The 108,529-nt window shown below is 57.5% G+C and overlaps 2 protein-coding genes and 2 long non-coding RNA genes across 9 annotated transcripts in view; 2 read left to right on the top strand and 2 right to left on the bottom strand.

The window, feature by feature from the left end:
* Nucleotides 1-3,793, top strand: part of GPR20 (G protein-coupled receptor 20) — a 13,022-nt gene extending 9,229 nt beyond the window's left edge. Inside the window, exon 2 of the mRNA XM_070802359.1 lies at nucleotides 1-3,793. This exon is cut by the window's left edge and continues 615 nt beyond it. Within this exon, the coding sequence (XP_070658460.1) occupies nucleotides 1-495 (495 nt within the window). The 3' untranslated portion in view covers nucleotides 496-3,793.
* Nucleotides 3,794-32,446: 28,653 nt separating this feature from the next.
* LOC139186858 (uncharacterized) lies at nucleotides 32,447-36,981 on the bottom strand. Its single transcript, XR_011570464.1, has 3 exons — nucleotides 36,832-36,981; nucleotides 33,874-34,005; nucleotides 32,447-33,372 (listed from the first exon to the last, which is right to left on the bottom strand). It is a non-coding gene; the product is annotated as an uncharacterized lncRNA (long non-coding RNA).
* SLC45A4 (solute carrier family 45 member 4) lies at nucleotides 36,045-103,363 on the top strand. 6 transcript variants are annotated; one of them, XM_070802365.1, is made up of 10 exons: nucleotides 36,046-36,286; nucleotides 37,045-37,107; nucleotides 71,236-71,875; nucleotides 92,478-92,666; nucleotides 93,918-94,097; nucleotides 94,595-95,628; nucleotides 96,355-96,454; nucleotides 97,788-97,999; nucleotides 98,883-99,239; nucleotides 99,714-103,363. In XM_070802365.1, exons 3-10 carry the CDS (start codon nucleotides 71,632-71,634, stop codon nucleotides 99,840-99,842), a joined length of 2,445 nt encoding a protein of 814 aa, XP_070658466.1. In that variant the 5' UTR covers nucleotides 36,046-36,286; nucleotides 37,045-37,107; nucleotides 71,236-71,631; the 3' UTR covers nucleotides 99,843-103,363. The 6 variants fall into 6 exon arrangements, 5 of the variants coding, with proteins under 5 accessions (XP_070658471.1, XP_070658466.1, XP_070658468.1 ...); XR_011570462.1 differs by lacking the exon at nucleotides 97,788-97,999 and having other exon boundaries at nucleotides 36,045-36,286; nucleotides 99,714-99,849; XM_070802367.1 differs by lacking the exon at nucleotides 37,045-37,107.
* LOC139186857 (uncharacterized) lies at nucleotides 37,699-42,106 on the bottom strand. The gene is made up of 3 exons (XR_011570463.1): nucleotides 41,913-42,106; nucleotides 40,017-40,140; nucleotides 37,699-37,904 (listed from the first exon to the last, which is right to left on the bottom strand). It is a non-coding gene; the product is annotated as an uncharacterized lncRNA (long non-coding RNA).
* Nucleotides 103,364-108,529: the final 5,166 nt, after the last annotated feature.

Here is a 108,529-nt window from a genome sequence, read left to right on the forward strand (position 1 = left end):
CGCATCTTCGCGCTGACCGTCCTGGAGTTCCTGCTGCCGCTGCTAGTCATCAGCGTGTTCACCGGGCGCATCGTGTGCGCGCTGTCGCGGCCCGGCCTGCTGCACCAGGGCCGCCAGCGCCGCGTGCGGGCCATGCAGCTGCTGCTCACCGTGCTGGTCATCTTCCTCGTGTGCTTCACACCCTTCCACGCTCGCCAGGTGGCCGTGGCTCTGTGGCCCGGCATGCCGCACCACGCCAGCCTCGTGGCCTACCATGTGGCTGTGACCCTCAGCAGCCTCAACAGCTGCATGGACCCCATCGTCTACTGCTTCGTCACCAGCAGCTTCCAGGCCACTGTCCGCGGCCTCTGTGGCCGGCGTGGAGCAGAGTGCGAGCCCAACAGCTGCGACGTGGTCAGCGTCCAGAAGAGCTCCAAGGGCTCAGCCCACCATCACATCCTCGGGGCCAGAGCTCAGGCCGTCACACAGGCCCTGCCCAACGGGCCCGACGCGTAGTCAGCAGGACACTGCACGGGGGCCAAAGGTCTGGACTGAGCTGGGCAGGCCAGGTCGGGGACAGCACAGACACCTGCTCTACTAGAGTGGCAGATTGGGTTCATCTTGATCGATTGATGATGGCTGCCCAGTGCTCTGACTGGACACAGGGTCAAAGGCCACTATGCTGTGATTGACTGGCAATGTCTGCCACGGGCTCTAGAGAGGACATGGCGGACTGAATGCTGGTTATTTGCCATCCCTAGGGTATATGTCGGAGAAGGCAATGGCACCCCACTCCAGTACTCTTGCCTGGAAAATCCCATGGATGGAGGAGCCTGGTAGGCTGCAGTCCATGTGGTCACTGAGGGTCGGACATGACTGAGGGACTTCACTTTCACTTTTCACTTTCATGCATTGGAGAAGAAAATGGCAACGCACTCCAGTGTTCTTGCCTGGAGAATCCCAGGGACGGGGGAGCCTGGTGGGCTGCCATCTATGGGGTCGCACAGAGTCAGACACGACTGAAGTGACTTAGCAGCAGCAGCAGCAGGGTATATGTTCTGTCCACTGAAGACCCACAGGGGGAGCCAGAAGCTGGCTTCCTACTTGGATCATTCTACCCCCAGAAAGGGTTCCTGCAAAACAGGGACAGAGACTTTTAAGGTACTAGGAATTTCAAAGCAGGTTTAAAAGGTGACCTGAAGAGGTCCCCTCCCCACCTGTCCCCCGTCATCTCCCTGCCCCACAGAGACAGAACAGCTAAAACAGAAAGGAAAAGGGACACAAGTGTTACGTGAGCAGACGAGAGGGGTTCACATCTGCAGGGCCCACACTTGAGGTGCCCGTGAATCACTCAGGAAGACGGGCTGGCCCCGCGGGGCGCGCCGCTGTGAGTCCCCTGCTATCTGGGCTGACACTTGCGTTCTACAAAGGAGACGCTATTTTCTACCCCACTCCGGGGGAGGCGCTGAGTGGCACACGCAGGTGCCCTGGCTGGGCGATAGGCAAGTCAGAATCAAAAGCCAGCCCCACCTCTTCCAGCGCCCCCGTGCCTGCCCCATGGACACAGCTCACATCTTCCCAAAGCCCCCCCGCTCCAGGGACTGTCTCGGAAGACCCTGCCTGCTGGCCCAGGAGGGCAGTAGACTCCCAGCCCCATCCTGTGGACGCGAAACCAAGGACAAAGACAGAGTTAAACGCGGGCCTGCTGGCCTAAGGCCACGTCTGGCCACGCACAGAGCCCTTGTTCTCCCTCTTGTCTGGCTCATCATGCCTCCCTGCCTTTCCTGCATGCATGCATACTAAGTCGCCTCAGTCATCTCCGACTGTTTGCAACTCCATGGACTGTAGCCCGCCAGGCTCTTCTGTCCAAGGGATTCTCCAGGCAAGAATACTGGCGTGGCCATGCCCTCCTCCAGGGGATCTTCCTGGCCCAGGGATCGAACCAGCGTCTCTTAAGTCTCCTGCATTGCCAGGAGGGTTCTTTGCCACTAATGCCACCTGGGAAGCCCCTCCCTTTCCTGAGAAGGGAGTATTTCTCTGACTTGGTCCACTGGTCGCCTCCTCTGAGCTGGACTCCAGGATCGCTTCCATGTGCCTTCTGTTGAATGTTCAAGCTCCCATGAGCCCTCTCTAGACTGCTGTTTCAGGGGAGGATGGCTATTTTGAGAGAGGAGCTCTGAGTTTCCCAGGCACCTCTAGCCACCAGGCTTTACCCTCACACACGGCCACCAGTGAAACAGGTGAGACAGAATTTGGCCCCAGATTTGCCCCTTGTCTGCAAAGTCCTACGGGATCAGTGGCTCCAGGCAGAGTCCCCTGTCCCCCAAGATCAGGGCCCTGGTGCGAGGCCTGGATGGGAAGCAAGAGGACCATTTATATCCCCAAATATCAGATGGGAAAACTGAGGCTTAGGGAGGGAAAGGACCTTTCCAGAGTTATAGAGTGAGTACTCAGGCCAGACTGCGCGGCCAGCACGATCAGCTGGAGCCCCGCGGGGCCAGGGCCTGTGACCCCAGGACCTTGTGGGAGGGCTAGGGTGGGGGTGCTGGAGCCTGGGGGGATCCAGGGCCTGCTCAGTGGGGTGGTAGGGGTGCTGGGCACAGATGCTCAAGAAGCAAAGGGGTATGGTTGTTAGCATTAGCACCAACATCCTTGGCCCTTCCTGTGTGCTGGAACAGTGTGGAGCCTCCCCCCACCTCCCAGCTCAGAGCAGGCCCGTGACTCCCCAGGGACCCAGGGCTGCACGGGGCACGGGAGGGGCCTGGGTCTCGGAAAAGGAGGACACGGGAGTGGGCTGTCTGTTCCGCAAAGCCTGTGGTGACAGCGATGCTGGCCCCAGGGAGGGGCACTAATGGTGGGTCCAGGCAGGGAGGCTCCGACAGCTCTGTCTCTGCCAGGCCTGCGAGCTGGCATCTGGGCAGTCACACGGCAGAGGAGGGAAGGTCCGTGCCCAGTGCTTGCCCCAGCCCAGCACCACCTGTGGCCCTTCCTCCAGGGTCAGAGTCCTGATCGATGTCAGGTTGTCACTTTAATTCATACTAGAGAGTAAATGGCTGAAACTAGGTGACTTTTGCGCTTGGGGGTGGAGGGGTTGCAATTCTTCTGGGACAATCCCTGCCTCTAGGAGGAGGGGGCTCTCGGCAGACACTGATTGGGCACCTACTGGGTCCCGGGTCTGTCCCACCCCGCTTGACACGCATTGTCTCGCTAGTCCCCACCACGTGTGGAGGTAAGAGCCCAGGGCAGAACTGGGATCCAGATTAGGGGTGGCCAAGCCCCCTCCCCTTGTCCCACATGTGAAATCCCACCGTCCGGCCTGGGCTCCTCGGGGACTGGAAGACCGTGGGGACGCAGGAGGCCAGGGCCCCAGGCGAGCCTTCCACCGCCCTAAGAGTAGTCTGATGGCCTTGTGCAGAACCCTCGCTCACTGGCCTCAGTTTCCCCTACTCTCCACTTCTCCCCCTCCCCTCCTTGGGCTTTCAGCTGGTGGGCAGGGGGCTGGGGGCGAGAGGTTCACCGCATACGACTTTGTCTGAGCCCCCCCCACTTCCTCAGACACTTGCTCCCTCCTCCTGACGGCTGGCTCCCTCCCACTACAGTGTCCTCCACGAGACACAGGCTCCGGCCGCCGCCAGAGGCCAGACTTGTTCCCACGAGGGCTGGGTGTGAAGCCTCCGCACCGTCCTCTACACGGCCTCCCTTCCCAGATTTCTGAGAAGCCCAAGTGACGTGAGGTGGCCTGTGTATTTATATCTGATGTAAACAGTCTCCTCAACGAGGCTTCCTCATCCTGAATTAAAACTGTTTATTCAAATCCGTGCCCTTGACTCAGCGCCCTGGCTGGCAGGCAGGGGTCGCCAAGAGGCACTGAGCCAGGTGGGGGCCCCCGCGTGCCCCCAGTATTGTCACTCTCCTGTGGCTGGGTGGTGGTGGTGATGGGGTCGTGGCTTTGCCATCGCTGCTGGGGGCAGATGCCAGGGCCTCACTAAAGGGTGAGGTCGGAGGGGACACAGGTGGTACGGTGTGGGCAGCGTGTGGCGCCGTAGCTGTGTGCCACCCTGGCACACACAGACCAGCCGGGTGAACGTCCTCACTCCACCTTTGCCCACGCTCTGCCTGCCCAGGGACAGAACTCGGACCTGGGCAGGTTAGCCAGACTGTCCACAGCATCCGACCAGATCCCTGAAGGCACGAGGGTGCGGGAGGGCGGGGGTCGGTGGGTCAACAACGAGGGAGGGGCTGTGTTGCTGCTCCCAGAGCGAATTTACAAAGCAAGCGCCTCTGAACCTCCCCCAAAGCCTGGGTGTTCACCCCCATCTCCCAGAGAGGGAAACTGAGGCTCCGGGCGTCCAGGAGGGGGCTCGAACGTGAGCTCCAGGCTCACATGCAGCCCAGGAAGCAAGGGTGAGGAGGGCACTGCCTGGGTGGGGTCGTCACTCTCGCTGTCTGGCACCCTTGGAGGCCGGAGGCGTCTAGAGGTAAATATTAGGGTCTGTTTAGATTAAGCTCCATTAATAGCAGGAAATGTCCCTGGGCGCCCGCCCCAGCTTCCTGGAGGCCTCTGGTGCTTGAGCAGAGGCGGGGGCCTGCAGAAATGGGTGTCCCACCGATGTCCTGGCTTACACCCTGTCCTCTCCGAGTCCCTCCAGAGGCTCAGTGTCCACCTGCCCCCGCTGCCCTCCCCTCCTCAAGCCCCGGGTAGGGGAGCTCAGGCAGCCGTGGGTGTGAGGGGGATCCCTGAATGAGCTGAAGACACCCATGGGCTGGTCATCCCCCAACATCCTCCCACCCGTGGGGCAGGCCTCATGCCCCAAGGATCTGTGTTCCCAGTTCACGAGAAAACTGAGGCTGGGTGATGGAGTGGGGGCAGTCCAAGGCTATCCAATGCCACCTTAAAAACGGAGCTAGAACTCCCCACCCGGATCTGCGTGACCCCGGGCCTGGGGCCCCCCACCACCTCCTGAACCCCTGAGAGGAGCCAGGAAAGCTGTGGGCCAGGGAGGCGGACCCAGTCAGCAGAGTGCCAGCAAACAGGAGGGCGCCCCGATGCTGGGGGAGGGGCTCCCTGTGCTCAGGGGCTGCGCAGGCCTGAGGAAATGTCCCTGCCTCCCTGCCACCAGCCTCGGGCCCTGCTGTCTCCCTGGCTTGCCCATCACCCCTGCCCCCGCCGGCTGCACTCGCAGGAGGAGGGCACAGGGCTTGCCCACGGCCTCCTTGGGGCACCTGTTCTCTTCCTGGTCTCAGTCTCTGCAGGCCATTGCCCTGCCAGTCTGCCTAGGACCAACCCCGACTGTCCTCCTTGTGGGTCCCTCCCCCAGGCCCCCAGGGCCAGCACCCACCCCGCTGCAGGACAGACCACAGGGCCCAGCTGTGCCCTCCAGAGTGGCTGGCTGCCCACCAGCACCCTTAGTCCCTTGCTGAGCCCTCGGGAACTGAACTCCCCCACCCCCATTTCATCCTGGTTCCCCAGATAAGGCCAATGCTCTGCACTTCACAGGGCCCAAGGGAGCCTGCAGCCTAGGGGAAGAGCTGGGTGGTGGGAGCTCAGAGCCCCCTACCACACCACATGGGTACCAGCCAAGTAGATGCAGCCTGGAGGGCTTCTTGGAGGAGGAGATGCTCAAGGTTCTTCCCTCCTGGTCCTCACCTGGCCGGCCTGGCTTCCAGCTCTCCAAGGTGGGCCTCTGTTGAGGTTGGGGTTTTGGGGAAGTTTTCAAGTATCAAGTGCCCGACAGGTTGGCAGGGCCAGGGCCTTTCAGCCCCATGTCACAGAAGAAGAAACTGAGGTCCAGCGGGTGTGTGGACAGAAGCCCATGCACTGGAACCACACACACTCATCCCAGCCCAGCTCACCCGTGAGTCTGCTGACTCTGGGACTCCTCCAAGCCCCAGCTCTGCCCCCTATAGCAGGAACCTACTCCCCAGACCACAGGTGCCCCAGAACTGAGACCGGAGACAGCTCTCACCGGGCTTGAGACAAGGCCTAGGAGTCCCTCCAGGTCCCCTTGCCCACTCCAGGCCCCAGTTTCCTTGTTTGTCATCCGGAGCTCAGAACAAATGGCGCCCGGGGTGTTAGACCCTCAGCTCCCAGGTCAGAGAGGACTGAAGTGGGAGATGCTCCGTGTCTCTGAACTAGCCTGAGGCTCTGCTCGCCCTGCCCTGCAGCTCCTCATCTTCTCGGGCCCAGTCTTGGGCAGAGAGGTGACCTCATGAGGCCTGGGATCCCCAGTCACCCACCAGGGGCACCCCATGGCAGAGTGGGGGCTCCTGATGGGGTCCAGATGGAAGTAGGGATGAAGGCGTGACCTCAGTGTGCTGAACCTTCACATCCAGAGGCCATGGGGGTGAAATGCACCTGTGTACCCCAGGGCCTGGCCACCAGTGGCCTGGGGACCCGCTCCGTGGAGGAGTTCCGGGGCCTGCGAGGGTCTGCCCGGCCCACCCACCCCCATGGGCTCCACTCCCAGTGGCCTGCTGGGGACTGAGGGTCAGGTTCTAGGGCCCGGGGTGCGGTCCAGGGTTCTGAACCCTGCTCCACCATTTCTCCAGAGCAAAGCTGTGGGGTGCAGCTTCTGGGACCTTGATGCCCGAGGCTGACGGGGTGGGTGCCACAGCCCAACCCCAGGGCAGGGGTAACATGGTGTCCCACCTGCATCAGGCTGCTCGGCCACACCTGCTTCTCCAGCCACGGGCAAGACACAATGTCCATGAGCCTCAGTTTCCTTCCCTTCTACCAAAGGGGGTGTGTGTGTGTGTGTAATATGTGTGTGTGCATTAGTGTGTGTCTGTGTGCGTCTGGATGTGTGTGTCTGTGAATGCATGTTGTGCCCATCTGTTTTGTCTATGTGTATGTGTGTGTGTGTGTACTCTGTGTGTGTTTTGGGTGTCTGTGTACCTGTGTAAATGTACACGTGTGTTATGTCCATGTGTTTTGTCCATGTATACATATGTACTTGTGTATGTGTGTCCATTGTGCGTCTGTGTGTATATGTACATGTGTGTGCATTGTTGTGTTGTGTCTGTATGCACGTATGTGTGTATCTGTGTGAATGTAGACGTGTGTTGTGTCCATATTTTTGTCTATATATACATATGTAAGTGTGAATGTGCATTGTGTGTGTGTAATATGTATGTATCTCTTCCCACAGTACTCAGCAGTCAATAATTAGTGATTAAACTGAGCCAAGGGCTTCCTTTCTGGCTCAGCTGGTAAAGAATCCACCTGCAATGCAGGAGTCTTGGGTTTGATCCCCGGGTTGGGAAGATCCCCTGGAGAAGGGAAAGGCTACCCACTCCAGTATTCTGGCCTCAAGAATTCCATGGACAGTATTATCCATGGGGTCCCAAAGAGTCAGACATGACTGAGTGACTTTCACTTTCACAGGCAAAGAAATAATGAAGACCTTTTTGGGCTTCCCTGGTGACTCAGTAAAGAATCTGCCTGCAATGCGGAAGACCTGGCTTCCATCCCTGGGTTGGGAAGGTCCCCTGGAGGAGGGCATGGCAACCCACTCCGGTTTTCTTGCCTGGAGAATCCCCATGGACAGAGGAGGCTGGTGGGCTACAGTCCATGGGGGTGCAAAGAGTCGGACACAACTGAGCGACTAAGGACAACACAAGCCAAGCTAATGCAGGAAATGGGGCTTCCCTGAGGAAGACCCCAGCACATCCACTCATTTCCCTCCATTCCTTCACAGCGTCCCCTACCTTCCTGTGCCAGCTGTGACCTGAGGGCCTCCCTCCCAACAGGACCCCTGCCTTCCCCTTCCACACGCATGTGTGCATGTGCACACACACGCGTGCACACACTGGTCACAGGGACTGAGACTCCTCCATCCTCTCATCCCTCTGGGTTAAGCCCTGTCTTTGACATTCTGGCCTCAGGCAGGCAGGACCCCTGGGTTCTCGGAGCTGCCAATGATCTCAGCCGACTGCCTCCCAGGCTGGCCCCAGCCCCTCGGGCCGATTCCCTGGGAAGGCCGGTTGGATGGAGGCGTCTGGAGGCTGCAACCACCAGGTGGCACTGCTGGCCCGGGAGAGGCACCCGAGGTGTCTGCCCTCTGCCGGGACCCTGGCCGGCTGGGACCTCCTGATCGTCTCTACCATCTGATCCTTGAAGGGCAACCCTGGAAGGCTGCCTGGAGGAGCTGCAGCTCCCTTATCCTCCGGGGAGAAGACTGACACTGCCCCAGGAAGCCCCTGACCCCTTCAACTATTCAAGGCAGCCCCTCATTCCAGCCAGGAGGGAGGCTGGGCGGGGCGGTCATGGACGGGGAGGAGCGGAAGTGAGCCAGACCCTCTTGGTGGGCTTGGAACAAGGTCGACGACTCCATGACACATGGGGATGCTGGCATCTATGGGCAGCTAGGGCTCCCCTGAGACCCTGCCTCCTCCTCCAGCGTGCGATCCAGGGAAGCTGAGAGCTCCTCAAGGCCATATGCGGTTCCCCAGGTCAAGAACCTCATTCACTGTCTCATGAGCCCAGAGAGGGTCAGACAGCTGCTCTGAGTCACACAGCCTGGCAGTTGAGCAGGAGAAGAGAATCGTAACCAAGGGCTGGGCTGTCCAGACAAGCAGCACTGGGCATGTCTAAGCATAGTGCTGCCACCAGCCCCAAAGCCAGGCAGGGAGGAAGCAGGATGGACACACAGGTGGATGCTAGGGAGCGTGCCCTGGGTCTGAGTCTCTGCCTGGTCAGGCAGAGGGGACAGGCCTTGTACTGGACACAGAGCGCAGTGACCCTAGGCCCTGGCCTGACAGCCGGGTTGTGCCACTGCCCGTGCCCCCACCTGCCCGCGGCCCCTCGGGGCAGGCAGCCGCCCCCTCCCAAGCTCAGAGGAGGGCAGCCCGACCCCCAGGGGTGGCTCAGGGTCTGGGTTCCTGGAGACAAGATGTCAGGTGGACTAGCCTCTCCCGACATGCCTCATCGCGCTCTGGAGGAAGCTACAGTCAGGGTTCCCGGGGCCGAGACCCTTGGCAAGCCTCACGGAACAAGGGCCGGCCTGTCCCTCCCTCGGACATACGTCCGTGTATTCCCTTTTATTCTCCTGCCTCCAGGACCGTCACCCATTTCCAGAGCCCCTCGGGTTTCCCCGAATACCAGGTCTTTGCTGGACCAGGGAGATGGAAACAACCCTGGAACCCTGAATCCTAACTCTTTATCCCAGAACCCCCACATCTTCCCTGCACCCCTTCTCCTTCACTGCCATGGCTCCAGAACCTTTGTCCGCTCCCTCCTCCCTGCCTGTGGCCTCTGCCCACTCCAGCCTTTCACGGGAGTAGCCTCAGGCCTCAGTGCCTGCCAAGGACTCAAAGGGAATGAGAAGTGAGGGGCCAGGTGAGGGAGGCGAGAGAGGGAAGTCTGTGGGCCTGAAAAGCCGGCTTCTGGCTAGAGCACCAAGCCCTGGGCCTCCTGAGAAAATCCACCTTGCCTGGTGCCCCTGGTGGCTGCAGGAGACACACACAGGATCCCTGCACTGCTCTTAGGATGGGAGGGGCCCTCCGGAGACAAGCTAGACCCCACAGAGGGGATGCTGGAAGCGAGGAAGGGTGTTCAGAGGCCACGAGTGAGAGCCAGCCCACAAGATGCAAGGAGAGAAGGGAATGGACAGTGGGGAGGTCAGGGGTCCACCCAGCCCTGAGCCAGACACACAGTGAACTCTCCAGAAAGATCCGTGCTTGGAGGGGTCAGGATCAAATCCCAGATCCAGCCCTTGGTTGCTGTGTGACCTTTGCGCAGGCGAGTTGGTCTCTCTGAGCCTCATCGGTAAAGTGGTCATACTCACTTGAACTTCTCAGGTTGTTGGGATGAAAATGCAGGGAAGGGGATGAGAGGTTCAACCGACCTCCACTCTCAGGTTGATGGGAACAGTCCGTCAATGAGTCACTCCACGGGCACTTAGTGAGCACGTACTGTGCTGCCTGGCGTGGGGTGGACGAAGCCACGGTCCAAGGAGCCCACCGCCTGCTCCAGGTGGCGAGGTCCTGGCAGAGACCACAGCTGCCCTCCAGGGAGCTGGGGAGGCTCACCAGAGAAAAGGAGGCTTCTCTGGGTTTTGAGGGATGCATAGGCATTTGACCCTCAGAGAAGCAGCTGAGGGCAGCAGAGCCTCAGAGGGGTCGGGCAGACACACCATCGTGGGAAACACGGGGTCAGAGGCCAGCGGCCTGGCGGGAGGCCCTCAGGCAGGTCACCCTCCTCCCCGGCCTCAATTCCCTCGTCTGTAAAATGAGGGGAGGAGCGCCGTCTTGAGATACGGCTGTGGAAAGGGACAGGCGAACGCTGCTGTTCCCTGTTTAATTTTCCATGTTCTTTTTTGAGGCCAGGGTTATTTCTGTGCACACTTGGCTATTTCCAGGCCAGAGCTCGCCCTTTCCCACAAATGATCCCCGCTTCCCAGGCTGCGGTAGGAGGGCTTCCGGGCAGGAGGACAACGAGGGAGCCGCAAGGGGCAGAAACGGAATCCCCCTGCCAACAGACCCCCGCCCCCCTGCGATGGGCAGGAGCCCAGGGTGCCCGGAACCCAGTCTGAGAGCCCTGGGCACTCAGTTCCAGATCCAAGCCCATGCTTTCCAGCTGCAGGGGGTCCGAGGCCCACAGGATGTCAGGGGGGGACGAGAGGAGTGACCAGCACCACGTGCGGCATCACCACCACCCCCACCCTCCCAGAAACTAGCCCACCGTTGGCCGTCCCCAACCCAGAGGACAGGCCCCGGGCGTCGACAGCTGGAGGGCAGGTGGGCAAGGAGGGAGTGTGGGGGCCCTCCCTGCCCTCCAGCCAGGCTCTGTGCCTGTGACCAAGGCGCCTGGGCACCCTGGGCAGCCGCCCCCAGCCTCTGCAAAGCCCCCATCCTCACCGCCTCTCCCCACCTCAGGAGCCTGCAGGACGGGGCATCCACCCCAGTGGTCCACAGGCCCTGCCTCCACGTGGTGCGGCATAGGATGGGGGGCAGGAAAGACCAGGGCCCCAAGGGAAGGAGGAGGCCAGGAAAGGCCTGTGGGCATGAGAAGAGGGTGGGAGGCCAGGGAGGAGGCAAAGGTCAGCTACTGGAAGCGGGGACCAAGAGCCCTCATACCAACTGGGGGGGTGGTCACCGCCCCAGGCTCTTGCAGGGACCCCAAGGCCCAGCCGGCTCGACTAGTGATGTCTGCCATGGAGCTGGGGCTGGGGACAGGTGTCTGCTCAGAACACTCTGGCCCCTGGACCCTCAGAAGCTTAGTGTTTGAGAGTCTTCAGGTCCAAGAGCTCTGAGTCTGTGGAACTGTGAAGTGAAGTGAAGTCGTTCAGTCACGTCCAACTCTTTGCAACCCCGTGGACTGTAGCCTACTATGCTCCTCCATGGGATTTTCCAGGCAAGAGTACTGGAGTGGGGTGCCATTTCCTTCTCCAGAGGATTGAACCCAGGCCTCCCACACTGTAGGCAGACGCTTTACCGAGTCACCAGGGAAGCCGCTGTGGAACTGTAAGATTTGCCAATTCTGGAACCTCAGGCAGGAAGGTTATCTGCAGGCCTCTCCTGTGCTCAAAAAGCCTGGAGAGATCTCCTGCTTCCTGCCAACCCCACCCTGGCCCAGCCTGGCCCCGCCCTGGGAATTGGGCAGGCCAGGGGCCGTGGGCAATGGGGGACAGAGCACGGCCAGGACCCTGCAAAGAGGAGCTCAGACCCCAGCTTCAGCCCGAATGTCCGTCAACAGGGGAGCAGTTAAACAGCCACTTGGTGGAATATTATTCAACCGTGAAAAGGAACGAGGCTCTGACACACACCACTGCTTGGATGGACCTGGGAAACACGCTGCCTGCAAGCGGCCAGACGCACACAGCAATCATCCTGTGTGACGCCGTTTATAGGAAATGTCCAGAACAGGCAGACCCACAGAGACAAACAGGAGATTAGTGACTGCCAGGACCTAAGGGCTGGGAATGGGGAGGGACTGCTGAATGGATCCAGGGCTTCCCTGTGGGGTGATGGGGCACTCTGGACCCAGAGGGAAGGGGTGGTTGCCCAACATTGTGAATGTGCCAGACACCACTGAATTGTACACTTTAACATGGTGATTTTATGTTGTGTGAATTTCGCTTCAATTTAAAAAAAAACACTATTAAAAACTCCTTATCTGAGAAGCAGGGAGAGCAACACCCTACAAGACCGTTGACAGGATTAACCAAAAGTACCATCTGTACCTTGTGTGACCCGCCCAGCACTGCCTGAAGGCAAGCCCAGCGCTCAGCCAGGAGGGCTGGGGTGAGTCAGCATAGGGAAGTGTAACCTCCCTGCTGGCCCCAGAGTCTCCAGGGAGACTCCAAAGGACCCCAGACAGTGGTTGGGGGACCTCACCTACTTGTGCATCTCCCACCATCCCTGCCATTCCCGTTGGGACCCCAGCAGCACACGGGAAGGGGGCTGGGTACCCCCAGAAGAGTCTGCATGTGACCTGGGGGCCACCCAGGCCCACCTGTCTCCATGGGCCTGCAGGCAAGGGCCAGCTAAGTGCTCCCCGTGCAGGTCCCAGGACTGGCCAACCACCCTGGCCCCACGAAAGCAGCTGGGCAGGCCCGGGGCCTCGGCTGGCCTCTGGCCCTAGAAAAGTCAGTCTGTCTCCTAGAGCTGCTGCACCAAATGATGACACAATCGGCGGCTTAAAACAACTCCGTCTATTCTCTCCGGCTTCTGGAGGCCAGGAGTCCCGAGATCAGCGGGCTGGTTGCCTCCAGAGGCTTCAGGGGGCAATCCCTTGGCCTTCCAGCCCCTCCTGTCCCTTCCAGCCAGCAGAGCTCCCAGGCCCATGCTGTCTCTCCCCCAACCCCGTCCTTGCCCCCCGGCCCTGGGGTCCATTGCTTCCAGGCACACGTCTCCTGTTGCTCCCCCAGCAGACTGGTGCTCCCTGAGGGCAGGTCTACAGGGAAGTGCTCCATCATCCCAGTGCTGGCTTAGGGTGCTCCCACCCCGGTGCCTTCGGCCCAGCCTTGGCAAAGCCTTCCTGTCTTCCCAGGCCTTGGCCGTGCCAGCCACTCAAATAAATTAATGTTCCCATCACCGCTGACTCACAGATAAGAACACAGAAGACCCTGCCAATGGCTGCCCACCCCTGGCCCTTCCTCTGCTGGGGACAGTGCCATGAGCCCGAGGAGCCGCCAGCCGCCCACATTGAGGCCACCTTGGTGTCCTTCCTAATAGAGTTTGGGGGCTTGGTGATCTTGCTCCAGCTCTTCGAGGAGGGCGGGACCCCCCACCTCATCTCACAAAAGAGGAAACCCAGGCTGGCACCCACCCTAGGGAGGGAAGCTTCAGCTCAGACTCCAGGCCTGGTAGGACCTGGAGGACTTGCCATGGCTCCCCATATTAGAACACCCCAGCGGGATGTTGGGAACTCAGGGACCCTATGTTCCAGAAGTCTGTCCCCCGAGCCAAGGGGACCTCAGAAACTCTGTGGTCCAGGAGCCAGACCACACAGAGAACTCAAGAGAGCAGCAGACGGAGAGTCCTCAGCCCTGCACAGCCCCTGGGCGGGCCTGGGTCAGCAGCCCTTCTTGAGCTAGGCGGGTTCGTGAGCCAGTCAAGACAAGCTGCTGAGCTTTTACCAGCAGGGAAGGCGAGACAGGGAAAGCAGAGGGCAGGGAGGGGTGTCTGAAGTCAGACATCACTGACAGACAGAGCAGTGGATGAACAGGGAGAGGGAGCGGCTGGAAGACAGGAGCGATGCTATCAGGGCTGCTGAAATGTTAATTACAGACCTCTCCACCTCTCCCAGATCCGAGGGTGCCCTTTATCTGCCAGTCGTCTCACCTCTGCTCTTCCCAGGAAAGCCTTGCCAGGAGAGGACACAGGGTGGGGACCGCCTCCTAGTTCACAGAGAGCAAACAGGCACGGTACCCATGTAGGCTTTCCTTGTAGCTTAGAGTCCGCCTGCAGTGCAAGAGACCTGGGTTCCATCCCTGGGTTGGGAAGATCAGGGATGGCATTCTTGCCTGGAGAGTACTCTGGACAGAGGAGCCTGGCGGGCCACAGTCCAGGGGGTCACAGAGTCAGACGTGACTAAGCTACTAACACTTTCGCTGTTCCTCCTGTTTGACAGAGGAAGACATCGAGGCTTTGGCAGGTGGAGTCACTGTCCGGGGCTCTTTCGTTGCAGAGTCTGAATCCAGGACTGTGGGACCCCACCTCCGCCCTGCCTCCAAGAGCAGACTCCCATCCCCTGCATCTCTGCTGCCTGGTTAATCAGCTCCGTCAGGGGCCTGCTACTCCCACCAGGGTTAGGGCAGAGCTTCTAAAGAGGATCAGGGTGCTCCCTGCTCCATCAGCAGAGGCAGGGTCCCATCCTGCATCTGCCTCCCCTGCAGGATGACCTTGGGCATGCTGCCTAACCTCTCTGAGCTGTTTCCTAGTCTGTAAATGGGCTGTTAAGAGGATTTATTTCCTGAATAAATAAGAGATAATACAAAAAAAGGAACAAAGCCTGCTACACAGGACACCCTTAATAAGTGTCAGCTGCTGGCAGTGTCTCATGAGTGTTTGTTTAAGGCTGGAAAATCCAGGAACGTCACAGGATCAGATGTGACCCCAATGGGGGGGTGTTTCAGGGCTGTGACAGCAGTCAAGGGAAGGGAAAGCTTGCAAAGGCCTGAAGCCCATGTCAAGGCCCCTCACCGGCTGCTCTGTCACTGCTGGCTAAGGGGATTATGGGGCCCTCGGGATGGATCTTATCGGATCAAGTGCTGCCCTCCACTCAGGGGAATTTAGAATGAGTTCTCATTTTTGCTTGGCACAGCCTGTCTCCCAGCACGGCGTGACACCCTGCCATTCCCCCAGAACCTTGGCTCTGAGCACCACCACAGCCCAACGGCCCCCTCTTCCATCAAGCCCTGATGCTGTGAACAGAAATACAGGCTAACTCATAGCCTCCACTTGCCGCTCATCCTGAACCAGTCCCCTGGCTTCACCCTTCAGACCATCATGCCTACCCAGGTCCTGGGCCACAGGGACCCAGTGAGGCTTAGCAGGACCCTATGGGGCCCTGCATGGGCTTCCCTGGTGGCTCAGACAGTAAAGAATCTGCCTGCATTGTAGGAGACCTGGGTTCCATTCCTGGGTCGGGAAGATCCCTTGGAGGAGGGTATGACAGCCCACTTCAGTATCCTTGCCTGAAGAATTCTACGGACAGAGGAGCCTGGCGGGCTACAGTCCATGGGGTCGCAAAGAGTCAGACATGACTGAGTGACTCACACACACACACAGGGCCCTGCAGGACCCAAAAGCCTTTCTGTGTCCCTTAGGCTTCATTCAGCCCCCTAGGAACCTTCCCTGCATTCCAAGGAACTGATTCAAAGTTGTCAATCAGGAAAGGGACAGAGTCCTTTGGACTGCAAGATCAAACCAGTCAATCCTGAAGGAGATCAGTCCTGGATATTCACTGGAAGGACTGATGCTGAAGCTGAAACTCCAATACTTTGGCCACCTGATACGAAGAACTGACTCATTGGAAAAGACCCTGATGCTGGGAAAGATTGAAGGCAGGAGGAAAAGGGGACGACAGAGGATGAGATGGCATCACCGGCTCAATGGACATGAGTTTGAGCAAGCTCTGGGAGTTGGTGATGGACAGGGAAGCCTGGCCCAACTCTCACATCTGTACATGACTACTAGAAAAAGCATAGCTTTGACTGTACGGACCTTGTTGGCAAATTGAGGTCTCTGCTTTTTACTGTGCTGTCTAGGTTTATCATAACTTCTCTTCCAAGGAGCAAGTGTCTTTTAATTTCATGGCTACCATTCACAGTGATTTTGTAGTCCAACAAAATAAAGTCTATCATTGCTTCCACTTTTTCTCCTTCTATTTGCCATGAACTGATGTCCATCCTAAAGGAAATCAGTCCTGAATATTCATTGGAAGGACTATGCTAAAGCTGAAACTCCAATACTTTGGCCACCGATTCGAAAAACTGACTTATTTGAAAAGACCCTGATGCTGGGAAAGATTGAAGGTGGGAGGAGAAGGGGACAACAGAGGATGAGGTGGTTGGATGACATCACCGACTCAAGGGACACGGAGTTTGAGTAAGCTCTGGGAGTTGGTGATGGACAGGGCAGCCTGGTGTGCTGCAGTCCATGGAGTTGCAAAGAGTCGGACACGACTGAGTGACTGAACTGAACTGAACTGAACTGATGGGACTGGATGCCATGATCTGCTTTTTCACTCTCATCTTTCACCCTCCATGAAGAGGCTACGGAGTTCCTCTTCACTTTCTGCCATGAGAGGGCTTGCATATCTGAGGTTGTTGATATTTCTCCCAGCAAACTTGATCTCCTTGCTTAGCCCTGCAATAAACCTTTCTCTGCTGTAAACTCCAGTGTCTGGGTCTGTTAATGAAGCTAAATCCGGTGCCCAGCTTCACAGGCACAGGAGGACAAGCCTGTGGGGCCCTCTCCCCTCCCCTAAACTTCTAGCTCTCCTACCCACACCCACACCCCAGCTGCAGCGAAGCCCCATCCCAGGTCAAACGTTGTTCTCCACTGAATGGTGAATCCATTCTCCTCCACTATTTTTTCCCAAAGGATCAGCCTGGCAAGACATCTCAGGATAGGGGAATGGAAATGGAAGAGCCTGAGATACTTGAAACTGGAAGCAAAAATCCCAGGGGGAGGGCGGGGTGGGCGGAGGGTAAGCAGGCAGGGCCTGGACCCACCAGGATGCAGCTTCGAGTCCCCGACGTGAAACATCAACTCTAGAACTTTAGGGGGAGACGAAGTCCTGGAGAGTAACCCCACCTCCTCGTCCAGCTCACCCGCCGCCCAGGTCCGGACTTAGATTTCGGCTCCTCCCCACCACCCCCCACCGACGCGCCCCAACTAATTCTCAGTGAGCCGATAAAAGAGGAAGGCATTAGGAAAAGCCAACGCCACCTTTATTTCTGAGTCCGCGCATACTGGAGAGGGTCCTCGGGCGTACGGCCACAGTAGGCTCCCTCTCGATCCTCCCCAGGACGCGGCAAAAAAGCCTAACCCCCGAGGGTCCACTGACCTCGGCGGCCTTAAAGAACAGTTCAGAAACCCCGCCGCCCGCGGGCAAGGGTCCCTTGGCTGAGCATGCGCAGAGGGCGCGCCGCCCGTAGAAGGGGGTCCTGGGCTGGGCATGCGCAGAGGGTGCGCCGCCCGTAGTTAGTGGGGCGGGGTTGGGGCGGGGGTCCCGGGCTGGGCATGCGCAGAGGGCGCGCCACCTGCGGTCCCGGCTCCGAGGCTGGGCATGCGCAGAGGGCGCACCGCCTGCGGGAGGGAGCTTGCGCACAGGAATCAGTCTGGGGGCGGCAAAGAGAGGCGGGAGGTGCTGGCAACCAGGAGCAGCACCCGGGAGAGCGCCCTCTACGTGCAAGAACTTCCCGAGTGGAGGGGACGGTCCCTTGGCCCCCCAACACCAGCCTCCTGGCCATCCTGGCAGAGGGTCTTGCCTCCTGCGGGCCACAGCTACCCACGTCTCCCCCTTTCTGCTCCTGCCTTCCTGTCCAATCTCTGCCCCACACTTGCCCCTTCCGAGGACTCTCCCAGGAGCCAAGCCGATGTTTTCGATCAGAGCACACCAACCCGGCTCAGTCCTTCCAAGACCGACATCCCCAGTCCGCTCCAGGGGGCTTGCCTGCTCGACCCTGCCCTAGCCTCCAGCTCCTCTCCATGCCCAGTAGTGGAGCTTTGGCCACAGGACCTTTGCACTGGTTGCTCTGCCCCACCACTCCCCTTCCTGATCCCACCCACTTCTCCATGCTTCTTTCAGTTATCAATGATCCATCCCTCTGCTGTTTCCTTCCTACTGCCAGCCAAGTATCTCCCCAAAGGACTGAGTTACTGGCTCGGTCATGTCTGACTCTTTGTGACCCCATGCACTGTAGCCTGGCAGGCTCCTCTGTCCATGGGATTTCCCAGGCAAAAATACTGGAGTGGGTTGCCATTTCTTTCTCCAGGGGATCTTCCTGACCCAGGGATCAAACCCAGGTCTCCCACATTGCAGGCAGGTTCTTTACCTCCTGAGCCACAAGAGAAGCCCAAAGGGCTGAAGACAGTCACAATTTTGCATTTATTCTCTGTGCAAGTCACTAGTGTCTGCCCCCAAACTGTCACCTTCAGGATTGCAGGGCTTTCTCTCCTTCCCAGGTCAGTACCCAGTGCCCATCATAGCACCTGGCACCTAGTAGGTGCTCAATAAATATTTGGGGGTGAGGAGGGAAGGGAAAGGAAGGAGGGGGAACCCCAAGGGTGGGCATTGTGGGGTCCTTGGAGGACCCTGAGTGCTTATTCTGAAGGAGGATGAACAAGAAAGCGTGAGGGAGTGAACTGGGGAAGCAGGGTGGGGCTTACACGCTGGGAGCAGAGTTCAGCTCAGGTGAGAGGAGGACTCACAGCAGAAATGAGGAGCGGCCCGAAACTTCCATCATGTGGTCACAGGTAGCTCTCACACGTGAGCTCGCTGAATTCTCACCCTGGCCCACAAGAGAGGTGTCCCCATGCCCCCAATTCACAGAGGAACAAGCGGAGGCCAGGGAGGGGAAGTGCCTCATTCGGGCCCCACGTGATGAGGTGCTGCTGACCCCACCTCTGCTGCCGCACTTCCTGGGGCAGGGGCCTGGGCTGACAGGCAGCTGGCCTCCTGGACTGCTTGCGTGTTCCCTGAGAGCCCCAGCCGTCTTGTGGGGGTTAACCCTGACGCACCCCCAGACCCGGGTGCCGTGGACACTCCTCAGGAGCTCCAGGAGGGAGCTGGTGCTAGCCCTCCCCGCCCCAGAGGCCCTCGCCTCTTCACAGCTGCTGGGGGCCGCCCTGGCCCAGCGCCCACCAGCGTGTGAAGTGCTTCCCGAGGGAGTCCTTAGGGAAGCCCCCGCCCACCGCCTGCCTCGGAGTGCATCAAGAAAGAGGCCTTCCTTCCGGGCTCATCCGCCAGGGCCACCAGGGTCAGGCCTCGGGTCACCCTCCAGCCACGACAGGAAGCCTCCCATTAATCTGGAGTCGGGATAGACGGGGCCAGCAGACTGACCCAGCCAGCTGGGGACACCAGCTGTCTGGACTGAAACCAGCTTGTGCTGCTCTGTGACCTGCCTGCTGGACACGCGACAGGGCCCAGACCTGGTGCCATCTGGGACTCGTCGTTACAAGTCCGTCCTTGCATGCACCACCTGGGCTGCCATGGAGGCGGCAGAGCCAGCCACGACCCTCCACACAGTGGTCTCCATTGGCCTCCCTGCCTCCGCTCCAGCCCCTGCAGCCCCTCCTCCACACCTGTGCTGTCCAGGACTGTGGCCACCAGCCTCAGGTGGCTACTGAGTTTTTGTGGTTCAGATGGTAAAGAATCTGCCTGCAAAGAATCTGCCTGCAATGCAGGAGACCCAGGTTCAATCCCTGGATCAGGAAGATCCCCTAGAGAAGGAAATGGTTACCCACTCCAATATTCTTGCCTGGAGAATCCCATGGACAGAGGTGCCTGGTAGGCTACAGTCCATGGGGTCACAAAGAGTCAGACATGACTGAGCAACTAACACTTCAGTCTGACATGAGATGTGCTATAAGTGTGAGAAAAATAATGTAAAATATCTCAATGATTTTTATTTATATTAAGTTAACTAAAATATATTACTTAAATAAATTGCATAATTACCTTTTTATAGCATGACTATTAGAAAATTTAAAGTTGCTTATGTGTCTGGCATGCAATTCCTATTGGAGACCATTGTCCACACCACCAACAGAGGGAACTTTCCAAATCTAAATCAATCTCTGACTGAAAAGGACTCAGAGAAAGTCCTTCACACTCAGTGTGGACTTTTCCTGTGACTCAGTGTTGTTCTAACTGCTAACCCCACCTTCCATCTGCCCCAGCTGTGCCACAGCCGCACCCACCTACGGGCCCAGCATGAGCCGTTCCTTCCTGGGTAATGCCCTTCTTGGATCTCTGCTCCCCTTTGTATGAGTGTCGCCCCTTCCTTGACACTTCCCTGGCAAGCTCTCTTGTCCAGTCCACTCCAGCAGCCCCTGCCACACCCCCTGGACTGGGCTCAAAGAGGTGGGAACCCAGTGCCAAGGTCAGGCTGAAGAACTCACCTCTGAGTCTCGGTTTGCTCATCTGTAAAATGGGAGCAAAGGAATGTGTCCCCCACGCCCCTTCACAAGCCAAGGCACAGCTTAGAGAGAGTGTGCTCGGATACTTGATTGGGGCCCAAGCACATAATAGGTGCTTGGGAACCTTTGGTCGGAGGTGTTAAAGTCGGGAAACCAGTGAGGCAGTGGGTAAGTAACATGAGCTCAGTCGCGTCTGACTCTTTGCGACTCCACGGATTGTAGCCCACCAGCCTCCTCTGTCCATGGGATTCTCCAGGCACAAATACTGGAGTGGGTTGCCATTTCCTCCTCCAGGGGATCTTCCTGACCCAGGGATCGAACCTCAGTCTCTGGCACTGGCAGGTGGGTTCTTTACAATGGAGCCACCTGGGAAGCCCACAATGAGCCAGCCACCCTCCCAAATGGAGCCAGGTATTTTCTCAAACTTCCCAAGTCCTGCACTGGGCTCCCTGGGTGGCGGGGGGGTGGGGGGGGTGGGGGTGGGTGGAGCAGATCCCAGGGTGCCTCCCAGCTGCCCTTCCAGCCAGGATCTCAGAGGTAAGCCCGGAACCGGCTTTCCTCCAGTGGCTGAGTACGGATCTTAAGTTGTTTTTTGTTTTGTCGAGTGATGGGCTTTTTAATGTTAATGCAGTCGCCCACACTTATCGGAGGCGCGCTTCTGCCAGATGTTAACCTAGACAATCATAACTACCTCCCTGGGTTGGTTTGCTGGGCTGCCTAACCCAAGCCGCAGGGCCCCAGGAGGGGCGGCTGAAAAGGCAACTTTTATTGTCTCAGGGCTCTGAAGGCGGAAGTCTGAGATCAAGGCAGGCTCCTCCTGTTGCCTGAGGGAGGTTCGGTTCCAGGTCCCCCTCCTCGGCTTGTAGACGGTGCATAAAGAAAAGTTGCTCAGTCCTGTCCGACTCTGCGACCCCATGGACTGTAGCCTGCCAGGCTCCTCTGTCCATGGGGTTTTCCAGGCAAGAATACTGGAGTGGGTTGCCATTTCCTTCTCCAGAGACGGTGCATAGCTGTGGGCGAATTTCCCCTGCTTAGAGGGATGCTGGTCAGATTGGATTAGGGTTGCCCTACCTGACTTTAACGTGACAGCTTCTGTGAAGGCCCCATCCCCAAACTAGGTCCCACTCTGAGGTCCTAGGGGTTAGGATTTGGACATATGAATTTGGGGGCACAATTCAACCCATAACACCCCCAAAAGGGAAGACCCATACCCCACAATCCAGAGGAGGTGGTTAGGAAGGGGGCCGGGACCCCTCGCGGTGGGCAGTGGTGTCACTTGCAGGAAGGGAGGCCCGGGTGAAGGTGGCTCCCAGCCTGTGGGCGAATCAAGTTCACCAGGGCAGTTGTCACAGTCAAATTTCAAAATCTGGGCCCTTGCAACAACCTCCTCCTCCTCGACTAATTGGCCATGGGCCCCCCGGGCGGGTATCGATGTCTCTCCTCCAGGTCCAGGGCAGTCGTTCCCACAGACCGCCAGGGTCCCGCCCTGCCCAGGGAGCAGCCTGGGCCGCCCAACCTCGGGGCTGGGGTGCTGCTCTCCTCCCTTCGGTGTGCCTGTCTGTAGAATGGGCTGTGATGAGGATTGAGGACCAGGAAAGGCTGCAGTGAGGGTCCTGAGGAGCTTTGGGGAAGCAGGCAGCTGGAAACCCCACTGTGGACTGTGGTCTCAACTCTACTGAGCTCAGGCGGTCTCCCTAATACTCAGAAAAACTCTGCAGACTGCCAGACCAGCAGTGGTTGTTAGCGGTGACCAGGCTCAGAGAGGAGGCCTGGACCCCGGGCCTGGACTTTGGAGTCACACCCCCAGGAAAGCCTCTCCAGGAGGCCCCTCACTGTGTGTCCTGAGCTGGCCCAAGCCTGGCATTGCTCCTGCTCGTGCGTGCGCTCTGGTGGTGGAGAGGAAAGCCTTGGTGAGCCAGGTGGACGGAGGGGAGAGTGTGGGCAGGGCCGGGTGGCATCGCAGCAGAAGAAACAGCATGTGTGATTGGGAGTGTGGCTGACCACTGACCACCGTTCAGGGCAGCTTCCTGGTGCAGAGCAGCCCCGCACCCCATCCCACCCCTGGCTCCAGGCTTCCCAGGGGCCTGTTCAGTCTTGAGCAGGCCTGTTCCCTCTGTTGGAATGCTTTTCCCTGTCTTGTCTGTTAATGGAGACCACCTCACCACCTGGCTCAGCAGCACTCACACGGGGCGGCCTCCCTGAGCCCTGGTCATAGTTTCACGAGCAGCAGCAAGCTCTGGCCCTGCCCTTGCCCCACCCTACAACCCTGCCCCATTGCACAGGTGAGGAAACCGAGGCACAGAGAGCCCAGTCAGGCACAGGCGGTAGCCAAGAGCCCCCATCAACTCAGCCAGGGGCCCATGACCTTCCTCTGTGAGTCTCACCCCCCCTACTGGTTCTTCATTCACAGATGAGTTAATCCTGCCTGGCTACCCACCCCCCACCCCCGGGAGGGTTGTCGGGCCAGGGGGCCTTGTGGGGGTGGGATCAGGCAGCAGAAGAGGGGAGACAGAGAGAGGGCGAGGGCGAGCAGGGAGAGGACGGGCGTGTGAGCCGGTGTGCAGAGGGAGGGGGCAGGCACTCCCCGTGGGTGCGGCCTCCAGGCGGGCTCTGTGCATGCGGACGCACATGTGCCCACGTCAGGAGTGTGCACGTGTGTGTGAGCATGTTCACTGTGGGGTCTGAGGCTAGAGTGTGTTTCATGTGGCGTGGATCCCCGTCAGGTGCCGGGGTCCCCCCACCCCCGGGAGGCGTCAGAGAATCGAAGGCCCCCGAATACCTGCGCTAGTGCCCTGTGCCACCACCCACGGGCACCCCGAGGCACAGGGCGGGACGCCCGCTGTCTGGCTTCAGGCGGGTGGAGGCGGCTGGGGCGCAGGGACATCTGCATCTGAGAGCAGCCTGCGCCCTTTGGCTCCAACCCCAGAACTGGGGTGCCGAGCCTCTCGGGGGCCGGGCCCTGGGCCTGCGCTCAGAGCCGCCAAACCAAGGCCCTCTCCCCGGGCTTCTGTGAGGGGGTTCACGGCCTCAAGTGGCAGATACGGAAATCGAGGCCCCGGGCAACAAGGTGACCTGTCTGGGTCCAGATGGGGCTGTCCACGTCCCGGGCAGGGCTCCGACGACACGGCCGCCTCCAGGTCTGTGTGGGCCCTGGGCCGCCCCCAGGCTCACCTGGACTCACCCACCAGGCTGGCGGACTTGAGGCTTTACCTGGCTCCTCAAACCTCACTCGTCCCCTCTGGAGGCTAAGGAGGGCATCCCAAGGACCCGCACCCCTCGTGGGCACAGCTGGCTGTAAAAGTCCCCGCTCCTAGAGGCAGCCAGTGGGGAGGGTGGCCCTGGAGGGCTCCCCAGGCGTGGGGCTCTGGCAGGGCCAAACCAACCCAGCAGGTTGGGCAGGAACTGGGTGGGCCTGGTCCTGTCCCTGTACCCAACCCATGCAGGATGAGCGTGACCTTATTCCTGGCCTGGAGGATAGGCCTGGGGCCGTGGACAGACGTCAGTGCTCTGCCATCACCTGCGTGGGGCCGAGCCACCGTGCTGCTCGCAAACTCTCTTCCACGTCCTTTGGTGGCACTCAGGACGTGGCCCCAGGTTGTGGGGTGGCGCTCACCCCAGCAGGCGACGAATGGGCTTAGCACGGAGTAAACGGTCAGCAAAGGCTGGCTGTGGTTACTTCAGGCTCAGTGATGCTACGTCCTTGAGAGCGACGAGCCCACCAGCATGAGGTGCCTGGTGGGTGCTGGGCAGGACCCGTCAGCCCCCCTTGCCCAGTCACCTCTGAATTCAGACCTGCCCCTGGCCCCCCTGACAGCCCGGCTGCCACCCCAGAGCCCCGCTCACACCAGCGGCCCTCGGGTAGCGTGGGGATGCACAAGCCAGGCTGTGGGAAGGGGCCCGAGAAGCTGGTGGCCTAGAATAGGGGTGGGGGCAGGCCGACTGGGAGGGGGCGCACAGGACAGGACCTGGTCCTGCTGTGCTCGGGAAAGCTCTGTGGCGGTGGGGATGAAGCGGGCCAGAGTAGGGGTCAGAGCCACGGTCTGGGCAGGCTGCAGCCTGGGCCAGCGTGCCAGGGTCCCCCTCCCAGTCCTGCACACCCCTGCACAGATGACACAAGCGAAGGGGGAGGTCCCCAGGCCTGGGTCTGCACACTCGGGGCGGGTGTGAGGGAGGCCTCGAGGCTGCAAGGACCCGGCCAGTGGACCGAGCACCCAGAGACGATGCCCAGGCCCAACAGGCGTCCCAGGCCCCCGCTACATGTCCCTTGCTGACGGTGGCCCTCCCAAGGTTGTGTGTGGCCTTGGCCACTCTGCCGCCCTGGGCCTCCACCCACCCTCCCTCCCTCGGCCTTCCGCCCCTTCCCACCCCTTCCCAGCAGCCTTCCAGGTCAGCCTCACACACCTTCATTCCTTCCCATTGTCTGCTGCCTCAGGCCCACCCACTGTGTGCAAACTTCAGGGCGGGGAGCACCCAACAGAGCTACCACTCTCTCACTTGGCGACCCGGCTGGGGCCACCTCTGAGCCAGCGAGGCTGCCTGTCCCAACAGGGCTACTCTGAACCTCGCCCTCTGAGCCCCCGGCCCTCTCCGTCCACAGCCGAGGCCCCGGCTCTGACACTGGCCAAGCACTCTCCTCAGCAGCCAGATTCCTTTGCTCTGAGCCGAGCAGCCCCCAAGCCTTTGCTCAAGCAGTGGCCTCTGCCTGGAATGCCCTCCTGCCCACACCCTTGAAAGAACCAGCAGTCAGAGTTTCTCCAGGAAGCCCGGAGTCCCAAGAGAAACACGTCACTGGTCCTCTCTGGGCCCCAGAGTACCTGGTTCGATGGAGAGCTGGCTAAGCCACTGGGGCATGGACCGGGGCAGGGACTACAGCTAAGCGACAGTGGAGCCGGAAGCAGTAGAGCCATGCCGGGCACAGAGCAGAGGAGTCTTCCTCTTTTTTATAATGGTCAGGTCTTTTTTTTGATTGAGTATGGTTGGTTTACTATGAATGCTGTGTTAGTTTCGGGTATTCAGTGAACCAGTTTTACATATACAGATATCCACTCTTTTAGATTCGAGTGGAGGCCTCTCAGGCTTCCCTCATAGCTCAGTTGGTAAAGAATCCACCTGCAATGCAGGAGACCTGGGTTCGATTCCTGGGTCAGGAAGATCCCCTGGAGAAGGAAATGGCAACCCACTCCAGTATTCTTGCCTGGAGAATCTCATGGACAGAGGAACCTGGTGGGCTACAGTCCATGGGGTCGCAAGAGTCGGACACAATAAATGAAAGAGAGAAGAAGCTGAATGGAGCTGAACTGTGCAGAGAAGACCCGGCAACCCTGAGTCCACCCCAGAGTTGCAGCAGCCGCGTCAGCCTCAAGGCACCAGCCCCACGCTGAGTCCCACAGTGGTCACTGATCCCGCCTGGAGACTCGTCCTAAAGCTAGTACCTGACTGAGCCCTGATCCATGCTGAACTCTGATCCTCATCACACGCGAAGCTTTGATCCCACTTACAGGCTGAATGCTGGCCTTGCCCGTGGACTGAATCCTGACCCTGCTCACTCACTGAGCCGTAATCCTTGTTCACACTCTGAGAACCTTGGTCAGACATCAAATCCTAACCCTGCTTATACATTCAGTCCTGATCTCTTACCCTGGCTCTAGTTTTACCCACTGAACCCTGCCGTCTTTGCCCCTGACCACTCCTGTCCCTGTTTCCTGAGTCAGATCCCCTTTGCCTCCGGTCTGCTCCCTCCTTTCCGGGCAGCCTGGAGAAAAGGGTCTCCGCTCGGTTCCACCCCAGCCCCCATTTCTGAGCTCAGATCAGAGGGTGGTCTCCAGACCTGCAGATTCAGGAAGGGCCAAAGAGCCCCCGACCCCGACCCCACCGGCCCAGGTGGCATGACTCAGCCACCCCCTCTGCTCCCTGCCCCCAAGAAGGCTGCCAGAGGGGTGACCCCAGAACCTTGGCCCCAACACTCAGAGCTCCTCGGAGATGGGGGAGCTCAGGAGACGCCATGGAGAACAGGCGCCTGGCACAGACACCTGGGCAAGTGGGCTCACCACTCTTGGCAGCCCGTGAGCTTGGGTCTGGACCCCAAAATTCCCCGGCAACTTCTCTCAGGCCCTCTGACCACATGGTCAGACAGCACCTGCCCTGCGGGGGGTAGCCACCAAACAGGGCTACCGCCCTGTCCCCCACATTCCTGCCTCCACGCCACGCATGGCGACCCAGTCCCGTTTCCAGCCCCTCGTCGCCTTTGCCCTCTATCATCCTTTAAAGAAGTGAGAAGACCGGGAGTTCCCTGGTGGCCTGGGGGTTAGCATTCTGGGCCAGGGGCCCGGGTTCAATCAGGGAACTGGGGCCCTGCACACGCACAGCACAGTCAAAAATGAATAAAGGAACCACCATTTGCAAAGCACCTACCGTGGCAGGCTACAATCCATGGGGTCGCAAGAGTCAGGTACAACTCAGCCACTAAACCACCAGCACCGGCACCACCACCGCCACCCCTGCTGTACGCTTGGGTGAGAGCAGGGCTCAGCACTGACCAGGCCTCAGCAAGGCTCCCTGGCTGCTCCGCACCAGAGCCTGGGCAGGGAGTGAGGTCCTAGCGCCCCACTGACCAGGAGAGAAAACTGGGGCTCGAGGAGGCTTATTGACAGACTCACTGCGGGTGGCGACTTCACTCTGCATCTCCTGGCCGGGCCACCTGTCAATCCTGTGGCTCTGAGGTATGTCCAGCCACTGCTCCCCTCATTGCCACGGGCAGCTCTCCCCTGCACTCACTCAGGAGCCCCCTTTAGTCCCCTTGCCCTGCCTCTGCCCTAAGGACCTTTTAAAATGTTAAGTTTGTGTGCCCCCCTCTGCCCAGACCCTCCTGACTCCCACACCCACTCAGGGGGCCTCTGTGATCACCCAGACAGCGGCACCCCCTCCCTGGCCGCCTTCCTCAGCTTTCTTGTCCTCTATAGAATTTACAACCATGGGCTGTCTCCCCACCAGAATATAAGTCCCCTGAGACTGAGGACTTAGTCTGTTTGCATCACACAGGCTCAGTGAGACCCTGGCATTGTGTGGACAATCTGTTCTGTTTGCTGAATGAGTGGCCGTGTGAACTGGTGGACGTGAGGATGTGTGAATGGACTCGGGAGCTTTAGAACTGGGAGGGGGCCCCACTTAGCTAGCTTCTAGAGGGTGTGCTGGCTTCCACCTGGCCTGGGAGGGGATGAGCACCTCTGTGGCCCCGGCCTGCACTCCCCCGACGGCGGGCCCCTGTGAGCAGGGCCAGGACCTGCCCGGTGCCCACACGTTCTCTTGTCGGCCGTGCTGTGGTGCAGTGGCCACGTGTGCGTTCGTGCCAGACCGAGGCAGGGACTAAACCCGGGCCTTCAGCAGTGAAAGTACCAGATCCTAACCACTGGACCACCAAGAATTTCCCAGCCCAGCTTTATTTTTGCTGCCTGCTGAGAAAGGTAAGGATGACTCTGCACTGGGGTGGTCTTAGAGGGCTTCCTGGAGGAGGCAAGCATGGAAAGGCAGACCCAAGGAGGAAGGAGGGCACTGCTGATAGAAGGAACAGAGGCAGGAGGAGCGAGTAGACCCAGAGGACTGAGGGGGCTGCTGACCATGCGGGGGTGAGGGTGGGAGTTCCACCTGAGGACCGTGGCCTGGCTGAAGCACCTCAGAGATCCGCCCTGCCCTTGTTGACATCAGCAGGCGCAGCCCACGCCAGAGGCCCTAGGTCGGGGCGGTCCCACGCATCACCTGCTTTTCACCCTTCACTCCGACAAGTCCTGCCAGACACCCCACCCTCCACCCGCCGTGGGCGGCCGGTTCCTACTTCCTCTTCAGGTGACCTGGTCATCTGGTTCACAGCTGAGCTGAAGGGACGCTGACTGTCCCTCACCATCCTGACAAGTGGACTCGAGATGCTGAGCAAGGCTGCGGCCCCTCCCTACCCTGGCAGCCTGGGGGCTCTCTGCTCCATGACCTTGAGGAAAGGACACCAGGACTCAGAGTTCAAATCCCAGCCCGCTTGCCCCTGCCACCTTAACTCTCTGTGCCTCTGCCCCCTCTTCTTTCAGACGGAGACACTAACGTCGAGCACGGGGCTGCTGTGGGCATGAGGTGACCCCGACCTGGCTGAGCCCCAGCTCGTGTCCAGTCCAGCATGGTTACCGCCGTTCATCACCTCTGGGCTCCAGGTATTAGCACTGAACCCGTGCACTCAGTTTACAGATGGAGAAGCAGAGACTGGTTCATACCTGACACTGACTGACTACACAATTTGGGGGCCCCTGGGTACCATGAAAAATAAAATCCCTTTGTTCACAAGTGGCGGCAGAGTGTTAAACCAAGTGCGGGGCCCTTCTGAGCATAGGGCTCAGGTGAAGCTGGCAAGGAAGGGGTAAAGTTGGGACTGGAACCCAGACGGGCTGGCGCCCACCTGTCCCACATGAGGGCTCCTGGGTTCCTGTCCGCCAGGCTGTCTTTTACCTGGGGCTCCGGCAGGGACTACAGGCCCCCCAGGGGATCTGACAGGAGGGATCCCTTAATAAGGGCACGGGTCATTCCCTAGGCCCCAATGGGGAAGGGAATTGAGAGGCTGGTGTTCCAGCCATGGTGTCTATGTGTCTGTGTGTGCTCACCCAGGACACAGAGGCAAGAGGGTGGCCTGGAAAGTGCCTAAACTTCCAATAAGATGCGTCTTGGACCCTGGGTGTCCATATGACCTGTGTATAGCTCTGTGACTTTGAGTGGACACATGGCCACGGGTCACCCACTGACCAGACAGCATATGACTCCTGGCAATTGTCTGACCAGGTGATTGTATGACTCCAGGTAGCCCTGTGACCCCAAGAAGCTACATGATCCCAGATGGCCATAAGAACCCCACGCAGCCTTATGGCCATGGGAGACTCGATGATGCTGGGCAGCCTTTGGGTCCATGTAGCTGTATGATTTCAGGCAGTCACATGACCCTGAGAAACCCTGTGACCTCAAGAAGCTATATGACCTTGGAGAGCTATATGACCCACTTGGCAGTACAGTCCTGGGAAGCTGGATGACTTCGAGAGGCTGTGTGACCCTGGGTGTCTGTAGGATCTCAGTGGCTGTATGACCCTGGCCAGCCATACGGCCCTCAGTGGCCATGTGACCCTAGGAAGCCTGTGACTATGGGCAGCCTTGTGATCCCACGCACCTCTATGACCTCAGGGAGCCTGCTGCTCTCTAGCCAACTCCAGCACCTGGAGGTCCCGCATGGATTCGTCCCCCTTGGGGCTGGGCTAGGCACTGTCTTCTCAGGTCCTGGGATCCGTCGTGGGTGTTTGGGGGGCTCTGCCCCTCTGAAGATCTGGAACCTGTAGGGCATGGGCCCACCGACTTGCATCCCTATAAGTCTGCACCCCACGCCCTGGGGCGCCCAGCCTCTGCATTTCACCTCTGGGCTCACAGAGATGAGGTTTCTCCCAGGGTCACGCAGGGAAGTGGCAGAGGGGGGAATGCCTGCCCCTGTGTGCCCTGCTCTGGAGGGAGGGCGGCTGTCAGGTGGACAGCTGCCAGCCACCACCCCAAGAACCCAGCCTGGCTCAGAGCAGGTGCTCAGAAATACGTGGTGATAAATGAGCACACTAATTGAGATCCTGGGACTCTGTAAACGAGTTTGTTTTTAAAACTGTTTGTTGCTTAAAAAAACAAAGACGAGAGGAGGCATCCAGTAAGTACGTTCAGCTGGCACTCGTTTGTCTCAGGAGAGAGCTCCTTGCCTCCTTCCCTAAAGAGAGCTGGCGAGGCAGGCAAGGGGCTGGGCGCACAGTAGGACCTCAATTAATGAGCAGCCTCATTGTCTCAATCACAGTGAAATGTGAGCCATGCTAGGCCATGCAGTTCCGGGCACACCAGCTCCCTTCCCGGTCCAACCCCTGGAAAGTGCTCCTCAGGCACGGAGATGCTGCTCACTCGCACTAATGGACACTGGCTCATTCATTTCTCATAACAGCCCCGGGAGGCAGGAACTGCCACTCTTACCTCCTGGAAGCTAAGAATACCCAGGTCCAGGGGACTGAGGGGACCTGCCTGAGGTCAGACAGCTGGTCAGCAGCACGGCCAGGGTTCAGCTCAGGCTGACTGGCTGACTCCTAGGTGTGGTCTTGACTGTCACCCTCTCCAGGTAAGGTATGAAAGTGTTTGTGTTCATTTGGTTAGGACTCTTTGCGACCCCATGGACTGTAGCCCGCCAGGCTCCTCTGTCCATGGGATTTCCCAGGCAAGAATACTGTAGTGGGTTGCCATTTCCTTCTTCAGGGGATCTTCCTGACCCAAGGATTGAACTCTTGTCTCTTCTGCATTGGCAGATGGATTCTTTACCATTAACGCCACCTGGGGAGTTCCTCTCCAGGTAAGGTCCCCTCCATTTCACACACTCAGGCTCATTTATAATGAGGTCAAAATTCAACCCCAGGTCCTGCGACCCTCTGAGCCTGTCTGCCCATCACCCCTCCACTTCTCAAACCCTGACCTGCCCCCAAACCTTGCCCTTCCTTCTACCTCTCCCAGGCCTGCGCTCCCCTCCTAGCACCAGGATCAGGGATGCTGAACATCACAGAGGGGAGTTCCCTGGCTGTCCAATGGTTGGAACTCCACGCTGCCGCTGCCAACAGTGCACGTTCAATCCCTGGTTGGGAAACAAAGATCTTGCAAGTTTCATGGCATGGCCAAAGAAAAGGGGTCACATGGGCCCCATACCCTCTGCTGCAGGTGCCCTGAACCAAGTGGGTCCCAAGATCAAGATGAACACTCCTACCCCGTATAGGCCTGTGACCGTGGGAAACACAGAGTGGTGGGTCATAACAAGTACCCTGTCAAGTACCTCAGCAAGTACCCTGTCAAGGTTGGCTCATGTTGTTTCAGGGGTCTGTGGACACCCCCTCCCCAGAGTCTCTGCATGGGCCCTAATTAAAAAATTCCTTTTCTCTGTCTTCTCTGTCACTCTCTCCATCCAAATATGTCTGCAGCCCTACTGTGTGCAGGCTCTGGGATGTATCCGTGAACCTTGCCCGGTACCCATCCCTTGGCCAGGGCTCACAGACCACTAGAGAGGCAGACAATGCCAGTTACAGCTGCGAATGATTGGTGAAGGGGCAGAGTGCCTCAGAGCTCATGGGAAGGAGGCACTCATTCCTCAAAGGCAGGGCATCTAGGAAGGCTTCCCAGAGGAGGTGGTTCCAGGCAAACCTCCAGAAACGGTCATGGTTAAAGTTTTCTGTTCTTAGGCCCCGGGGGTTCCACGGATGAGAGGGGCATAGCCCTGCTCCAGCGGCCACCGGGTGAGCGGGGGAGAGGGCAGGGTTCCACAGGCAGTACTGAGGACACTGTCAGGCCCTGGGCTCCCCGCAGGTGTCCTTGCAGGTCAGCGTGCTCCCAAATGAGGACACAGGGCTGGCTCCGCCACTTGTGTAAGCACATACAGAGTGGCGGCCGAGCGGGGAGGCAGGCGTGGGGCCCTTCTGAGCACGGGGCGGGCCCCTGCAACCTCCCGGGTGCATACCTGTGACGGGTAGGTGCCCACGCACATCCTTATCTAGAGCCAGGCCAGCTGAGCCCAGGCCAAGAGGGCTGGTGCCCGCTCTGTCCTCACAGGACTGTGGTCCACTCATTCAAGAGGGGGAAGGAGAGTCCGGGTGGGTGGGATCCCTGTCGGCCCCGTTCCCAGGTCACCCTGGGGAGCTGGATGCTGTGGCCATGGGCTGTAGACACACCACCCAGCCCGTCTTGGGCAGCTTGGGCTGCTACTGCGAGGCCACACACTGGCTGGCTTCCGCAGCAGACACCTGTCTCCCCCAGTTCTGGATGCTGTGGTCTGAGATGAGGGTCCTGGGGGCCCTCCCCCTGGCTGTGCCCTCACACTGCCTTCCTTGTTGCACGCATGCGGCGAGGGCAGGAGCCGGCTCTCCCGTGTCTTCTCACAAGGGCACTAGTCCCACGAGGAGGGCTCTACCCCGTGACCTGACGAGTTCTTTTCAATATTTATTTATCTGGGGGCTTCCCTGGTGGCTCTGTAGTAAAGAATCCACCTGCCAATGCAGGAGACACAGGTCCAATCCCCAATCTGGGAAGATTCCACGTGGCACAGAACAACTAAGCCCGTGCGCCACAACTACTGAACCTGCCATCGAGAGCCCAGGAGCCACAATTCCTGAGTCCACACGCTGCAACCACTGAAGCTCGTGTGTCCTAGAGCCAGTGGTCTGCAACAAGAGAAGCCCGAGAACTGCAACTACAGAGTAGCCCCGCTCGCCACAACTGGAGGAAAGCACTCACAGCAACAAAGACCCAACACAGCCACAGATAAAATACTTATTTCTAAAAAAATTTATTTGGCTGCACTGGGGCGTCATTGCAGAGTACAGGATCTTCAGCTGCAGCATGCGGGATCTAGTTCTCTGCCCAGGGAAGGAATCCCCTCCACTGGGAGTGGGGAGTCCTAACCACTGGACCACTAAGGAAGTCCCACTCCCCGTGACCCATCTTCAAATATCATCCCGCTGAGGCTAGGGCTTCACGATGAATTTTGAAGGGACACAAACACACAGTCCACAACACCTTACTTGGTGGTGGCTCCTGGATGAGGACCCGGCTGGTTAGGCTAGATCGGAGTGCTGGCAGAGTGGCTCTGCCCGTGGCCCTCATGCACATGTGTGCCCAGGTACACATGTACACAGGCATACTCGCACACGTAGAGCGTTGGGCCCGTGCACACTGGGGGCCATGCTTTTCCTTAACTTTGTTCTCCGTCTAATCTCTCTGTGGAGCTCCGGATTACAGAGGCGATTGCGTTTATTTACTTTTGCAGAAACAGACATGGAGAGCCTGCTCTAGGTCAGATCCCGTGCTGGGCTCCGTGGCCACAGCACTAGTAAGGTGCTATCAGTCCGTCGTGCGCCGTGCTTTGTGGCTCAGTCGCGTCTGGCTCTGTGCGGCCCTAAGGGCCATAGCCATCAGGCTCCTCTGTCCATGGGATTTTCCAGGCAAGAATACTGGAGTGGGTTGCCACGCCCTCCTCCAGGGGATCTTCCTGGTCCAGGGTTCGAACCTGCGTCTGTTATGTCTCCTGCATTGGCAGGTGGGTTCTTTACCACTAGCGCCACCTGGGACTGTCTCACAATTTTTGCATCCATCCTGTGGTGGATGGCCATCTGTTTCCCATCCCACCATGGGATCCTTAAGGATAGAGAGTACATCTTGCTGCCAGCTCTGGTCCTAGCACCTGGCATGGTACACGGCACATGGCGGGCACTCAGTAATTACCTGCTGAATGAATGAAAAAATAAAGAAGATTCAGTAAACACCAGCATTTAGGGAATAATTAAACAAAGTTATTAAGTCCTTAGGCTGTTCTTACTGTATCGAGTTTCTGCTTTTTAAATTTTTTGGCCATGGCACACGGCATGTGGGATCTTAGTTCCCTGACTGGGAACTATGTCCCTTGCGGTGGAATTGCGGATTCTTAACCACAGGATCTCCAGGGAAGTTCAAGTCTTTTTAAAGAAGCATTATTTGGAATTCCCTGGTGGTCCAGTGGTTAAGAATTCTTTTGTCAGTGCAGGAGACAGGGGTTTGATCGCTGGTCTGGAAAGATCCCACATACCGCAAGGCAACTAAGCTATGCTCCACGACTACTGGGCCTGAGCTCTGGAGCCCATGTTCCGCAGCAAGAGAAACCATCACAATGAGAAGCCCTCAAAAAGCAACTGGAAAGCAGCCCCTACTCGTCACAGCTTGAGAAAAGCCTGCACAGTGATGAAGACCTACCCTGTGTTAGTCACTCAGTCGTGTCCGACTCGTCGTGACCCCATGGACTGTAGCCCACCAGGCTCCTTGGTCCATAGAATTCTCCAGGCAAGAATACTGCAATGGGTTGCCATTTCCTTCTCCAAAGACCTACTGTAGCCAAAATTAAATAAATAGCATTTTTGAATCCTCAAGATGACTTGTGAGTTGGGTATTGTCAGAAGTCTCATTTGCAGATGACTCTGACGTGAAATAAGGTGCCCGTGCAGCTGGAGGACATGCAGGACATGCAGCTGGAGTTGCTTCCACCTCCGTCTTCTGACCATAGGAGCCAAAACCCGGCAGGGAAGGATAGATAGACAGTGGTGAGCACCCTCAATGTGTCAGGGGCAACTTTGGGTTCTTACTACATACACGCCAGATATTCTTATTAACTCTTCATTGAAGCATCACATGCACCCTGAAGAGTTCACACATGATGAATGCACAGCTGGAGAAAATTCCATAAACTGAATACATCCATGTAACCAGCACCCAGATCAGGAAACAGAACCTCATCAGCTCCCCAGATATTCCCTCCATGTCCCGGCTCTGGCACTCTCCCCTCCAAGATTAACCACTATCCTGACTTCTACCACCATTTGTACCATTTGTACACTTCTACTGATTTATCCACATAGAATTCTGTAAGCTTTAGGGTCTGTTTTTTTTTTTTCTTCTTCTTAAAGTCGTGTGTAAGGGTGGCTCAGTGGTAAAGAATCTGCATGCCAATACAGGAGATGCAGGTTTGATCCCTGGATTGGGAAGATTCCCTGGAGTAGGAAATGGCAACACACTCCCTTAAAATTTAAAAAAAAAAAAAGAAAAAATATTGCGTGTGAGAGTCACCCATATTGTCTATTGTTACAGATTATTCATTGTCATTGCATTGTATGAATATGTTGCAATTCATACATCCATTCTATGATTGATAAGCATTTGGGTAATTTTCACTTTCTGTTTATTACAAACAGTGCTGCTATGCACAAAAACAGGATCACAGAAAGTACGCATCAAGGAGGTCACAGGTTTGACATAGAATCCAGTACTTCTAAGCAGATTCCCAAGGTGGCTGCACCAATTTGCATCCCCACCAAGTAGGGTTATGAGAGTTCCAGTTGCTCCACTTCCCTGCCAACACTTAATATTGTCAGATTTCTCCATTTTTCCTGCTCTGTAGGCTGTGCTGTACACTTTATTTCTCAATCCTTTCAGCAACTCCATGAGAAGGATTTTGTGATCTCTACGTTACAGATGAGGACACCCAGGTTCTGAGAGGTGAAGTAATTTCTCCAGCACCACTTAAACCCTGGCACCGGCACAGGGCTGTCTGACCTCAGCCCAATTTACCATCCATTTCTCAAGCTGCCTCCTCCGACCTTGTCCCCAGGGGTTCCCAGAAGTCCCATCCTAGGGACTATAGCCACTCTGCTTCTTGGGTGATACCGGACTGGTGCCCCTGGCGTGGGTCGGTCTGCGAGTAGGAGGCCCCCTGGTCCAGGTCCTCTCTAGCCCTCTTTCCAGGCCTGGAAAGGCTGGAAAGGGCAGGGGGTGGGCAGCGGGGGGGCACACTTAGCGTGGGGGTTGGGGGTGGTATGGGGCTGGGAAGAAGGCCCAGGGCAGGTAGGGGAAACCGAGGGGAGGGTTTTGCTGTCGCACCTGGTGGCGGAACCCATCTCACCCGTCAGGCCGGGGGATGGAGGGAGAGTGGGATGGGAGGAGGCTGTCTGCAGAGGGACCAGGCTGGTGGCGGGCCGCGAGGCTCTTAGGACCCTCTTCCAGGAGGCGTTAGCGGAGAGGCAGGACCGGGGTGAACCGGGGAGGGGCGAGGGTGGCAGGTTCTCCCTCCCGCGGCTACCGAGGGGCACCTGCGCGGCCAGAGTCTGGGGTCACGGCTCCCGGTTAGGGTCTGCACTAAAGTCTGGAGAAGCTGGGCTGGGGGCGAACGGCAGACCCTCGCCAGAGGCCGGAGGCGGGATGCGGCCGGGGCGGGGCCGGTCCGGGGCGGGGCCGGTCCGGGGCGGGGCGTGACGGTGGGTGGGGCCCGGGGAGACCAATAGGCGTGCGCGGCTCGGGCCCCGCCCCGCCCCCCACGGCGGCTGCTGCATAGTCATGAGCTCGGGCGGCGCTGCGTCAGCGGAAGCGGCGCGCGGCGGCTGTTTCCGACCTGATAAAGCGGCGTTGTCCCCGCGCGCTGGCCGCATCCTCGCAAGCGCTCCGTTCGCGCCCGCGTCTCTCGCTGACTGACCGCCAGGCCGGCCAGCTGAGGAGCAGCCGCCGCCGGGCCCTGCCGCCGCCGCCGCCCCCGGAGCGCCGCGCCCCCCGCCGCCCCCTCCCGGCCCGGCCCGGCCGCCCCGCCGCGCCGCCGCCCCGCGGCCCCGGCCGGAGGAGACAGGTGAGCGGCCGGCCCGCTGCCCCGACCCCGCCGCACCTGGGTTCCCGGCACCTGCCGCTGCCGGCCCCCGCGTGGCCCCGGCCTCGAGCTCCGGGGCCGGCTCCCGGCCCGCTCCGGCATCCCTTCCCCGGGGAGGAGGCCCCCCACGCCACGGCCGAGAGCCTGCTCCCGCCCGCACAGCCCCGGGCTTCGGCCCCTTCCCTTCTCTGCCCGGGGTGCACCTGCCCGTCCTCGTCTCCGTCCCCTCCCACCCCCGCCCCAGCCTCCTGGAGCATCTCGGGCCCCTCCCCGCGGGGTGCGCCTTCCCCTGGACCCTGCCCCGGCCGCAGTCCTCGGCATCCCCCACCCCAGTCTTCTCGGGTTACTCTACCCGCAGGAAGCCTGGCGCCTCGGCCACCTCGGTCCCGACCCTGCCCCGCGCCCTCGGCCTGACGTCGCCAACTTCTGAGTTCAGCCACTGTTCCCTCTGCTTGAAACCCTCCTGTCCCCTGTGGCCTCGCAGGGCGGCCACACTCGGGGCTGCCCCTGTGTTTTGTTTGTTTTACCTGCACCGTCCTCTGGTCTGCTCCTTTGAAGACACCTCCGTTCCCGCAGCCAAGCTGTGCCTGGGGAAGAGGGGCCAATGCCTCGGTACACCCAGGTCCCCAGCCCCTGCCCTGCAGAAGTCCCCGCACGTTTGTCTGCATCTCTGCACCGCTCTCCCTTTCCCGAGCCGGCTCGCCTCCCAGAGCTCTTGAACTTAACCCGTTCCTCCCCAGGGTGTGTTGCTCTTGACTGGGCTGCGGGGGAACACCTTCCAGCAAAGGGCTTTTTCAGAGGAGGTATGTCAAAATGGGAGGGGTGGTGGTTTGAAAAAAAGCACAGCCTCCCAGTTAATCATTCCTAGTGATGGGGGCGGGGGTACACACTTGATCTCCTAGGGAGTGTGAGTTTTTTTTTTTCCTTTCCGAATGGGGGCACTGAGCGATCCAACCCCATCGGTTTCCTCATCTGACTCCAGCCAAAAGGGGCCTGGTCGCTCCTGGTTTTGGGGGCATCTCCTAGCCTGAGGCCTGGGAAGGGATGAGGGTTTAGAAAATGAGTGATCGAAGCCATAGTTGTGGGGTCAAATGATTGTCAGAATCGAAGCCTGCTCCTGGGAAAAGCCAGGTCGATCTTCCGGCGTTCTGTGAGTGTGCTCTGCACTTCAGTGGTAGGGTAAGGGGGAATCTTTCAGCTCTTATATTTTGCGCCTGTAGTAGGAGAAAAAGGAAGACGATAAAAAGCTGGAGGATTGGTGTATTACCCTGATGCGGTGTATTAAATGGCAGGGCATCCAAAAGAGTGACCCTAGCCGCCTTTAAAAATGAATACTTTTCCTCAGTTTTCTAGTGGATCTGAATTATGTATTCAAAGAAACAGTAAGAGTTTATTGAATGCTCAAGAGGTTTTGCAGAATCCACTTAAAGGTGGGGAGAGGCAGCGGCTGTGGCCTGGAGCTCTGTAGGTCCCAGGTGGGAATATCCTTGCGGCTGCAGAATGCTGGGGCTTCTGGAGTGGCGGGGAGGGAGGAGTCGGTTGTCTTAAAAATCTGGAATTTCAGTCCCGTTCGCGCTAATTGATAAATCATGGGCAGCAGCTGTAAAGGAAAGTAGGGGCTAGTTTGAGACGCATTTGAAATGCATATTAGGCCCTGAGTGGAGGATATGTGTGGCCTGGATGTCCCCCCGGGGAGGCTGCCCAGGGGCTCCGGGCCTGTGAGAGTGGGCCTGCTTCCCTGGCTGAGATGCGTGCTGCAGCCTCGGCCCGTGCCGCATCGGAAAAGCAGAGCAGAGATTGGACTGGGCGATCTCCAAGGTGCCTGGCAGTTTTTTTTTTTTTTTTAACATCCTGGGGCTCTTCCCTGCCCTCAGCACTGCTTGCTGGAGGTCGGGCAGGGGCGGGAGGAGCCTGGCAACAGGACCCTGGCCTCTCGGAGCTGGGAGAGCCCGCCCTGCAGGTCTGCGGGGGAGGAGGGGCTGCGGCAACGGCCGCTTGCTCCCCCATCCCCAGTGGAGAGAGCACACACGGGCATTTTCGCCTGCGTTCAGGCTGCTCGGTGTTGGGTTGGTTTTATCCGTGTTGTCAGAGGGACGGTGGGGAGGAGAGTGGACGGACTCGCTGGGGTCTGGGCTTTGCTGGCGTGTCCTGACGGCGGTGCCCGTTGGTCCCCGTCCCTCGTCTGCACCCTCTTGGCCTCCCCTGCTCGTCCTGTGGGGCCCAGCAGCCCAGCCCTGTGTAGCCGGCAGGGGTGGTTCGTGACTTAACAGCCTGTGGGCCTGGCACGGAGTAAGGGTGACTGGTGAGCGCAGTAGGTGGCAGACAACCCCAAATTGCAGTGCCCTCCCCGGGAACACCCCTGGCAGAGCCGTGTCTGTAATTTGTGGAGCCAGAACGCGCTGGAAGCCGAGTTCCCGCTGAGGACGGGCCAGGGTGCTGCTCCACGCTTGCTTCCTCTGGTTTCCCAGATTTTCTTTTTTTTTAATCACAACATAATTCCGCTGATGAAGAGACACTCAGCGAAACCCCATTAGAAGGGTTGCCTTCATCTCCAAGCCAGGAAACCTGAGAGCATTTTAGCGCTGCAGAGTGAGAATCTGACCAGAGGGGAAAAGCCTCCCAGAGGAAGAGCGGCCATAGAGAAAGGAGGTGGGAGAGGACCCCCCGGCAGGGGCTCCCAGGCCAGGCCCACCGCCCCTCCCCCACCCCTGCCCGCACAAGGTCCCCTTGTTTAGATTAGCTTAGTTATCCCACCAAAATCAATGAACAAGGATCTTTTTAATGTGGAAGTTTCAAAATGTGCTTCGAGTGGCTTTTTTTTTTTTTTAAGAGTATTAAATGCTAACCCTTGTGAAGTAAGGCACTTCCAGCTAACTCTGAGATTGTGGACATTTGAACGTGTGCGCAAAGGAAGCTTCCCTGCCTGCATTCAGACCAGACCACACGGCCATCATTTTCAACCCCCTGCCACTTAGGTAGTGGTGACCCTGGAAACGTTCCCTGGGGGCCTCATAGTATTTGTGAAGCTGCTGCTTGGCAAGTGACTTTCAGAGGAAGCATTTTAAGAAGATTAAGAGCCGCAGGCTTGCAGGGCAGCAGTGTGATTCCTGCTATTTTCAGGGCACCGACAGTGTTCCCCTCACACCCGGGTCGGCAGTAGCGCCGAGACACAGCCCGGACACTCGACACGGATGTGACGCCCAGAAGTGCGGACGGTGGTCTGTCTGGGTCCTCTGTTGAGCTTGCTCATCTTGGGGTAAGCACGCTGCTGCTGCTAGAGATGGTGGGAAAGGAAACAGGTCCTCAGGGTTGGAGAGAAGGGCTCTGAGTTCTCTTCTGCTAGTTTGGAACCTCAAGCAAAGACAGGTTGCCAGAGTCCATAGCTGGACCTGCAGGGAGCCCCCAAATGAGGGTGTGCACTGTGCCAGGCATTTGCCCCCAAGTGCAGGGTGGGGTGCTGGCTGTCCCAAAGTGGGACCCCCCCACAGCTGGAGGGTTTGCAGAGCCTTTTCGAGTCCCTGTGCAAGGCTGCCCTGGCCTCACTTCCCCACTCTGCTGGCCCTGCGCCCAGGTGAGGGAGGCTTTGTTCCACCTGGGCCGATGTTGTTTGCCTCCTCCCAAACCTGTTGCAGGATTTCACTGGCAGTGAGGGAAGCCACATTCCTGAACCAGTGCCCGAGAGGCTCTTTATTGTGCTGCCTTCAAGAAGTACCTTCCAGCCTGGGATTCTCTGTCAGCTGGTTTGCAGTTTTTGGAGTTTGCTGAAGGGTCTCTCCTGGGGCTTCACCCTTGAATCCTGGAGTCCGTTGAATTAGTTGGTGACCAAATTCTTCCCACTGGAAAGAAAGGAAGGTCTTGAGCGCAAAATCCATAACAGACCCTTAGATAAAGAGGGATTGGAAGAGAGTGGATTCGGGTCCAGATGTCATGGTTGATGAGATTTTACATACAGATTTTCCTGTACAGTTTTAGACAAACAACATTTTACTCACCATTTTAGGAAAACACATTTATCCAAAAGAGGAGGTGATTTTTGGTTTGGAAAGAGGAGTGTTTTTCCATCAGTTATTTTGAGGGGAGGGGTTTGGGGATGAACTTGGGATGTGGACGCTGGGGGGATGGTGAGGGGGGAACCAGCTGAGGGGCTGGAAGGCAGCCCTCTCATCATTGCGATCACCTGTTAAGTTAGGAGTGCTTCAGAGCGACATTCCCTTAAAGCAGAGATCTTCAGACTTTCTTGCCCCTGTTCTGTGAAATAACAAAAACTGTGGACACATTTTTAAGTTGCCATCTAGACTTTTTCACTTAAAATAACTAAACACTCTAATGATCTGATAGCCCACCCTCACCCTTTGCAAAAAGGAGCAGACTGTTTTTAACAGTTTTAACACACGTGTCTTTTCTTCCTCATCTTGTGTGCTTGCTTCATGTTTCCTTGTGGAATTTTAATATCATGCACTTTTATACTTGAAAGCCTTTTATTGATCGTTCTTCACACTTCTCTGTCACCAGAGTATACCTAAACTGCAGTTTAAAACATTTCTGTGATTGTGAAGCTGTGTTAATCCAGAAGAAATTTTTTAAAAGTATTTATTTATTTATGACTGCCTCTGTACACAGGCTCGGTGCTGTTTCTTTATGGCTGTGGTGAACATGCCCAGTAGTTGGGGCACATGGGCCCAGTTGCCTCACGGCATGTGGGATCTTAGTTCCCTGACTAGGGATTGAACTCACACCCCCTACACCAGGAGGCGGATTCCCGATCACCAGGCAGGTCCCCCAGGAGAGATTTTCATCACTGTAAATATCAGTACAGAATTGATCACAGAAGCAGAAATGTATTGCTGGTCTTGATAATTACTTGATAACTACACATAGGCAGAATGTGTCTTAAAGAGCTGGCTGGGTCCCTTTAAAGTGCCTCCATTAAAATAATTATCCCCCTGTCCTTGATGCCGGTACCCCCCCCACTCACAACAGGGACTGAGGAAGGCAGAGTATGAAGGTGACCTTGGTAGCGAGGGGTTGGGTAGGGGGGTGGGGGCCAGTAGACTTGACCACCGGCCGTGTCACAGACAGGATAACCCCGAGGATCTGTGAACTCAGAGTCTCCCATACCCGAGAACCCCGAGGGTGCTTGGCGTTTGCACACGGGCTGTAGAGTGCTGCTCTGTCACGGGGCCGGGCTTGGTGGATGGAGCAGCAGGCTGTTGTTAGATGGTGGCTTCTGTGCTCCTCTGCGTGTGCTGGGGTGTTTGGGGTTTCCTAGATGGACTGTGTTAAAGGGCACAGGACGGTGCATCTCGTACACGAGTGTGTTTTGGTTAGCGGCAATGCATTTTTATTCGGTTGGGTTAAAATGCAAGCCTGTGAACCAGTGCTGTGAGTTAAAGAGGTTTTTGTTCCCCCTGGGGGAATCCATCAGCCTACTCTGCCCAGCTTCGTTCTCGGGCCCAGGAAGAGTGTCAGCAGGGAGGAGAGTGTGCCCGCTGCTGGTCTCCAGGGCGAGGGCCCCTGGGCTGGGGGTGCAGAGGAGCCTGGCAGGTCGGGGTTTGGGAAGCAGGGCCTAACCCTAAGAAGTGGGTGGCACTGGCGTCAGTTTCCATACCTTCCTCAGAGCCGCTTGAAGTCCGGGCTGGCCTTCTCCTAGGTGAGCCAGAGATGCCCTCGAAACGTGAACATGTACTGTGTTTAGCCTAAAAGCCGGTTGACGTTAGATATGACAGCGAGTTTAGAAATTCGGCAGACTGCTCTGCCTTCCCGCCCTGGCCTGGAACAGGCTTTGGCTGGAGGCTGTAGAACGTCGTGTTGTGGGGCAGTCTGTGACATAGGGGAGGTTCCAAGTGACAGGGGGCTCCGCTGCTGGTGCTCGTGCTGGGCAGGAGGGCTGGCTGCTCTCCCAGCTCTGCGGACCCCGGTCATGTGGGTCAGCCTGCCGTCGTCCCGTCGCGCCGTTAGCAATCTGCTTAGGAACGCTTCGCCTTGGACTTGGGCAACATGTGTCCTCAGAGCGTGAGGCCGAGCCTTGGTTTCTCGAGATAAGGGAAGGTAGGAGCGAGGCATGGCCCCATCCGAGGGTCCCGGGGTGCATCCCAGGGGTGAGGCGGTGGGCCAGGCTGTGCCGCCTCCCCCGCCCTGTGGAGACCCCTGTGCCCAGATCCACGTTCACATCTTCTTGGCCGTTCGGGCCTCAGTATTAAAGGATTAGGGCCCCTGCCGTAGGGGCTTAGAGAGAGGCCTGGGCTGCTCGCGGGAAACCAGGATGTCCAGGTGACCCCACACCGAGGGGTTCGGCATGCCTGTCCTGCTCGGGGAGGTGGGGTGCTGGCGTCACCGGCGGGCTTCCTCGCATCACTTACAGTAAAAGCCGGCAGCTGGAAGCCTGGCCTTCACACCCTGGACACCACCACCCTCTGCCGGAGGGAGCCGGGCCTTCCAGGGCTGCCCCCCACCCCCGAGTGTCCATTGCAGGCAGCCGTGACTCAGTCGGGGGTGGGGGGGTTGTGGGGTTGAGGCCAGCATGTCCTTGGATTTGCCAGCATGGGGCTCAGCAAACCTCGTGGGACAGGGCAGCTGAGAGAGGGCTCAGTGCTGTTTAAAACACGTCGAGCTGGCTCATCCTCGAATTATTCAGATGTTGAAAGTGTTCTCAATTCTTAAGAGGATCGGGAGGGGCCCTGTACTGCCGTCTGCAGCAGAGACACGGTAGCGCCTGGTGCTGGTGCCGGCCCCGGCCGGGTGACCTTGGCCCAGAAGCCGCCCACAGTTCGGAGCTCCAGCCCCTGTGTTAGTGCCTGGGGAGCATAATGTGGGTTTGTTCCTGGCACTTAGCAGGCCCTGAGGGCTGGGTCTCCTGGGCAGAGCACTCGGCTCCTCCTCTAACCATGCGGCCAGGGCTGTGTTATGTGTAACAGAAAGGAGAAGGGGGCACACACAGAGAGGTCAAGCAACTTACCCCGAGCCACACAGTAAGTGGCCAAGCCCGCAAGGTCACCTTGGACCTCACCGATGAGGGTGCTGGGCCCAAGGTCTTGGGTCTCCCGCATGGCATTATGAGCCCTGGGATGCAGGAAGCCTCCACCCATATGAATATACGTGTTTCTGGAAGTCTGGGGAACGTGACTTTCTCTCTCGTGCTGTGACAGCGTTTGGAAAACATCAGTACATTTTCACAGGGCGAAATGCTTGTCGTTCACCAAATGCAGGTGAGGGTGGGGACCGCTTTCCCAGTGGGTGAACAGCAGTGGTGACTCCGATGCTGTGAACAGGAGAGGAGGCGGGAGCAGCGTGGGGGCAGGTGGGCTGGCCGCTGCCGGCCAGGTCTCAGAGACGGGCTGACTCTCAGTCCTCGGTTAGTCCCTGGCCATAGGAACCGCCTGTGCGGAGAGGCTGTGCGCGGATAAGAGCCAGTGGAAGGTGGTGGTTTGTGGTTGTGAAGGTCAGATAGGCCTTTGGTTCTGCCTCGAGCGGCAGGGAGCACCCGGAGCACCGGCTGGTTTCCACACCACTTGGGGAAAGTTTACCAGTTTTAATGTGGATTTCCTCGTGGCCCCTTAGAACCTGTCCATTTGGGGATTATTACTGTCCACCCAGCTCAGCCAGGGCTTGGAGCCCTTTAGCAGAGGTGGCCTGGGGTCTCAGGCCTGCTCCGTGGCAGGCCGGCTCCATGAGAGGGCTGGAGGACTGCTCCTGCCGCTCTGCCAACCCTGTTGGCTTTTGGCAGGAGTCCTCTATGCTCTTGACTTAAGTGACCTGGGCAGGGGCAGCTGTAAGGCCACCACGTGGATTGTCCGGGGAGGAACCCGGACCCTCAGCGAGGCCATCCGTGCTGAGCCTGGGGGGCTCTCCTTGGTAGTCCTGATGAACAGGGGTCACCGGGTGGCAGCGATGTGCCCAGGCGCCGCCCATCCTCTGAGTATTTGTGGGTGCTCACAGCCCCTGGAAGGGCCCCGGGCGTCTTTATCAGGCGCCTGTATGTGGGGACCGTGGGCAGGTTCTGTGCGAGGTGCCACCTAAGATTCGGACGTAACTTCCGAATTTGCCAAGCACTCTTGCATGGGAGGGTGCTGTCCCCACTTTATGGATGAGGAAACAGGCCCAGAGAGCTTAAGGAGTCCACGTGGAGTTCTGTCTTCTGAGTGCCTCTGCTGGAAAGTGTACTAGGGACAGCGGGAAATGCAAAAGCAGCTCTCATCTGAGCCGAGAGGCGAGAGCTGAAGGGGAGCACACAGACGAGGGGACGCAGTGCTGGCCGAGCGCTCCAGGGAGCCGTCATCACCTTCACCTGAGCCCGTTCAGGAGGGCTTCTCGGAAGCGGAGGCTCTTACGGCTGGCTCAGGAAGAGAAAGAGCCCGACTGTCCGGGCATGAGAACGCTGCTGTGGCCTTGCGTGGTGGAGGTGGAGTGGGCCTCCAGCTTCACTTTAATTAGTGACGACCTGCCCGGGTTGCCACAGAGACATGCTGGGGGAGGAGGCCCCGCCAAGCCTTCATGGCTCTGTGCCGTGCCCACCGCAGCGTGGCCTGTGGAGAGGAGCTGCCTTCAGCACGTGCACAGCGAGGCGCGTGGACTGGCCATGGACTGCCCGAGCCCCCTGCCCTGGTCAGTGTACCCCTCCCGCTCACCCAGCCGCTCTCCTGGCCTGGTTTCCCAGCTGCCCTTCTCAGGGTCTCCACGTGCTCGCACTGTGGTGGGCCTCCCCCCAGCCCCACCCAGGCAGTTCAGGAGACGGGCTCAAGTTGAGGCTGCTCGGTGAGTTCCTGCCCTGTCCCCGCGTCCCCAAGGGAAGGTGTCTGCTCTGTCTCTCTGCCCTGGATCCCCTCTTGCAGCCACAGGTCGGGGACTGGGCGGGGCTCCATCAGGCCCAGCCCTGGCTCAGGGCCCGGCCGCTAATACTCACAGCTCCTGATAACATTTCAACTTAAAACAGCCTTTCAGTGGCTAGCCTCATTTTTCACATGAGAAGTCCGTCTATTTAGGGACTGGCCATGGCTCCCCTAACTGAGAACCCCAAGCTCCCAGTTCAGCACAGCCCTTCTGAAAGCCCGGTGAGGGATGGTCACAGGAGTGAGTGGCTCGTTCCCCAACTGGCTGACATGAGGGAGCAGGATGATGTCTCGGGTTACCCTTATCATCTGAGGCTCGGGAGGGCTGGGGCTGTGTGCTCATGGGCTTAGGGAGTTAACGTCTTCCGTTTGGCGGGTAGGGGGGTGCGGTTCACATCTGAGAACAGCTCAACTACTCAGGAGATGTAGTTAGATACTGTTCCCCGGGCCCTTCAGCGAGGGGCTGGAGCAGAGGCTGCAGTAGGGGGTGGCGTCCAGGGAGGCCCCTGGGTCCAGCTGGCTCATCACCGACCACACACCACGCTGTCCCCACGACAGGCGTTCTGGAATGGTGGCTGGTCACTGGGGGCACTAGTGCTGACGTGTGCCTTCACTGGAGAAGCTCCCCCGGGGCTCCATGGGTCCTGACCGGGACCGGCAGGGACCCTGTGTCCTGCCCGCCTGGCAGGCCGAGCCTGCCCCCCATCCCCCTGCTGCTCCCGGAGACGGGCCCTTCACGACCGGCTCCCAAGGGAGCTGCCCTCACGCTGGGCACAGGCCGACAAAGGGCGGTGACAGTAGGCAAAGGCAAATAGGTAGTGGTAGCTTTGTAGTGGGCGTTTGGGACCTGTGTCCGGTGACCCCGACCTGACCGTTCACCCGTGTTTTCAAGGGCGGAGGCAGGCCTGTGCCTGTTGGCCTGGTGGAATGCCTCGCCGCGGCAGGGTGCAGGGGAGACCCAAAGGTGCTGGCCCATGGGCCCAGGGCCCTGGTCAGAGTTTGGCCTGGCTGAGTCTTATTTTTACCACAATCTGGTCTTAAGCCCCAAACCAGGATTTTTCAACCTTTTTTTCAAACCATTCTTTTTTTTTTTTTTGCACATTTCCACCCCAGGAAGATCTTGTCTGGATTCACACTTTTTTTTTTAATTGCAAGACTTTTATGCATGCAGTATTCCTTTCCCAGCATAACTGCCTTCTCCTGACACCCCTGAAAGTTAAGCCCCAAGGGATCCCACGAGGCCCACTGCCGGGCACCTTTGCGGTTCCATCTCATACTCTGGAGCAAGCACTGTGTGTTTCTTCTATGTTGTAGATGTGACACTGGTAGGTGAGTCGCTCTTTTACATTAAACAGGGCCTGCATGTTCGGTTTACATGGAGTTGCCGTTAGGTTCCGTTTTCTTTTTTTTTTTTTTTTAGGCTCCGTTTTCCTAACGCTGACCACAGTGGCCACACGCCTGGGAGCCCAGTGCCGGGTTCTGATGTCTCAGGTGGACTCCGGGTCCTGAGGGCACCCGGACGACCCAGATTTGCCTACACTTCCTGCTTACTGTCTTGCTTCCGAGGGTCAGTTTGAAGGCTGAAGCGTTTTGTCTTGATGTGATGATCAGTTGACCAAGCATTTCAGAGTCCCTCTTTCGTACTTGTGTGGAGGTCGCAGGGGTTGCCAGCTCCGATGCCCTGGGGTGATGGCAGGTGGGTGGTCTGGCTGCATCTGTCTCATCCTGCTGGTGGTGGGGAGCAGGTGGCATGCACAGGCAGAGCCAGGGAGTTAGGTCCCTATGGGGGGGCAGGCGGGGCTCAGGGACACAGCAGTGGGGGGTGACATCCCACCTCGGGCCTGGCCACCGCTGGGAGCCTTCCACTCATGGGCCCAGGGGCACCGGGAGAAGCGAGCAGGCCACGTGAGGGGAAGAGTCTGTTGGAGATAGGGTGGCCTTCCACGGAGGGGCCTGGTCAAGCTGCAGTGACGGGTCAGCGTGGGCGCCTGCCTGTGGGACCAGCTTCCTGCCGCCTGCTGTCCTAGTGGGAGCTGACAGCTGTGGGTTTATTGTGGCTTGGGTTCTGGACAGCGTCCTGAGGAGCCCAAGTCTAGTGGGTTTGGGGTTTAGGCCCCTTATGCACAGGTCCCATCCCCCTTCCCCAGCGCTGCAGGCGGGCTCCGTCCCTCATATGCAGGGCAGCCTTGGAACAACTTGAGGGCAGCTTGAGCCCCGTGATGCGTATGCGCCAGGCTAATGTGTGTGCGCCAGGCTGATGCATGTGCGCCAGGGTGATGCTTGTGCGCCGGGCTGATGCGTGTGCGCCGGGCTGATGCGTGTACGCTGGGGCTGATGTATGCACGGGGCTGATGCGTGTGTGCCGGGCTGATGCGTGTGCTCTGGGCTGATGCATGTGCGCCGGGGTGATGCGTGTGTACCAGGGTGATGCTTGTGCCCCGGGCTGATGCGTGTGTGCCAGGGCTGATGCGTGTGCGCCGGGGTGATGCGTGTGCGCTGGGCTGATGCGTGTGTGCCAGGGTGATGCGTGTGCTCTGGGCTGATGCGTGTGCGCCGGGGTGATGTGTGTGCTCTGGGCTGATGCGTGTGCGCTGGGCTGATGCGTGTGCGCCAGGGTGATGCGTGTGTGCTCTGGGCTGATGCGTGTGTGCCGGGCTGATGCGTGTGCGCTGGCGGCACGGTGAGAGGCCGGATGAGGGAAGAAAGCCTGGCCTGGGTTAGCTCTGAACTGGGGGTGCAGCGCCTGGCAGACGGCCTGGAGCCGGGCGCGGAAGGAAGAGCCAGACTGTGTCTGAGGGAGACAGTGATGCCCAGGCTCCTCGTTTGAAGTCGGCGTACAGATCAGATTATAGTGTTATCTGGAGTACGGCTTGTGTTTGGTTATGAAACATGAGACCTGTGTTTTGCTGACCTGTTTTTTTCCTCACTCATCCCTCCCCAGCTCTGTCCTGGGTTACTTTTCCAAATGAATGAGCTAATACAACATACGGAAGGTTCAAAACAAGCTCATTATCACCCTAGCAAGCCAACTATATAACATTTACTCAGGACTCCTCTACAGACATCAAGGCTTGCTGGGCTGACTTTATTTCATTTGATAGGATGACAGTCGTTTTACTTACAGTGGTTTGTACTTTTGTCTGTTCCTTTAGGATCGACTCTAGTAATGGTGGTTTGATCTTTCTGCTGTCAGCAGGTCTATGTGTCTCATAAATGCCCAGCTCCGTAACAATCAGGGCTGGCCCCTGTTGGTTTCTGTTTCATCTGCCTTTTGTTTGTTTCTGCCTAAATTGCTCAACTACATTCTAAAGGAAATTACAAAAGGAAGGACTGACCTTAAAAAGTTATGAGAAGATGATGTAACAGCCATATCCCAGCAACAATGCCCCTGACCGGTTGAGTAACTGCATGTATGCCCTGCTCCCTGTTCCCCAGCCAGGGTGGTTCTCTGTCCAGTTGGGTCATGGATCCTCTGAGACTGCTGAACGCTATGGACCTCCTTCTCACAAAAATGTGGAAACACCATCTTACTTGTGCGTTAGGGGGTATCACAGCTCTCCTGGCACCCCTAGGATGTGGGCCAACAGGCCCTGTCTGGAGCCAGGTTAAGGACCCGCCAGGTGGGCTGGCTGCTCTGTCTCCTGGAGTGGCTAGCTCTGGCCTTGGGCTGGAGATGAGCCCCCAGGTGATGGCTGGTGGTGTTTCCCAGCTGCTGTGACGAGTCGAGCAGTGACCGCCCGTTGGACTCAGGCATCCATCCTGGGCCCTGGAGAGCCTGGAAGCTGTGGGCAGAGCGCCTGCCGGGGATGCTGTCGTGCCTGTGACGTTAGGATGCTCCAGTTCACTTTGTGGGGAATGTAGGGTAGTTAAAATTAGCAGCGAGAGCCTCCGAGAGTCAAGGTTGTCCAAGAGCGTTGAGCAGTGTCACATTGAGATCAGGCTCGGGGTGGCGGGTGGAATTCCCAGCCAAGCCGCAGTGGAAGGGTCAGGCCTGCAGCTGCAGCTCTCACGGGCCCTGACGTCGGCCCCGAGAGGGTCTCGAGAGGGGCATGGGGTTAGATCTCTGCCTGTGCTGCCCCTGATGTGGTTACCCTAGAGCCAGATGTGTGCATGGCTTGGGGAGTGGGCCCCCTGCACCTGCAGGTTCCCTGTGCATGGAGCCCAGGGCGGCCGCACTGCAGTTCCGTGGTGTAAGGCCTTGAGGGCCTGTGGGCGGTCCTGGGTAGAGCAGTGCGCCCTGCCTTTCGTGTGCGTATTAAGCAATGTGTATAGCATTGTTTATCTAAGTGCATAGTGTGACATGCCATAGCACACGTAATTACACATAAGTAACGTGTATGACCGGAGAAGGCAATGGCACCCCACTCCAGTACTCTTGCCTGGAGAATCCCATGGACGGAGGAGCCTGGTGGGCTGCAGTCCATGGGGCCGCTAAGAATCAGACATGACTGAGGGACTTCACTTTCACTTTTCACTTTCATGCATTGGAGAAGGCAATGGCACCCCACTCCAGTGTTCTTGCCTGGAGAATCCCAGGGACGGGGAAGCCTGGTGGGCTGCCTCCATGGGGTCACACAGAGTCAGACACGACTGAAGTGACTTAGCAGCAGTAGCAGCAGCAATGTGTATGACAGTCTACTATCGTAATGTGTATTTTATTTCAAGTTCCTTGGAGGATGTCTAGGGTTCTAGTTGCCCCACCAGCTCCTTTTCATTGATGACATGAGGGACAGGGTGTTTCTTAGGACCGTGATGGAGGGTCTGAAGCTACAGTGCCAGGCGTCCGCTGGGCCTGCTTGGCGGGCTCCCGATTCAGAGGAGTGAGGGGCGGCCTCCTCTGCTCTGACAGAACAGGAGGGCCTGGGGTGTTCTCCAGCCTTCCCCATGGGCCTTCTCCAGGCCCCCTCTGCAGAGGGACCCCTCTGGTCTCTGGCACGCAGCCACTTATTTCCTCTGGAGACAGGCCATGTGATCCTTTCCAGCCCAGCTTCTCTCAGCTGGGCAAACCCGGAGTCCCTCCCGCCGCTTACAGCGCCGCCTCTTCATACTCTTCAGATGAAGAGCGCACAGCCGTCCCTGATCATTCTCAGCAATCTGCTACCCCGTCTGCAGCCCTGAAGATTAGAATCCCGTCCTCACGGAAAGCCATGAGGCACATCACGTCTCTGTGACTTTATGCTCCACTCTGATGCTTGTCTGTCCTGTGTGAAAGGTGAAGTAGAGGTCGTTTTGAACTAAAGACTTTTGATCGGGCCAGGTTGCAATTTCCGCCTGGAAAGGAACCAGCCCGCCCCGTGCCTGGCCCTCACCTCCCGCCCGGCCTACCCTGTGAGCTGCCAGTCTCCGACCGCCTGACCCCTGCTTTTGGCGGAGGGTTCCCACGAAAAACCAAGACCAGGATGGGGCTCTGGCCTCTCCCCGCCAGTGTCCGTTGGTTTCCCAGCCCAGCAGTGACACTGTTGACAGGCTCACAACAGCGCTGGGACGCAGTATCGCCGGCTGGGCTGCTGTTTGTCCCCCTGAGAGCCCAGCAGTCACCATCCTGCAGCTTCTGGGCAAGCGACCTAGTGCGTCAGTTTTCACATCTGCAAACTGGGGCTAAGAACGTTTACTGCATGGGACTGTTGCAAGGACGGAGCGAGCTCGCACACACAAAGCGCCATGAACAGTAGTTGGCACCCAGGAGGTCCGCTCAGAGTTTCAGCTGCCGTTATGCACCCACACGAAGCATGAGAATGCAGCACTAGGGAGGGGCTTGGCGGCTCCCGGGAGGGAGGGATGCGCTCCGGCAGGAGAGGACCTCCCGGGCCCGTGCACACCCGGGTCGGGGCAGGAGTGTGTGTCGTCATGCAGGGCAGAGCCAGCACCGCCAAGCGTGGGGCCGTGTGGCTGGGCAGGAGTCTGGCGGGGGCCGGCAGCTGGGCTGGCCCGCCGCGTTTGGCTGCGTGTCCTGGCTGGGGCTGTGGACTCAGGCGGTGTGTGAACAGAAGCGTGCGCAGGTGGCCGAGCCGCTGTCTGCTGTGTCCCCCGTGCTGGGCCACGAGCATGGGGTCAGGTCTGTGAGCGCGGTAGGGAGTGGGGCAGTGTGCGGACCGAGGGGCTCATCCCGCCTGGGATCCTGCGGGCAGCAGCCAGCTGGTGCCCAGAGGCGCCCAGGCTGCTGCCAGCCTGACTCCCTGGCCCAGCGTGAGTCCGCTGCAGCCCTCGGGGAGGGTGGTGCGGTGAGTCGCACAGTGAGCCTTTTATGGTCTGAAGTTTTTTCTCTCTTTTTTTTTTGGTGGGGGTGCCCACAAGCGCCTGGCATGTGGGATCCCTGACCAGGCATTGAACCCACAGCCCCCGCAGTGGAGGCACTGGGGAAGTTCCCCAAAGTGTTTTCTTGACAGACTTAACCAGATGCCCCAAAGAATAACTTCTTTAACCAAATACATAATTTTTCTATTTGTAGTTAACTGCCTTTAATTGGCTGTTGCGCCAGCCCGGCCATCCTTCCACTCCCAAGGATGTTCCGTGCACCCCGGGAGACAATGGGAAATGCAGGCGCCCCATGAAGGGTTCTCCAGGGGGCCAGCCCTGGGGAGCTCAGCGGGCCTTGCAGGAGGGAGGGTGGTTCCGGGGGCGGTGCGCAGCCGGCTTTCCTGGCCCTGCTGGATGCAGGCTCCCTTGTGCAAACACCGCCGAGCCTCCAGGTGACCTCACCTGTCAGTCGCCAGGGCAGCTGAGTCATGACGCTGTAAATTATATCCGCCAGGGCAGGTTTGTAGCTGCGGTTATGTCTTCTCCCTGTTAAAATTAGTCTCGAGGAGAGAGTAAGGTGGTGTGCTGAGTTTCTCGCTCATCATTTACAGGCTTCCCACAGGCCCTGCAGGCCTTTGTCCTTTGATAGTGGTGCCCTCGGTGTGCGGTTCTGAACGGGATCAGAGCTGCTGGCCATGGGGGAGGAGGGACAGTGCCCGCAGCCTGGAGCAGCAGCGGCTGGCCCAGGTCGGGCAGCAGCCCTGGGTCCCTGTCTGCCCTTTGCCTCTCTGCTGTTCTCAGTGTCCAGGGACGGATGCTGACCCCACGAGGGGCACCCCACCCCTGGCGGCTGGCCAGGAGGTGCCTTCACAGGGCTAGCCGCACCCTGCTGTGAGTGCTCTGTGAAAGGCAATTGGTTCTGTTTGATGGGGGCAGGTGTGCGCATGGGGAAGACAGCAGTGTCGAGGCAGGACTGCTGCTAAGGGGACAGCGGGGTCTCGCGGGGACAGTGGGCAGGAAACAGGTCCGCTGCAGATTCGTGCAGTCACTGCATTGCGCCCGATGGGGAAGCGCTTGCTTGGGAACGGTGACTTATTCTGAAAAGGCTCTAAGCTGGTCTAGGAGTCTGTAAAGGTGCAGTAAGGTGCGTTTGCAGCTCGCATGCTTTTGTGTCCTGCTGTGGTCTGTTTCCAGTGAGTGCCCATGGGGGCTGCCCCCCACCCCAGCCTAGGAGCTCCCCGGGAGTGCAGAGGGGCGCTTGCCACTAGCCTCTGCGGGTCCTCCATGTCTGTGCCCAAGCCCCATCTTTCTGGCCCAGAGTTGAAAACCAGAGGGGCCATGAGCTCAGACTCCTGCCTCCCTGGGCTGGGAGGGGGCACAGCCCAGGGGCTCCCAAAGGGCCGAAGCCAAGCTGGGCTCCCTTGTGCCTTTGAGGCAGCGTTCATTCAGGAGAAACCCAGAAGGAGGGCCCCCCGGGTCTCCCCACCCGCCTTCCCCCACGTGACACCCCCACCCCTTCAGGCGGCCTTGGGTGTGTCCTGCCTGAGACGCTGTGGACACCCAGCTTGTGGACTGACGTCAGGGGCTGAAAAGCCCCCTCACTGGTTCTAGAAGTGTTGCTCAAACTCAAGATCTAGCGTCTTCAGACACCGTTTTGGGAAGACAGAAATGTCACAACTGCAGACTCTCTGGGCTCCGTCAGGCGGGCCTCAGGGAGTGTGTGCAAGCCCGTGCGCTTGGTGCTGCTCCTCTGCCTCTGCAGCGGTCAGTGCCAGCCTCTGTCTCGGCCTTCCCCGTGTGCCTGTCCTGGGGAGCGCCGTCAGTGAACGTGGGTGCAGAGGGCACCAAGGGGACGCAGGCTGGCAGGACGGAGTGGGAGGCCGGCGGCTCGGTGGGCTTCACGGCCTGGAAGCGAGTCCTCTGAAGTGGGTCCTTGTGCACCACACCGGGATGTGGGTCTGGGCCGCACAGTGGGCCCATCGCCCTGGATGGGGCAGTCAGCGATGCTGGAGTGAAGGATGGACGGACATGGGAACCGCTTGTGCTGCAGCCCCGGCAGGGCCGGCCGTGCGTGAGGCTGTGGCTCTGAGCTCACAGTGATAGGTGGGTCCCTGACTTGGGAAGGTCTGTTGAGATGTTGGGGTGTCGGGCATGGCCCCAGCGGCTGCTGTTGCAGAAGCCATCGGGCCAAGGTCCCACGGGTGGGGTAGGCGGGGACCCACGGTCCTTTCTCCCTTGCTGGACCCCCAGGGATGGTGAGCTTGTGCTTGGAGGCAGCCTCCTGGGGTGGGGGACACCCGCTGTGGAGCCAGGCTGACCCTGAGTCCCGCTTACCGCCCTCTTTCTGGTTCTGCCTCTCCGGTCACCTGTTCTCTGCAGTCGTCCTGGCGGGAGGGTCAGTGCACAGGGTGGACACCCCGGATGGCTGCAGCTGAAAGGGTGCTGACTCTCTCCCCTGTGAGGCCCCTGGGGACAGCGATGAGCCCCTGGGCCTGGGCGGGGGCCGCGCCCAGGAGGACCTGCTGGAGGGAGCAAGAAGCTTCCTGAGTCTCGGCGTCTTCACAGGACTTGGACGAGCACAGGCCAACTTGGCGTTGGATTACGCTTTTATCCCCCAGGAGAGAAACCAAATAAACAGAATAGAGTTACTTCGGGCCCCTGGCCAAACGAGGCATATTTTGGATCTGGTGACCTTTTCCTTTGGGTCACTAATCACTGGAGAAGGTTTTGACCGTATTCCATTTCAGAATAGGAAGAACAGCTTATTTTTCAGAGTGGCAAATAAGGAAAAGAATGAAAGTATCTCGGAGTCTCTGTTTCCAGAGGCTCCCCCGGGAGGAACATTTTTATAGACACCACACGTCCTCGCCAGCCCTGGCCAACTTTCCGTCCCGGCGTGCCGGGGTGTTCTGTGAGCCGGCCAGCGCCTGGGAAGCCGGCACCTGCCCACGTCCCTGCAGCCTGCCGGCCACATGGGGGCCCTGCGCTGGGCTGCCCAGCTCTCCTGGGATCTTCGTAGATCACGAACCTCAGCATTTTCACAACTGCCCTGTAGAAAGTCACTGTCATCACTGAGTCCCAGAGCGCTTGTGGCCATAGTCAAAGCCGGGGATGGGGTGTGACGTCAGCCCTCGTCGAGGCCACAGGAGGCGCCCCACCACCGCTCTCCTCGGCCGTGGTACCTGGCGCAGGTGCAGGCAGCACGTGCGTGACTGTACAGCGGAGGTGCTGCCTTGCGTGGACACGTGTGCCGGGCGAGGGCTGGGCGCCGACCGCCAAGCGTCGTGGCCTTTCCTCCTGGCTGCCTTGACCTTGCGCTGCCGCCAGGGTTGTAACTGAGTGTGAGTCCCTGTCTGCGTCGCCACCTCTCACTGTGCCTTTAAGCTACGGAGAGGTCGCCCGGGAGGATCCCTGTGGCTGAGCACCGAGGGGACGAAGCCCTCTTTGGTCGGGGCCAGGGATTGCCCTAAATGCCTCGGCAGACTCAGAGCTGGCATCGACCCGGCAGTTCTGGGGAACCCGAGACCTTCTCGGCGTCCTCGTTTGTCTCTCCTGCTGCTGCCTCTCCCGTGTGTCCCGGGGTGCCGGTCCTAGGACGCTGCACGAGAAGCCCGAGGGGGCCCAGAATCCGGGGCTGGCGGGGGATGGGATGACTTAGACCTCAGCCTGCTCAGAGGGGACTGCTGCTCGCTTCTCAAGGGCTAAGCACTCAGTGCCCCCAGCTCTTCTCAGCACAGAGACTCATGGTGTCCTTGGGGGTCCTGGGCTTGGCTCCCTACCCCCACAAGGCTCTGCATACAACTCAGGATATCGGAGGGTCATTTGGTGGTGAGGTTTTGGGGTTTGGATGTAGCAAACTGTAAAATAACAGAGCTTGGGCGGCTTATCGATGGTGCACAGTATTGGCTGCCTGGTGCTGGGCCCATGCGGAGCCAGCTCGCGCCGCCGGGGCTGCCCTGCCAGGCTGGGCGAGGCCATCCGGACTGGGGTGGAGGCCGCTCATCCCCGCCTCACCCAGCCTGTGCCACTTGCAGGGAGCCCTGGGGCCTGAGGAGGTGTGGAGACTAGTGCCGGCCCCACAGCTGCGCCCGCGTGTCCGGCTCCAGCCACAGGTCCCAGGCTGCGCAGTTTGCGCCGCGCCGTGGGTCTGTCCTGGCCGAGACAGGCGAGCACGCGGGTCAGGCACAGCCCCTCCTGCGGGCCGGTGTCGTGTGGGTGTCCCTGTGAGGGCTGGGGAAGGAAGGGACAGGATGGTCATGGTGGAACGGGGGAGCCCCTGCCCTGTGGCAGCCACGGCTAAGACCTCTAGCCCTGTCGCACGCGGCTCCTGGCAGGCGGGCAGCGTGGACACAGGCTCCCTCCTGGTCTTGGCCAGGTCCCTCCCCTCCAGGCACCTGAAAGCGGGGGTGGGGGGGTCAGAGGGAGCCCCGTGGCCAGCTGGTGAGTTGCCCGCCCCGCTCTCCTGTTTTCTGAGCCCACTCCTCCTCAAGGGTCATCCCAGGGTCATCCTAGCGGCGGGCAGGTACCGGACAGGGGAGGTGTGGTCAGCCGCTCCGTGCCTGCCTTTACAGAGAGGGGCTTCACTTGGTTCTGATAACCAAGTAGAATCCGTAAGCTAAATTTATGCTTTTACAATAACTTTATCACTTTTAGTGACAACCCTGGGTCAAAATCCTCGTAAAGCTAACGGTGTAGTCGTTGTTAGAGCACCCTCTTGTTCTGGGCTGTTCACGCCCAGAGTAGAGCCTGTCCAGTAGCTCAGATTCTCAGGGAGCTAGCTGGTTCCCGGTGTTGGGTGGTTGGGGTCCTTATGATTGAGTACCTGCCCAGCGCATCCCTTGCCACACACGTGGCGGGGGTTTCCAGAACTGTCCTCACGGCCCGGAGGCCTGCGCTGCTGCGGTGTAACCCCCTCTCCAGGGGGGGCCGTGGGCGGAGGCTGCGCACGTGCTTCAGGCCTGGCACCCACGTCTCTGCTCCGTTTCCCACCTTGAGGTCGGAAGCTCAGCTGCTTCCAGGGTGTTTGGACTCACGGATGCTGACCCCCTGTATCTATGCAGAGCCTGCCGTGCTCTATCTTGGAAGCGTGGCGTCCCAGGAGCCAGGATGTCGGGGTCCAGGTCTGGGGGACCCTGGGTGAGTCTTCTTCCCCACCGGGTTCGGGGAACCCTTCTGCTCGAGCTGCCCGCTTGCCAGCAAGGCTCTCGTATCCCCTTGCGGGCCCCTTGTCCCCTGGGCGGCAGCTGCTGTTGTGACTTGGCGTCCCATCCCCGCTGAGTGGCACGCTGACGTACTAGGCGTAAAGCTGCCCAGATGAAGTCAGGGTGAGGGGCAGTCTGGAGCCGGTCACGGGCCTGGCTGTCGGGGTGCTGACTGACCAGGTCCCTGGGTGTCACCTCTTGGCCCACCGTCCCCCTGCTGCCTGCATCTGGTCACCAGGAGACTCACCTGTCTGTCAAGAAATTAAGTTTAAATCAGATTTGAGCAGTAATGCTCCTTATTCGCTTTCATCCCAACCATCATCTTAAAATCTCCTTTTAATTAACTCCGTTTCCAGTTCCTTCTGCCTGCTGGGTTGTTTGCTTGAGCGCCTGGCACTGCACCCCTGATCAGGAGCCACGGTCCTGCCCTCCTGTGCCCTGCGGCCCAGGACGGGTGGGCAGGGGCCCTGGGGCCTGGGGACCCAGGGCAAGGCGGCTTGCTCCCCTCCAGCTGCTGCTGTTCCTTCTTTTTTTCCGTTGTAAAACTGCTTCTTTGGGAGCTTTCACTTCTCATGTAGGCAAGTCCCAAGCTAATATTTATCCTGTGAAGTATCTTAAAAATGCTGGAGGGCAAGTTATTTGCAGAGAGCTTTATCAGTCTTTGAAAGAGAGTCATTGTTACATTGATAAACTGAGGCACTGCTTACAATAGGCAGATTGTGTTTGAACTTGCAACCTTTAATGCAACAGTTAGTTTTTGTTAACAGACGGAACGGTGTTGGCTGTTCTGGTAAAGAGGTCTTTCTCCTTGTGTTTTTGTTTGTCACGGGCATGCACTGGGAGGGGGAGACCTGGCGCCCAGCGCTGGTTTTGTAATACATTCAGGTGTTACTCGTTTTATGATTGGCAGGCTTTTCAGGAACGCGGACTTTGTACGTGGAGCCCTCGGTTTTTATGAGTCGTCCCTTTAAAAGTGGAGGTGCTGCCTTTCAGAGGGAAAGCTGCCTCACCATGCAGTCTTCAAAGACTCAGCAGTGTGCATGAAATAAAAAATGATAGGAGTAACAAGAATGTGCAGAAGGTGGTATTATTTATGTGTGGTCAGGAGGTTTCAGGTCTAAAGGGAAACACTCTGATGATGAACTAAGAACTTTCCTGAGGCCATTACTTTTCAGTGGAAGGAGTGGCTTCCTGGGTCTTCGCTGGAGCCTGCTTCCCTACACGGCAGCCCCTCTCGACTCTGAGCGTCCGGGTAGGAGGTGGGGAAGTCCTCTGGGGGTGGGAGGATGTCCAGGGCCGTAGCACCAAGCACCCTCGAGTTCCTGCCCCTGCCTCCTGCCCCGGGGTCTGGGGTGGAGGTGAGTGCTGCGGCTTCTGTACAGGGACAGACGTGGGGACTCTCGTGTGGCTCTGGTGAGAAGCAGGTCCAGAGGTGAGTTAGGCCTCAGTGACCCGGGGCTGGGAGCCTAGGCCAGGGGGGGCAGAGGGGCCTTAGGCGGGCTGTGCTGGGGCTGGAGGCCAGGATGTGGGGATGTGTGCCGGCACGGGTGCTCCTTGGAGGGGCCCGAGGACGGGCGCCCGGGGGGCGGTGCCTCTGCCCTGGAGAGACCTCAGTCGGACCAGGCACTTCCTCCTGGGTCAGCTGACTCCCTCCAGCTGCTGACTCGCTGTTCCTCCGCGGCCTCAGCGCTTCCCTCTCTGTCCCTCCTTTCTGACTCACGCCTGCGCTGTGCACGGAGCTGCCTGTGGCATGAGTGGGGCCGAGAGCCCATCTTCCCGCTGTCCTCACTGCGGCCACACAGACACCCACCCTGTCCATGCCCCAGAGTCCCTGTGGGTGCTGGCTGAATTGTTTGGGGGACGCACTGAGTTTCTGCAGGGGAAACAATCCCATTTCTGGCCATCGTGACTCTCCAGGCCATTTTCTAGGTGTGCCTCCCACTGCTGTCCTCTCCAGAACTTTTTCTTCTCCTCCAACAGAAACTCTGAACCCCTTACATTTACTTATTTTTTTCAGAGGAATTCCAACTTTTTCATTTTTGTCCTTTTATACAAAACCAAGAAGAAGAAATAGAACTGCAGAAGTAGTTAATTGGTAGAACACACGTTCACAGAAATCTGGATAGGAAGACAAGCTTATTTACAATGAGGAAACACATTTTTTTGTTGTTACTTAAAAAAAAAAATCATGTATCTCTGGCTGCACTGGGTCTTCGCTGCTGTGCGAGGCCCCCTCTGGTTACCCAGGCTTCTCGTCACAGCGGCTTTTCTTGCTGTGACTTGTGGGCTCGGTCGCTTAGCTTGTGGGATCTTCCCAGACCAGGGATCGAACCTGTATCCCCTACATTGGTAGGTGGGCTTCCCTGGTAGCGTAGACGGTAAAGAATCTACCTGCAATGGAGGAGACTCGGGTTTGATCCCTGGATCAGAAAGGTCCCCAGGAGAAGGGAATGGCCACCCACTCCAGTACTCTTGCCTGGGAAATTCCCATGGACAGAGGAGCCTGGAGGGCTACAGGCCGTGAGGTCACAAGGGAGTCAGACACAACTGAGCAACTGACACTTTCAACACTTTTCTTAACCACTGGACCACCAGGGAAGGCCCTTTACATTTATTTTTAATGCATCTGGAAACCCATCATCACTGGTAAGTTTCTGTGGTCAGTGCTGTATGTTCATAAATTTACACTTTGGAGCCACCCAGCCCTTCTTCCTTCAGTGCTTACGTGGCTGGCAGGTGCCTGGGGACCCTGGGACTCCTTTCCGACTCAGACTCCATTTCCTGGTGCTGTGGTTTTGTCTGGAGGCAGCATCCTTCTGCTGGCTCACAGACTGTAATCCAGCCCTGGGTTGTTGGGGGGTGGAGGGGGCAGCACTTAGTCCTGGGTGATGTCGGCACTCATGGGTTAATGAGTGGGAGAGAAAGGTGCTTGTTGGTGTTTGCAGCTGAGAAACTTGAACTTGGGCTTTGGCCTGGGGAGTCCAGCGCCATCTGGACCTCAGGAGGGGCAAGGTGCTAGACAAGCATGAGAGCTGCTCAACCCCAGGTGAATCTGTTTCAGACCTTGCAGGACTTTTCTGTCTTGTTGCTCGTGGCCTGGAGAAAAGAGGGTTGATCACTGACTCCTCCTGACTCCCAGGGCATTATGCCTGGGAGTGGAGGCTGGCCATGTGTGCCCCTGAGTGCAGTGCATTGTGGGAGAATCCGTGATGAATGAAGCAGGTGGTGGTGCAGCTCGGGACAGGTGCCTGACGTCAGTCCAGCGGGGAGAAGGCTAAATAAATAAATCAGCAGAGCGAAATCCGGGCTCCAGGAGGGGCGACAGGTGCTGTCGGTGAAAAGCTCTGTGATTGTGCTTGGAAACCGGAGTAGCCGCTGAGGAAGGGCCTCCCGGCGACACAGGACAGAGGGGTAGCGCTCATGTACTGGACTGTTTGGGAGGGACCTGCTGCGTTCTGGTGGGTGACTGAACGGTCTGCAGTTACTTTATTGCTGAAGACAGATTGGGAAGAGCTTCTGAGCTGGTCCTTGGTGATCAGCTCTGAGTCTTTTAGTGGACCTGTCAGGAGCTGAGTCCACAGCTGGCTTTGCAGACCTGCCTCCCCAACCCTTCAACCCCATCCAGCTCTCTTGGGCTGCCTGGCCTTGCAAGCCTCTGTCAGCACTCTGAAGCATCTGAGGTTCAGCTTCATTGTAGAACAGTCCTGAATGTCATTCCACATATCAGGCTCTGACGTGAAGTTTGGATAGGGAAACTGAATTAGGAAATGACTCTGGGTCATATAGATGCACTAACAGTATGTATATCATGGTGAATCCTCAGAATGCCTGTCTCTCTGCATTCAGAGTTGTTGTTTAGTCGATCGGTCGTGTCCAACTCTCTCACGACCTCATGGACTGTAGCCCACCAGGCTCTTCTGTCCATGAGATTTCCCAAGCAAGGATACTGGAGTGGGTTGCCATTTCCTCCTCCAGGGGATTTTTCTAACCCAGGATTGAACCCGCGTCTCCTGCATGAAGGGGTCGACAGAGGAGACGACCAAGGATGAGATGGTTGGATGGCATCACCAACTCGATGGACGTGAGTTTGAGCACGCTCTGGGAGTTGGTGATGGACAGGGAAGCCTGGCGTGCTGCAGTCCATGGGGTCGCAAAGAGTCAGACATGACTGAGTGGCTGAACTGAACTCATGCATTGGCAGGCAGGTTCTTTATCTTTATGGCTGAGCCACCAGAAAGCTCCTCTCTACATCCATACCTTAAAAAAAAAACTTTATGGGACCATTATGTGTAGTTGATTTATAATGTGCCTTCTGTGCCTATTATTAGGCACATTTCCACATCAACAGGTAATCCCACACCGTGGAGTTTGTGTCAGAATCTGTCTTCCTTTACATGAGCAGGTTGCTCAGTGGTGTTGATCTGCAGACTATACAGGTTTTGCTTTCCAAAGAGCAGAATTTCAGGATCAAAGGGTATTTACATTCTGAGGCTTTCCACATCTACCGAGACGACTGCAGTTGTGGGAAATCGTTGCTGACGGAGTCAGGATGGCCGGGATTAATCCCACAGGTGATTGTGCCACTTGCTGTGAGCGCGTCAGCCCCGGTGACCCCAGGAAGGCGCTGGCCCTGAGTCGCAGACTTCTCCAGACAGCGGGAGGATTCAGGTACCAAAGCGGGCTTCTTCATCACAGACCCTCAGGGGCCCTCAGGTTAAGGAGTTGCTCAAGACAGAGGACAGATTCCTGAGCTGATAGTCTGGTTGATGCCCTCTGGGAGGATCCCTCCCCCTCCTCCTCGGGTGATGTCCTGTTTGCTCAGCCTGAGCTCAGAGGGGAGCGGGCCCTCCCCTATGCCCGCCTGCAGTGGGGCTCCCCAGCGCCCTAGGACCACACCCTCCTCCTGGTAAAACAGACCGGAGGTGGCTGAGACAGTGGGAAGGCTTAGGAAGGGTGGAAAGGCTTCACAAGGTCCGCAGTGTGCTTTTAGACCACGGTCTTGGTCGCTCAGCCGCGCCTGGCAGTCCTGTAAATGGTGCAGAGATGACTCATCCCCTGTGTGGCACGCTGACCTTCAGCTGACTTCAGGTGTGTGTGTGTTGGGGGTCGGGGGGCGGGCGGTGGCTGCAGAATGCTGCAGAATGTTTTTGCTGGTTGTCTTATGGTCTTAGTAAGAATGACTGTAACCCCAGACTCAAGCTGTGTGTGTTCCCTTCATTCACCAAAATGTTTACCTTTTAAGAGAACTAGTTTTGATTTGAACATTCCTCAAATATATTTCATACTTCTTCACTTTAAAAACATTTGGCCGTTTTGTGTTTACTTGACACATGGACCGTAATTCAAATAATTGCGTGTTGTTTGGCAGTTGGGTGGCTTCCAGAACTTCTGCCTGAGAGGGGACCCTGGACGCTGCTTTGACCTGATACAAGTGCCCTCAGAAGGTTTCATTACAGCTCTGCAGTCTTTAGCGGTAGCCCCTAATTATACCCTTGTCCTTGAGGTCTGTTTCTGTATTTTTTTCTTTTCTTGGCTGTTCCTTGAGGTTTATGGGATCTTAGTTCCCCCACCAGGGACTGAACGCAGCCTCACAGCAGTGAAAGTGCAGAGTTCTAACCAGTGGACCACCAGGGAATTCCTTGTTCTTGGTTGTATGTATGTAAAGTGAGGAATCTTTGTTTTCATGTTTTTTAAATAATGTTTGGTTGTTAATGCATCCCCTTCAGCTGCTTGCCTGTCTCTAACACACTGCAGATGACAGAGTCTGCGTTTGTTGGTACCTGGCCCTGTACCTTAGATGAAATGAGGAGTTTGGGGAAATGCTAGTCTCCTCTGGAACTGTTGGCAGTGGCTGGCTGCCCACTCGGCCTTCAGGTTGATCCTGAAGCTCAGTTTTCCTTGGCCAGTTGGGCAGAAGCAGTGTGGTTTAAAAGCTTGTTGCTGTTTCCATAGCAGCCAATGCTTCATCCTGACCCCAGTGGCTGAAGTGGCAAATTGATGCTAGAAACATTTACAAGAAGAGGAAGGCAAAAAACCTCTCAGAGATTTTTAATTAGAAAACAAACAAACCTACTCACCTGACGTGCAAATGAAGAACCGTGTGAAGGTCACAGGTGAGAAGTCAGGTGAGCAGGTCTTTGTTTTCAGCAGAAGGTAAAAGTCGTGGAGAATGTTTTCTCTGGGGACAGAGCAGTTTGTCCTTGTTTCAGGGCCATTTCCTCCGACACGAGCGTTCAGAGTTTTCCTTCGAGTGTGGGTAGCAGTTTCCTTTAGCAGAGAGTGAAGGCAGCTGCTGCTTGAGAACAGCTTGGTGTCCATCCTGATGCCCTGGGAGCTGGGGGGAGGGGGCGCACTGGGTCTTCTGCTGTGCTCGGGGGTGCTCTAGTTGCGGCGAGCAGGGGCCACCTCTCGTTGCGGTGCACGTGTTTCTCTTGTTGCGGAGCACAGGCCCTCGGCACCCGGCCTTTGGTAGTTGCATCACATGGGCTCAGTAGTTCATGCTTTCAGGCTTCCTTGCCCCGTGGCCTGTGAAATCTTCCCAGACCAGGTATCGAAGCCGTGTCCCCTACATTGGCCGATGGATTCTCACCCACTGTACCACCGGGGAAGTCCAGATGGCGTGCGCTTCGACGTGATCCGGTGTTACACGTTTTGCCGTCACGAGCCGTCACTGGCGTTTGCCAGGTTTGCTTCCACGTGCCGTCTGTGTGTTTGACCTGACGCTGTGCTTCAGGTGGGTCAGCAACTGCTTCCGCAGGGCTGAGGGCAGGGGCAGCGTTGTTGACCTGACGCTGTGCTTCAGGTGGGTCAGAGCGACTGCTTCCGCAGGGCTGAGGGCAGGGGCAGCATTGTTGACCTGACGCTGTGCTTCAGGTGGGTCAGCGACTGCTTCCGCAGAGCTGAGGGCAGGGGCAGCGTGGAGCTGTGCGGGCTCGCAGGGGGCTCCGCACACCCGCATCAGAGCAGACCGGCCCCTGCCCGAGGTGGGCCGGTGGAGGGGAGCTGAGCCTTCTGCGCTCCCCCTCGTCCTGCTGTACGCTCCCTTCCTAAGAGATGACTTTTAGAAAGTAGTTCTTAAATAGAGTGTATTTTGAGATTAAGTTGCAGTATGCCAGTTTACAGGCATTTAAGAAAACATCTCTAGGAGGGTGCGCCGTCTCCTGTCCTGAGGACGCACGAGAGGGGCCACATCCCCGCGTCCCTGCCGTGATGGCTGTGACCCAGCCTCCCAGGGGAGTGGGCAGCCTGGCCCAGGCTGGGTGCCCTTGACGGGGAGATCTCGGGCACTGTCTGGGGAGGGATGAGGGACCAGGGGGCCGGGCCGGGCCGGGGAGTCACAGAAAAGCCGCCCAGGAGAAGCGCGCTGGAGTGCCTGGGCCCGCGGCTCCTGTACGTTGCTGGGATACTAATCCATTGAGAAACACTTTAATTAGACTGGCTTGTTACAGTGTAGCAATATTTTCATCCCCTCGCTCCCTGGGGCCCCTTTCCAGATTTCCTTTGATTCAGTCTGCATACTCGGAGTATTTGACATACTAAGTCACATGCCTCCTTACTCCCCCGCCCCCTCTGCCTGCAAGTTCCCAGCAAGCCAATCAGAAGGCGCCTCCGACATGGTGTTCAGTGTCTGAAGTGCTCTCAGCCAGGTCTCATGGCACAGAACACACACAGGCGAGGTTACGAAGTCAGACCAGTCATTTCTACCTAGAGGGGCAGTGGGTTGTCGGCCAGGTGCCTGTGGCCAGCGGCTCCCACCTGGGGCGAGCAGGCCTGCAGACTCTCAGGCCCTTCCCCAGAGCTGTGGTTCTGTGGCGCAGCAGAGCCCTGAAGTCTGCATTTTTAAATATGCTGCCTTGGCCTTCCTGGTTCACACAGATTCAGCGCGTCGGTCCATTCGGCTCCCATAACAGGACACCACGTGGGGAAGTCCAAGGCTTGCTGCTTTTCTGCCTTAGGGGGCAGAAACCACTGGTCCTGGCACTGTTTCCATAGTTGTGCCTTTCCAGAACACCCTGTTGTTGGGAATCTGGTAACGTAGCCGTCTCAGATTGGCTTCTTTCAGCGAATTAATGTGCATTTAAGGTTCCTCCATGGCTTTTCATGGTGTGATGGCTCGTTTCTTTTTAGTGCTGGTTACTATTTCATTGATGTGCCACAGATTGGCGATTCACCTACTGAAGGACATATTGGTTGTTTCCAGGTCTCGGCCATTGTGGATAAAGCTGCTGTATAGCATCCACGTGCAGGTTTTTTATGGATAAGTTTTCTGCTCCTTTGGGCAAATACCAGGGAACATGATTGCTGCATCGCATGCTAAGAGTATATTTAGTTTTGTAAAAAGCCACCAAACTGTCCTCCAAAGTGGCCGCACCACTCTGTCCCCACGCAGTGAGTGCGGTTCCGGCCGCTCCACGTTTTCGCCTGTGTGGGTGCTCTGGGCCTGGGCCGTTCTAACAGGTGTGGGGGGCTGTCTCACTGCTGTTTGAATTTGCGTTTCCCTGATGACAGGCGCTGGATGCGGAGCATCTTTTGCTGTGCTCAGCTGCCTCCTCTGTTTTCTCTGGTGAGCTGTCTGCTCGGGTCTTTGGCCCACCTGTATACCTGAGTTGTTCATTTCCTCACCGTCAGCTTTGCTTTGGATAGCATCCTTTATCGCTGTGTCTTTTACAATATTTTCTCCCAGTCTGGGGCCTGTCTCATTCTCTTGATACAGCATTGATTTTATGTTGGCAATCAGTGGCATTTCTGATGCTTTGAAGGATGTAACTTTGTAAGCAGCTTTTTACCAGAATGTCATCCGCATTTGTATTAGGGTTCTCTGACTTTGCTTGGTTCCGTCTTATGCCTGTTTCCCCTGGTGCAGCAGCTGGCCTTCTCTGGCGCACAGCCATCTGCCTGGTGTCCCCGGCTTCGCTGCTGCCCTCGGGCAGTCGCCTTTGTCGTGCGTGTCTGGAGGGAGGGCACAGCGGGCTGATGGTAGTGGGGGGGGCTGTGCTTTGGTTGAGTGGGTTATCTGAGGCTAATAGTGGACGACGTCTTACGAAAACGTTAGCAGTTCTGATGAGTTTTTCCAGGGTAGAGATGCCCGTCTTAGATGGTGAGTGTACAAATCAAACAGCCCTTGCCACAAACCAGACACCACAAAGCATGGGCTGCTCGTCCCCGTGCCTGTAACGCTGTGTGCACGCGCGTATGCGTGGGGCCAAGACAGGAGCCACGGCGCCTGAACCCCACTCCAGCCGTCCTCCGGCACATGTTGGTCCGTGACCTTCAAGATCGTATTCCCATCGAATCCTGTGACTTGCATAGACTCTGAACTGCCTGTCAAAAAATTATGCTTCAGTTAAGTTTTTGATGACGTGAAGTTTACAGCCAGCTTTTCCACACAGCAGATTGTAGGAAGTCACGTGTTTTGGCATCAGTTACCCTGAAATTAGAAGCAGGACAATAGAGGAAGTTGTTGATTGGAACAATTGTAGTTTCACTTGTCTCGGTGCATCTGTGAATCACAACCAGGTCGTCGTCAGGGAGGCTCCAGAGGGAGGCCTGACTTCAGAGTCGCTCTGGGCTCTGAAGATCCTAGTGGAACAGGTCACAACGGAAGCCTCTCCGCTCCTTCGAGCAAGTCAGGAGGAGGTTTTCGGGAGGCAGCAGCCTAGTCGTCCTCGGATTGCTTCAGTGTGTTGTCACACTTTAGCTCGGGCCTTTTACATCAGGTGTTTCAGAGGAAAGCATTTTCATGGTTTTAGATGTTGTAATTAACAGCTCTAGCCTTTCTAGAAGATAGCTTCCTTAAAGCAGTTTCCTTGCTGTACGAGTACTTCACGGCACTGCATTACGGGAGCGAATCTGGCTTGACGGTGTCCGATTGTCCCCCTAAATGGAGAGACACTCTCCCCACTCACACCTTCCTTTTCTCCTCAAAGCCGCTCTCCTTCCATCTTCTTGTAGAGCAGAGCCCTGAGGAGAAGGGGCCCTCGCAGTAGAGTTGGGGGGGTGGGGAGGGGACAGAGGTCAGAGCCCAGGAAGGGGGCAGTTCATGCCGCCTGGGTCCCTGCTCCGTGTCCTGTGCAGGTGCTGTGCATAATTCAGACTGAGGGGACCCCGAGTCCCAGCCTCCATCGAGCTGGGGACTTGATGCATCTTGGTGCTGCTTAGACTTGCTGTGAGGGGACCCCGAGTCCCAGCCTCCATTGAGCTGGGGACTTGATGCATCTTGGTGCTGCTTAGACTTGCTGTGAGGGGACCCCGAGTCCCAGCCTCCATCGAGCTGGGGACTTGACGCATCTTGGTGCTGCTTAGACTTGCTGTCAGTCTGGTCATAGCCTCCTCACCCCACCCATTCGCACTCAGACAGTTAGAGAACCAGGTTATCAAGTTAAAATACAAAACCATGAGTGAGCCTTCAGTGGATGGGAAAGGACCCACGTGGACCCGCCAGGGTGTTGGAAATGTCCTCCCTGTTGACATAGATTAGTCAAAACTGATTGAGTGGTACCTTTTCACTGTGTGTGAGTACCTAAGGAAGTGAGCAAGCCCTGGTACCATTCACGTGCACAGCCAACCACGTGGAAGGTATAAGGCAAGGGAAAATCGCATCCGCAGGGGCCACAGAGAAGGTGAAATCACTAGGAAGAAACTTCACAAGAAATGTGCAAAACTGTAGGAGGAACGTGTTGAAATTCTCCCGAAAGGCACTGGGTTTGGACTCGGATATACAGAGACAGCCCTAAGGGTGGCAGTTCTCCTTCAGCTAATTTATAAAATCAGTGAAATCTGGGTAAAAATACTGACATTTCCCTCCAGAGCTAGTCAGACTCTTAAAGGTCATTTGCTCATAGAGTTCTTGCAAATAAACATGCCGGAGTGGGTCGAGATTCTGGGAGGAGAAGCGCAAGAGGGAAGGCGTGTCCCCAGCACAGGACCCGCTGGTGGCTCTGTGCCTGCAGAGCCTTTGCTGGGCTCGCTGGATGGAAGTGCAGACAGAGTCCATGGGGGGAGAGGGAGGCGCAATCTCCGAGTGCTGGGGTGGGCTCGTAAATAAATGATGCAGAAGCAACCAAACGGCCACTGGGAAGGTGGGATGCTGCAGGAAGTGGGGGGCAGGCCTTCTGCCCTGAAGCCTGGGTCCTTCCTGCTGCCCCCCCGAAGGGGCATCAGGGCCAGATCTGGAGGGTGGGTGAACCCCTGACAGGCCACAGCACCAGCCCAACCCCAGCAGGCCCCCCTTTCGGGAAGACTGTGCACACGGCCATGGTTGAGGTCTGGCTGCACAGTCCCTGGGCTGCCTGATTGGCCAGCAGGACGCCCCGTGTGAGGCAGGCTCTGCTGACCAGTTAGGTGGCCACCCCTGCCCCTGACCATGAGGGAGACGGCAGGTGGCTGGACCCTCTGCCTGGAAGAGTCCTGGGAGGGGAGGTGCCACCACCGCCACCACTAGGGGCTCCCCCCGCAACTTTCTTTCCAGAGGCCGTGGCTGCGCCATTCTTAGACGTTTGGTGAGGACCCCAGATGTAAGGAGGGTCTCTGGTGTGGAGACTCGCTCTGCACCGCAGAGGGGGTGCGCCGGCACTGGCCTGGTGGTCTGATGGCGGGCGGCTTTCCTAAGGGCGTCAGGCCCTTTGCTCCCCCACGCGCAGCCTCTGCCTCCTGGGCTTCCTGGCCATCTCTAGCTGATTCCACAGGCCCTTAGGCAGGTGCAGCCCTGGGCCTGGGGTTGGATCCCACAGCCTGAACGTGACCGAGGCCAGGTGGCCGGCTGGGCTTCCTTCACTGCCCTTTGGCGGCTCTTACCTGCTCTTGGAAAATAAGTGCCTGGAAACGCCACCTCCTGTGGTCGGGGTGGCTGACTGGGAGGGGACAGCTCACACCCCTTCCCACTTAAAAGCCTGACCCTAGACTCCTCCTCAGGGAACCAGTGTCCTGAGCTCCCTGTGTTTCCTCTTCTGCTTTGGGCAGAGGCTGCGTAAGAAAACAAAGGGGAAGGAAGTGCAGTTGAGTTTGTAAGTTCTGGGCTGGCTGGTTGACTGGTTCACAGTGTGATAAGGGTTTCAGCGTTTTTAAGAGCACTTTTCCTCTTGTTTAATAATAACCCTAGGAAATAGTCGCTCTCTGCTGTGGGGCACCCTGGGGCTGCAGTATGCTAAGCCCATCGCTGGACTCTCCCCAAAGCATGATACCAACCCCTGCCTCCAGTCATGAGACCCAGAAACATCCCCAGGCATCGCCCAGTGCCCCCAGGGCTGAGACTCACAGCCTTAAGGTAATCCTAGTGCACTTACTGCAGAGCCTCATTGCCTCAGTGTCAGCTATTGCTGAAATGACTCTTCACTCTCCGACACGCAGCTGTTGTTCAGTTGCCAAGTTGTGTCCAACTCTTGGCGACGCCATGGACTGCCGCGCGCCAGGCCTCCCTGTCCCTCACTGTCTGCCAGAGCTGGCTCAATTCATGCCCATTGAGTCGGTGATGCCCTTGAACCATGTCATCCTCTGTCATCTCCTTCTCCTGCCCTCAGGATCAGAATCTGTTCCAGGGAGTTGATTCTTCGCATCAGGTGGCCAAAATGTTGGATATCCGGTCAAGATCGTTCCTTCCAGTGAATAGTCAGGGTTGGTTTCCTTTAGGATTGATGGCTAAGGGACTCTCAAGAGTCTTCTCCAGCACCACAGTTCGAAAGCATCAATTCTTCAGTGCTCAGCCTTCTTTATGGTCCAACTTTTAACATCCGTACATGGCTACTGGGAAAACCATAGCTGACTAGATGGACCTTTGTCGGCAAAGTGCTGTCTCTGCTTTTTAACACGCTGTCTAGGGTTGTCACAGCTTTATTTCCAAGGTGCAAGTGTCTTTTAATTTCATGGCTGCAGCACAGTCCACAGTGATTTTGGAGCCCAAGAAGATAAAATCTTCCACTGTTTCCACTTTTTCCCCATTTATTTGTCATGAAGTGATGAGTCCAGATGCCATGATTTTCATTTTCTGAATGTTGAGTTTTAAGCCAGCTTTTTTACTCTCGTCTTTCACGCTCATCAACAGGCTCTTTGGTTCTTCTTCACTTTTTGCCATTAGAGTGGTATCATCTGCATATCTGAGGTTGTTGATATTTCCCCTGGCAGTCTTAATTCCAGTTTGTGCTTCAACCAGCCCAGCATTTCTCGTGATGGTAGCTCAGATGGTAAAGAATCTGCCTGCCATGTAGGAGACCTGGGTTTGATCCTTGGGTTGGGAAGATTCCCTGGAGAAGGGAATGGCTGCCCACTCCAGTATTCTTGCCTGGAGAATTCCACGGACAGAGGAGCCTGGTAGGCTGGAGTCCATGGAGTCACACAGAGTCGGACACAACTGAATGACTTTCACTTTCAACTCGCAGAGTTTCATTTCAACCTGACTTTGAGGATAGATACACAGTGGGACCAGGGGCGAGGGGACAGAACTGATGGGTTTGAAGATGATAATTAAGTCCTTAGGGTCTCAGAGAAAACTGGTTACTGTCCTTCTTGCCAAGAGTTCAGCTGCTCGGGATGGAGTGAGAGAGTGCTGCTAAGGGCTCGCGCTGGGTGCTTAGCGCTGTTCCGCTTACATTGTATACATGAGAAGTGTCATGATAACATGTTTTTTAAAAAAGATTGGAGAAAGGTGACAGTTTGGAAACACTGGTCTTATAGAGACGACTGACTGTATGGAGAGGACACTTGTGAGTTTGGTAGAAGTCGCAGGCGAAGGCTGCCGATGTGGACTTGTAGTGAAGTGGGAGGCTTAAGAAGCAGATTCATTGGTCGGATCCCTTGGACCCATGATTGCCCGAGAAGTTTTGGTGGCAGGAAAGAGAGCATGAGAAAGCCTCAGTTTGGCGGAAGAGTGAGGCAGGGGCTCTGAACCCCCAGGGTCAGCAGCTCAGCTTTGCCAGCAGCTGGGCCAGGGACCCCCTATCACCTCCAAGGCTCCCTGAGAAGGGGGCTCAGTGAAGACTACCCCTCAACTTCTGGTCCTTTCTGGGGTGAAAAGTAGGAGCTAGATGTCTTGGATTAAGTGAATATTAAGCAGAAATATTTTTATTTAAAACAATTGAAATTTTTTTGTAAGATATCCACCCACCGACCCACCTTAACATAAAGTCACTTGTGTGATGTCAGGTCCCTTCAGCTTGAATGGAGGCCCCCGTCCAGAGAGCAGGGATGTAAGCGCATCCTTGTCTGGCCTTTCACGGGGGAGAGGCGAGGGGGACGACTCTAGGCAGGTTCTCGGCAGTCGGCACTTGCTCCTGGCATGTGCGTCCAGGTGGAGACTGGTCACTGGTACCAGGAAGGTGGGAATGCAGGACCAGGGCCCGGGTTTCAGCACCCCCTGGAGTGCGCCTCCACGTGGTGGTCAGCATCTGGCCCTTTGGGGCCCAGTGCCCGCGGTCGGTCCCTGGCCTGGCCGAGGAGCAGAAACGGAGAGCTCTTTCCGTGCCCTTTTCTCTCGTCCCATCTCCTGTTGTTGTCCCTTCTCTATCCTCCCCCAGGACCAATTCCGTACTGGAAAACGTTGTTTCTCCGGGGACTGGATTTGTGTTCTCCGCAGGTGATTCTGTCCCCTGCTCAGAGAACCGAGGGCCCCGGGCGGGCCTGGATGGCGGGTGGGGGCGGGCGGCCCCGGCCCGTGTGACCGGCTCTCACTCCCTTGCAGATCGCCCAGTCGCTCGATGGGGCGCGCCGGCGGCCTGCGTCCGTGTGTCACCTGCCCGCCTCTCAGCAGCAAGGAACGGAGCTTCAGCACCTCTTCAGTAATGATGATGAAACTGGTATTAACTGAATGGCATTTATGGATTTTTAACTCTAATTCACAGTAAGCCAGAAAGCCATATGTTCAATCCAACCAAAAATCATTCTGTTTTGCTGCGTGTCTCATCCGATTGTGAGAAGTTTCAAGATACCTGTTTGTACAAAGAGGAATATAAGTGTTACTTGCCGGAGGAGCACAGCTGAAGCAGAAAGCGAAGACGTCTTAATTTATCCTTAAAGATATATGATAGAATTATTTATTTAGATAGAATAAAGAGATATATATATATTTTTGGTGGTGATGAAAATGGCTCCGCAGAATGCCGATGCAGAATCTATGCAAGTTCAGGAGCTCCCGGTGCCCCTGCCAGACCTCCAGAAGCCGGGGAGGGCAGAGGCGGAGACGCGGGATGAGACTGTCAGCGAGGGCTCCATCGACCGTATCCCCGTGCGCCTGTGGGTGATGCACGGGGCCGTGATGTTCGGCAGGGAGTTCTGTTACGCCATGGAGACGGCGCTGGTCACGCCAGTCCTGTTACAGATCGGTAAGTGCCACCCGCGTCCCGGGCTGAGCAGCGCATGCGGGTGCGTGTGGGCACACGGGCTGACCACGTCCCCAGTCTCCCCTCGCGGCAGCCTCCTCTAATGGGCTTTCCTCCTGTGTCGGCGGGGGCAGGGCGGGTGGGGGTGGTCCTCCAGACATGCACGTGGGGTTGGAGGCCCCAGCCAGGTGGGTACTGGGTGTCCGGGCGCATTGGCCTTCTGAACCTCTGACCTGGCACACCCTCGCCTCCCACGACGTGCCACTTGCCGAGCCCTGGGCCCCCCTACCCGCAGTGTGGCCCTCAAACCGTGTCATCCTGGCCGAGCCCATGAGCCCCCACCCCCACCCCCAGTGCGGCCCCCAGCTGTGTCATCCTGGCCGAGCCCACGAGCCCCCAGCCCCACTGTTTTTCCGTAGAGTGAGGTAAATCGCAGGTCAGGTCGGGAGGCCGGGCACCTGCTCAGAACAAGGCCTCGCTGTAGAAAACACTGAAGAATTCTGTTTTCTTTATTTTCATCTTGTTATTGACTTAAATAGGAGTTTATTGTGGAAGTTAGGTGCCTGAATGATGGGTATTTCCAGAAATACTGAGATTCTCAAAGATACACTCTGAAAACACTGTCATCCCTTCCACATTACTGCGGGAAATGTCTCAGGCCCTAAAAAAACATGGTCAGAATGTTTAATTTTCCTCATTGTCTAAGAAAGTCTTAAAATCTCTAAGCTCCCAACTTTGTAAGAGATCTGGGTAAGGAGCCAAATTATTCAGAAGCGTGCTTCATTCTAGAATTCCACATGTGTGCTGTAAAATATTTTAAAACTCTGATTTATTTTGGCTATACCTGGAATGTGTCTCTCTCTGAACATGACGGCGTGATTCTTGTTCAGAGAGTACACACTCAGGCCTGCCTGGCGCCGGCTCCTGCAGGGCGGTGGGCAGGGGCTGGTGCGGGTCCCAGCTCAGCAGGTGCCACGCCTGCCCGCACTGCGTCATCAGGCCCGTGACTGAAGGGGCAGGCTGGTCACTGTCTGCATTTGCATCCCTGTGCTCCTGCCTGCTTTCCCTGTGACACCCCGGGTGTCTGCCTGTCTCATCTTTCATAACGTAAGGCTGGAGGGACGGCCCACACCTGGATGAGTCGAGACCCTCTCCTGGGGAGCTGGGGGCCCTGGGGTGTGAACCACGTGGGCCGCGCTCTGTCCTCCATCTGCATGTGGGCCATCCCTGCACTCACCCCGCTCTGCCTCCTCGGTGGCCGCAGGCTCCAGGCCACTGGGGACAGATGGAGCACCTCGTCTGGCGGTCCCCACACGGCCTCGTTCTGGTGCTGGGAGCCAGCGAGTGACCAGCCCAGCAAGAGCTGCCTTGCTGGGAGGAGAGCTGGGGTGAGATTCCGGCCCCTGGAGGACCTGGGAAGACCTCTCGGGGGGAGAGGGCAGGAGTGCGGGGTGAGTCTTGGAGCCCATTTCTGGCCAGACCCTGGGCGGGCCGTGTGCGGTGGCATGGAAGCTTACCAAGCGTGTATTTCGCGCCTCTGACATGCCAGGGTGTGGGTTCATGGTTGAGGTCATCACGAAAGCAGTGTGGCCAGACTCAGGGGAGCAGAGCCAGGTCCCATGGTAACTTCCATGATCTCTCACGGTTTAGGCTCTGATTTCTGAGGAGCAGGTTGGTAGCAGGAGTGCAGGTTTGGGGGCGTTTCCGTGGTGACGGGTCACGTGTACGGTGGCCCAGCGCCCTGGTGCTCACGCAGCCCCTGGCACTTGCGCTGTGCAGGCTCTGCGTCTCAGTTTCCACACAGCTTACATTTCGCCGTGTGGTTCTGAGTGTGTACGTGTTACCCGAGACCTGGTCCATTTTAGACATCCAGGATAATGCACATTCTAACTTTTCTGTATAATGCCTAGGCTAGGCATTAATTAACAGGATAATGCATATTCTAACTTTCCTGTATAACGCCTAGTCTAGGCATTAACTGCAGCTTCTGAAAGTTGCAAGTGTGTCTGTTCCATGTGACCATACACCAGTGATGATGAGAAGCAGGACGATTGTCATCACAGTTACTGTGACAGGACGACCCACAGGGGATGAAGGTGACCCTTGTCACTGACCCTAGACATGGCACAGGAGAGCAGGACTCTGGCAGAAGCTGTTTCCATGGGCTAAAGGAGCGGAGCTTAACGAGAGTTGTTCTGAGATGGGCTTAGATAGGAGCCAGACAGTAAGGCCTGATCCTTTTCTCAAGGTTGTACTTGAATTTCACTCTGAATTTCAGTTCAGTTCAGTTGTATCCGACTCTGCGACCCCATGGACTGCAGCATGCCAGGCTTCCCTGTCCATCACCAACTCCCAGAGCTTGCTCAAACCCATGTCCATTGAGTCGGTGATGCCATCCAACCATCTCATCCTCTGTCCTCCCCTTTTCCTCCTGCCTTCAATCTTTCCCAGCATCAGGGTCTTTTCCAGTGAGTCAGTTCTTTGCATCAGGTGGCCACCAAGTATTGGAGTTTCAGTTTCAGCATCAGTCCTTTCAATGAGTATTCGGACTGATTTCCTTTAGGATGGACTGGTTTGATCTCCTTGCAGTCCGAGGGACTCTCAAGAGTCTTCTCCAACACCACAGTTAAAAGCATCAATTCTTTGGTGCTCAGCTTTCTTATAGTGCAACTCTCACATCCATACATGACCACTGGGAAAACCACAGACGGACCTAGGGGCAGTGTAGTGGTCAGTGGTCTGTCACACCCAGAAGTACAATGTTTATTGAATTTTGTATATTAATAATTATTAAAGCTGAAACGGGGATTTCCCTGGTGATCCAATGGCTAAGACTCCAAGCTGCCAATGCAGGGGGCTAGGGTTCGATCCCTGGTCAGGGAACTAGATCTCACATCCCTTAACAAGAAGTTTAAATGCTGGAACTAAAGATCTGGCATGGCACAATGAAAACTGAAGATCCTGCATGCTGCGACTAAGACCCAGCACAGCCAAATACATCCATACGTATGTGTGTGTGTGTGTGTGTGTTGTATATGTGTATATATGTGTAAGTGTCTGTGTGTATGTTATATATGTACATATGTGTATGTGTGCATATGTACATGTGTATATGTTTATGTACATATGTGTGTGTGTGTGTATGTAGGAGTACGTCAAGGCTGTATATTGTCACCCTGCTTATTTATATGCAGAGTACATCATGAGAAACGCTGGGCTGGAGGAAGCACAAGCTGGAATCAAGATTGCTGGGAGAAATATCAATAACCTCAGATACACAGATGACACCACCCTTATGGCAGAAAGTGAAGAGGAACTAAAAAGCCTCTTGATGAAAGTGAAAGAGGAGAGTGAAAAAGTTGGCTTAAAACTCAACATTCAGAAAACAAAGATCATGGCATCCGGTCCTATCACTTCATGGAAAATAGATGGGGAAACAGTGGAAACAGTGTCAGACTTTATTTTTTTAGGCTCCAAAATCACTGCAGATGGTGACTGCAGCCATGAAATCAAAAGACGCTTACTCCTTGGAAGAAAAGTTATGACCACCTAGATAGCATATTCAAAAGCAGAGACATTACTTTGCCAACAAAGGTCCGTCTGGTCAAGGTTATGGTTTTTCCTGTGGTCGTGTATGAATGTGAGAGTTGGACTGTGAAGAAAGCTGAGCACCAAAGAATTGATGCTTTTGAACTGTGGTGTTGGAGAAGACTCTTGAGAGTCCCTTGGACTGCAAGGAGATCCAACCAGTCCATTCTGAAGGAGATCAGCCCTGGGATTTCTTTGGAAGGAATGATGCTAAAGCTGAAACTCCAGAACTTTGGCCACCTCATGCGAAGAGTTGACTCATTGGAGAAGACTCTGATGCTGGGAGGGATTGGGGGCAGGAGGAGAAGGGGACGACAGAGGATGAGATGGCTGGATGGCATCACTGACTCGATGGACGTGAGTCTGAGTGAAGTCCGGGAGTTGGTGATGGACAGGGAGGCCTGGCGTGCTGCGATTCATGGGGTCGTGAAGAGTCGGACACGACTGAGCGACTGAACCGAACTGAAGTGTGTGTATATGTGTTTGTGTGTATATGTTGTCTATGTACATATGTGTATATGTGTGTGCTGTCTGTGTACATATGTGTTGTATTTGTACATGTATGTGTTGTGTGTGTTCATACGTGTATGTGTGTTGTCTGTGCACATGTGTTTGTGTGTATATGTTGTGTGTACACATGTGTGTATATGCTGTGTGTTGTGTGTGTACATATGTGTATATGTATGTGTGTAAGAGTGTGTGTGTATGTAGCTGAAGCTGTTGTCTCCGTGTGTGCAGCTGGATCCACCTGATAGCTGTCTGCAGGTGTATGCTCCACCACCTTCCATCGTCCCAGGAGGCTCCCTGGCAGCCCGTCGCATGAGTGCTCCTTTGTGGTGGGGGTCGCCTCTGTCGTGATCATGCCCTGTCTGAAGTTTGTACGAGCAGAATCACGCAGTAGGTGGTCTGGTTTCTGCCGTGCTTCGGGGGTTGGTTCGTCCATCCTGCTGCACTACGTGGTCCACTGAGTGGACACACCCCCTTTCCCCTGTTCGTTCACCAGCTCAGAACGTCTGCATCGTTTCCATCTCGGGGCTGTTTTAAATACAGCTGCTTTGAGTCTGTGTGGACTCGTGTTTCGTTTCCCATGAGTGGAGACTTAGGAGTGGGGCGGGCAGTCCCACGTGAGCACAGGTTCAATTCACAAGCAGAGACCATTTCGACCGTTCCCCGTTAGGGTTAGTGTCCTTGAGAACACTTGCATTCCTCTGACAAATAGCGATGGTAAGCATCTATCCTTGTGCCTGTTGGGCATTCGTGTATCTTAGGTGGAGTGTGTGCTCAGATTTTTTTGCTTATATGTGGTTTGTCTGATTAATGAGTTGTGAGGGTTCTTTATTAAAAAGTCCTTTATCAGATACGTCTGCCCTGGGGCATCCAGTTCTGTCCTGGGGTGATCGACTTGCTCATCACTTGTGTGGCGAGTCCATCACAGGGCCGGGCTCTCATGGTCAGCCTGTGCGTGTCCTCCCCACCCGGCAGACTCCGAGGAGCCACCTGAAGTGCCGTCTTCCCATCACTGTTCTGCACGATCTCCCCTGTCCCCCGCAGTTTCAGACGCTCACCAGTGCCGCAGGCCCAGGGGAGGCTCAGTGAGTGAGTGAGGGAGGAGAGAATGGGTGACGCAGCTTAGATGCCTGATGTGTCCGTGCACCTTCATCAAAGCCCAGCTCCTGGTTTCCTGCCTTCCAGAGTCGGTCCCCAACGGCTGGCCCCCACCCAGGCTCCTGGGGCCTCTGGACCCACTGATGCGCGCAACACAGAAGGCCCGTGGGATTCCCCAGGGAGCCAGTCAGCGCCCACCCCAGCGGAGCCACGTGCTTTGCCTCTCGTTCCAGCCACACGTGTTTGCTCTGTGAACGACCGGGCCTGTCTCCAGTGGAGACGAGGGCGCAGGTAAATACTGTGGACACAGCGCTGGGCACCCTCCCACCAGCAGGCTTTTTTCTGGTGGCAACGTGAGGAAGCAGAGGCTGGGAGGGCTGGCCCACCCGTCTTGGGGGAGCCCACCAGGGGCATGTGGGTTGTGTTTAAACCTTGAAGCATCTGGCCTGAGTTTCAGCTTCAACATCCCAGACTTTCTGGTTTGGTCCGATGGCCGTCCATGAACAGAGCTCGTTGCCCTGTCTGCTGGGGGCTGTGTTCCGCTCAGATCCCCAGCCCTCTGCCTGGCCCCTCACCTGACATCGCACGTCTGCTGCGTTGAGGACCTGGGGAACAATGGCTGGAAGGTGGAGTGCCTTCCCCACCACGGCTGCGGCCTGAGCTTTCACATGGGCCCAGGAAGTCGACTCTAACCTAAATACTGATGCCAGCCCTCAGTCCTCAGAGTACCTTGTCACCCCACCGCCCCGAGGTGGGTGCAGGCTGAGGGCTGCCCAGGCCGCGGGAACCTGGGAAGAGGTGGTGGTTTCTAAGCCAGGCACGTGCTCCTCAAGCTGCACGCCTGCCCGCCACGGCCGCCGGCCTGTGAGAGGAGCTGATTCCAGAGACACCTGCAGTTATGAGGAGAGTTATTCCAGCCAAATAGAAAGTACAGATTCTAGAAAAGCCACTGCCCTTCAGCATGCCACAAAATTACCATGTCAGTCCTCGATGGGTGGCCGCGGGTTGGGACGCCCGCCACTGGGGAGTACTGAGCAGTGAGGGTGTGGGGGACGTGCCCAGAAGCAGGTGGAAGGAGCCTGCTGGCAGGGGAGGTGAGCTCTGGCCCCGCTCTGAGAGGCCTCGCACCCAAGCTATTAGGGCCTTGGGGGTCAGAACTCAGACCCCGTGGTGCCTGTTCACTCCTGTCCACCTCCCCGAGGAAGGGCTCGCGTTCTCAGCGGGAAGCTTACCCCTCCTGCTGTGGCCTGGAAGGCAGCTGGGCCTGGCCTATTGCATTCCTGGGTTTGGGGAACTAAAAACTTATAATTCCAGTACTTTGGTTTGTTTCTTAAATTCGGTTTGTCATGTGAGCCGGATTGTCGATAGTCCTGGTTGTCATTCTCAGCTGTGCGTTTCTGTTTCTTTCACACGAACTCGAGTCTTGGGGCTTTGCTGTTTGGTTGCAAGTTGTCTCCTGTGATCCTCGGCTAGTGGCAGGTGTGTTGACATATAGCCCTGGCAGGGCTTGTCTGCTTCCAGCTCTGGGTGATGGAGCTGTTCTGTCTTCGTATCTTCTTATGAAGGGGGTTAGAGGACAGGGTCTCTGCCCGACCCCTCCTCCCTCCTCTCTCTGATCCTGGACCCACTGACCCTGGTGGCTGCTTGGCCACCTGCCCTGTGGGGGGTGTAATAGAAAGTCAGATCACCACCCTGTTTTGTAAAGACGTGAATAATTTTGAAAAGTGCAGTTTACATCGCAGCACTGTGAGCCGTCTGTGTGTGTTTGCTGGCCCTGGTGTCCAGGGCGCCCCGCCATCAAGGACACCTCAGCGCTGGTCCGCAGGGCCCTGCTGCGGGGGTTCTGCTGCAGGAAGGCCTTGCCTGGCCAGGCCGGGACCTGCGGTGAGGGCCCCTGACCCCGCATGAGCACATCTTCCTGCTGGCGCCTCTAGACCAGCAGCAGAGCCGCCCCTTGGCGCTGGAAGGGCAACACTGAGCCAGCAGGCCTTGGGGACAGTGGCAGGGGGCAGGCGGGTGTGGCCGGGCCAGCCGCCCCTCCTGGTCCCACTGGCCGGGCCGCAGAGGGGGCAGAAGGGCGGTGAGGGCAGGTGGCGCCCACCCCTTCGGGAAGGTTCGGGGCAGCAGCCCTGAGACTGCGGCTCCAGGAGCTCAGGAAGAACGTGGCGCAGGCCTGGGGCAGCCACTGGTTCTCCGTCCTCCTTTGCAGAGGAGGGGCTTTAAAAACCGGGCCTCTGCTTTCTTGGACCCAAAGCACTTTCACCAGGTTCAGGACTCAGAGGTCAGGGAAGTGAGACTTCCGTCCGTCTCCTGTCCTCAGCACCTGGTTCTGTCCCTGGAGGAGCAGGTTTCATGAGCCTCCTTCTGGATGTCTCCCACACGTGTGACATGTGAGACACGGTGTCCCCACCAGAAGCAGAGAGCGTCCTAGACAGACGAGAAGCCAGGTCCAGGTCAGGGCAGAAAGCCCGTCGGTCTCTCCAGGCTCTTGCATCCTCTTGTGGGCTTGCCCACCTTGGCTCCGACCTTGGGGCTGGCCCAGGTGCCTTCAGCCTCACCATCGCCCCTCCCTACCCATCTAAGAGGCCGCATCTCTTACACCCTAGATCCCCACGCCGTTAGTCTAACATCTCAGCTTCTGGAGGGGACCTTTAAAGATACGTATGTTCTTAGGCTTTAGGCTCAAAGTGAAATCACTCAGTTGTGTCTGACTCTTTGCTACCCCATGAACTATAGCCTACCAGGCCCCTCTGTCCATGGAATTTTCCAGGCAAGGGTACTGGCGTGGGTTGCCACTTCCTTCTCCAGGGGATCTTTCCCACCAGGGATCGAACCTGGGTCTCCCGCATTGCAGGCACACGCTTTACCATCTGAGGCACCTGGGAAGCCAAGGAGGGAAGAGTAGCCGCTAAAAACTGTTGCTTTGTTAGTGCCAAGTGGGGTTCTGGTAAGTAAGACCCACAAGCTTGCAGCCAAACAGAGGGTGAGAATGTGACATGCAGGGGGCAGGGGCCCATGGGCCCCGCCAGGAGTAGCAGCATCCGTGCCTGCTTCCTGCAGGGCCGGTGGTCTGGGGGCTGAGGAGAGACTGCCCAGGAACTCCTGCAGACCAACGCCTGGTGCGAGCCTGGCACTGCAGGTAGGTGCCCATGGTTTGTACGCCGTGTGCGTGTGCACATGCATGTGTATGTGTGCACACGTGTGTGATGTGTGCATGTGCTGTGTGTGCACTCAGGTGCACCAGACGAGCCTGGCCTCAGTCAGGGCCAAGTGGGAACGAGGGGTCACTGTCAGAGGAGAGTCTGGGGATAGCGTGCCCAGAGCCAGAGCAGACCCCGTGAAGCTCCGGAGCCCTCCTGGACTGATGCGGTCTGGTCCCACACAGCTTTTCCCTTGGGAAGGGGACGTCTGCCCCCCCGCCCCCCACTGTTTCCCTCTTCGTTCCGGAAACACCCTTGAAGGAAAAGGAAAGTCCTAGAAGGGTGTCCTGTGGCCTCTCAGCTGACGGACGCCAGTTTCTCTCCTGATGGAAGCTGGGGGGCGGGGCTGTGCTGTCCCAGCATGACCAAGTGCTTGGTACGTTTATTTATGGGCGAGCTTAGGTTTAATCGTGTCTGTCTCATTCAGGAGGGGTGAAACGTTGTTCATTTCGTGTATGTCTGTCTTTTTGTTTTTTAAAAAGTACTCTTCCCGCTTTCAGTCCTAACTTAATGTGAATCAGAATTCCAAGGATGTGATGTGTCAGAACTGGAGCCTCACCTTTTCCTCCTGTGGGAAAATCCTGCCCTTTAGCAGCTGGCCTTAAAGAAAACACGCGAGCTCGAGGTGCCGTGGGTGCTGGTCACTGTCCTCCGCTCCCCGGATCGCGGAGGGAAGTGGACAGCGAGGCCAGCACCTGCGGAGCGGAGTGGGGCCCTGACCCCTGTAATCCGGCCCCCCGCCCGCCCCCAGGAACTCAGTGCCTGTCTCTAAAGCCCTGTGCCTTCTGGTGCCACTGACTCAGGCTAGCGCTTGACACCCATCGGGCGGCGCCCAGGAGCACACACACCTTGGGTGAGAATTGAGTGCTGTGGGCTCATGCTGTATCCAAAGTGAGGAGCGTGCATGCTGAGTGCCTGCCTGCTGGATGGGCTCGAGCGGAGGCGCGCCTTGGAGCACACGCGCGTGCCCTGCACCCTTCTCGAGCGGGCGTGGATGCTGCTGCAGGTGGCCAGTCATGAGTTCCTTTGGCGTGAGGCCTCCCACGTGGCCCTCCAGCAGCTTCTGTCACACCTCGTGCTCCCCCAGTTCAGGTGCGCTTCCTAGGAATTCCCTTTGTGTATAGTGACCCCCCAGGCCTTCTGCAGGGGGCACTCCTGGTTGGTTTTCCTGTTTTGTCAAAGAGCTGGCAGCTCGCTGCCCTCAGTCTCCTTTGTAACACCCAATTCCTAAGGCACCCCTGTCTGGTTCTTGTGGGTCACCTGGCACTCTTTGCACAAAGCTGCGTCACTTAAGGGCTATTTCGGAGAATCAGGCTGCTGCGTCACCAAAAGAGGGACAGCTGAAGGAGGCCAGAGACCTTGTCCCTGGAGGCCAGGAAAAGGGGCAAGTGGTGGAGGCTGGAGTGGTGGTTCTGGGGACTCGCGGGGAGGACACCCCGCCCAGCCTGTGTCACTGCGTTGGCTGCCGAGACGACGCCCACAGGCCCTCCTGCCCCTGGGCAGGAGGCTTTCAGGCTGGCGGCCGCTGCTCTTCAGCGCGTGGGCGCCTCCCCTCTGCGGGCCTTCGGTCCTGGGCTGAGGGCGGCCCAGAGCACGTGCGCTTAAATTCTGCCTTGGTGCTTCCATTGATCTTTAGCAGCGAAAACCCCACCAGGCTTGGCCATCCTTCTCCGGGCGGTGGAGCGGTCTTTGTGTTGCTTCTAATCTGACAGTTGTTTTCGCATCTGTGGAAGCTGATGCTGTGCAGACCTGGAGAATTTTATCAGAGCCGCTCTCAAGATGGGTTTCCCTGAGACCTGTCCGCCATTTCTGCGCTTATACTTGGTCTGCAGGCCCGGAGGGCAGGGTCCCCCGGTGTTGGGGGAGGGGTCCCCAGGCTGCCCTGGGTTGGGTCGCACACCCAGGAAGAGAGCACTGGGCTCCAGGCCCTCGTCCACCCCAACCCCAGAGCGCCGTCGGGGGAGGGGCGGGCGTGCCCACAGGGCTAGGCGCCGAGGAGGATGGTGAGTGGATGAGATGGGCCTTCACCGGCGTCTGTGCGAGTGAAACAGTCCAGACACAGAAGGATGAGCGCTGTGTGATTGCACCTCCGCTTGGGACCCAGGAGGAGGATGGGGGGCTGGGGGAGGGGCCCGGGAGGGCTTCAAGGGGGACGGAGTTTCAGTTTCACAGGTGAAGGTTCTGTGGGGACAGCAAGGGACATGTGCCTGAAGTCACTGAACCACACACCTCAAAGCGGTTAGAGAGGCAACTTTTACACGATGGATATTTTACCCCCACTTATTAAATGTGGGAAAAAATTGGACGGGCTATTCTATCCAACTGAAAACTGGATTTCCTGCTGACGAGAGACTGAGGAAGCCTGAAGGGTGACACATGGCCTGGGCTGGGAGGTGGCGGAGGGCCCACGCTCGCCCGCGGAGGGGAGGTCCAGACACATGCGCGTGTCCGTGCCTGGGGGCCCTGACGTGGCACCCACCCGGGCTGGGGGACCCTTGCAGTCCCCTCAGAGCCCCAGCAGCATGCTGGAAGGACAGGCAGGAGTCGTCAGAATCTCCTGGAGTTTGATGAAATAATTGAAGAACTGTTGTGCAGGACTGTTTTGTTTGGATTGGGAAGTCTGGATTTCCTTGTGTTTCAGATCATTGTATTTTAGAGACAATGCAACGTCAGCCGCAGTCGTTTTTCCCAAGGAATTCCATGCCTATTTTTCTTTCATCAAACGCTTATTGAGCACCTACCCGCCAGGTGCCGGGCACTGTGCCAGGTGCCTGGGCGGGGTGAGCAGCCAAGGCTCCTGCTTCGACGGGGCCAAGCACGTGCAGGGACTGAGCATGTAGGGGTCCCTGTGGGGTGACAGCACCTGCGCTCCAGGGACCAAAGGGTCCTAGGTCCGGGAGGCCTGGAGGGGATCACCGGTCCCGCATACCAGCTCTGAGCTCGCAGGGCCTGGGGTCAAGGCTGTGGTTTATGGTTTGGAGAAGGAAGAACAGTCGGAATCCAGGCCACTGCCCTCTCCGTTGAAGGCGAGCGTGGGGATGGCGGAAACAGGACAGGAGGCAACAGCCGGGCACAGAGAGGAGGGGCGGAGGCTTGTTGGGGAGGTGGCCCTGGGCCTCCTGGTTGCCGAGCACACAGGGGTCATCGAGTGGAGGTGAATCATTGCCACATTCCAGCCTGTGGCGTGGCAGGGAGGGGCAGAGGGAAGTGTGGCCTGTCAGGGGAGCCGTGACTAAGTGAATGGCACAAGCTTGGTGCCAAGTCCTGTTTGGGAAGCTCTGATCCTGGTGGGCCAGATCACAGAAGGCCTTAGGTGCCACTCCAAGGAGGCGATTTCCAGAGAAATCTGAGTAATTCTGTCCTTTGCCAATATTGCACACATGAGCCTTAGTAAAGCAAGAATGGAGCAATTATGTTGCTCCATTAGGTAAGTAATCTCAGAGACAATTTAAAATATATGGGAGGATGTGCGTAGGTTATGTGCAGATACCTACCGTCTGTATCAGGGACTTGAGCACCTGTGAAAATGCTCAGGGCTCTGGGGCCAGCCTTCTGTGCACACTGAGGGCTGAGTGTGCACTTGGGTGAAAGGACAGAAAATGCTGTCAGTTATTCCTGCAGGAAGTGATCATGTCTCTTTGTAACGAAAGCCAGAAAGAAGTCAAATCAACTTTACCAGAGCATTACAAGTATGTTGGAATGATAAGGAACCGGAAAGCCGGGGTTCGGGGTGACCTGTCCTCTGTGGGTCCCTTCTCAGGGGAGCCCAGCCCACGGGCCTCCTGCTGCTCGTCACAGCAGGGCTCTCCAGGGAATCACTGTAAATGTTTAGTGTTTCTCTTAAACCTGCAACAAGATTATAATCACGGACAGGAATTTTTTTAATGGTAAATTTTGGAACAAACGCTCTCTTTGCGGTTAAAGCAGTCAGTGTAGAGGGTGTCCACCCTCAAGACACGTCCCAGATGGTGGTAGTTCTGTCATTAAAAAGCCAGCTGTTTAAACCCCGTGCAGAACCGTACATGTGTAAATGGCGGGAACAGCATGCGGATAGGGTTTGTCCTCGGGGGCAGCGTAGGTCGTTTTCCCTGTTGAATTGGAGAGAGCACGTGAGTGTGTCTTACAGCTTGTAAGCTTCAGGGAAGCATCACAGAAAGGAACTTGAAGGAACTGCCAGCCCTCGTGAGGACTTGGGAATGGTGGTGTTAGTACTTTATCTGCAAACCTGGAAAAGTGGTTCCCACCCAGGAGGTGTAGCTCACACTGCAAAACTAGGCAGAAACTGAAACCCTAAGTCTCACTCCGAGGCAGTGAGGCTGGACGCCTGCCTGCTGGGCTGTTGACCACGGCTGGAAGAGCCCTGCCCTGGGCAGGAGAGATGGAGGCAGCTGGCACAGGCTCGGCTCAGGGCTGGGGGCGGCGGCACCGATTCTAGCAAGAGTCAGGCTTTATCAGTTTCAACCAAATTACATGTCCTCAAATTCCCTCTAGATGTTCATGTGTGTCTCTTTTGCTGTCGTTTATTACTGGCACAGTCAGTGGGAGTCTCTCCCTGCTCTGATCGATGCCTGTGCATCTCCGTGTGGGCCCCAAGCTCTGCCTTGGCCAAGACCCCGACCCTGAGCACCTCCCTTCCCTCCACTCCTGGGGCTCTGCTGCCTGGAGCACTCCACTGCAGGCCTGGCTGGAGCCCTGGGTCCCCACGTCCTCCCGGCAGTCTCTCAGACTGTGAAATTCCTTTCCTTCACCTTCGTCGTGCTAGAGTGTGACCGAAAAGCGGGAGTTAACCAGAGCCAGACAGGAAACGCAGCCCGAGTAGACGCAGCCGCCGCCTGGGGAACGCTTCCCCGGGCGCCCGCCCCTGTAATCGGACACTCATGGCAGATACACGGGGCCTCACGTGCAGCTCATGCAGTTTAATCGTTTCACTGAAGTGAACAGGGTAGACGTCTCACACTGTGGATTTCTCCGTGTAGGGTGGTGGCCAGCGGTGTAGCCCCGTGGGTCAGGCCCAGCCTTGCCTCAGGTCTGGTGAGCAGAGCACAGGGGCGCAGGTCACTGGCATCGCCGGAGGTGGGCACCGTGGCCTCTGTCCTCAGGGAGAGCCGCCCAGCACGAGGAGAGCACACTCCCTTTAACCCCAAGCTCCAAGGTCAGCATGCAGGGTGGCCACTGCAGGCGGGCTCGGAAGCCCCAAGAGTCGGCTTCCGGGAGAACGGCTCACCGCGGAGCCTGGCATGGGGAACGGGCCGGGCTGCTGCCTTCCCCCATTGGGGCTCTGGGCCCTGCCATGCGAGCAGAGTGTGGTGAGACAGTGGCTGTGGCCTGTGGGGGAGACTGTGCCGGAGGCAAGCAGTCTAGGCCCAGAGTTGGACAGAGCAGCACTCTGCCTGACCACCGAGGTGGGCAGCGTGGAGAGAGGCGAGGCTGGGCACAGAAGCTTGGTGTCAAACAGGCCATGAGCAAGACTCGCGGGCTGCCCCAGGGGCCTGGCCATCTCCTCTGAGCCCTGGACGGGTCTGCTCTGCACCACAGGAGTTGGGGCTCAGGGAGGAAGGTGACTTGCCCGGGGCTCCATGGCCAGAAAGCGTAGAATCAGGGTTTGAGCCTCTCCTTTTCTTCTGGCTGGGCCAGACTGGAGGCTGCCGTGAACTAGGAGAGAGCTAGATGTTCCCTGCTCTTAGAAACGAGATGTGTGGACCCCACAGTAACCATGCCAGCAGCAGCTGGTCCAGTGACCTGATCCTCCCACCAGCCTGGAGATGGCGTTACCTTGCAGATTCTTGCAGGGGAGGCAGCCCCCTGCGGCCCTGCCAGCTGTGCTGGCTGCAGCTGTGAGAAAGGGAGCCCTGGTCAGCGGGTTTCAAAAGTGCTCAAGATCTCTCTTGGTTAAAGTGGTGCAACCTTTTGTATGAATTCCATTTTTAAAGTTTGCAGACAGCCTGCTAGTTTTCCCGTCGTGTTTTCAGGAGGCAGACTGCAAAGGCCCTGCTGGCTGCAGCCTGGGGCGTGCCTGAGCTGGCTCCCAAACTTCCAGGACTCCTTGGGGCCCTTGGCTGAGCACATCCACTATTTAAAAGTTAATTACACACTTACAGTTGAATTGTGTTGACAGGAAGGTAGCACACACGCGTGCCTTCCTGCCTACTCGTCTGCACTTCACTATCCTCGGCCCTTGGGCGATCCCGGCGCGTTGTGTCTGAGCTCCTGGTTCATTGACATCATGTAGGTGTTGTGCCATTGGCCGAGGCAGTGGAAGTCTGCTGGCGCCCCCAGGAGTCCCCATGCCCGCCACAGCTCCACTTGTTAAAACCAAAGCACTGTGAATCACAGCATATAGGGTGGTGCCTGGGGTCCCTCCCCAGTTCAGATCATGGACTCTCAGGGCTGGGAGAGACCTTGGCTGCCAGCACGTCCAGGCCTCATATAGACACCAGCCTGAGTCGGGGCCGAGTGGCCACCATGAGGCTCGGGGCAGACTTGATGCCCTGACCGTGACCTGGGCACTGTGGCCTGGTGCAGCATCTGTGCCAGAGCCGGGATGGGTGGGCGGCAGAGAGCGGCCAGTGCGCCTGTCTGCAGGGAGCCGCGCTCCTGGGAGCTGCCCGGAGGAGAGGCGCCCGCAGCCAGGCCCCAGGGCCCCCGGAGGGGTGCCCACTGGTTTCCCAGAGGCCAGTGTCCGGTCCTGTCCAGCCAGGAGCACCCTGCTGGGCTGTGGAGGCCTCTCCTGGTCCAGCAGAGGACCAGTGCCCCCGCGGGGTGTCGGGCAACCCCCGTGTGGGGCTGCCAGTCCATTCCTGGGGAACCAGGCCCGGCCTCAGGGCCGACACGAGGGGCTGGAGGATGTTTATTTTTACCAGAGGACCGTTAAGAACGTTCCGTTACTTAAGTAATGGTGCCTTCAGTATGTTTGAATCGTGCTGTCGCCAAGCGGTTACCTCCCTCTGGAACAGCTCCTTCTTTACCACGGTCCCCCCGCAGGGAGCACGTCCCCCGCGTACAGAGCACATACGCCCAAACTGGACAGAAGCGGCCACGCCACACGGCCCTCCCCCGGCACTGATGGGACTGGCCCTGCGTGGCCCGGGCTCTGGGCCCTGCACCTTCAGGCACCTGTCCCGGCGCTTCCACGCTGTGATGAGGGGCGTTTCGTTCAGTCCTGGGCTCCCAGGGCCCAGCCCGTCGCACCTGGAGACACCAGGGCTTGCTGGCCCAAGGGGGAGGCCCCAGAAGAGGCGCCTGAGCTACTTGCTTCTTTGTCCTCCCCTTTCTCCCTGCCTCCCTGGGGCTCTAGAAGACTCCTTGCAGCTCTGTGGTCCTCCCTCCAGCTGGAGGAGGTGTTGCCTGGTGCAGACCCTCCCAGCAGGGGCCCTCTCCCAGGACCCTGCCTCCAGCCTGTGCCCCGGGTCTCGTGTGTGTTCAGAGGCAGGACTGTTGCTCTTTCGCACCTGTACCTCTCACCAGGGCCACTTGGTGACGGCTCCCCACGGGGCTGGTAGATCCTTCCGAGGTCACCCCAGGCTGCTGAGCAGTTCCCACGGAGAGCGGGTTCTCATGGCTTTGGTGTTATCGTGAAGTTTTTGTCTGACAATACAAGCGTATCTTGATGAGGAAGGCTTTGTCTATTGAGAGAAAGAATGAAGTTCCTATTCCCATTTCAGATCTTTTGTTAAACAATTTATAGGCCGTTTTCCCGGTACCCTGGCCCCCTCCCCCAGAAGAACCAGTTTATCAAAAAAGAGGTTGTGTTGAATGGGAGGCCGCGCGTGACCAAGCGTGGCCGCAGTCGCCCGTGACCTCACTCAGCCCTCGGCGAGCCACGACGCCCCCGGCGTTTCCTGTGAACCGGCAGCCTTCCTGGTCCCACCATTGTTGTTCGCTTTTGCCTGGAAGAAAACAAAAATTATTTACTACTCACCGGTGCTGTGTGTGTTTAGAGCCTTGCTGGGAAATGCCACGTCCGGCTGTCCCAGCGGCAGCCGCGCCAGGGACAGATGGGGGCCGGCCCAGGGCTGTGTTCTCAGGCTTGTCGCTGCCCCGGGGACGTGATGGGACATGTTCATCTTTGTTGCCCCCGTGTTTAAACGAAGACATGTCCCTGCTGTGGTCAGCACTGGGCTCACCCAGCCCTCCCCAACCCCTGACTCGGCTGCTGGGGACTCGCACCCCCTCTGTGACTTTCAGGGGAATTGGGGACAGAGCCGGGACACGGATCCCACTGATGGTCCATGTGGCCCCTGGGCTCTCCAGCCTGACCAGCTCCTGGCCCAGCCGCCTCTGCAAGGAGGCCTCCCTGGGGTTGGCCTGGGGGTCCCGTGCAGGGTGGGGAGGAGGCGGGGGCTTTGAGGGAATGGTCCTGGTGCTCAGAGTTGAGCCAGGCACACGCTCTGCCCTCGTGGGGCTTCAGCCAAGCCTGCTGAATGCGGGCCGGCTGGGCTGGCAGGCAGGCGGCCTGGTGACCTGCGAGGGCAGTTTTGGGGGAGCCGAAGGGGGGATCCAGGCTGCCATGGGTGGAGGGGGACGGGAGGTGGGGAGGGAGGTGACCGTGACAGCCTCGCCAGAGGAGACGCAGGCCAGCTGCCATGGCAGCCGCGGGATGGGCACGAGGTGGTGCTGGCAGAGGCGGAGCCAAGGGGTGGTGGGGCTGGGGCCCCTGACTCCAGGGTGGTCTCCCCTTCCCCTCGGGTCGTGAGCCGGCAGGCCCTGCTCAAGCCCCGGGAACCAGCCGAGCAGGCGGTCCGTGCTCACCCACGGCCGCTCCTGCGGGGCCAGGGCTCTGGGTGGCTGATGCTGCGTGGCAGTGGTTTCCCTGGGCGAGCAGGACGTGGGTTTGGGGCGAATTGCTGAGCAGCACCCAGCTTGACAAGCTTCCCGGGATTCGCTTCAGTTGCATGACCTCTTTCAGAAAGGCTTGACAGAACTCCCCAGGTCGTATCCCTGAAGCCCCACAGCCCCGTGCTGTCCCACAGGCCCACGTCTGAGGGACGGACGCGCCCACAGAGGGAGCACAGGCCCCCGAGAGCCCTGCTCCCAAAGACCGCCTTGCGTGGACTTCACACCGAGCACAGCTCGCCACAGAGGCGTTGACCCAGAGTCCTGCATGCGGCAGAAATATCCCTGAGGGACAAAAGGAGGAGAACTGTGGTCAACTGTCATCAGCAGACCTCTAGGAAATGCTGAAGAAGCTGAAGGCGGTTCTTCAGGCCAAAGGGAAGTGATACCCCGTGACCCTGGGATCCCGAGGAGGAAGGAAGGAAGGGTATGGGGATGGTAAGACTGGCAGGTAAGAAGAAAGACAGTTTCGTCTTGGTTCCTTTAGAATGAGTGATTGTTCAGAGCTCCCTGCAGAGCGGGTGTATTGAGTCTGCAGACGTAACCCATGTGCCTCTTCAGCATAGACGGACCTGAGGTGGATGGGCACAGACAGGTGCCAGGGTCTCACCAGAGGGGAGCAGTCTCCACTCAGGCTGAAGGTGAATGTAGTAGTCTCTAGAGCTGCTGCTGCTGCCAAGTCACTTCAGTCGTGTCTGACTCTGTGCAACCCCATGGATGGCAGCCCACCAGGCTCCCCCGTCCCTGGGATTCTCCAGGCAAGAACACTGCAGTGGGTTGCCATTTCCTTCTCCAGTGCACGAAAGTGAAAAGTGAAAGTGAAGTCGCTCAGACCCTCAGCGACCCTATGGACTGTAGCCTTCCAGGCTCCTCCATCCATGAGATTTTCCAGGCAAGAGTACTGGAGTGGGGTGCCATTGCCTTCTCCGAGTCTCTAGAGCAGCCACTGCCAAATAATGCTGAAACGCTAGTGTGCGGGTCACCACGGAACGTGAAGGAGGACTTGAGTCACCAAGAGAAGGCAGGAGCAGGATGGACAGAGCCGCCTGGAGAGGCAGCCAACAGCAGGCGGGCCCAGCATTGCCCCACGACAGCCGCCGTCAGCAGGAGGGGCTGCGCACACCACAGGAGGAGACTCGGGAGACTGGACCGAACAGCAGGACCCACCCACTGGCTCCAGAAATACTGTGATCCAGAGGGATTGAGGGTGAAAAGGTGGGGACAGGAAGCCTGAGTCGGCTGGGGCGGTGCCAACCCAGATATAGGGGACTTCAGGTGGACGGAGCTTCGCCCGAGGGGCAGAGGACCGCTCTGGCTGGGAGGGGCGGCTCCAGAGTGAGGCGCCTGTGTCCTGGGGTCAGAGCCGTGAGACACCCTCTTCCTGCACTGACACAGACCCGGAAGGCAGACTCCAGACACCACAGCCGCACTGCGTCCAGGGCAGGGGTGGGCAGGCGGTCGTTGTCGCGGCCGCAGGGCGTGTTCCCCTCAGGGTTCTGCCGGGAGCCAGGCTGGGAGGTGATAGTCGCCAGGTGTGGAGTCTGGAATGTCTCCTGGTGCCTGAAGCGGGAAGGTCAGGCGCCCAGGGGAGACGGCAGGCACGTGCATATGTGCCTGTGTGAGTGTGCATGCGTGCTGCAGCTCTGCACGCAGCCCGTCGCTAGGCTAGTCAGTGTTCAGTAGTAAAGTTGTGACATTTGAAAAAGCCCAGCGAGAGAGACTGTGTCTCCCGGGGAAAGGATGCTCTCCTTTGTCTCTGAAGCTGACCATGGGCTCCCAGGAGTGGTGCGGGGAGGGAGTCGTTCCTGAGAAGCCTGCTCTCCAAGCCACCCTCTTGAGGGTGGGCAATGTCGGCCCAGCCCTGCCCTCCCCTGTGCCGGACCCTGATAGTGAGCATCAAGGACCCAGGCCCGCCGCATAGACCCCAGTGCGTCAGTGGAGCACGCTCAACAAGCTCCCCATTTCCTGAACCAGCAGCTTATCCTGCTGACTTAGAAATAGGAGTGCAGTTCACCCTTCCTAAGGTTCTGGAAAGGTCGAGGCCGACACCTCGAATTCTAGGCTGAACGCGTCAATATTTTAATGGGCACGCTAGCAACAGTTTGAAAGGTGCTTCCCTCCTCCTTTGAAAATGACTTCCTCCTCCTACACAGTTTATTTTTCCTGGTAGTTCAGCACAGTATTCCGTGCCTCAGTGCCCTTAGCGGTGTAAAACATTCGCTGACCGAGGCGCTGGCCTGCCAGAGCACTTTGTGTTTTTTTAAGTCGGCTCTTTACTGAAGCTGACACACACAGGTGCGTGACCCGCGTCCCCCAGCTGGTGAGCTGTCCCCAGGGACCCCCGTCCAGGTCAAGGTCAGAACACACCAGCCTGAAGCCACCGTCTGTCCCCACCCACAAAGGGCGACCACACACCTGGGCCCGCCAGTGGAGGCTGCTTCCGCCCTGTGTCTCTGGCATGAATGGAACCCACGGGGTGTGCGGGATGTGGCCGAGGTGCATCCTGGGCATAAGCGGGCCGGACCCGTCTCTGTCCCAGGGATGGCAGGCCTCGGGGTTGTGTCACCGGGCACAACCGGGCATGGAGGGTGGGGCTGGGCAGGGTCCGTGCTTACACGTGGAAACCAGGCAGCCCTGGGTTTAAATGCTGGGGCTTCTGCTTTTGTGCTCTGTAAACGCAGGGTAGATCACCTGACCTCTCTGAGCTTCAGATTGCCCGTCTGTGAAACGGGCATGGTCATCCCTGCCTCTGGGCGGGTGGGAAGGTTAGGTACCAGACCCCCTGGCTCCAGCTGGACACACATGGAGGTGTCCCCTCTCATCGCCCTCAGTAGCCACTTGGAAGCCCACTGCTGGGGCCATTTAGCTCACCAGTGGTGCAAGGTCCCTCTGTAGGGCCCTGGTGATAGATTTTGGCCAGTGAGGCCCAGGGTCCCAAGATTATGGGTCCTCTACTCTCTGAAGCTACAGCTCCCTGCCGTACGCCATGTTCTGGACTGATGTGGGCCCGGTCCCTGAGGGTGGCATTGAGCAGCAACCCCGAAACCCCAGGCCCCAATCAGCGCCAGTGGAGTGAGAGGGCCTCACCCTCATGCCATCACCCCCACGGGTGCCAGCTGCGTGGGCCTGACACCACATTCTCTACACGTGCACGGCAGCCTGGGCCCGCTGGGTCTGGGTGCTGCTCCAAAGGCTCTGTGCGCCCCCGGGGCCGGCTCCACAGCCCAGGTCTGGCCTTGGGCCAGTTGATGCTTCCCAGGTGGGCTTTGGTTGGTTTCAGACTCTTGGCCATGTGGTGGGATGCCTGCCCGAGGGGTCTCCAGCCAGCACGTGCTGCCAGCCACCTGCCTGCCTGAGGGTGACGGCTGTGTGCGTTGCAGGCCTCCCGGAGCAGTACTACAGCCTCACCTGGTTCCTAAGCCCCATTCTCGGCCTCATCTTCACGCCCCTCATCGGTTCCGCGAGCGACCGCTGCACCCTGAGCTGGGGCCGCCGGCGGCCTTTCATCCTGGCGCTCTGCGTGGGTGTGCTCTTCGGAGTGGCGCTGTTCCTCAACGGCTCTGCCATCGGTGAGTGTCCTGCCCCGGGGTCGGGGGGGCATGGAGCCGGGCTCCACTGGGCATGCAGGTATGAGGAGCCCAGACCACCAATCCTGGCTGGGGCCGCTGGCGGGCGTCCTTGGCCCCCGGGCGGTGGCCAGGCTGCGGGCCCCACGTGGGAATGCCGTGGGAACCTGTTCTCAGGGAGCGCTTCCTGTTGTGACCCGTTTGTTTTTAATGCATATCTGACACCACGTCCTGTTTCCAGCATTATTTCAGAAATTATCTTTTCTTTTTTTTTTTTTTCTCCTTTTCTCAGACTTGGTATTGAAAATGTCCAGACCTAGTTTGCTACTTGTTTTTTTGGTTCACATATTCGGGGTTTGTTTTGCTTCTTTCTGTTGTTTTGTTTTCAGTTAAAGCAGCTATTTGTGGGAAAATACCTTTTGTCTTGAGAGAACCCATCAGAAATGTGAAAAAGCAAAAGTCTTATTTTCTGGCGACAGCTAAACAGAAGCTTAACCTGTGTCCTGATGCAGGTGAACTTGCCCGCGTCCACGTCAGTCCTCGGGCAGTCACAGACGCTGGGAGGCTCAGGAAGGGAGGTGGCCAAAGAGGTCCTTGTGCAGCAGAGCCTCGCTCAGCTCCTCCAGGGCCCGCGCGTGCTGGCAGGGTGGGCGCAGTCCTAGGCTTGTAGGGGGTGCAAGAGGGGCCTGCCTGAGCTGTGCACCATGCCCCCCGACCAAAGCTGGCTGTCCCTGGGTCAGGAGTCCACAGGCTGCTACCCTCCAGGCACCCGCAGGCTCGGTTCAGAGGGAACACTGGTCTTTGCGGGGACCTGTCTTTGGGGGTGGCCCCAGCCCACTGTGGCCCACACACAGAATTTGGAGCTCCTGCCCCTCACCCTGGTGCCATGTCTCTCCCTGTACCTGTGTCTCTCCTGGTCAGAAGCCCCTTTCCTGGCCCTTGTGTGGAGCACAGCTGTCTGGGAACCCCCATTTGCAGAGTTGCGGGGGGGTCCCAGGCCCCGCAGCACCTCTGTGCCCGGAGTGCTCCTCATCCAGTACAACTGGCAGCAGCTCAGCCTTCAGGCAGCAGGCTGGTCTCCGGGTTCGGGGGCAGACTCACCTGAGGCAGGTGTGTGACTACGGCTCATAACCCGCTTCAGAGCAGCGGGAGAGACGAAGCCCACCTCCCGTGTGGAGAGGCTGTGCCCAGGAGCAGAGTCCCCCGAGGCAGCCGTGGGGGGCGCTGAGCTGCTGCTCCTCTGTGCCCCTGCAGGCCTGGCCCTCGGCGATGTCCCCACCCGGCAGCCCATCGGCATCGTCCTCACTGTGCTGGGGGTGGTGGTCCTGGATTTCAGCGCTGACGCCACGGAGGGGCCCATCCGTGCGTACCTGCTGGACGTGGTGGACAGCGAGGAGCAGGACATGGCCCTCAACATCCACGCCTTCTCTGCTGGTGAGCGGCCCTGCCCCGGCTCTGAGCCCCTACCCTGGGTCGTCGAGCCTGGGGAGGCTGCTTCGTGGCCTCCGAGCAGCTTCGTGTCAACCCTGGTGGCTGAGGCAGCAGGCAGGGACGCAGCAGGGCCGAGTGACCGGTCTGAGGTGGGGGGGCGCGCGAGGTTGCTGGCCCGAGGCCAGGGCCCTGTGCTGCCGCCCCCTCCATTCGGGCAGCTTTCCCATCCGATGGGAATGTGGGCTCCGGGGACGGTGGGCAGTGGGGAGAGAGTCCCGGGTGGCCGCCAGTTTCCCTCCTAATTCAGGAAGCAGGAAGCTGTCAGGTCGGGATTCCAAGCCTGGGCTCAGCTGTTGTGCCTTGTCCCTGCTCCTCCCGTTCTCTGAGTGACCCTGGAAGCGCCCTTGGTGGGGGCAGTTGGGAACACCTGTCTGGGCTCCCCGCCCTGTGGCCCGTGCCCTTCCTCTGCTCATGTCTGCGCCGTCCCCTCCCATCCCCAGGCCTCGGCGGGGCCATCGGCTACGTGCTGGGCGGGCTGGACTGGACCCAGACCTTCCTGGGCTCCTGGTTCCGGACGCAGAACCAGGTGCTGTTCTTCTTCGCGGCCATCATCTTCACGGTGTCCGTGGCCCTGCACCTGTCCAGCATCGAGGAGGAGCAGTACAGCCCCCAGCAGGAGCGTGGCGGGGACCCAGCCAGTGCGCCAGCCTCCGGCCCCCGCGCCTGCGTGCTGGACGGCAGCGTTCTGTTCCCAGACGAGGTGCAGTCGGAGCATGAGCTGGCCCTGGACTTCCTGGACGAGGGCCTGGTGCGCAGCAAGAGCGATTCGGTGCTGCACGTGCCGGAGGCTGCACTGGGCCTGGAGCCCGAGCTCTTCCTGCAGGACATCGAGCCCTCCATCTTCCACGATGCCTCCTGCCCCAGCACCCCCCGCAGCACCAGCCAGGAGCACGCCCCTGCCCGGCCACCCCGCCGGCCCCTGCCACTCCGTGCACCCGCCGGCGAGGATGAGACCCTGCTGGAGGAGCCCCTGAGCGCCGCCAGGCTCCCGAACGGGGGTAGCGCGGGGCTGCGGGACGGCCCGGGCACCTGCGCCTACAGCCGGGCCGCCCTGAAGGCCCCCGCCACGGCAGGCCCCGCCCGCCGGCGCCGGCACGTGTTCCGCCGGCAGGCCTCCAGCACCTTCTCCTACTACGGCAAGATCGGCTCCCACCGCTACCGCCACCGGCGCGCCAACGCCGTGGTGCTCATCAAGCCCTCACGCAGCATGAGTGACCTCTACGACCTGCAGGCGCGGCCCCGGCAGCACCGCCGCCGCCACCAGAGCGGGGCCACCACGTCCAGCGGGGACTCAGAGAGCGAGGAGGGCGAGGGCGAGACCACCGTGCGGCTGCTCTGGCTGTCCATGCTGAAGATGCCCCCCGAGCTGGTGCGTCTCTGCCTCTGCCACCTGCTCACCTGGTTCTCCGTCATCGCCGAGGCCGTGTTCTACACCGACTTCATGGGCCAGGTCATCTTCGAGGGGGACCCCAAGGTGAGTGCCTGGGAGCGTGGGTGACAGCCAGCCCAGATGCGCCCCTGTTGAGAACGTGGTCGGGGTCCTCGTGTATGAGTGCGAGAGGGCACCCGGGCCTGGGTCCGTGGTGAGCAAACTATGCCCCACCCCAGGCTTTGGAAGTGCAGGAACACCAGGGAGCTGGAGGCATGCGGGCCAGCTCTCTCCATGCACAGGTGGCCCCAGAACCTGCAGGTTGAAGCAGCTTTCTGTTGTTGCTGGTGCCCGGGCCACGTGGGTGTGGCTTCTAGGCCTCAGGGCGTCCGCGGGTTCACACCTGTGCTCGTGGCCCAGAGTGGCACCAGGAGGTCCAAGGTGGTCACGGTTCAAGCCTCCCTGCCCCACGCGGACTGCCGGGCTGAGGCCTCCCCACCCCACACAGGCCGCCAGGCCGAGGCCTCCCTTCCCCATGCAGGCCCCCAGGCCGAGGCCTCCCTGCCCCACATGGCCCACCAGGCCGCTCCGTGTAGCCACTGGGCTCCCGGAGGCCAGAGGCGGGAGCGGCAGGCGTCCTAGGCCCAGATAGCGGAGCAGGGCTGGGAGAGAGTACAGAGGGTCCGCCACAAGCAGCGGCCTGGGCCGTGGCTGCTGCTCCCCACGCTGCCGCAGTTGAGATGCATCAGTGATTTCGGTGTAAATGACCCCTCTACCTGGAGGCGCAGCACGCCGGCCCCAACCCCTGAACCCTCGTCTTGGTCTGAACAGGCTCCATCCAACTCGACGGCGTGGCAGGCCTACAGCGCGGGCGTGAAGATGGGCTGCTGGGGCCTGGTCATCTACGCAGCCACCGGTGCCACCTGTTCAGGTAAGTGGCCCCCAGCCAGGTGAGCCGAGCACCTGGACTCGCTCCGTGACCCGAAAGACCGACAGGCATCCTGCTCCGTGGGCCGCAGGCCCTGCCCCGCCGGGGCCGGCCCTGAAGACCGACAGGCGTCCTGCTCCGTGGGCCGCAGGCCCTGCCCCGCCGGGGCCGGCCCCGAAGACCGACAGGCGTCCTGCTCCGTGGGCCGCAGGCCCTGCCCCGCCGGGGCCGGCCCCGAAGACCGACAGGCGTCCTGCTCCGTGGGCCGCAGGCCCTGCCCCGCCGGGGCCGGCCCCGAAGACCGATAGGCGTCCTGCTCCGTGGGCCGCAGGCCCTGCCCCGCCGGGGCCGGCCCCGAAGACCGATAGGCGTCCTGCTCCATGGGCCGCAGGCCCTGCCCCGCCGGGGCCGGCCTCAGGGGCAGCAGCAGTGTCACTGTTCATCGCCGCCGGGAGGCGGAGCTGCTCGCACCGTGGCTGAGAAGGCAGCGCTGTAAGCCCTCAGCTGTCCTCTACGCAGACGCCTGCTGGCTCCCAGGGAGGGCCTGCGGGCTCAGGGCGATGGCAGCGCTGCAGCAGCTGTGCTCTGAGCCGGAAGGGCAGGCGTCCGGGCTCTGCCTGAGCGCACGCAGTGTGTCTGGGGCCTGCTGGAGGTCGGGGTGGCTGAGGAGACAAGCGGCCTTCCTTGGGGTCCACTGTGCCCTGGAGAACAGAGAGTGGGAGTGACAGGCTTCAGGCTCAGGAGTGGTGCGCACGTGTGCCTCCCGGGAATGGGGCAGAGCCGCGGTTACAGGCCTCTGGCTGATCCTGGCCTGGACCCTGCTCAGTCTCTACCTGAGGATGATGGGATAACAGCCGGTGACCACGGACAGCCAGCCTGACGGTCACAGTGCTGCCTGCTTTACTACAGGACTTCTCAGGAGAGCTGGGTCAGAAAGCCTGACCCAGAGGAGTGGGGACTTGCGAGGAAAACCAGCCACAACTCAGTCCCTGAGGCAGGGCAGGTCCCAAGGCCAGAGAGGACCCCGAGTGGGCCTAGACTGGCGGAAGGGTCGGAAGGCCTGGCTCTGCAAGGTAGGGAGTCCCACGGGGCTGCGGGATAGAACCAGGTTACAGGTCTGGAACCACTAGGGTCGACCTCCTTTTGAAGTGTGGAGCCCCTGGTGGTGGATTGGGGCATGGTGAGCTGGGGGTCCATCCAGGGGCTGTGCGTGGTGGCCAGGGAGTGAAAGGCGAGGGGCGTCCCGTCCCTGTTCCTGAGCCAGGCTGAGTGCAGTGGAGGCCGGGGAGCAAGCAGGCCGTGTGCCTTCCGGTCACCACGCGGCCTCTCTCTGCAGCCCTGCTACAGAAGTACCTGGACAGCTACGACCTGAGCATCAGGGTCGTCTACGTGCTGGGCACGCTGGGCTTCTCCCTGGGCACGGCTGTGATGGCCATGTTCGCCAACGTCTACGTGGCCATGATCATGATCAGCACCATGGGCGTCGTCTCCATGAGCATCTCCTACTGCCCCTATGCCCTGCTCGGGCAGTACCACGACATCAGAGAGGTGGGTGGGCGGGCGCTGGAGGGGAGGCCCCAGCACGAGCTCGCCAGCTGTGGGCGGCTCTGTAGCTCTCACTGGCGCCTTCTGCGTGGAGCATTCTTGCCCACGTCTTCCCTTGCACTCATGCCCTCGCCTGTGGTCTGCCTGGGACAGAGGGTGTGTGTGTGGTCTAAGGTCGATCAGAACTTTATGGTGCCCCCAAGTAAGGATGGTCACGTGACTGGTGTCCTGTTCCCCTCCCCCGACACTGCCAAGCCACAGACATGGGTGGGGGTCTGGCTGGGGGATGTCTGTTTTCTCTTCCATGGCTCTGTCTGTCCGCTCACAGTGGCTACACTGTCTTAAGTAGTTTTACAAGAAGCCCTGAATGAAACCTGGTAGTGTTAAGTTCTCCAGCTTGGTTTTTCAACATTGTTAATTAGTTACCTTGACCATTTCCTTTTTATTTAAACATTAGAATCAGCTTCTGGACTTTTTTTTTTTTTTTAATTGGAAACACATTGATTATATGGATCAATTTGGAGAGAGTTAAAACTTTGTAGTATTGAGCCTTTATAATATTCTCTAAATATGGTATATTGTATTAATTGTCATAGCATATTTATAGATTCTTCCGGGCTTTCTGCACACACAGTCACATCCTCCATGGGTAATGAGTTTCATTTCTTCCTTTCTAATTCTTAAGGGTTTTATTTATTTTCCTTGCCTTCCTGCAGTGGCTGGAAACCCCAGTACCGTGTTCAGTATAAGGGTGGGGGGTACACAGAGCCAGGCGAGCGGGTGTGCCCCTGCTGAGGGAGGCAGTTCTGCCTCAGACCCGGGGCATGCCGGTGCGTGGCTTTCCTGTCTGGCCCCTGCCCTCACGCCGTGCCTGCCTCTCTTGCAGTACGTGCATCACAGCCCCGGGACCTCCAAGCGTGGCTTCGGCATCGACTGTGCCATCCTGTCCTGCCAGGTCTACATCTCCCAGATCCTGGTGGCCTCCGCCCTGGGCAGCGTGGTCGACGCGGTGGGGACCGTGCGTGTCATCCCCATGGTGGCCTCCGTGGGCTCTTTCCTGGGCTTCCTGACAGCCGCCTTCCTGGTCATCTACCCAGAGGTGTCCGAAGAGGCCAAGGAAGAGCAGAAGGGCCTGTCTTCCCAGCCGCTGGGCGAAGGCGCGAGCAGCAGCGCTGAGAAGCCCACAATGCTGAAGCTGTCCCGGAAGGAGGCCCCGCAGGGGCTCGTCGAGACCGAGTCGATGGTCTGAGCCGCGCCGCACACACATTCCAGGGCGGCGGGGAGGCGGGGGTGGCGCCCGGCAGGCCGGCTGCCGTGGCCTTGGTGGCCGCGCGCACCAGAGCCCTTCACCGACCCTGGTGGAGGCTCAGTAGCTGTAGGGTAGGTTTGCGCCAGTAGGTGAAAACACCTCATTAATTACTTTTTCCACAATTAAAAAGAATCATTTTTTTTTAATCGAAAAAAGATCTTTTAATTTCAACTGTCTCTTTTGTTCTGCAGGTATATTATTCTGCACGTTTTAAAATTATAAACCAAATTTACCATATAGAGAAGTGATTTAGAAAAAACAAGATTTTTGCATTTCTAAAGTTACAATTGAAAGCAAAAAAGTATCTGATGTATTTTGCTATATCTTATCTGAATTCTTCAGATAACGGTCGTGTAGTCAGTGACTAAAACACTTTTTATCACATTTTTTCCCTGTGGATGCCTACAGGTATTTGGACGTTCTGTCAGATCTCGTCACATTTTGTTGGTGCTGCAGCTATTGGAGAGTATTTTTCTCTATGATTATTTTAGAAAAAAAAATTTTTGTCTTTATTTTCCAAAACTGTGGTTTTCTTGAAGAACACATCTCCTGCTTTCCTGTTTGACACATTGTACCTGGGCGGCGGGCCTCAGTAGCTGCGACACCAAAGCTGGGAGGAGGCTGGGCCCCCGGGACACTGGTAGGGAGGCCCGCCGGGCCGGGCCGGGCCGGGCCGCCCGCCGGGGCAGCCCTGGAGCTGGCAGAGCTGTCCCCGCACCCGCCCGCATCTGTGCCCGCCCCCTGCCCATCGTCTTGTCCGAAGCTCCGGGAGCCGCTGTGACTCTCTCACTGCACTTTGTCTTTGAACCATCTGTGGACCATGGGGGCAGGACTCCCGGCGTGGCACTGCCACCCGCGCCCGCCGCCAGGCCCACACGCCAGACACTCCGCGCCCATCTGACCTCTGCGTCTGCTCACTGCTGCCGGCCGCCAGAGTCAGGACCACCCCACCGTGAAGAAAGCGGGTCTCGGCCAGGGACGGTCCGCCCCACAGGTTGGCTCAGCGCGGCGTTTCCGGTTTCAGCGCAGAACCAAACTTGCACCCCGGGGAAGCACGGTTGTCACATGCTGCAGCTGTTTGGAAATGCTTTTCAAACCACAATCTCTTTCTAAGTAAGCAGTTTCTGCTTTTCTTCTTTGGGACGGTCAGTCTTAAGTCCGCTGATCTCAGGAGAAAGAGGGAGGCCTCCCACACATCGCCCAGATAAAGTGAGAGGACTGTAACTCTTCGCTGCCTCAAGTCGCTATGTTTTTAAATAAAGTACTTTAAAACGCATGAGAGTCATGCTGCAATATGATCATTCTAAAGCAAATATATATATATATAGATATATATTTCAAGATGAAACTACGCAGTTTTTAAATAAACTACTTGAATTTCCTTGTGTTGAGAGGAACAGCCGTGCTCCGCGTCCTTGCCCGGCCTCTGGCCCGTCCCGCCTCCGTCGCTGGCGGCACTGTGCAGGTTGCAGTTTGTTCCTGAGGAGCAGCGGTGCCTGTGCGTTCTGGATGCAGCCGCAAGCCACGTGTCCTCCCCTGGAAGCCCAGGGTCACGGAGAACCGACTGGGAACTGGGAGCGTTTTCAACGTGCATCACGGCTGGAGAAGGGCCTTGGGGATCCTGTGCCCAGACGGGCAAGTCCTTCCCACTCCTGAGCCCGCCATCCGGTCTGTGCTTCTCCCCTCGCCCCCCTGGCAGGTACCCGGCAGAGCACTTTGATGCCGTTCGATGGCCTTCGTGGCTTTAGGATGGAAAGTCCTCCTCCTGTGACTCTCTAGATCGCAGCCTCTGTTTAGCTGCTCTGCTCCTCAAGGGGGTCTCCTGACAGCTAGAAAACGGGGGAGGGCAGTGAGCTGAGAATGTAGGGGTGTCAGGGAGAGCCCGAGTCAAGCTCTGCGATGAACCGGCCGGAAGGGCCGCACCCCCCGGGCCCACCCTGTCCACAGCCCGGCCGGGGCTTGCTGTGTAGGAGCAAGCGGGGCCCCAGGGATGCCAGCCTTAAACCTGGTCTGGAACAGCGAAGACACGGAAGGACAAGAACAGCCCTGGAACGTGCTCGGGGCGGAGGCCCGCTGGGGAGAGGCGTCTGTCGACAGCTGATGCAGGAGCGAGTGTGTGCGCGGCCGTCTCGAGTCCTGCAGGCCGCCAGGCCTTATGCCTGCTGTGACCGGAGTGGATCTGGGAGGGCGGGTACCTCGCGGCCCGGGTCAGGAGTGAGCAGTCATGGAGCCGGCCTCCAGCCCTCGAGGTGGTGAGCTTTGTGGGGGGGTTGTGGAGTGAGTGAGTTTGCCTCAGCCCCATCCCCGCAGCGAGGCTATTCCCAGGTTGCACTGACTCGAGGCTCTAGCGTCACCTTGTGTCTTAAGCGGAGCGGGCTGTCCACGTGGTGGTGGCCGGCCGTGGCTGGGGGCCATGGTTGGTTCCTAACACTGTACCTCAGGTAGCCGTGGGGGCCGCTGGCGGGCCACTCCAAGGAGCGCGGCTGTGGCCCCTCATTGAAAGGTTCTCTGTCTGGTCTCCAGCCCAGGTGACCAGTGGGTGGTGCCACCCACGGGGTGGGCTGGCCGGGTAGCCGATGCTGGAGTCGAGCCTGGAGTTGGCCTCGTGGGCCCTGGGGGTCATGGGCACCGGTCAGGACTGGGTGCTGTGAGCAGAGAGCTTGGTAGGGATTTGGCTGGTTGCTGGGTCATATCGATGGACTCCCCAGATAGGGTGGCGTGGATCTGATCCGCGTCTTTGGTTCCCTAAAAAGTCAGCTCAGTGAAGACAGGCAGCACCCTGTCCCCATTTTGCCGGCAGTCAGTGTTGGCGATGTTTCTGGGTCGGTGGGAGGGCTGGCAGTGGGGTGCCCTTGCCACTCCCCACTGTCTCTTGTGGGGGGCAGGCAATGGCTGGGCCCTAAGAAGGTCATTGGCTCCAAGTAGTCCTCAGGTGTGCTTCTTAAAGGCATGAGCATGTGGGGAAGTAGCTCTCTGCCCCCCAGAACCCCAAAGTCGAGCCTCTGAAGGGGCTGCCTGTGTGGTGTGTCTGAAGAACACTCCAGAAGGGCCTAGCCGTTCCCTCCTATGGCCAAGGGTGTGGGCTGCCAGCACCACAGGCAGCCGCTTGGAGCGAGTCTGTCAAACGCCACATTCATTGGACACAGAGCACCTTCGAGCTGTTGGCTCACACCTGAGCCTCCATCTACCTTGGCCACCCCCGCTCTGAGCACAGGTGAGGACCCTCCTGGAATGTTGCCACCGGCGACAGACGCGCGACTGTTCATGCTCCATCTGCAAGCGGCTGCTGCTCAGACTCCCCATCCGTCTTCTGCCTGCTCCCGGGCCTGGGGGCTCAGGCCGGCCTGACGGGGCTGCTGGGGGCCATTTCCTGAGCGCAGCTGCCCAGGGAGTGGTGTCCCCGACGCGGCCCTCAAGCGCGCAGCACGTCGGGGCCTTCGTCACTACCTCCTTGTGGGGAGCCGGCCCTGCCGTCCTGGCCGCTCGCCCAGCCTGTCCCCGGGTGTGGCCGCCTCTGCTGGGCCCTCCCCCGGGCGTCCGGGGGCACGGCTCCGTGTGCTGTGGACCAGGACTGTGTCTCCGTAGTGGAATGACCTGATTATTGGAAATGCCTCTTGTTACCAGAGGAACTCCCCAGGCATCTCGGAACAGGACTTATTTAGTTCCATTGTGAACTGGCCACAGGACAACGTTTTTTTATCAACTTATTAAGTTGGAGCACTATAATAGCTCTTGCTGATTTTAGCAGTGATATAAGTGTGTGTTAAACACATAACGTTTTATGAGGAAAAGGGATTATAAAGAGTAATATCGCACATTACTGAATTTTATATCAGGTGGGCACAAGTGGCCTGGTGTTTGTGTGTCTCAGCGCCGAGCCCCCGGTCTCGCGGCTGCTCCCGGGGGCTGTGGCTGCATGGCACTGTCTGCCCCCCTCCCCCCCACGCACAAGGTCCTATCTGTAACGTGCTGACCTCCCGGTGTAGACCGGGCTCCCCCTGCGTCTGTTTCGCTCTGTTACTCTGTGGTTGAAGCTTAATAAACCTTTCCCTGCCAGATGCCAGTGTGGGTGTCTCTGCCGTGTTCCCAGAGCCCCTCCCTTCGCCCCTGAGGGCCCAGTTCAGGAAGGGCCTGCCAGTGGGTGTGGCTCCTGGGGTGGTGCTCACAGGCCTTCCCAGCTCCCAGCCTGGGGCCCGTGTCTGAGTCCCCAGCATCCCCAGGGCCCCTGCCTCACCTGACTCCGGTGTGGGCTCCGGCTGAGCCAGCAGGGGATGAGGCCCACCTGGCATCAGGTGACCTGGCACAGCCCTTTCAGGCCAGACCCCGGGCTGGGCAAATGTCTGACAGCCCTTCCTTCCCAAGGCCTGTCCTGGTGGGTGGGTGGTGGGGTCCTGACTTCCAGGAAAGAGGGGAGCTCGGGAGCCACCCTGGTTACCACTCGCCAGCCAGAGGGGCCAGGCTGCCATCAGTCATGAGATGGGTGCCACAGGGCCTGGCTGGGGCTGCAGGCAGCTGCCAGTCACCGCCACCCTGACTTGGCAGTGAGGGCAGTGGAAGGAGGCGGGAGGGGGCTTGCCCAAGGTCATACAGGTGGTGAGATGTGATGCTCGAGGGGCTGATTTGATCAAAAGGGTCTGCTTGACCTGCACGGGGAGGAGAGCGTGCATGCGTGCTAGGTCGTGTCTGACTCTTTGCAACCCTCTGGACCGATGGAACTCACCAGGCTCCTCTGTCCATGGGCCTCTCCAGGCTACGAAGACTGGAGTGGATTGCCATTCCCTTCTCCAGGGGATCTTCCCACCCTAGGGATCAAACCTTCATCTCTCATTTCTCCTGCACTGGCAGGCGGGTTCTTTACCGCTAGCCTCACACGGGAAGCCCAGTGGGGAGCAGGGTGGCCCTTAATTGGGGTCCAGCAGAAGCCAGCCCCAGGATGGGGGATGGAAGAAGGGGGTCGGCTCGCGCGCGTCGGGGAGGGGGTGTGGTCACCAAGGGGCCTATCAGGGCGACCCATCCTGGTCATCAAGGGGATGGAGGCTGGGAGGCCCCGGGGCCTAGTCCTGCGCTGTGCCATGAGCGCCCCGCGGGCGAACCCGAGCACACCTCCCGGTCGGAGGGACCAAAGGGCTCCTGGGGACTAGAGGGGACCACGCATCGGGCCTCCTGCGGCTGCGCCGGCCGCGAGAGGCGGGCCCTCCCTCCGGGGCGGAGCTTGGAGTCCGGGCGCCGGCCTCGTCCCCTTCGCGGCCGAGCGAGTTAGCAGCGCCCTCTGGCGTCCGCCCGGGGTGCTCAGGGCCCGCGAGAAAGGGGCGGGCCGGGGGCGGCGCCGCACATCCTCACAGGGCCTCCCGCCCCGGGGGCCGCACCAGGCTCCGGCAGGAGGGTGCGCAGGCTCGAGGGGTATGTCACCGAAAACGAAAGCCCCGGACCCCGTCTCAACCCGCAAGCCTCCACATCTGTCCCACCGCTGTTAGTGCAGAATCAATGTTTTGTTTGGGTTTTACAATTGAACCACCCCACGTAGAGTATGGGCTTCCTTGGTGGCTCAGAGGTTAAACCATCTGCCCGCAATGCAGGAGACCTGGGTTCGATCCCTGGCTCGGGAAGATCCCCTGGAGAAGGAAATGGAAAACCACTCCAGTATTCTTGGCTGGAGAATCCCATGGATGGAGGAAGCTGGTGGGCTACAGTCCACGAGGTCCCAAAGAGTCGGACACGACTGAGCGAAACCCACTCCAGTATTCTTGCCTGGAGAATCCCATGGATGGAGGAAGTTGGTGGGCTACAGTCCACGAGGTCCCAAAGAGTCGGACACGACTGAGCGACTTCACTTTCACGTAGTTTGCAATCTACATTTTTTGTTTAGCAAAATATTTGATCATCTTTCTTATTAGCACAGATTGGTCTACTACATTCCTTTAACAATATGAACAGAAGTTTTTGTGTGGGGTGTTGTTTTAAATTTTATTGGAAAATCAGAAAAAATTGTATTTATATTTTGTTCATCTTGTCTATTATCACCTGTCTGTAACTTATCTGTCATTGTAAAAATTCACTGATTTGTGTTTCTGGTAGGTATGCCTTAGGATTTTCCTGGGAGTGAGGGAAGAAAAAATTATTAGTGAAAAGAGTTGAATTCTTAGTGGGAAATCTCACATTTGGCTTCAAACTCTACAGAGAACACACTGGCATTAATTATAAACCTTTTATCTGCTTCCCATTTGCACAGTTCTGTTTGCATCATTCTGTTTACATCATGCTTGGTTCTGCCAACAAAATTGGGAGATTGTATAATTATATATGTTATATAGTTATATATATATAATTATATATATTTGGCTGCACAGCACAGCATGTGAGATCCCCCACCAGGGATTAAACCTGTGCCCCCAGCAGTAGAAGCACAGAGTCCTAATCCCTGGATTGCCAACGAAGTCCCTGTATAATAATTTTTAGGTCAAGAAACTGAGCTCTGAGATACTAGAAGGTGGACACACAGTGTCTCTCCCAGGTGCTCAGAAACGATAGACACGCACACAGACGCACGCAGAGACGCGGCAGGACTTCCAGGGGCCCACAGGCTACGAGGGAGCCCGGAAGGGCATGCAGCGGCGTCTCTGTGCTTTTCATCTGTGTTTCCTTAGATGTTAAGCATCTTTTCCTGTGTTTGCAATTTATGTATCTTCTTTGGTGAAATCTCTAACCTAGTTTTTTGTCCTATTTTTTGGTTGTTTTCCTTGTTACTTTTGACTTCTCAGGATAGAATTCCTTTATCTGACATATATTTCGTAAAGATTTTCCTCCCAATCTGTAAGAGAAAGAAGTCTGCCTTATTTCTGATTTCAGAGTGAAAACACTGCCTTCACCATGAAGTACAATGTTGGTGGGCTTTAGCTGCTCTTTATCCAGCTGAAGAAGCTTCCTTCTATTCCTAGTTTGCTGAGAGTTCTTAACATGAATGGATATTGAATCATGTAGATATTGTTTCTAAATCTATTGAGATGAACCTGTTTTCTCTTTTTGCATTTGTTAAGATGGTGAATTACATCAACTGATCTTGAATATTAAGCCAACTTTGCATTCTTGTGCTGAATTTCCTTGATCATAAGGTAATGTCCTCTTTATGTATTGCTAGATTTAATTTTCTAAACTTTTTAAAAAGATTTAAATGTTTATGAGGGAAATTGGTATTTTTTTTTCTTTGTAATATCTGTTTTTTTGTAGCCAGGTAATATTAGTCTTATTAATGCAACAGGAAGCATTCAACTCTTCTATTTTCATGAACAGAATGAGCAAATTTGTATTATTTATTCCTTTGTCATTCTTTCCTGTCATTTTTAAAATTATGGATTAAATTTCTTTATCGTAAATAAGTCTATTCAGGTATCTGTTTCTTCTTAAATTAGTCATGCTTGTTTAGATCTTTTACATAAATTGTCCATTCCATCTAAGTTTGATGCCAAATTTACTGGCATCAAATTCAAAATATTCCCTAATTCTTTAACATCTGTAGAATCAGTAGTGATTTTCTTGTTTTTTCTTTTTTTTAAGTGGGTGAATTTACACAGTGACATGAACAGGATCCAGTGTTCTATGAACGTTCTAATATATGCCTACTCCTAATACTCAATCTGCATGAAACGGTTTCTTCAGATAATTCTCTCAATGCCTTCCAGCTTACCGCCAATCCCCACTGATACGCATTCAGTTATCATGACTGCTTTTGTCTGGTTTGAACTTCATGTAAATGAAAATAGCAGCCTTTGTGTCAACTTTGCCCAGCATGTTTTGGAGAATCAAACACATCGCTGTTCAATTCCGTTGTTGTTGTTGTTTTTACTGCTGTATAGAATTCCATTCTGCAGCTATATTACATCCATTCTCCAGCTGATGGGTGTTTCCAGCATAGGGCTATTACACATAAAGATGCTACGGAGATTCTCATGAGTCTCTGCGTAGACACGTTTTGCTTTATCTTGGGTAAAAAGCTAAGTGTGGCACTGTGGAGTCGTAGGGTGGGTGTGTGTCTAAAAGAAACTAACAGCTCGCCAGTGGTTGGCTGTTTTTATCCAGTTACCAATGGACACTCCATCTGCTCCACGTCCTCATCTTTACTTGCTGTTGTGAATCTTTAACATTAGCCATTCTCAAGTATACAAGTGTTATTTCAGTGTGGTTTGACACTCCTGATGACTCATGATTTGAAGCCTCTTTTCAAACTGGCCATTGATATGCCTTCTTTGAAGAACCTTTTGCCCATTTTTAAAACTCTCTTTGTATTGACTTGTAGGAGCACTTGATACACTTTGGGGGAAGTCTTTGTTGGACATAACAATTGTATTGACTTGTAGGAGCACTTGATATACTTTGGGGGAAGTCTTTGTCGGACATAACACTGTCAGTCTTTTCACCTCATCTGTGGTTTCTCTTTTCGTTTAATGGCGTGTTTTGATGAAGTCTAATACATTAATTTCTTCTTTAGTATTTAGCACTTTTTGTATTGTTTCTTAAAAAAAATCTTTATCTATACCAAGGTTGCAGAGATATTTTAATATTTTTAAAATTGAAGTAGTTGGTTTATAATGTGTTAATTTCTGCTGTACAGGAAAGTGATTGAGTTACACGCATATATACTTTCTTTTTTTATCTTTTCTATTATGTTTACCATTGGATATTGACTGTAGTTCTCTGTGCTGTACAGCCGGACCTTGTCTATCCATTCTGTCCGTGAAAGCTTACACCTGCCAACCCCAGCCTCCGCTCCCATTTCTCCCCAACCCCCGTACCTGCCACCAGTCTGTTCTGTGTGTCCTTGAGTATGTTTCTGTCTCATGGATAGGTTCATCTGCCGTATTTTAGAGTCCACAAGTCAGTCCATCATATGGTGTCTGTCTTTCTCTGACTTACTTCACTCAGTATGATAAGCTCTAGTTGCATCCATGTTGCTGTAAATGGCGTCATTTCGTTCTTTTAGTGGTTGGATAGTATTCCATCGTGTATACGTACCACATCTTTGTCCACTCTGTTGATGGACATTCAGGTTGTCTCCATGTCCGACTGTTGTGTATACTGCCACTATGAACAAGGGTACATTTATGTTTTTTTTTTAAATATTTGGCTGCGTCGGGTCTCAGCTGTGGCTCATGGGCTTAGCTGCTCTGTGGCATGTGGGATCTTAGTTCCCCGACCAGAGATCAAATCCATATCCCCCGCATTGCAAAGTG

Source organism: Bos indicus, chromosome 14 (assembly GCF_029378745.1).
Source record: "Bos indicus isolate NIAB-ARS_2022 breed Sahiwal x Tharparkar chromosome 14, NIAB-ARS_B.indTharparkar_mat_pri_1.0, whole genome shotgun sequence".
NCBI classification, from domain to species: Eukaryota; Metazoa; Chordata; class Mammalia; order Artiodactyla; family Bovidae; genus Bos; species Bos indicus.

Bases quoted from the DNA above. Each gene is read 5' to 3' on its own strand.
- SLC45A4 (XM_070802365.1), top strand. From the start codon at position 71,632: ATGAAAATGGCTCCGCAGAATGCCGATGCAGAATCTATGCAAGTTCAG. The intron at 94,098-94,594 runs GTGAGCGGCCCT...TCCCATCCCCAG, and splicing joins CATCCACGCCTTCTCTGCTG to GCCTCGGCGGGGCCATCGGC. The intron at 95,629-96,354 runs GTGAGTGCCTGG...TGGTCTGAACAG, and splicing joins TCTTCGAGGGGGACCCCAAG to GCTCCATCCAACTCGACGGC.